Here is a 144,179-nt window from a genome sequence, read left to right as displayed (position 1 = left end):
GTCTCCTGGCTCTACACCTCGTTTAGAACCTAGACTCCTGGTTCTGCACCTCGTTTAGAACCTAGACTCCTGGTTCTGCACCTCGTTTAGAACCTAGACTCCTGGCTCTGCACCTCATTTAGAACCTAGACTCCTGGTTCTGCACCTCGTTTAGAACCTAGACTCCTGGCTCTACACCTCATTTAGAACCTAGTCTCCTGGCTCTACACCTCGTTTAGAACCTAGACTCCTGGTTCTGCACCTCGTTTAGAACCTAGACTCCTGGCTCTACACCTCATTTAGAACCTAGACTCCTGGCTCTACACCTCATTTAGAACCTAGCCTCCTGGCTCTACACCTCATTTAGAACCTAGACTCCTGGCTCTACACCTCGTTTAGAACCTAGACTCCTGCTCTGCACCTCGTTTAGAACCTAGTCTCCTGGCTCTACACCTCGTTTAGAACCTAGACTCCTGGCTCTGAACCTCGTTTAGAACCTAGACTCCTGGCTCTGCAGCTCGTTTAGAACCTAGACTCCAGCCTCTGCACCTCGTTTAGAACCTAGACTCCTGGCTCTGCACCTCATTTAGAACCTTGACTCGCAGCTGCTGTGTTCGTGAATGTGCCGCGCCACTGATTTTGCAGCCCATAGTTTGCACCTTCAGCTTTCCGTGCCATTGATTCTGTGAGGCATCCCAAGGATTCACCCCCAGAACTGTTCAATGAATCGTCACAATTGCAGATCGTTAGGTCGTGATTCAAAAAAACAAATTCCTCATTACAAAATAAATTCCTGTATTCAATAAATGTTTTACTATCTAATTTGCATTGGTTCTCCTTTCATCAATCTCGTCTGGACAGTGTTGTGCGTGGCATTAACCTCAATGTAAAATCAGCGTCTCATTTTCATATAATTTAGCATACCGAAAAAATCTATGCTCTCGCGAACGATTTAATTCACACATCGCGACCGTTGGAACCCATTGGAATCAATGGAACGTTGACACAGCCAACTTCGCTCCTCGGTGCTCTGCAGCCTCTCTGGCAGCAGTTGCCGAGAGTCGTCGGCGGCGGCATGGCCGCCTCACGCGAGCTCACCACAGGGCATGGCGAGAGCCGAGCACCCGGCGCCTTCGACTGGGGGGAACAATAACGCAGGCGGTGGCGCCCCCAGCTGGACAGACTTATGACCACGCCGCCACCACCACCGCCGCCACCATGACCACCAGTCCTCTCTCCGGTCCAGCGGACTCAGGTAAGTGCAGTCGGGCACGTCACAGGATAACACTGGAGCTGAGCTATCCCATTATTTGAGTAATTTATTGCCCGACATGTGGAGCAAAATGTCGGACATTGGTGCCAAATAACACGCGGCACAACCAGAAAACACATCGGAGAAGTGCACAGCAGCGAAAACCTACGCAGCGGTGGTATCACAACTTTCAGATTGCCAGTTTAGTACCCCAATCAGGGTGTCCAACCCAGCCGTGAAAGTTCATTGCCGTTGTCATCATCATTATCATCATCATTATCATCGTCTCTGCCGTGCCAGTTACCTTAAACCTCCAGCGTGTCACGACGACGAATTTAAGTGTGTGGTCCTTGCCCAGGATTTCCTCGTTACACAGGATGTCGAGCTGTGGGGACAGTGGCAAAAGAGGGAGTGGGGGGGGGAGGTGGGGGGAGGGCCAGACACATGCTCTTCTCCTCAAGCCAAAACCGTCGCTCTTCAATTACGACCACATTCAATCGGAACGTGGCTCACGGGCACGCGCAGAGCGGCACGGAGTGGCACAGTGCCAGCGCCATTTCTATCGCCGCTCAGCGCGGTGCCTCCTTCTCCACTCCCACGACGAGCTTGTAAGCCATGTGTTTACCCAGCGATATAAACACCTCTGGCCACATCACCCAGAATGCGCCAGGTCGTCGTTTGGCTGGCAGGGCTACGTGTCGGGCAGTAGAGGGCATTGAAGCAGAACCAGAGATTCTTTATATTGGAGGAATCCGATGAGCTATGAAGCTCTTTTTCAAAGATGTCCAGTTGGGGCGCGTCAGTGAGTTACAACAAATAATACAAAAAACCCTAGCAGTGCAAAAGCAAAATCCATTATTGTCCGTATTTATATGCTTCTGAGTCTGTGCTCCCCACCATTACCAACCTGCACTAACCATGTGCTTTTGGAGTTGGTGAGCCAGTCTGGGCCAGGATTGAGCAAGGACACAGCACTCCGGAAGCCAGAGCATATATATTGACTTTTCACGGGAACAATAATTATATATTTAACAATGCACAATGTAAAATAAATAAATAACAATTACACAATAAGGATAAAAATTAAAATGTAATTTTTTACTGAAAATCAGTTAAATGATTCTCATAATGCCTGGGACACTAGCGTGAAGTATGGTCACAAACAGCCCTCACGGCCCACAATTGGAGTGGGCAGACCATCATCCAGGAGTGCATTGTACGTGCCATTAACACAAAAAAATGTCACGTTAAATCATACAGAACCACGCGAGCAGGTGCTGTTCGAGATATGGAATTTACTGGGGCGGGTGGTGTGGTCACATCCGACCGCCTTCGTCTTCCCAGCGCTGGCGTTTATACAATGCACCACATATTGACTTGTGTCTGAGTTGGCCTACCGGACATCGAAGTTCAGGTGTCATGTGCTACTGATGCTGCCAGTGGTTGTGAATTAAACCCAGGTAACGAGGATTGTAGCAAAGTGTTAGAACCACTGGGGTATAGGTACACACAGCTATACAGATACACGGACAAAGATCCACCTACAGACATACAGACTCAGTGCACCTATTTAAGCCGGCACGGCAGCCACCTTTCTGCCTCCCCAGTGCCGATATTTACTCACTTAAGGCTGAGTCGACCTCGTAGAGGCCCATGAATGGTTCCAAACATTTGCCACTGTTATTGGTCGTGAGCAGGAATCGAACTCGGGTCGCCGGGTTCATAGTGCAGTGCGCTACCCACTGCACTACCGCTCAAGTATGAAAATCCCTAATTGATTCCTGAGTCAGTCTGGATAATTGTAATGGATGATCGCACAGCACGTTCTAGATTTTTCATGCGTGCACGGATAGGTTTGATTGTTGCTCGTTAATTATAATCGACCAATTGGCCGGAATTGATTGGCATTGCTCTCAATCAATAATTGATTTACCTTCAAGTTGGTCAGATATATATACTATATATACAGGCAAAGGTGGATAAAACAAATTCTGTCTGGGCTTATTGATTAATGTCCTAATAAAGCAATCAATACATTATCGTAGCACGTTAAGGATGGCTGTAAGGCAATTTATAAAAGGAATTCGCAACGAGAGAAACAAGTATATCTTGTCGAGTGGCCACACTGCACGGCCTGCGTCTAGGCCTGTTGAACGTGACTTTAAATCTTCGTTAGGGAGTAACAAAAAAAAGCATTTAAAGTTACGGTCAGAAAATTCCAGGATTGTACTCTGGTGACATAGCTGTACCATCGCTACGTTACACTTCACGACGTCAACACGTCGATGCCACTAAAGCGCTACGGCTGAGCACTTGAGAGAGGGACTTTGAAGTCATTTTTCTCAATGACAATGCTCAAGCACATGTCAAGACAGCCACAAAAACCACAATACAATGGTGGATTGATATACGGCGTCTAAATGCGATGGCATCTCAACATGCCTTACAGAATCAGTGCATATGCTTATTTTATAGAGAGGTAGTCATAGGCAGGGAGAAAAGGGAAGCTTTTGAGCCTGGACTTGAAAAGGTGCAGGGAGACAAAAGCACTGCATGGGTGGCAGAAGGGAAATCTAGGCTGAAGACTATCCGGGGTCGGTAAACCCCAATTCTTTCATCTCGCCACAGTCGTGAGATGTTAACTACCTCACCTGGTATAAAGGAGGTTGTGGGTTCAATCCCAACCCTGACACCTGTATATATAGAGTTTGCATGTTCTCCCCGTAGTCACGTGGATTTTTCTCCAGGTCCTCTGGTTTAGATCGTTTCGCTGCTATACATTTCCAGATAATAAGCCACTTCATTGAGCTATCATTTGTGGCCAGGTTGCTTCTGAAAAAAGTTATATAGCTCAATGGGCCTTACTTGGTAAAAATAAAAATTGTGAAAGTTGAAGTTTTTTTTATAGACTACTGAGGCAGCTGAGGAGAATGAGCGACCTCCCACCAAAGGTTAACTTGGAACTTCGAGAAAAAGCTTTGGTTGCTGGAGCCTTGGAGTTTGTGGAGGAGAGCAGAGTGAGATGAAAGGGGAGAGGTAGGGAGAGTTCAGGAACTGGGGGTAGATAGATGACAAGGGATAAGTGAGTCGGGTCAAGTCCACGGATAATCTTGATGACAGCGAGTGCGATCTGGAAATTTCCCTGGAATTGGGTTGAGAGTCCGTGGAGGGATGAGGCTATTGGTGTGATGTGGTTTCATGGCTACAAGAGAAGAGTCGGTTAATTTTATGGACTGCATCTTCCTGAACTCGCGCTGTGTGACATGCTCCATGTGAGAGTGACGTGCAGACAAAATAAGACTCCAACCAAAAAACTCCGACCACAACTTTGTTCCTGTCATGCCGAGAACGCAACACCTCTTAAGCCACGATGGGATTAGTAAGCAAGCCTTTAAGCTCCGTTGTTCTGTAATTCGTCCCCCTCTCCTGCTTAATTGCTCGGATTTCCCCTGCATGCCTCGACCCAATTACCGAAACGACCGCCATTGTGTCCGCAACAGGGCAGGTGGCGGTGCCGTAATGAGACCACGAGGCGTGGAGGGAACCGCGGCGCCACGGCCATGTTGGGTTCAGTGACACTCCAGTCAATAACAATCACCACCGGCGTGCCGTTTGCGGGCAATAACGCATCTGCTGGGGAAATGTTGTTCTACACGTTAGCGCCTAAACGCGCCGTCGTGACGTGTTGCCACTGCGGACACCACGCTGCTGGATTTCACTCGAGCATTCCCTCCCAGTAATGGGGGCGAGCATTGGGCACTTAACAGTTTTCCGTTCCCCACCCCGTCTGGGATCACGAAGTGATGCCGCGCAACCCTTACTCACCTCGTTGAAGGAGGGGAGGTTGAGTTTCTTGGCGAGAAACTTCTTGAGATGCAGAACTGTGGCCTGTGACGAACAGCGAATCCATTTGCGCTTGAGGGTTTTCAGCTTGCCGCTGTGACACTCCAGGCACACGCTCACCTGCCGACGGGAGGCGGAATTCGTGGGTCATGTGACCACACAGACCGTGGGGGCGCTTATTTGTACACGACATTTGTGACGATGTCAACTAAATTGCTTTTCATCTTGGATGACGATGACTGTGCGTGGATGAATCTCATCAGGCATGAGTGACGATGACCACGATTGCCCAACACAGACCAAAGCGCGACTATGAGGAGAGGGAATTAACGAGACTGAATGAAGACGTATGCTGAAATAATTTAGAAGCGTTATTAGAAACCGCAGTGCACCGAGCGAGACCAAAAATTGGAATTGGCTATACGTGTGTATAATTGGCTAAAATATTTACTGAGTTCACCGATTGGTTTACCTGTTTCATATTGTGGGGATAGAATAGCATGCCTCTCACACCGACTCAATGTGTGATTGTTTTGGTCTACTCGACTAAGAGATTGACTCCATGAAACCCACACACTGAGCCTCCACAAATGCTGGACACATTGTCGTTGACTCAACTAACATTGCGACTAAAGTAAAAACACTGACAAAATGAACACTGACCTGGAAGCTTCTCTCCCTCCTCACTCGCTGCTTAACGCCATGACACACTCGGGCAATTTTAAGGCCAATTACCAAAACAAAATGGACGTAAATAAAGCATCTAAATGTGACAGCATCTTATGTACATAATCAGCTACCAATAATAAATGAAAATAAATAGTTCTCCAAATCACTGGGCTGCTCCTCGTTGTGTTTGCCGCCTGCCACCCTGGTCAGATGTGGCGGTGAGGTCTGAGCCCAATCACTTTTGCCACCCTGGTGCATTGCAGGGGAACAAGCTACCAGATACAAATGCAGCCGTCATGCATCCTGATGTTCTGAGGCTTTTGTGAGAGATGGAGAAACTGAGACAGCGCGGAGAGAACGGCGTGTGGTGGAGGTGCCGGGAAAGCGAGCATCACACCTGCTCGTCCGTGCGGTGGTAGTCTCCGTCATCCTCTTCTCCGTTCTCCTCTGCCTTGGGTTTCCTCTCCGGCGTCTCCTCCCCATTCACCTCGCCTGCTCGCAGCCCGCGGTCAGACACACAACGCCACCGCCGCCAGCGAGACACAAGCACGGGTCCAGTGAGCTCAGTTAAGCAGCAGGGGCGGTGACGTGGTTCAGCTGCAGCTCGTTCATCACTTAAACCTTTTTTGTTATTTTACCAGGTAAGGCCCACTGAGCTGTATAGCTCTTTTTCAGAAGCAACCTGGCTATCACAAATAATAGTTCAACGAAGTGGCTTATCATCACGTGCAAATTTATAGTAGCCAAAATACTTTAAGAGCATGTTTATTCTAAATGAAGAAAGGAAAAACCGGAGGACCCGGAGAAAAATCCTCGCGACCTCATGGAGAGAGAGACATGAAAACTTCAAATATACAGGTGCCATCAGGATAGGGATCGAACCCACGACCTCCTGTAGTTCACACCTCGCCTGGTGCAACATCTCAGCGGCGGCCCTGATTACTACAGCGTGTATATAAACCATGACATACTACGTGCCGTGTGCTTCACAGTGCAAGACGCCATCGTATGCCGGCCGCGTGGTGCAGATTTGTAAAATTAGAACATTTAATCTGAAAAATTACTCAACTTGAATTAACAGAGCAGCTATCATCACCACCTTCTGTGACAACCTAGTAGAATCCTATTGAAAAAAATAATAATAATGAGACTCACTGGGGATTTCCTTCATTCAGAAGGCAAAAAGAACAGGAGCATATTAAATGAAGACATTACCAGCAAATAAAAACTGTCAGATCATAGATGCACCCCTTGGCCATGTGTTCCTTGCTGCCCAACACAGGTCTTACGCTAGATTAATTATTTAAACAAAACAAATCTTTAAAATTGCGTACAGATGCAGGATTATAGTCACTCTCTTGTCAGACAGCCTGAGACAGACAAACGTCTACGAAAATGGTGCTGTTTTATTTTTGAGTTGAGCTTTATATGTAGTAATTTGCAGCACTTTCTTTTGGTAGCGGGGATTTTTTTCCTACCATACTGCACCACGGTGGTCAGTGTGGGTTGGCGTGGGGGGGGGGCCCAGGACCAGTTTGGACATCACTCGACGACGACATGAGCCGTGGCTGGGGATCAAACTCGGGTCACCGGGTTCACGATGCATCGCGCCAACCGCTACGATGCACACATCGTGGGCATGTCCTTTAGCCAGCAGTAGATTTTAGCAAACGGGCTGAACATTATTTACATTCAGTTCGCACTGCCACCCGTACAATGTTGCGTTTGTGTCCGCGGCGCAGATGGCCGACGTGCAGTGTAAACGGCAGCACGCGCCCCCACCCCCGCGCAGGGACCATCGGTCTATTGCGAAGCCTCACAAACCTTCAACCTTAATGCAACCCATTTCATCGGTGCCAGGGCCACGCTGCACCACTGCAGCTTCGAGCACGCTTCAAAACTAAATTGGGAAAATGACCCTCCGGGAGCCGGCGCTGTCCGTGTTGTGCAACCTTGAGTGTTTTTTTTTTTAGAAAGTGTTGGTGCCGAAGTGGCCATCTGGATTGGGGAAGGGGGGGAAGAGGAGTGAGGGGGGAGGGGGTAATACCGTGTCCGAGCACCACTGAAAACGCTGGGTTCGGATCCGGGTTTCATGCGCCTGCGATTAAAACTGGATTTCTCAGGTGTGGCAAGTTGATTACCTCAGCCTTAACAGCCACAAAATAAAAGCTCCTCTCATGTTTTTTCCCCAACGATTATGGATATGTGCGCCACTGGTTTTATGTATAATTTATTTCGCAACGTACGTATCCAACTGCACCAATCAGTTCCTGCATGCCCCAGGTGCTGATTCTACCTGGGTGACTCTGCCCATTGGCTGCTGCGCACAGTCCAATTGGACTGTCTCCTTTGACCACAGCAGCAGGTGTAATACCTCCTTTGACAGCCCATGCCTTAAGATCGTCTCTGTAAAATCCCTCTGGCAGGTCATTTCCTTGCAAAAAAACTGGAATTCTCCCGATGCAGGGGCTGTCAAAATGCATGGGTGAGCAGACCCCAGAAGGAAAAATAAACCATGCAAAAACTCTGCTTGGCCAGAAGTGATGCAGGAGCCCCAGGAACCACGTGTGTCGTTGTGTGTTGCAGAGATTTCTGGTGTTGTGTAAGGGATGGACAAGCGCTCAGAAGTCGAGGAGAGTGTCGACAGGCGCCGAGAGATGAGATGCATTCGGCAAGCATTCCCAACAGAAATGTCTTTGTCTCAATGCTGACAGCACAATTGGAATGGGATAAGAAAACTATTCCTCACTGGTTACAAAGAAAAAAACAAATAAGCCAGCTTCCCTTTGCACAGATAGGGTGAGAAAATTATCTTCCTCCGATCAGGCAAAGTTAAACCTGAAAAAGAACAGTTGAATGTGCTTACTTAGTTGATGTCTGCTTAGCCCCAGAGGTGGCTTCATCCTTTAAAAAATCCACTCATTTAGTCTATCAACATAAATCTGCCGTGGGAACCGCTCAGTACGCCGCGCGCAATAACGTCGCTGCCGCTGCTATCACCACCTTCACCGTGACAATGATGAGAGCGAGAGATGGCGCGCCCTCAGAATTTGTTGGTGTGGACAGATATACTAATAATTTAACTACAATGCCTCCCATCCGTGCCAATTAGCAATATAGTTAACCAGCATCAACATAAAATAACACGAGCCCAACCAGCACGCCACGGCGCCGACGTCGCGCCGCAAATCGTCTAAAGCCTCCGCCAGATCGCGCAATGGCACGTCGGTTTGCATGCGCACCGCGCAAGTGCAGCGCGGGCATCTCCCGCGCTGCACCGCCGCTGGGATTTACCCGTCGCACCGACAATATATATGAAAAAAGGTAACTTGTGTGTCCAGAAGCCTCCACAAAACAAGGGCAGTAATTCGTGTCAAACAACAGCTATATATGCAGAGACGTCAGAAATGCCTTGGGCCAAGAGTGTGCGCAAATGCTGCTGGTGCTGTCAACACGGTGGTAGCACTGGGGGAAATTTTTGGGTATGTCAATGGACATCACTGATGGGGCTTTTAGATAGGGCAGACTTCATGCACCATGTGCAACACGTGTACATACACAGGGATTCCACGTGTTTTGAGGCTCCCAAAGATGCATCTCTCACCCTCTGAACATCTGTGTCTGTCTGTGCGCATCTCTACGATGATTTGGTGCAGAAGGAACTGGAGCTACGTCGACTTGCAGACACCTGGCACTAGTGGTTTCTGTCCAAATTGATGGGGGCTCGTGAAGAACACTACTGGGCAGTGGGAAGCACATTTCCTCCAGCACCAAAGTAAGGCAAAGGAGTGACGTCCACATAGCTTAGTGGTGCATGTGCGAGTCAACTCAGTCAATTAACCCATAACACCCTGGTCTGTCCCGTGACCTACGATCGAGTCTTTAGAAACTCCACGTGGCCTCTAAGCACAGCTATCCTGGTAACAACACCTGTGGTGACATCACCACAACTTACTTGCCGTTATCTCTCGTTGCTTGTATGTCTGCATGAACCTCTCTCCATCTGTCTTTCTTTACATCTGTGTCTCGCTCGAGGTCTCTCTGCATAGCTCGTCATTGCCTATCTCTGGCTCCAGCGCCCGTCTGCACATGACCTGATTTAGCGCTGAGAGAGCCCTGTGCTTGAGCACAGAATTTTATACACATATTGCAAAAACAGACAGCACCATCTATGTAATATATACTCTCTGTCATTTGCTGCAGTGTCAGCAACACTTCACAAATTGAAAATCAATACTAATAATGCCCTTTATTTATCTTGAAAGCCTTAACGGGTCTCAAGACATTTTTCAGGACGGTCCAGCTGGGGTGTTTGTCCAATTCCTATTTAATTAATTGACTCTTAGTTAATCCTTGACGGTGAATCATTGAGGGGGCTCTGCTTAGACACGTGGCCATGCACCAATGCAGGATTTGCTGACGGGTCGGTCCGCCACCGTCAACAAAGTGGACCCAGGGTCAATTATAATAACAATTACAGCAGCATTGTTAGCTGAAATTGCAATTACACCACAATTGTAATTCATTATGGGATGACACGCTGACAATCGTTATTGACCAGGGGTCTTGCAGCAGCAAGCTGCCACCGTCAGCGACTGCCGCCGCCACCAGGCACAGTGGCCGCGACGCGCACACCTGTGGCCCAGGGCTTTGCAGGCAACGGTTGGTGGATCATGTAGGGATTTGTGAAACTCCCAAACCTGCTGGGATGCCAGGTGGCCAGGAGAAAGGCAGTCCAGAATTCTGGTTTTTAAATCTATTTATGATATTTATGAAGTGTAAACCTTTGAGTGGAATCCCCATGTATGCGTGTGTTTTCTCCGGATACTCCCAGTTTTCTACCAACATGCAAAACACTGGTTCAATATATAACATATGTTGGACAAACAACTCAAAGGCGTGACCCTCTTTAATAAGTAAAGAGATTCAATTAGGCTATTCCAGTTTTAAAACATGGCATTACTATTATTATTCAATGGGGCACTGCCTTTGCAAGGCAAGGGCGATTCTGTGCCTGCAGACCTGTGTAGCCGCACTGGATGGAGGCACCCATTCCAATTGATACTCTGCAAGAGGCAAGACAAAATGTGCTCCCGTCACCAACTCGCACCGATCAGCGCAGTGAAGTATGGTGAAACTCAAACCCTCAAACGGCAGACAATTGGCATGGGGAGGCCTTCGTCCAGCAGTGGATACACCGTGACTGGATGATGACAATTACGAATAAATTGAGCAGCGACGTGTGGCTTAGTGCGAAGCCACGTGGGGACCCCCGAGGGAATGCTGGGGAGTGTGGGGAGGAAGGTGCTATAAGGGTTTTGGAGAAAGTGGTCTTTGAGCCATTGGCTCAAAAATTTGCCTATTGCTACCAGCCAGGGTGGCATGTGCAAACAATGATCTTATTGAAGTGTTTGATCTGTACATCACAAATATGTATGATAGCAATATCATAGTAGTAGCTTTTTATGGCAACAATGTCATTAAATAGGTACCATAGTATATTCGAGACAATAGTTTTAAATACAAAACGACGCAATGTGAAAAATTATAAGAAATAGGAAGTATGTATGTTGAAATTCTTTTGCACCCTATGTAACCAACCACACTAATCGGAGGTGTGGAGAATTTATAAGGAAGTGCATTTATAAGACAGACGTTATACACACCAAGCTTTCTGCCCATGGTAGATAGTGCCCACATTGGAAACTAACAACATTTGTTATCCCAGGTGGTACCGACCAACCCCACTCGCGGCTCGTAAGCTCAAGGGGGAAACGCGGGTGGGGGAAACGCAATTCTCACCTTTAGCGTCACCTGGCATCTCCAAGCCGCGCGTCCAGTAGAATTCCCGCTGTCGCTTCATCTCCGCTGCACAGAAGGGGATGTGAAGGGAGTTATGGAACAGCAGGCGACAGTGATGGCTGCGTGCTGGGACGCCAGCGTAGGAGGGGCTCAGAGTCAGCGTAGCTGTGCTCAAGGGGTTAAAGGTTAACGAAAAATGTGGCGTGTTTGACGGTCCTGGCACGGTGGAAAGTGATCCGACTCCTTTAGCGACGTCCATTAAAACTAAATTCGTACCCGTCAGGAGTGAGATGTGCAGTGCTTCCAAAGAACACGTGAACAGCATCGTCATCACTACCACTGAACTTCACTGGTTGATTCCTCTACCCATGGTGAGGACTTGGTTGAACAGACTGTCCGATTCATCTCACCGATTCATCTCACCACCACCCTACTACAAGTCAAAAGACATCCTCTTTATGCTTCTAAACTCGCACTGTTCCACTTTGGGATGCCCTTCCATTGTAAATCTCCCATATCTTCAAAGTAACTTTTCTCAATTCAAGAAACGTCTGCCAACTATGTATCTCTTCAAAACTTTTATAAGTGCCGTCTTGTTGAGGGCCGCTTGACGTCTGTGCCTTTGCCAACCGTGTCAATTTGGCATAAGTGGGCATTCCTCATTTCCGTTTGCAGTTCTGAGACAGAGATGTAAAATTCCACATTATCACAGAGAGACCCAGCTAATCTATTGCGCCGCCTCTATTGAGGTGCCATGTATTGAGTTAAATGTGTGTGGGAAAAACATAATGAGGGTCGTGACCTTGCAAGATGGCGCAGGCAGCTAAACTTGTTAGTAGCGATGACAACTTTTTCAATTAAATCGCAGCGTGTAACCATTCAGCTGGGCAAACATTGTGGTTTTTAGGACTGTCATATAATTTAATGCAGCGCTCCGCATCCATTGTACATATCTGATGCATGTTCTGGAACTAACATCATAACCTGGGATACCATCATCGTTAACATTGTTACCAGCGTGGTGGGGCCGCACGCAACGCGTTGTTCACGCGGCGAGTTCGGCGAGAGACTCACCTTCCTGCAGACCCGGCACGAGTTTGTAGACAATGTCCTGCATGGTGCGATCATGCCTGCCAAAACATAAACACGCGTGCACACATAAGGACGCGCGTATGTGTGACTTTTCATCACATTCCATTCAAACGCACACGTACTGCCCCTTTATGTAAATCCACAGCTCAAGGAGGACCTCTCTGTGGCGCGCAGATCGTGAGAGTTATTTGACCGCGATTCATAATTGAGTTTTGGGTTAGGTCACCGAATGATCTCGTCAAATCTGTATCAAGAAGAATCCTCCACCACCCGCCACAGTCAAACAATACAAATTTGTCACTCGTGCAAGCGTTTAAACCACCACCAATTATTATTGTCTCAGCTCACCGGTGAGTTGAGGAATAATTCTCACAACCCAAGTTTCGCAAATAGACACGTGACGGTTGGTTTGAGACTATGTAAAATACCACCGGGAAAAGGTCCACAAAGTCAAGAGTAATGATCTATAATACAGTTTTTTTTGGGTTAGATCGCATAAATATATAAATGTGTCACTAAACCCGCCACCACCCGACACAGCCAATTAGTAAGGGTTGTCACGTAAACAGAACATGCCAATTCGTCACTAGTACAGCACACCGGTGTGTTGGAGAGCCAAGCCACAACATTTACAGAGTACGACGTTTCGCCAGTAATTACAACTAGCTTCATTAGGCGACAGCCAGATTTGTGGAGAAGTCCACCTGTTTCGTTCCTTATATAGAGGCATAGATGTGATCTAGGAAGTAGTAACGATCTGGGAAGTCAGAAATATCCAGGCTCAACCCTGCCTCGACTTCCTGAGATCTGACGGAATTGGGCACATTCGATAAATAAGTGAACAGAAATGCAAATTATTGCTGGTACTTTGCAGGAACCGTGAGAGATGGCAACATCTTAGGAAGGCCTTCATTCAGCAGCGGATTGATCATGGCTGATGATTATGATACTGATTGTTGGTAATGTTTTAAAACTCAAGTTAAAGATGCAATATGCTTAATTCCTCTTGATAGCAAAATTATGACCGCCATGGCTTAGATATGCAGTGGTTGGTTTACAATATTGAAATAAAAAGTGCCTTGGCCACGAAAGATATTTAATTAAATGTTCCAAGAATGAATCTGTGCTCTGAGTGCTACTTTACAATTGTGGCAGCTATGGAATTTAACACCGAAATATGAATTCTCAGCTTTAAAAAACTAAACTATTATTTTAAACAACACGAAGCCATTAGAGAATATTAAATATTAAATCAATATAATTAATTATAGGCCATCCATATACAAATATAGACATACACATGTTATATCACGACAATAAAAAGACAAAAATACCCCATATAGCTGAACAGATTGTTGGGGTAAGTGCTGTTAGCGAGTAGTACCTATGAAGGCTGGCACGGCACACGAGGGGGTGAGTGGCCAGCATCATGCCCGGCCACCTTTGTCTCCCCAGTGGCGATGTTTAAACACCGCACCCGGTACTCATTTGCGGCAGAGTCGACCTAGGGGAGGCCCATGACTAGTTCAGATAATAGTCACTGGTGTTAGCCGTGAGCGGGAATCGAACTTGAGTTGCGGGGTTCATAGGGCAGCGCCCTAACCACTACGTGACCGCTCCCCACTATATACACTATAGGCAATATACACACACACACGTGCGCAGTATTTTTAGGCCCTGTGCAGCATGTTACAGTGAGGTGTAGTATTGTGCAGGACTCAGTATGCCACCACACATCCCCGTGAATTAGGCACAGCGAGGGTTTATGAGCGGCACGAGTGTGCGTTTTATTAACATTTCACCACCACTAATCATATTCCGGGGATAAATGACCCATAGCCTAATTGTTTATGGACACCGGCAATTTTTTTGTGAAACATTATTTTCAGTTGAAAAAAGTTTTTCACACTACCTATGAACATAGTTAATTGCTGGAAACAGCGATTATTAGATAACACATTGATGCAGATTTTCCAGAGTAACATGTTTTCCCTGAGACTTTTATCATCTCTGCTGACGATGACCGAGTGCTCTAATATAAAAATGTTCGCTGGATTGATGCGTCTGCCTTGTGTTTGGGGCGATTTCCCATGATGCACATGTCCTGCATCCATACCGCAGCGCCTTGAGATGCAGCTTGCGGTATCGACGCCAAACAAATCCAAATTTCAATTGTGGTCTGTGCTCATTGTGCAATTGTTAATCGTTAAAAAAATTAACCCGTAAAAACAAAGTTTTTCACTATAAATCCTTTATATGCGTGGCATCGGTTTTATTTTATTATTCATTTCTGTTTTTCTTGAGTAAGAGTTTCATTTTTATCACATTGGTATTTTAAATTAAATATGAATTTTTTTTTTTTCCTAAAAAGTGGAAAATTTAGGAAAAAAATTTTCACGAAAATAAATTGTCACGCACAACGAGTCTGTGTGCAAAATGTCAGCTCGATTGGATCACGGGAAGTGGGTTAAAAAACGACCGAAAGATTTGCACGGTCGTAAGCGTGCAAGCAAGCAAGCAAGTCAACTTAATATAAAGGATTTAAAAACAGCATGGGCTCTGCGCGTCGCGGTCTTTAGGCAGGACGATTCGTTAAGTTCGTGCCACTCTCATCCTAACTGTGAACGTCAGTTTGAAGATCAAGAGGTCACCACAAATAACAAGGTCACAATTAATGCAGTTATTCACCCCCCCCCACACACCCCCAACCCGGTAATTTGATTAATTAGTTGAGATTCAGAATCTATTATTTTCTCAACATTGCGATGAATAGTAGCACCTACGGCAGCTGTAGTGTAGTCATGTTAAACAATTACATACAACACAAACGATTCGCAAGACCGAATGCGTGTATCATGAGCTTATGAATAGATGTTAATTGATTAATTGATGCATCATATCAACTCCAATCGCCAATGACTCCCTCTAAAATTTAACCCACCACCACCACCGCCCGGATTAGGTTTTTCCCCTGGCCTTTTGATTCTAGGTAGCACTCCACTTTTCAACTTCTAAGTTGTTATTGTTTAAACCAGGTGAGAACTCGAAAGACCAAGAATAAAGTCGAATTTGCAACAATAACCTGGGTCACAAAAATTACAAAGGCAAAACAAATTTAATTCAGACCAAAAAACGACTCGGAAAAAAAACAACTTAATGCATTGAAAACATTGCAAATGTAATTCCCTGCAGAGCAAATCGGCTTGGGCAGATTACCTCCAGACTGAACACTACACATAAAAACAAACTATGCACCAGAAACTTGAACATGAAACAGATGTCGGGTGAAATTAGTAAGAATATGTAACCAAACGAGAATATGGGTCAAATGCAAATTAGGTTATCGTAAAGAATCAACAGCTCAGCATCACAGTGTTAATCCGATGGCAGAGGAAGCAAGGGCACTGGTGGAATGGTGGAACTCCACGTGTTTGAGGTATTAACAGATACACATTCCCAGTGTCTTCACTGAGTCAATGGGCTGCTGTGTGAGTCTATGACCTCTGTGTATGCCTATGGGTCTCTGTGTGAGTCTATGGGTCTCTGTGTGAGTCCATGGGTCTTTTTGTGAGTCTATGGGTCTCTGTGTGAGTATATGGGTCTGTGTGAGTCTTTGAGTGTCTGTATGAGTATGGGTCTATGTGTGAGTCTATGGGCCTGTGTGTAAGTCTATGGGTCTCTGTGTGAGTCTATTGGTCTCTGTGTGAGTCTACTTAAAACAGTGAAATTCCACGAATGGGACATTCACAGAGACCGACTGAACTACATGGGTTTTGTGTTCTCCATACAATGCGTTTTAGTGCCACAGAACGTCTAAGGTTGAGGATTTTGCAATGACAAGAGCACCAGGTCAGCCGGGCTATCTACATGAAACGTCTCTAACAAAATACCCACGTTGAGGCGTATTGTGTATGTTCTTTCACACCATACATAGTCAACCGTTATAATTAGAGGGGCGGAAGAAGCACAACAAACTAAACACCAAACGCAGTTCTAAAGAAGTGAGTTTTCAATCTAGATTTAAAAGTGCATAGCTCCAGTGGCTTTCTAATATCAGAAGGAAGAGTGTTTCAGATGGCCGCAGAAGCGCACCTGAAAGCGTGCGATGCAGTGACCGTCTTTGTTCGATGGTTAGCCAAAAGCCACTGCGAGGATGAGTGGAGTTTGCTTGATGGTGTATGGTCCTTGATGAGATTACCAAGGTATTGTGTACGACACAGGGTTCCGCGGGATCAGCTTTCACGATGTGGTGATTACCGCAAAGACCGTTCCCCTAACTTTGTAAATGTAAACTTTGTAATTGTATTTAAGCAAATCATTTAGTGCTGCTGCTGCTGTGTTGGCAGTGGTGCACATCAGAATGAACAAAAACACAGAACTCAAAACATTCGTCAATAACACAGTGGTCTTAAAATAGTTGTTTATATATATGTCACGTTTCAGGAAATGGCCCTTGTGGTGCTATGAAGAAGGGCTATTGCCTGAAACGTCGGTGATTATACGTATTATTTTTTCTTTGAAGAAAGTGTGGTAAAAGCTCACTGAAAATGTGTTCAACTGAAGTTGACTCAACATATTCTTATCCCAAGTCTTCTAATAATGGCGAATTCAAAAATGCGTAATACTTATAATGCACATCCTGTAAGTTACAATAACAATATGAGATGAACTACGAAAATTATGACATCGAGCACCCATACACACCGCGGCTCAAGAGATGCCAGTCAATCAGCGAGCACCAACAAGTCGGGCAGTAGCATCGTGCCCATTGGCACAAACCTCCGGGCAGCGTCAATGAACTGGGGTAATTCGGGAAAGTTAATTAATCTCTGTCGCGGTAGGGACCCTCGCTATATTCATCCCCCCTTTACTACCATCAACATAGCGGCAAACGACTCAATGGTGATAATAACTGGGGAGTGAATCATAATAATGATATATTGTCTATAAAAGCCTCACTGAGTCTTGACACGCTTCTGTAAAGCCCAACATTGAGATACTTGGTCAATTCCATTCAAGAGTGTTAGGTTTAATGTCAGAGGAAACGGGACCGGCAGGAGAAAACCCACTCACTAATTAGGATAATGCTCAAAGGGCCTCACAAATGGATACAAAAAATTACTATCTCCTGTCGTTTCCTGGCCACCTCGCATCTTCAGTGGGTTTGGGAATTTATAATATCTGTAGGCGTTCCACCAAGCATTGGATTAAAAGCGTGCGCTAGCAGGCGTATGGCGAGTTAGCACTTAAAAATATCCACAACAACCATGTGCGCTACTACCACCTAACAGCCAAAACTTATAACACCTGGCAGATTGATTCCCATCCCAAGTACTAGCCAGGCTGAGTCAGAGTTTTCTTTACTTGACCAGGAGATTAAATAAACCCAATGGGTCACGTAAAAAAACGTTTCCTCTCTAGCAAGGTCTCAGCTCTGCATGGTTAGTACATATGTACACAGCACATGCCATTTCGCATGGCCTGCAGCACGTTGCCACCTTCTCCCTGCCGCCTCACTCAATCTCAATGATTGGCCTGCCCCTCTCTATAATTCCTCCAGCCATGATGGAACCAGGAGCAGGACCCTGCCCGGTCCTGCCCCATACCAAATGCACAGGTCTGTGCCATCACACCTGCTTCAAGATGATTCCGCATGGCCCCAGAGGTGCGCAACATTTATCTGTGCAACATCCATCCCCAGTAGCCGGCTAGACACGAGATTCACTAAGAATTACCGTCAGCACCAGCTGCGGCTGCCCAAGTGAGTTGCTGCCTTGCATTCTGTCCGCTCACCGCCAAAACTCGGGTGGCAATGGAGTTTGGGCGATCACTTATTCATAGGAATATATCCTGAGTGTAAAAAAATACGTAAAAAAATAAATGTGAACGTAGTGGTATCTAACGGGATGTGTGACATCAAACCCAGTTGACACCGGCGCCGTGTTGATGCAAACCGCTGTATGATGACGCAGCGACGCTGGCACGCAACTCATTCAAACCACAGCCACTCGTCGGCCGGGTCGACCACTCCACGCGATGTGGGCGATCGACAGCTACGCGTGTAACGGCGCGTCGATTCGTCGATTGAGATGGATACTCACGCTCATGATTCGTGCATCAGTTATGTGCAAGTATAAATTGTTTCTGAATCGTATGACCACGGTAGCAACCCCTAAACATTCTCGGCTGAAATTTTGCAGCTATGCATAATTCAGCAGCAACAAGAAACAATCCCAATCACAATAAGGGTGGTCCTTAGTTAAATGATTCATATACACTGCTATACACGATGGAATAAGTGCAAATAACATGAATGAACCGAGGCCAGCTCTTGGAACAAAAAAAAACATTTAACATATTTATTAATTATTTAAATTCTTAAATGGGGGTGACAAACCCTGGTCACAAAATTATACCTAATAACCATTGTATTATTAAAAATAAAACTAATTATTTAGTGATGCTGCATTTTGCTCACAAATCACGCTCGATGATGTGGACCATGCCTACCCTGCTAGTGTCAATGGATCACGACACCTGGAGGATTAGCGACTTCTACCATTGGCAGTGGTGCCACAGCAGAGCTCAGAGCATGAGTGTCAAGCAGAGCAGGGGAGAACGTGTAACTCACCCGATGTACTGCGTCGGATGGCTCTGGTGGATGACAATCTTGCACGTGGGACAGGTGTTGTGGTCCTCCAGGTATCTCACCAGACAGCTCTTGCAGACTGTGGCACCGTCATGCGGGGCCGGCCACAGCACGCACAACCACACCGCACCACACACAGCCACACAGCGCACAAGCACACCGCACGCAGCCATAGTACGCATGACCACACCGCACCACACACAGCACGCATAACCGCACCACACACAGCCACAGCACACACAACCACACCGCACAGCGCACAACCACACCACACACAGCCACGGCACGCACAACCACAGTGCATCACAGCCAGAGCACGCACAACCACACCGCACCACACAGCCACGGCACACACAGCCACAGTGCAGACAGCCAGAGCACGCACAACCATACCGCACCACACACAGCCACGGCACGCACAACCACAGTGCATCACAGCACATACCGCATAGCACCACACACAGCCAAACCGCACCACACACAGCCAGACCACACCAAGCACATGTATTAATACCTATTCATTACTCACAGCAAAGCCATCATCACTTTAGAGAAAAGCACTCATCGCTTATTGCACGAGTAAACAGCTGGCATATTAGGGACATGAAAAACTAAATTTTAGGCAGAGACCAACGAAGAGTCTTACTTTAGCAGTGAAGCTCGTTTATCCTCTAATGCAGCCACTTGGGCTGATACTGGACAAATGTGTGAGTGTAGTGGGACTGCTAAAGATGATACCAGGAACAGATCACATGGTGGTTAAAGATGCCACATTTCTACAGACGGCAGAAAGTGTGACGAGTCTGTTCTGGTATCTGAAAACCACGTTCTTGCAAGGTGGAACTGTCAAGCATGCAGGCGGTGCAACTGCACTAGGACCCACGTGGCTATAGGAGCCTAGGTATTGGTCCACGAATAGAGGGGAGGGAGGCAGACATGGGACCCCATTGTATTCCTTGTAACAGGTGCCATGCCAGCCACGCGACGGACAACGCTGATGACGCAGCCCAGCATAGCCTGAACCGAGTTCTGGCCCGCGGCCCCATTGCTTGATGGTGCTACTCGCTTAGAGCCGGGATAGTCCCAAAGGAGTCAGTAGCGGAGATACGGGGTCAACGCGGAAGCGAGGTGCATGCTCCGTGATATCGCACGCTTGGTTAAAAACGAAAATATTCTCGGCAGTGTTCGTGTATAAATATACCATTAAAAATTACAGATATTGCAGATTTGTCACCATATAAATTAGATTAACCTGACCACTGACTAAAGTACAAAAAATACTTTAAAGATTGCTTCCAAATCCCCACCCCTGCTGACACAGAGGGGGGGGGGGCAGACTGACGAATCCTTTATTTTAAACTTTATTTAAAACAGGCAAGAGCCTGCTGATGTCGTTCTAACAACCAGTGGAGATAACCTACACGAAGTGACCGAAGGATTTGAGAAAGAACGCTCAAAATAAATATCATGTACAACAAATTTACTAAACAATTGAAGATATTTGTTGGAGGAACACAACTGCAAAGCACATAGGAGCACATGTACCTAAGACGGTTATTAAAGGTAGACCGGGAATTAAATCATCAACTAATGAGATGGACACGAGGCAGCTTGGAGCGCTGGTGGAAAATTTGACTTGACCATGAAAGCAATGTAGTGATGTGCCTGAAGAAGAATGTGATTAATCATGGTAAATTCCCATGCCATGCCACATTGATCAGAGAACACATGCAAGTCAGAGACATCACATCGACTATTAAGAAAAGTAAGTGGGTTTGGGCAGGATGCGTCACTCGGAGGGATGACGGCCAATGAGCGAGACTAACGACAGAGTGGCAGCCACAGGAGGAAACCCGACAGACAGGATGTCCACCGAAGAGATGGAGTGATGGAGGAATTAGATGGATTGTTGCATCCCAGGACCGCGAGTTGGCTACGAATGGTGAGAAACAAGTTCAACATACGTACATACATGAGATATTGATGGCTTGGAGGGGCAGCACCTATCTCTGTCTTGACAGTGGAACGTAGCCAGTGTTGTTATGAAGGGGGTGGGGAATACCGAGTTGGAGAGGGATGAGCCCATGGAGCCTCATGGCTCATGTGGAGCGAGGATGTCAACCGCCTGGGTGCTGTTGTTGATCCGAGGCCAGTGATGAGCTCTCATCAATTGTGGAAATGAGGCGTAAGGATCACAGTATTGCAAATGGCTCATCAGTGTGTGCCAGAACTACCCGGTTACAGTATTGCATTAAGTGATTCCGGTGTGGGAAGAAGCATAATCAGAACCGTTCCCGTGATGACAACAATGGCAATGATGAAGAGCAGCTTCCACGAGTCTCACTAAGGGTTAACCCCGAACCCTAATCTCTCTTCGACCATGCCGTAGCTGTGCAAGTGCTCACTGAGATAGGAACTCAAGAGTGCAGTCGCTAAGAACTTTAACACAAACTTAACAATATAACGACACGCTAGAAAAGTTAAGCAAATTTTTTCTTCTCTTCTTAAATCGTAAAAACTGCCCAAAAAAAGCAGCAACAGATTTTGAGCAACGGCGAGCAGCTCAGTGACTGTGTGACCTTGTCAAGCAGCTGAACGAGCGAGGGAGCGGGCCATTGACCGCGAACTGGCGAGCCGGTGGGCACTCACAGGTGTGTAGACACTCGGTGACCGTGGTGGCATCGATGAGGTAACCCCGACAGAGCGGGCAGGTGATGTGGGCGTTGAGCTCGCGCAGCTTGAGCTTGCGGGTGTACATCCTCCCTCCTCCTCCTCCGCCCCACGCGGCCCTAACCCCATCGGCACCGGCAGAAAAAAAAAAACACACGTACACAATCATTAAGACGGACAATTAGACAAACCGTATATGGGAACGGGCACTGATGCTCATTAAACACAAACAGCAAGTGGCTAGGTTGTGTGGGATGTCACTCAGCACAAGGGGCATATTGGTAAAGTAGGAAAAAGCAGCACTGCATATCTACCCCCAATTGGTCTTTTCCACCATCTCCAGTCCCTAATTTCCCCCTCCGCATCAAAAAATAGATCCCACCTTTTCCCCACAATCGCATTATGCACGTCTTCCTGCCTTTATCATGTCTCGAGACTTAATATGCTTTGTTAAGGGCAGAATGCACTCTATTTGTAAGGCGCGTGTTTCAAGCAGCCTAGGCATCACTGATGAGTAAGGCACTGGGAGAGATTATATTTGTGATATTCATTTATTTCTCTATGAATGTAGTACTTCAAGTTACATGGTGCTGCCATGGTGTCATGGTTAGCATACTGGAATTGCGGTCCAACAGTCACCAGTTTGATTCCATCTCCCGACGCGACAGTCAAAATAATGGTGCAAGTATCTCCAATCCTCCCCCACCTCCTCTGTCCACCGAGTAATGAAAGTGAGTTCGCCACAATTGGTCTACCGGCAGGTCGCGTGTGATGGGGTCAAAAGTGTGGGGACGCCCACCTCTTCCAACACATCTGGCCAACATGGAGTAAACCAAATATCCTCCAGAGTTGGCTCTAATAGAGGCCCTTCTGCCTGAAGTGGCATAAGCAAGCACTTGCAGGGATGTACCTTTACATTTCTTTGTCTCATCTAAAGTGAGACTGGCACTGGAGTATGACAGAAAGGAAAGGTATCCTCTCTACCAGCTGATTAAAAATGACAGAGGTTGATATTAGAGTAGAATAGGACTAAAAGCTATGATTACAAACCTCAGTGGTCTGCTAGGTTGTGGAGATTGTATAAACGCGTGTGCTCACTGGACGACGCGTGGCTAATTGTGTGGCGGTGACCCTCGTTTTAATAGTCGCCATTTATAAAGAAACAATCTTTCAGAGTGCACCTACGGGCAAATTTACAGAAGTGGTGTACATTTTTTAAATGTTAAAGAAAGCAAGCTCTCGCAATAAGTCGTGGGCTGCACGGGAAGAATGCTTTTAAAGAGAGAAGCATTGTGATAAAGTAACGACAGAGGAAATGTTTATATATCTCGCTGTCTGTGCAACACAAGTGTGTCTGTGTGACCATGCTAAAAGCCCCACAAAGTGTCCCGAGTGAAATACCAAATTCATCAGTCAATACTCCCAATATAGTACAGTGGCACACTGCATATTCGTCCGTCGCATATCCGCCCAGACCAATAAACCACCAGCACCCAGTGTACCATTTGCGAGTGGTGTAACTGTCATTCGACTATATATGGCTCACATATCCGACAATCTTCACACATTCGCTTATACCACAGTCCGCGGTGAGACGCATGTGCGGTGAATTGCATGTGCGGTGAATGCGGCAACGTCGTCCAAAACATCAAATCAGCAGAAAGTACAGCGGTTCGTGAACACACCGCGGCTTGTATTAATATTATGAGCGAGAGAAAATTAATTTTCCAAAACGGGCATGAAATTAAATTTGTACTCAACAAGAGGCAGTGATGTGTCCCGATAAAGGCAGGCACACAGCTGTCCATGGACGCATTGAGAATGGTAACAGCAGATTTTTACTGCGGCTGCCTCAAATGAGAAATTCTACCATCAAAAATGGTACTTCACACAAACACACACGTAAAATAATAGAGCAAGAATTAGCTTACAGCATCTGTAGAGGTAGTGTGGTATATAATTCCAGGGCCCGTAGTTATCAGGTATGTAACGACGCATCGATTCATGGATTATAGATTTTTTTTTTACACTCACAACATGTATGGAATCATGCGTGTAAGAATCAGTTATTTACAGGTTATGCTAATTGCGTGCAAATGATATGCAAATGCTACATTTAAGCTAATGGAGTGAAAAAAGCCATACAAATGAGATAAAAGGAAATTCTCCTGCGTAGGGTTTTGCGGTTGTGTCGTGCAGCTCTCCGATGCGCTTGCGTTTTGTCGTTCAGCGTGATGTCTGACGTTTCGCTCCAAGTACCGGGAATTTAATTCCTGGGGAAGGTCCCAGCATGGTGGAGTGAGACATCGGACATCACGTCGAACATGCAGTACAACCCAGAAACAGATCGGTGAAGAAACAATACGAACGAGATGGTACAAACCGAACAAATCCGAATCAAACCTTGAGTCAGATCGGGACTCCCGACACTGTGAAAATTCGTTGAATCGTGGGATTGGTGGCGGTGCATCATTACACGCCTATTCCGTTGCAAATGGTGCATTAGATTGATATTGTTGCTGTTTAATATGAGGGCTTCTATTTTCTCCAATAGACACACGCATACAAAATCAGAAAGACCAAAGCAACGTGCAGGACAAGCAAGGGTGCTGCGGATATACGATTTAAGGTGCAAATAATAACAATGCACCGCACACATCTCCCTCCCTATTGCTGCACGTAGTCACACCCCTGTCTCCTACTGCAGAGGGCAATTGTCTTTTCCGCGAGTACGAACTGCAGACTGCTGATAAAATGTTCCTATTTGGAGCAACGTTGCCGTCGGATCCCACTGCAACACAGCCTTCCGAAGGGCATTTTGCAAACAGTCGATAGCGTACCGTGTGCTTTCATGTGGTTGCGCAGTTCAGCTCTCCATGTGTTTTCGTGTCTATAACCACGTTGTGCTGTTCGGCACGATGTCCGAAGTTTCGCTGCACATGCTGGGAGCTTCCTCCTCTTCAAGAAATCGAATAGAATCGCAGGCTGGGTGCTTCTTCTCAATCAAATTCAGTTCCTGATTGTTGCTCCCGGCGAGTGCAGCGAAACGTTGGGGGGGTAAAGTCAAATGATGTGCAGTACAACACGAATACAGACTGGAGAGCTGGCAGTGTGAAACAAATTCTCGGGAACCTCTCCTTCGGTTCGGGAGAGAAGTGTAATGGGTGATGGCTTGAAGGTGGTCAGGAATGGCAAATTCTCTTATACCTGTTAGCTTCTCTAAGCTGGAAGCAGCCGCCTTCACAGTGTACCCATCTCAGAAGTTCAAGACGTGCAAACTGTTACAGACGTTATACCAGCATATATACATGGATCAAAAATATGAACAATGATAGACAGTGATGCATTGAGAGATACATGCTTGGAAATACATTGAGACAGAAATAGGAACAATGATTTCGAGAACATATGCAAATCAGCAACTTCGTTTTCACAAATAAGAGAAGGTGAGCTTTGGTAGGACAAATATAAGGCAGAAGGCCATTGCTCAAGACTAATGTCAGACTGGCAGCAGAGGAGCAGAACACTCCCAGGAAAGACATCCACCATGCAGACAGAGCAATGAAATCAGCTCGTATGCAGGCACGAGGTCGATTAGTATGTAACAGCACCATAAGCAATGCCAACGGCTTGGGGAGGCCTCCATCCAGCAGTGGATTGATCGTGGCTGAGGGTGATGATAGTTACATAGAGCCTCTGCTTCAACTGATGCTTGTGCTATGATGATCACTGCCCTGATTTTTGGGAATGTTTCGAGTGTGTACTGAAGCGGTCAGACGAAAACGCTTCGTCAAACACGTGCAGTTTGTCCTCCCTCCCCATTCCGAGAAAACTGGAAATGTGTCTCACCACCCCGACTCTGCAAGCCATGCTCTGAATCAAACAACACCACTCAGAGGAATCTGCAAAGCCCACATGGTAACCATCGACCGGCTAAGCTCTAGCTGATTAACTCGCAGCTGAGGCTGCGAATAAAGCAGCCAACTTTAGTTGCCATCTCGGACACAACAAAGTTAACTGCTGCCTTCTTGGCTTCCGAGTACAGATTACCCATGATGCAGTGGATATGCATCTGCTGAAGGTGGCCATGCTCTCCGATACTTTTTGGTTTGTACAGCGTGTTGTTCGGCCCCGATGTCTGACGTTTCGCTCCATGGGCTGGGAGCTTCTCCAGGTACTGACTGGTAGTGAAATGTCAGACATTATGCAGAACACGCGGTGAAAACTGAAAACACATCAGGAACAGCCGTACAGTACAACCGCGAAAACATACGCAGCGGCATAACGCAATATGCACTCCACATCACACGTCCAAGTAAATTACTGCACCTCTGGAATAGATATTTGTTCATGATAGATTACATTGGGACACTTTGCTGCATACCACATTTGGATTGTATTTGAAAATACCCCTTTTTTATGCCGTTCACAGGAACATCGTGATCTTGCCAATGAGTACATATCCAAAGGTTCTACAGTTTTTTTCTCACCAACACCTGGCCACATTAACGGGAAATTATCAAACAGAGTCATTAAGTGGACAGCAAAGACCTTTCTACATCATTTACCACAGCAGGCTGTAGTGTGCCTATATCATTAGCCCAAATCTTAAACATTTACCGAGAAGATATTACCAACCACGGTTACCCAGTTATCATTTGCGAAAACAGATGACGAATCGCCAAGTGTCCCTGACATGGTAAAGAGATGGTGAATTGTGCTCTCCAACAGTTGGATAAATTCTGCTGCTTTCACACAGTCATAATCAATGCAATATGTTGGCTCGTTTGTGAGGTTACCACTCAGAACACGAGTTACAAAATGAACTCTGCCATTTATTTCGCTTTACGAGTCCTGATAAAAATTATTGGACTCTTTTTGTTTCCCTCTACACTTACAAACTGAACACCACCACACCACAACTCCCAAACGTGATGAACACGCAATACCAATCACAGAACTTAATACAATTCGTCGATTAAAGGTATCGGTTTGGAACAGGAAGCATTATAATAACCTAAATCAAAATTATACCCACATGATGAACATCTAAACTGTTCAAAGCCTATCCCAGGCATGCTTCACAGTCAAGGACTGGTAATAGCAGCTCCCCTGCCCCCTTTCCTCACTTATCAGTCACAAGCTCTCACCACCGCAGTCAATTAGCGAACTTTACCTAACTTATGAAAACTTTAACAGTAACCGCCGACAAAAAACCTTACCAATTAATGGGAACCTTTAGCAATTTGCAAGGAACCTTCATCACATTTGTGATGTACTGGTACTTTATAATGAGCCCGCCGTTTTGGCCACGATTTGTCTTCAACTAAGGTGATTTATATGGTTGTGGTGGAGGATATCCAAGCCACCACCAACCCTAACCTCCTCTCTCATGAGCCTGAGAGGCACCGGTCAAGGCCAAGTGTGACATTGTGAGGTTAGATAAGGGAGCGGATTGAAAGATTAACCGTTGCCAAGCCGAGTTATGATTAAATAACGACTAAAAAGGTGGATGCGAAGCCTAACGCGCTACAATATTGTCCCACACGCTTAATGGAATTGTCACCCGTGTGACACAGCTTACCCAGTGACTCGGGTCAGGAGGTCACAAAGTGTCCAGATAACTACTGACAACTCACACACCGTGGAACGTGACGACACATCATCACCACCACCACCAATGTTACCACAGTCAACACCACCACAATTATCGGCACAACTACCACGCTGTTACCACCGTCACCATTGATATCACCACAATCAACAACCATCAATTGCAAATTTTTCAATATCACCACCACATACAGTAATATCACTATCAACACCACTGCCACAAAGGTTACCTCTGCCATCAATGAGACCACTATCAAAACCACCACCAGTAGTACATGCTCGAACAAACGACCCCCATCACCATCACTAGTAGCCACCACGATCATACCCAACACTTCCTCTAACTACCACACAATCTTCTCGATCACAAATCTCATAACCATCATCACTAGCGTGCCCATTAACCATGAACACCACACACACCACACAAAAACGCAACTGTGTTCAGAGACTAGATGTGACTGCATCTCGAGAAGCTTAACAACGAGTGTGTGGCTATGAGGCATGTGCACACATCTCGGTAACAAGGAAATGAGCCAAGGGTGTTCATACATTTCAGGAGTGGGGAAGAAGACGAGGAGGAGGATACACACAACAGTAAGGAGTAAGAAGGCGCTTAACAACCAGTAGGCACTTCATAAGTGTGAATCACGACCAACACGCCACTATCGACCATAATAAACACCACATCACCACCACCAACACCACAACAACACCACAACAGCACCACAACCACCAGGATATCGCCACACAGCCAACGCGTGTGGCTTTGAAGCCAACTTACGGGTGACCAGTCCGAGTGAACATTAAATACCATCGGCAAAGCATGAAGCATAGGCGACTGTGTGGACGGAATAGATTGGAAGGAGACGGGGTAAGGTTTAGTGGTGGTTGTTGTTGTGGTTGTTGTGGTGGTGTGTGGTTAGAAGAAGAGGTGACGAGGCGAGGTGGTGGTTCGTCGCTGGTGTTGGTTGTGGTGGTGGTTAGTAGTGTCGGTGGTGGTGGTTGTTATAATGGTTAATGTTTGACAAGCTTTAAAGCTGAGCAAGGAGCGGTGGTTTAAGGAGAGGAGGATGAGGGCTACTGTTGCTCGTGTCAGTGTTGGTAGTGGTCGCGATGATGATGGTGGTGGTGGAGGTGGTAGCATCAGTGATGGTTGTAATCGTGATGATTCTGAGCGGAGGATGGTAAAGCAACAACAGCAGCAACAGCAACACCATCAGCAGCAACAACATCAGCAGCAGGAGCCGGAGGAGGAGGAGGCAGTGTGACCATGAGCACAGCAACAGCAGAAGAAGATGTAGACGTAGGGGGGGCCCCCCTTCCCCCGCCTCAACTACCGAAACCACCTCGTGCAGCCCCCCAAAACACCGCCAACCATCCCCTCGAAAGAGCCGTACCCGGTCAGCTCGCCACCTCGTCAGCCGTCCCCCCTCTCTCTCTCACCTCCTCCTCCTCACCACCACCAACACCACCAGCCGTCTCTAAAGAAGCAGCCTTCGTCCCAAAATGTGTCGGCGACGACAAAAGGAGGGCCGAGAAAGAGGGCGGCCGTCCCGAGTGGTGAGAAGCGGCGGCGGCGGCGGGCGGGCGGCCGTGTGTGGGGGGGGGGCCCGTGAGCGATGTTTGTTGTTGTTTGTGAGGAGGGGATGACGAGGAGGAGGAGGGGGGTTGCCTCGTCAATTAATGGATGATGAGAGAAGAAATCCCCTCGTACCTGCTCTATCGAAATGTCCACTCTGTGTGCGTGCCCCTTCCTCTCAGCGCGAACAATGGAAACAGCCGACGGACACGGCGCGATTGCGTCATCGCGCACGCGGAGCCGCGTGTGCGGCGGCGGCGGCGGCAGCAGCAGCAGGGCCCGCCCCGTCCCTCACCACCACCACCACCCTCCTCCTGCTCCACGTCTCTCACCATCACTACCACTCTTCTTCTTCCTCCTCCTCCATGTCCCTCAACACCATCACCACCATCCTCCTGCTCCACGTCTCTCACCATCACTACCACTCTTCTTCTTCCTCCTCCTCCATGTCCCTCAACACCATCACCACCATCACCACCATCCTCCTCCTCGTCTCACCATCACCACATCCTTCTTCTTCCTCCTCCTCCACGTGCTTCGCCACCACCATCACCACCATCACCACCATCCTCCTTCCTCCCCGTCTCCTCTCTCACCACCACCACATCCTCCTTCTTCTTCCCAGTCCCTCACCACCACCATCCTCCACATCTCCTCTCTCACCATCACCATCCTCCTTCTTCATCCACGTCCCTCACCATCACCATCCTCCTCGTCTCGTCTCTCACCACCACCACATCCTTCGTCTTCTTCCTCCACGTCCCTCACGATCACCACCATCATCCTCCTCATCCCTCACCGTCACTACCACCACCATCATCCTCCCCGTCTCCTCTCTCACCATCACGACCACCACCACATCCTTCTTCTTCCTCCTCCCCGTCCCTCACCATCACGACCACCACCATCCTCCGTGTCCCTCACCACCACAATTCTCCCTCACCATCACTACCACAATCACCATCTTCATCCCTCACTACCACCACCATCTTCCTCCCCGTCTCTCACCACCACCATCTTCCTCCCCATCTCTCACCACCACCACCGTACCCCTCCCTATATCATATCTCACCATCCTCTCCACCATCCTTTCCATCTCTCACCACCATCATGGTCGTCCTCCCCGTCTTTAAACCATCACCACCATCAACCTATTCAGTCGACTGCCCCTTGTACTCTTCAACTCTTCATTCTCCTAATTTTCAGTCATCCCCATTCTATTAATTATCCTCTTCATCATAATCCACTTCATTCTTCTCTCATCATACTCTTTGGTTATATCACCTGAAGACGGTCGCTTGTTGTTGCGATCAAAACGTCGTGATCTGTTATTTTTTTCTACCTACGTGACTTTACCGAAAGAACCAAAGAGTTTGGATTCCTGCAGTCACGAAAGCTTCAAATCAAGACCCTCTCATCATCCTACACCTCTTCATCTTTCATCCTCCGTTCTCTTCGTCTAAAAACTAATCATTCCCTCTCCCCGTTTACATCATACTCCCATCATCTTGTTAAACTTCTTCATGTGTACATAATTTATATCATTATCAGCAAAAACATCAGAAGCGGCATAAAAATTAGCAGAAGCGTATTCAATAGCATCACCGCTGATCATATTCAACACCACCATCAACATGAGCATTCGGATTACCATCGCTAACTCGTCAACATCACTGTCATCATCAGCAACAACAGCTACAGTAGCAGTATCAGCAACTTCATCATCATCAGCGGGGCATCAGGAGCAGCAGCGTTGTCTTCAGCAGCAAGCATAAACATCATCAGCAGAAGCTGCAACGGCGTCATCTTCATTTGTATCACCGCCATCGTACAATAACACGATTATCAGCAGCAACTCATCATCATCATCCATTATCAATCATCATACTCAGCACTAGCAATCGAAGCATCATCATCAACAGCAGCAAGAGCAGTTACAATTCTATTTAAGTGAGGCCTCTACCAAAAACAATTAGAGCCAAATAAATGCAGACAAACACAAACCGAGCAAATACAATGTGACACTGGCAGACAACATGAGAATATATAAAGTGCAGTCATTAAAATGCAAATGAGATATCGTTCAAATTATTCAAAAAAAAAATTCAAAAGTGTACGCGTTCAAAGGCAAAACAAAATGCAAAGACACACAAGCCTGGGACCAAATCACCAGGAATGGGCCCTGTCACCTCGAATCTACCCCGGTCAACACTATGGTGGGAAAGAGCAGCACCAAAGAGCTTGCCAGATGTTGTAGGCATGGGGTTGCAAGGTGTGGCCAGCAGATGGCAGTACAGCAAAGAGTATATCGCCCTCTCGTATGGTGGGTGTTGCTGATGGTTTTCCGGTTACCTTCCACACAAAGCCAAACATTCATGGGATTGGTCTCGTCCCCCACGTAGCAGGACCCTCCTGCAAACGAGTCCCCGAGACTTTGTGAGGCTTTCCAGAGTAAATAAAGGAAGTTGTAATAACATCCACAATATCCAAATAAGGAATCGTGTAGCTTGTTTAAAACCGTAATTACATTTAAGTGTAGTTCAGATGCCTCTAAACAATCACCCCGACTTTTCTCCATCTCGACAGCTAAGCAGCCTTGAGGCTGGGTAGTGCTTAAATGTGTAACAATCATGCAGCATACTACAGGGGCTAATGAAATGGCGAGCAGAGGGCATTGCAGCAAAATCGTCTTCATCATCCCGCACAAAACCAGAGTGGTGATGATGTAGGACACAATAACCCGCTCACGACCACAGCAGCGTGGTCGAGGCCCTCATCCAGCAGTGGATTGCCAAGAAGGTCTGCTGTGCACGTGTAGTGTGGATGAAATATCGTTCCATGTATGAGAAGCATTGTGCACGAAACTTGTCGTGAGATTCGGAACGCGGCCAAAACCGAGTCTCATGTTCCGCGGGCTGGCCTTCGGAGTTTACATATACAGTGCACTCATGCCTTTTGAAAATTAGTAATTAAGTCACTACTCTCGTATTTGAACCAATGCTGAAGACGTACATGATACATTTCAGCCCTTTGTCAGTCCATTTGCTGGATGAAGGCCCCTTGTCTCTTCATGCCATACCGATCACTGGGTTCTTTGACCATACTTCACACAACGCTGGTTAGTGTGAAGTGGGGGGGGGGGCAAGGGGAAGGTCGTCGTGGGACCGGGTGAGATGCCACTGGCCACTGATCTCAGCAGGGACCCGGGTTGGTTCGGGTTAACAGTGCAGTGGGATAACCCACCGCGCCACCTCTTCCACAAACTTTGAAAACCGGACTGCAATGCACAATTAAATTACTGGCATCGAAAGGTCTTGTTGTAAATGCGTTCTTCTTGTTGTTGGTACTAGTCAATACAGCGAGAGTTGAACGCTTGTTGTTGGTTCTTTCGGTAAAGTCACGTAGAAGGGAAATAATAAAATAATAATAATAAAACATAATAAAAATTATCACCACGTTTCGGCCACAACGCAAGCAGCCGTCCTCAGGTGAAGAACATAACTGTGACTTTACCGAAAGAACCAAGAATATGAATCCTTGCAGTCACGAAAGCTTTAAATCGAAAGTTGAACGCTTGTTGACGTACGGTAGTTGATCATTGATAGCTGATGATCGGCAGCAGTGGCGGTCATCATTAATCAGAAAGAGTATAATCAGCAACCATGATCATATTCATCACCGCCCACATCATCGCAATCATCATCGCGGTCGCCTTTGTTATCACCGCCAGCAGCAATTATCATCATCATCAGAATCAACACGATCATTAAAATATTATATCACGATCGTTAAAATAAACATATAAATCAACACCATTGCCCTCATTAACATAATATGAACAAAGGCGATATATATTAGCATATAACTGTGAATTATAATCAACATTATCACCATCATGTCATCTTCACTTTGAACACCATCGCCAACATCACCATCATCAAAATCATTAGCAGCGCTATCACCGAATTAATCACCACCAGGTACCATCATTATTTTGTTATATGACCATGACAATCGTAATAAAATTATTCATGTTCAGTTGATTATATTCACAGCCTTAAGTAACATTTATTCTTTCTAGATTTGAAGTTTTCGTGACTGCAAGGATCCATACTCTTTGGTTTTTTCGGTAAAGTCACGTAGGTAAAAATAAATTAAAATGAAAACTAAATTCAAACATTTATTCTGTGGTTGTCGAAAGTTAGACTTACCCCCGCCATGGGAATGTGGAATTCCACCACTGACCCAGAAGCGCAGATGAAGATGCATACATACGTCGGATCTCGTCTGATGTCGCAAGGTAAGCAGGGTACAACTATGGGTGGACCGAGCTTGGATAGGCGACCACCACGCACGGCAGGTTGTTACAGGCTGCAGATCTACGTTATGAGCAGCAGAGGGCAGCGCAGCAAAATTGTACGGTACGCACGCTTCCACATCTATGCTCCCCCCCCCCTTCAACAACCATCAGTGACCAACGTGGTAAATACGGCCAAAAAGCCCCCCACTACCCGCACGGCATGATGAGGCCCTCGTCCAGAAGCCGGTTAACACAAGGGCTGTGTGCACGTGCATGAATAAAGCACGTGTCCACTTCTGACTTTGCTGCGTGATATTTGGTTTTATGCAAATGCAGATCTCAAGTGCTTGGCTATGGTGACTGCCAAATAATGTGTAGAGATCAGGCTGCGAGGGGGCAGTACAGGAATGGATTATTGAATCTGTCTGTGCGGAGGTTTGAGTGTTTCCCCCTCGTATGCATGGTTGGGTTTTTTTCCAGGTACTCGACTTCTTCCCACATTCCAAACTCATTAATTGAATTGGTCACGCATTCCTTACTAATATCCATTATTAATCCCAGGCTATCCTTGAATGAGACTGCTGTTCTCAATGGGTTCTTATATAAACGTACTGCGGTGTCTAACGCACAAACCAGCCATCTATATATATGCACGTCCTTTTGTTTACGTTACCGGAGTGGATTGTAGAGTATGAACTTCTTTAGCACCGTACGGTTGCCAACCGTACGAATCGGAGGTGCGGGTTTGTAAAAGCCGCCCGCGTCCAAGGTTACGGAAAAATACAGTACTGTATACATATTCAGAGCGTGGGCTGGTTGGAAACCTTTATGTTCTCGACGCCTGGCCAACCTGCTACAGCTTGACAAGATATCCATCCAGATTAGCAGGTGTTTTTGGAATGTTGGTAAACACGAAGCGACGGCCCGTGGGTCAAAGTCAAGTGCAGAGTCTAAGCTCGACCGAAATCAGACATCACAGGCGTAGGCAAGAGGTTTTGATGTTATATTTGTTGTGAAACGTGTAATGTGTCGGGAACGTCAGCAGTCGATTAAACGTCACCGAAACCGACGAACTTCTAACCGTGCGGGCAACGAGCACTTGAGATTAAAATCGCTTTAAAGAGAGGCGACGTGCTTTTGTCAGGAAGCAAATACGCCACGTGAAGAGCTTCAGCTGGAGAAGTGTTTATTGAAAGTTTAATGGCTATGCATACGTTGGTTTTCGCATTCAAACGTCGTTTTATAACAGTACATACAAAACACATGTCGGGGCCTTTAGCATCGCATGGCACGCTCTCCCGAACATGGCATTGACTTCATCGCCCTTTCAAAGCCCCTTCCAAAGCCATCAGCAGTTCCACACACACAGCAACACGACCATCCCCTACCCCTTGAATGATGCACAGTAAAATATAACTGGTAAGTAATCGTCCAAACCAATAAGTAATAAAAACTAAACTCACTGTCGATTTAAACGAGTGAAACCCATGTGCAAATCTATTTTCAAAACTTGCAATGGTGTGTAAACAAAACGTTTAACTTCTAATGTTTAAGCACACATTTATTTGTACAATAATTAGTCAACATCGGAATATTATAACTCTTTACAAAAAGTAAATGTCTTTTTCTTTAAATGCTCGTTACTAGGTTTTACATTAGTATACATGTAGCCAGTAAAGTATACATCAATGAGGAGAAAGATCAATATACTTCAGAACGCAAGTGTAGGCTGTAAGCACCAGTCAAGAGCCATTTACAATGTACAAGTGGTTAGGGTATATATACCACGCCTTCAATTGTGTACATTCGAGTTTATGCAGTGTGATATGCTTTTGAAGCATCGCAACACAAAGCTTGCAATTTCAAAATGACACAATACACAATTTATTTCTGTACTTTATAGGCATGAAAACAGCATTTAAATCTATTATGTCCAACTGTTTGAAGAGCCCATTAAAACACTTGTTTAAAAAATCGTAATAGCTACGCTGGCGAATTCAAATTAATGCACGATACCAATCGCATGTTTGTGGTAACTGGCCGTTTCGGTGCAAAAAACAGAAACTGACTAAAACGTAATTCCAGTATTTAACTTATAAAAACAGATAATGGTATTTTGTGTTTCGCCACATTGGTGCAGAATGCCATGTTAATATCCCTGTCGGAGAGAAGTGCTTTGCCAATCCAGGATGTCGGTTACATTAAGCAGCACGGATGTCATTCACAAACTATTCGACCAATGGAAGGGATAATTTAATTAAATAAATGTAACCATGTTCACGTAAAGAAACGACAAGACATTACAATGGGAGTTTGGCAGCACCCTTAACAGATGCAATGATAGTTGCACGCCACTCCCTGAACAAATGGGATGTTGCCATGTACTTAACACCCCTGACCTTAGACCGATCACAAAGCCAGACCGTATAACGTCAGCCATACCCAGTGATTTAATTTAAAAAAATGTGACGATATGGTATGATGGTGACGAGAGGCCATGCACATCAAGAATGAAGCTTTCGGGAACAGGCGTAGAAAAACCAAACGCAGTTTCAACTGCTCCAAATGAAGTGAAAACGTGTCTGAATAAAAAAAATTACATTATACAACTCAAATAACAAGCTCGTGTAATGCAATTAGCAACTTTAGAATTAAGTTTATTTCATTATTTTTTAACACACGGAAAGAGGGTGCTCTTATCTACATTCCAAGCATCCTTCACAGCCGGGACACCTGCACCGCCGAGGCACTGAGGCATTGCGCCAGGCAGCAGGATCTCCAGCACTGGACAGGACAAGTCTGAGCAGGTTGTGTGGAGCTGGGCCAGTGGGGGGGGGGGCCCGCAGGAGAGAGCAACTCAAAAGGGGAGGCAGAGGTTTGGAGGGCCGTGCCATGCCGCCACTGACACATGCAGGTTTAACGTTTTGTGCGCTCAGTTTGCGTTCTTGCTCAGCAGCTCAGTAGCCTGCTGTGAACAGAGAAGAGAGCGTTAGCCACCCCAATGACTGAAAATGGCCAAAGGGGGAAAGCGTGCAGCATGCTTCGACACCGCACTTATTTGGTTTTTCTCCTGCAGGAAAAGAGCAAGCACTGGTATTTAAATAGATGCAGGGCAATGCATTAAAATGGCAAACTAAGCATATTACACTTATTCATACTTCATCACTCAAAGGGATGCTGGACTCTTAAAAATGGTATCCCTATGAGGTGTATTTGCTTTTTCATTCTTGATGAATACATTTACTGAACTTACACAAATGTAAAAGAACAGTAAACAGATTATTTTAAGTGCCAGGTCCATCAGTTGCCAGCAGCATTGTTCAAAGGCAACAAAAACAGTATCAAGCTCAAAATTGAGCAGGATTAAACTATGCAGTTGTCATCACGTCAAGTCACTTAAAATAAAGTGTTTTCTATACACAGACCTCTTTGGTACCCTTGGTACTTTGTTCAACTTGGTGTAATTAACATTCATGGATTACATAAATACCAAGCAAAGCGCGGCCATTACTGGCACAGACATCCGCATCATGCTATGGATGGAAGAGCATGGCACAAGCTGAGTAAAGCAGATATCCACGTAGGGAAAGCAAGAGACTGACAGAAAGAGTAGGACCAAGACAGGGACCGTGGACAGAGCTCAGCCGATGGTCTCAGCGAGCAGTAGTTCTAGGTGAAGTGCCTGAGGCCTCATGTCCCACGTGAGTGAAACAGACTCAGCAGCGATTTCAAGCAAGATCTGTCCACATCTGTGCAATCAAGGAGAAACGGAGAGGCCCTTTAGCCTGCAACAAAAGAATTGAGGGATAGGGCACCACTATTATCATTGTATACCCAATTGTGTTAATAGGCAGGTGCAGTGTACTGTGGACACAACTGTTTAAGTTCACCTTGCTTAGTCACCATGGATGACTTACATTTGTGAATCCATGCAACTAAGCAAGTTATAACTGCAGGAAGGTAACAAGAGTTTAGTAAAAATAGGGAGCGCACAATGGTAAAACAGACTGAAAGAGGTCCGAGAAGCAAAGTTTAATGAAAACAATTAGAAACCAAGGAAACATCAAACCCAACAAAATGCGCCGACAGTGCTATAACATTGGACAACTATCAATCGTTAAACTGCAAAGAAAAACAAACTTATAAATATACAAAATAAAGAATATATCACACAGCTAAGAAGATCTCCCGACCCCCTTTCCTCAAGGCGCGCTGTTGGTCACATGGCTAACCTTTGCTTTTTGATTTTTCAGCTGGCTTGCCGGAGGGGGTCGCTGCTGGAGGGACAGGTGGGTTTGAGGCTGCAGCAGCAGCAGCCGCAGCCTTCTGTTTGAGCATTGTCCAGTCAAACGTGTAGTCGTACTGGTGGTTCAGAGTCCTGCGTTCGTTTACGACACACAAGCACGCACGCGCGCACACACAGGGTGGTGGTTTTAGTAGAGCAATGACGTGGATGCCAGCTCGATGAATCATTGGTGATCATCAACTCCTCGAAGTGTCGGAGGCCAGGTAAAATGCAAGTACGCACCCGCGAGCTAAAGCAGCTGCCATGAATTATTAGGCAAGTGACTCACGCTATAATCCCTCAGGGATAAATATCATTCACTGCACATTCACAAAAGGTGTGTCAGAGTGCCACTAAAAAGAGAGACTTGTGAGAAGCAAAGAAAAAGCGCAGGGGAGGGGCGACAACAGCCACTTGTGTGACAGTATTGCACACCTGAAGAGGATGCGAAAAAGCTGCCTCAGATACATGTAGTCTGGAGCCTCCTCAAACCGCAGACCACGGCAGTAGTTGAGGTACATGGCAAATTCTGCTGGAAAACCCTGCACACCACAACGAACCAATTAGCACGGTCCACAATACTGATCGCCAAAGGATCACAGTTATTGGCGCATGACAAATGTAAGTTGTATTTATTTTATCATTTTGCTATAATAAAACGAATCCACATCTGTATGCCACTGACCTTGCACAGGACCTCTACGGGCGTAGACATCTTCTTCTCACTAATTTTCTCGTACTTTTGTTTCTTGGTGGCAGCCTGAAAGCAAAGGGAGGTGTAAAAAAGTTCTTCAAAGTCAAGTAAAACCAGAATTCAGGCAATGAATTAGTAAGTGGCGTCTGCATTCCATAAGTTTATTTTTTTCTTGTACATTTGATCTGCCACCGGTTGAATTTCGTCTGGTAAAATTATCTGAAAAGTTAATTCCAAATGAAATACACAACTGGGAATGTAAAGGCCAATTATAATTGATCAACGTCAATCAGATGGCAGCAGTTAAACACTTAAGCCAACAGGGTAGCACAAATTTTGGAAGGCAGGTTTAGGCATTTAATGCATGACCATTATATACTTATCCTACAATTACATTCTTACTGAATATAATGAATGAAAATAACACGAATTAATAACATTGAAACCTACTTATGTGTTGTTATACATTTACTTATACACTGTTGAGTACAGCAAGCACAGTTGAATCATTAATCCAATGTTATGGTCAATCTGAACAAAAAGATGAATCCCAGTGTGTGCACCTAACTTAATCCAGCCCTTATGCGTTGGACACAAGCAAACTTTTGTTATTTATCCATGAATCAGTGCTGAAATTATGGCTACCACCAGATAAGGCAAAACCCTATCAGTACAAATTGATGTATGCAGCAAATAGAAGCAAATTGCTATTTGATATCCTAAGCTTTCACACCTATTGAAAAACACCAAAATTGTTTCACCTAAGGCAGTAACAATGACAATTGAAACACCTGCACTCTGGGCCAGTGGACTTGATCATTACAGAGTTCGTGTGAAACAAGCATATTTTGGGGGAACTTGGGAAGAGATTCACCTTGAGGCCCTGCCAAGGGAGGCTTGTCCTGTTGAAGTACATTAAAACGTATCCCAGGGACTCCATGTCATCACGGCGACTGGTGGGGGAAGAAAGGCAACAGCAAATATTTTACGAAGGGGAAAAACAATATCAATTTAAATAAATGGTATGTAAACATAGGAAGCGTGAGAACTACATTTTTTAAAATTTTATTTTACTAGGCAAGGCCTGCTGAGCTGTATTGCTCTTTTTCAGAAGCAACCTGGCCATAAATGATAGCTCATCCACCAAGTGGCTTATCATGTGGAAATGTATATCCGCCAAATACTCTAAATGCACGTTTCGAAAATGTGGAGGGAAATAACGGAGGAATTCCACACGACCACGGGGAGAACATGCAAACTCCAAATATACAGGCGTCATGGGTCTGGATCCAACCCATGTCCCTCCTGTATATCAGGCGAAGTAGTTAACATCTCACCACTGTGGCAAGATTTTAACCAAGCAATAAAAAAATATTCAGAAATGTCAAGTTTTCACATACAACACCCTGCACACACAGGATGGCATGGATATCTTGTATATCCCAATTGAGTAAGTAATTGTGATACTATAATTAGGATATGCCCACTACTTACCCCACACAAACCCTGGGGGGCCTGACACTGCACGGGGGGGGCTCACTTAAATGTCTTTATAAAGGCACAACGAGCATCTTGCAAGGCACCAGTGGGCAATGAACTCCAACTTGGCACTCAGCAACCTACATGAGGCATGTACAAATGTAGCTAATCGATTAGCATCGATCATCACGCTCACAATACGTGCAGCAGTGAATTGAAGAACTCGTGACAAACACCTTGATCTTTTTCACATATAACCTTGCAGCCACGACTGATTGTATATGCAAAACATTTGATATAACAGAAAAGCGACCTTAAATGAAAACAATTGAATCACAAGATGAGAAAATTGTTACATGCCTAGTACTATACAATGACAAAGGGAATAAGTGATAATTGTGAAGATTGTAATGCTGTAATTATTGTGTACGATGATACCGAGGGTAAAAGCTAGATGGTGACGTCATCACTGACATTAAGGCATGAAAGCTGATTATTTTTTGGTAATTTTAAAGACATGAATATTAGGTGCACAAAGGCTAAATAAATATTAAACCATGCGCTCCAGGCATTATCCACTATGCAAGCAGACTGGCAAACATGTTGGCTGTGATAGCAGTGTGACAGGAAACAGAAGCAGCTTTGTGTTAAGAACACAGGCAACAAGCAGCAGCTCTTAAGCATCCGCAATACTCAAAATACCCTTCTGCAGCTGGTATAGCATGCATATGACATAACCCGACCATTCCGTGAATTTAAGTAATGCATATCAATATTCTATTTTAGGAACATTATAAATGGGACAAACTGTAATACAGCGTGGCAGCATTTGAGAGCTTTAGGTTGCATTCAAACTGCAGTAAAATCACTTGTCAACAACTTATCCAACTGATAATTAAAATTAAGATGCCAATTCAGTCCAATAAGAGAGCCTCCATTTTGTAAGCCAACTCAGCTGTACAAAGAATCGTGGGCCAGGAAAGACACAAATGTGCAAACAGCCGTTTGTTAGGTGTGCGCATACACCCAAGAGCACTAACAGACACTTAAATCCACACGGATGCATTCTAATGCAGGGATGATAATCGACAGTGCGCAGCGTTACAATCAGTTTATGAATGAAAAATAATTTCATCTAAATATTTGATAGCCAGTCTTGTCCAAAATATTAAACTATAGGCATATGTATTAAACCTACTTGCTAAATTTCACGGCGATTGCTTTAGGGGTTTTGTATTTAGTGGAAAAAATATTTTCATTGCTTGCGTATGGACATACTTTTCTAAATTATTGACTGAAGAAGTGGGTTTTGGGCAGAACACATTTGCTTCTAGCGATAATGGCCAGTGTTCGACAAAGTTAGAGAGGCAGTCAACGGAGGGTGGAAAAGCACCCAAAAGGATATCCGCACTGGAGATGGAGAAATGAAATCCGGTCTTGTGCAGGTGTTAAGATGTTATTGCTAGATATGGCAGTGAGAGATGGCTATTGTTTGGGGAGCTCTTCATCCAGCAGTGGTTCTCATGGCTGATGATCATGATGATGAAATGGGATCATAACAAGCATACGGGGCTCCATTAAAAAGACAGCCCAGCCTCGAGTGGCCCTACCTTTGCTCAATTCCCAGATGGGCATTGATACTGGCGTAACGTGCTGTGCCCGTCAGGTTCTTGTCCTCCCGGTATGGGATGTGCTGACGGGTTCTGTTGTCGCGGTACTTCTTTGCCAACCCAAAGTCAATCAAAAACAGCTGAAGAGGGAATGGCAACACTCGATCAAGATCATAATGTGCACCATTGTTCCCACACCAAACATCTTTTCTCAGTTTATTTTGCTGTAAATCAGGAGTTTCAACCGTCCATAATGCAGGCAGGGAAACGATGCCACACGTGGGGGCAGGTTTACTTAAAATAAAAACCCAATCTAAAAACGTTGCTGCTAAAATTACGTTAATACTTTACATGCTAATATACCCACGCATTCAATATGGGTGCATGAAGGCCACCAACTTCATTCCTGAAAACAAATCGAGTCTTACGTATAAACGCTGCTCGTCCACACTAACTTACTATTTACATTAAAAAAATCAGAAAGCAGACAAAAGCTCCAAACCATAATTAAAAGTGTTTTTTTTGTTAATGCAGATGCTTTGGCAATTTTGTACCTGCATAAACACGGACTCTCCACTCACCAATTTGAAAGATATTTTTAAAAGAAAACTAAGATTAACATCCAAACCTCACAACTAAATGAGGGGGAATGGTCTGCACACACCACCATTGAGTTAAAGATTTTATTTGCCAGAAAGGTACTTTCAATGCTTCTGGTCCTGTGCACCAAAGCTTACTTCACTATGACTCAAAATATTAAGTGAAATTCTGCTGCACATACAAAATGACTGACTACTGCAGTGCATTGGCCTTAGACCGATCTTTCAACTGTCTTTGAACAGCAAAATACATTTGAGTTTATAATACATTTATGCAAAGGCACACTCTAAAAATACTTGTAAAAAGTTCCGTGATCTGTATTATTGTAAAATAATTTCAATGTTTAAGAAAATGCTTAATATGTTACTTAAAAACTACAATGTGTATCCGATGCAAACACAGTTGTACATAAAATGCATAACCTGGTGATACCAACATTAAAACCAGAACCCTTAAAGACGCATATACGAACCTTTGAAACCATCAAGGACAGCCAACACCACAAAATCATTCACATTACTTAAAACGCACGCCCTCGCCACAACAAACAACTGCCATTCCCTCTCAACCATGAAAATGTCAACACATTAACACTGCAGTCTGCAGGTGGGGTTTTCACGTGAAAATGAATCCAATTTTCTTTTCTGAAAATAAATGTTTTAATTTAATTCAAATGCCTGTTCGAGTGATGTATGAAACATTTTACATTTTATAGACTTCACAATTGTGCAAAGTCGTGTCTAATTTCATGTAAATCGCACATCCAATTGAATTCCAACCTCACATTGACATTTTTCTGGCTTAATATTACATGCCCCGTGCTAAAAGTATAAATTCAACATCCCTAAAACTCGCAAACCTCGGGTGCAGCATTTAACAACCCAATTCGCAATCCGGCTTCTGGAATAAACCTCGGTTATCACCAACAACATTTTTTCATTTCCGTGATTACGATTTTTAAAAAAGCGAAACGGGGCAGACCTGTTGCAGTCCCGAGAATGACGTCTGGTCGAGACACTGGCTAACACACTGGGTGCTCCTTTTCCTCTTCCCAGCCGTTGTTTCCGTGCACTGGGCAATCAAAGATCGTGGCAATTTGTCAACATAGCCGAGCACGCGCGCACCTCTAGGGCGGCGCGGGGGGCCTTTGTTACAAAAATGTCGCTCGTCACACACCGGCAAGGGCATGCAGGTGTGAGGAAACACATTGGCATTACAGGTATAATAACATTAAATGGCACTTTCAGTCTCATCATGGGCTGATACAACGTTATAAGCCATCTTACCTTGGTTGAAGTTACTTAGATTTAACACAACATATGAAAAATATTCAGTATAAAAAAATTGTATATTTTAAATCATTTGCCAAGAATGCATCAATTTCAATTTGATATCCCAGCACCAGTTATGACAGCAAAATGACACATTTAATGAGCTGATCAAGTTTGTTTAACAAACAAAATATTAAAATGAAAAAAACTAACAAAAGTAATAAAAATAAAATAAAAACACATGTATAGAAACATCACTGCCATCACTGCTGCTGGTATGATATTGTCAAAATGGACACAGGTTGAAAGGTTGTAAGAAAGGTTACAGTACTCAAGTTACAAAGCACTTCAACCATGGAAGATGTGGCCTATTTTTGGCATCAGCCTCGGGAAGACTTTGGCAGGGAAGAGGAAAATGTAAAGCAATTATTCTTCAAATGCAGATATTTCGCTCAACGCGGGGGGGTAGATTTGACACGTTAAAACATAACATGACTGTATTTCTTGAAAAAAAAACAATCCGTCACTTTCGCCTGACAAGGCTTATCTTGTAAATAACTCTAAGATACCTCAAAGGAAATGTCCTGCAAAAATGTCGTTTGATAAATAGCATCTCATAAAATTGAATGCACTTCTCTAAAATGGCACACGAGACACAGACGTGATGGGACCACGGAATAAAATCACTAAAGGAAACTGTGGTCACAGCGTACACCAAGCACTGGCACTCAAACCTTTCTTACAACCACCTACAACCCAGTCATCATGGCAAGCACTAAGCTTGCTTTCATGCAAAACTGCATCCTAAGTGTAACATGCATATACGCATATTAAAGCTGATCTCTACCAAGATTTTTTTTACCTAAAATATTGGAAAAACATTGTTGTTCATAAGTACATGCTCATGCCACTATATATGCAGGACATCTGAATTAGATACCTAAAACTATCTTTAAAACATAAATATATATATCAATTGCCTGTTGGTACGCAAACACAAGTTATTATTTAGCCAACAAATCTTTTAGCATCACAAACTGGCCACGTGTTAGGCGAGAGCGGGCCACGGAGATGAGCTCATCCGGTTACCTTGTTACAGTGGCGTCCAATCCCCATGAGAAAATTGTCGGGTTTAATGTCCCTGTGAATGAAGTTTTTGTTGTGGACATACTCAATCCTGCTGATCATCTGTAGCGAGAGTAAACACCACAAACGATTATGTTGCCTTTAAGTGATGCATTGCAGTAACGTTGTAACGATTATTTAAAATGTAAAGATTAAAAAAAAATCACAATTATACATTTAGTAGGTTTAAACATTAACTTATGACGTAATGTCAAGAGGCTAACTTAAAGTACGGCAAGCCACCAAATTACACAAAAATTGTGTGCAGTAATTATAGACTTACACCAGTGAGACAGGCACTAAACGATTATAAGTACCTGGTCGGCAAGCATGAGGACAGTTTTCATGGTGAAGCGACGTGAGCAAAAGTTGAAGAGATCCTCAAGACTGGGCCCCAGGAGGTCCATCACGAGGACATTGTAGTCCTTTTCCTGACCGTACCACCTGCCACACATTCACACAAGAGTGGGCCAGATGGTTCAGTACTTACCAAAAGGTCTAAAAAAAACAAATGGCCTAGCATGGGAATGGCAAAGCGTGTGCATTTTGTGCATGCAATTAAAACAACTACATGGAAAGCCTATAATATACCAACACAACAATTATCCACCATTAGGTATTTGGCCAACACAATTATCCATCATTGGGTGGTTAAAGGGTTTATTGGACCTTTGTAATTGTACAGTGCCATACTATATCACATTTTGTCCATGTGCAAAAGTTGAATCTGGTTGTTATTTAAAAAAAAATCACTTGGAAATTAACAGACGAAGCAACGCAGCTGCTCTCAAGTTACTTTAAATAAACATGTAAAGAAATCAGCCACTTGTGGTCTCCGACGCCGGGCCCCTCCCCCTTGCCACACAATATGGAGAGCTCTGCACAACAGCTGAGACGAGGCAGCTACACCCACAAGCGACCCGAACAAGGAAGCCATATATGGAAATCTCAACCCCCTTCCTCCAATCCCCTTGGCTGGTATAGTCAGCATTGCTGACTCACGTCCGTGACTCCCCTCTCGCCTATTTTTTTGTGCAATGCCGAGCAGCAATCGCAAGCATGGCGCTGCATCGAATCACCGTGAGGAAGCCAGATCTAGGCCAAGCTCAACCAACAGCCATTTGGGCTTTGTGCGTGCCACCACGAGTCACGTTCCAAAGCAAGGTCGGTAAATATTCGAGCCTTCCCCTTCGGAGGTAACACTAAACAGAAACCCCCAACGACAAAACATAATTGCATTTAATTCTAAGTTCAAATTACTGGCAAAATTTTAATTTAAAAAACATCCAATGTTAATATAATCCATGGAGCATGACGGTCATTCCATACAAATGAAATCGCTACATAAACAAAATGGGCGAGTCTCAGTTCCGCATTCTGGTAAATGCTTTTGAAATGTATTGTTTGCCGACAAACTATGAGGAAATTGTCTGAAATGCTTCAACATAGTATAAAGGCTATTATATACTGTACGTAGTAAATCTGGTACAGTATATGCATTTCGCATTACAGTACTCCGTTCACATTTTGCCTTTAACAATCATGCCTGGAATCAATTCCAATTCATGGATTCAAAGTGCAATACAAGAAGCCAATAAACCACAGCATAATTATTAACTAGACACCATTAGGAAGAACTTCAATAGGACATCTAGGGCATATTCAAAGGCAGAAAGGAAAATGTACTTGGCAGCTGTAAGCCAATTTTAAGTATTCCATTAACTGCAGAGCTACTCACATTAAATGCATAGCTTTTCCTTTTTCAACCAGCCCCACAAGGAACGATCACAATGCTCAAGCACAAACTGTACTATAATACGTGCAATAATGCATTGCACATTTAAAGGGGGCACAGGCAAATATGACAATGCAATGTAACGTAAAGAGCTTTACCGAATCAGGCTAGCCATCTGTGTTCATAAATGTGCTGTATTTAACAACTTAATGCACAAAATAGGTTGATCTCATGCAGTCAGAATATACTCGAATCAATTTTAGTGAACCACCAAAGTAATGTGGCGACAGCTTTCTTATGCAATTATAAGAAAAGCCACCGTGGACCCTCAAGCCGATGATTGTGTGCGATGGCAACAAGTTGAACCAGTGCTTTCGCCTTCTAAGATTTATAAAAAAAAATCCATCAACACCTATAGCTTCTGTAAACACACCGCAACTCATGGGAGCTCACGTTAACATCCCCCACCACCCCCTGGTTGTGGCGATACGGCTTCTTCATGTTACACTGCAGGTGAGACAGGAAGTGGGGCAATGGTGGTGGATGGGCAAGGCCAGCGTTACAGCTTTAATGTGACCGACGGTCTGGTTACCCTTTCCTCTGGTTACGCTCAACTGAGTATTGTGCCCTTCATTACATATGTACATTGTCGTCCCTGTGTAGCTAGTTAGACATGTCTTGAAAGAGATAATGGCCACCTCAACGGGATCTCATTGCGCATCGAGGACAATCGTATTTTTGTTGGGTGCGCTGGTTTTGTTCTTCAAGTGGGTTGCCACATCATTGTTGTTGTTCTGGTCATGGTTATACCCCTGGCTGCAAATGGTACGAACATTGCAATTTTCACAACAGCTGATCCGCAGCCAACCTATTACATTGATGGTCAAAAACCCAGTCGGACCTTTTCCCTATTTTATTCTCAAACCCAAGGTTATTACCCATTCGCACCTTAGCTCCGACTTGTAGTACACGTATTTATGAAAACGTTGAGTGTTTGCTCAACTGCTCAACTTAAAAAATGTGGCCAACCAAATAATGACTGCTGCCGTATTTGACAGCACTGAAATGTCATTCACGACCACACTGCAGGCAGCAGACACGAGTATTTTTACCTTTGTCAGTGCAGACGAAAACATTAAATAAAAAAAAGTGGGACCCCCCCCCCTCCCATGAGGCTTGGGTTGGCCATTGTCTCGTACCGAATGTGTGGGATGCCCACGCCGCCCTGCAGTATTTTGTAGAGTTTGCTCTCGTAAAGAAGCTGCGGGTGTCTCGCCTTCTGCGACTCCAGTTTCACGGCCACCTCCTGTGGAAACGAACGTAAGAAAGCACACGAGCGATTAAACATAACTGTGCGTGTACACGAGCCAAAAAAAACCGACGGGAGGACAAAAGCCACCATGAAACAAACCGGGAACGCATCACGCAGCTTGCTTGCCGCCTTCGCTGTCGATTGAGAGAGTGGTCGAGCGAGGAGGCTTCTACTGACGAGAATGACGACCCAACCCAGTGGGGCTCGTATTTGCAACGTTACTTAAAACATTCGGTGCCAATACTACTCGATAACACTTAATATCAGGTAATGATTCTCATACGTGGAGTTTTCTCCGAAAGGGCAAAGGATTTAGGCATCGCGATGGAAGTCGGGGGTGGGTTTCTTTGTGTGCGGATTTGACGGGGCGAGGCGCTTTTGATGGCTATCGTCACAGCACCTACCACGAAAATCCATTACCTCTCATCGTTGCTACCATCGCCACCATTTACAACCACCATATTCAACACTTGGGAACAACGCGAAACAACAGCTCCTCCGCCCATTGCGACAGCATTCATACAACACTTCTCAAAATACCTCATCGACAACCAACATCGCTGGCAATCGGGCCCCATTACCAATACACCGCCCTCGTGAACAATGTAACGCCGATAAGATCCCCGACGGCAAATAAAAAATAACCCTGACAACTGCAGTCTCCCGCCCGCCCGCCCGCCAGAGAAAAGCCGTCGTGTTACCTCGCCGTTGGTGATGTTGATGGCGAGGTAAATGTCTCCGAACGACCCGCTGCCGATCTTCCGCACGAGTCTGTACTTGCCGCCCACGATGAACTCGGACTTGGAGGCGCCGGCGCTCGCCATTTTCACAGCGCAAACTTTGCAGCCTCCGCAACAAAAAACGACGACGGTGACAACGACGACAGCGTCACACGGCAGAGGGTGGGGGACGAGCGGGGCGGGCGAACGACGGCGCTGGTGGTGGTTGGGGTTGTGGGGGGGGGGTGCGCGATTATTGTTTAAAAACACAAAAAACTAGCGACGACGTCGACGCCGCCCCGTAAATTGTCAACGGAAGTTTAAAAAAAATAAAAGACGGGTCGCCGTTGCGCGGTGAGCGAATGGGTTGGTGGGGGTGGGGGCGCGGAGGGTCGCGGTGTTCGAGCGCACTGCGCGTCGACGTGGCCGAGTCGGTGGTGGTGGTGGTCAGGCGGCCGCCTGTGCGAAGGGGAGCGTCAGCGCGCGGCCGCCATTGCGCGCCGCCTCTCTCCTCGCCTTTCTTCTCGTGGGGGGGGGCGCGCGCGCAGCACCCTGGGAGTCTGCGACGTCACTTCCGCTCTCCACCCCCCCTCGCTCGAGCCGTGGGGATGAGGAGGCGAGCTCCTCCCCCTTTTCCCCACCTCCTCACGGCCATCTTGCTATGACCGCCCGCCCGCGACCAATCGCGAGCCCGCGCCGCAGTCACGTGCGCGCGCCGCGACCAATGGGGCGCGCGGCGGGAGTAATGACATGGCGGGTTGAGGCCAGTCGGAGGAGGAGGAGGCAGGGCAAGGAGGCATCCCACCCCGGTCGCGGTGAGATAATGCCGGCTCGTCCGCCCACTCGCTGCCCGTGTTGCCACAACACGGCGGCAACAACAATAACCTTCCATTCGCCACGAAGTAGCGGTGGCGTTGTCGCGGCGCTTGTGCCATGTTATGTGCACGTTTAGGCACACACACACAGCTTGCCTCACCAACAATTGGCGTTTAACACGACCACAATATCCATAATACAGCTTTTTTTGGGTTAGATCGCTTAAATGTGTCGTTAAACCCGCCACCACCCGACACAGCCAATTCGTAAGGGTTGTCACGTAAACAAAACATGCCAATTCGTTACTAGTACAGCACACCGATGCGTTGGAGAGCCAAGAGTACGATTGTTGTATTACTGGCGAAACGTACTCGCATTGTAAATGTTGTGGCTTGGCTCTGCAACACCGGTATTGGCGGGTTTACGCAATCGAACAACTGGCCTGTCTGATGTTATTTAAATATAAATGTTTTCTCACACGCCAGAGGTGCTCTCGCAATTTCCCTCCCTTTGGTCACCAGCAATGTTGTGAGCGTGCACAAAGTTAAATCATGTACAGTGCAAACGTACAGAAGTTATCATACACAAGGGCAAAGGGCCTCTATTCCGTGTGGCAGCAATACGTTCAGGAGCTAAATGCCAATTCTAGATGTGAAGCTTCCGTGACTGCAAGGATTCGTACTCTTAGGTTTTTCGGTAAAGTCACGTAGGTAAAAAATTATTCATAATAAATAATAGAAATAATAATTATTTTCTTTCTATTATTATTTCTTATTTTTACCTACGTCACTTTACCTAAATGCCAATGTTGAGCTCTGCTAGCCACGGCGAGAGGGCTTCAGCAGAGAGTTGCTGGTGGTCTGCTGTTCCTCGGTTGAAGGAACGTGGATGATAGTGGTTGACAATGCGGTCCTTACTTCTGCTGTTGTGGAGTGACTCATGCAGCCAGCTATGGCTACAGGGTTTGGTGGTACATGTTGTTTATGTCGTTTATTGTGAAATTTCGGTCACAGTTCATATGATCACTGTTACATTGCTTTTATGGCTTTATTTTGGTGATTTCGAAAAGTGTTTTAGTTTGGCCATGTTTGTGTTGTAGTACGGAGTTAGACTGATGGCTTTAATAGAAGTTGTTTTGTGGTTGTTGTTGTTTGACCTGCATCCCACTGGAATTTTTGCACAGTGTTGGTGTACGGTGCTTTTTCTGAAAGATTTTGCAGTTTTTTCCTGGATTTTTCTGTTTGCGCATAGTCACATTAAGATGTTTTCTTGTTCATGTTTTTTGTTTGTTGCGGTAGCACCCGATTTAAGAGCCGAATGGCTCACAGGGCGATACCAAATAAATGAAAACTGAACTGAACTACTTGGGGAGTTTCATGGCCATAAACATGCCTGCTGTGGTTTGTTGTGCATGAAATGTATCCCGTATGGCTTTACGAAATGGTGCATAGTTTGAGTTGCATGGCCACACAACCGTGGCTTGTCTTTCATTTTACGTTCACGAAGATGTGCGCATCGGCCTATTGATGTTCTCACGGGAAGCAAGAGGACCATGTCAAGAAGCACTGCTTGACCGATTTCCCCTCTTACATTTGATGGAGCTCTACAGAGCGTAAGAATATCTTTTAGCTTTTCAACTCTGATATTGGACACATTTACCTGGTTCGCAGGTAATCAATTCTGATATTGGACACATTTACCTGGTTCGCAGGTAAAGCGGCGGTCGTGTCGAAACGCTATGCAAGTGCATTGCAATTACTGTAATGGCATCGCGAAATGGCTGAATAGTTTACCAGTTATGTGAAGTATCTAAATTGATTCAGACTGACAAAAACAAGCCGCGAGAACCGAAGGATACGGTGATTAATTACTCATCTCCCCTGGCATCATTATTTACTGTACGTCTTTGATGGCGACATGTCACATCACGAAAAAAAACCTCAACGCATTATTCATAGCACACGTGCCATGAAGGACAACGTACCGAAACGTTGCGTGTAATTTTTATTTTACGGGCCACCGTGTTATTAACTAATTTGTTGAGTTTTTTATATTTGTTGTGTTTGTGCACCACTGCCAACGCAGCAGCAGTCACCAGATTTTAGTTGTACTGCATGTTTGAGCACAGGAATTTCTTCGAGTACAGTATTTCATTTTATTCCAGTTCTAGCGTTGGATTGTTTGGAAGACGATAAATAATAGGTCCAAATGAAAACCTAAATAAACGTTAAATGTCTGCAGGCGTTCCCGCGGATATTAATTTCAATAAAAAAAAAGTCCAATCCCCACGTAGCTCAAGCTTTCACAGACACAAGCTCACACATTTTTCAAGACTTTTAAATGAATGTCTGCAAGGTAGTTTTAATTAGCATCTAGAAGCAACGTTATATCACGGGTTTGTACAATTAGTAAAAAGCTAAATAAATCTATAGAAAAACAATTCATAGCAAATGTTTGGTGAATTGAGCAGCAGCCTGATTGATATTCCGAGCATAAAGCCGAGGTGGCCAGATGGCAGTACAGCATGGATTCTTGAATCTATCCGTATGGAGTTATGAGTGTTACTCCCTTGTACAGATATGTATGTAGATTAACTAGGTCCCCATGTATATTTTAAATACAGTACAATAGAAACGTGGTAATGTATTTATAGGCCACACAAAAGTCTGAACAAAATGCGTTTCATATTGCCTTACAATTTCTGCAAGGTGTGTCCATCAAATAAAGGTGAAAGAAAGCATTCATAACAGACGAGTTAGTCAGAATGCTAACATTAATAGCAGCTCGTTGCCAATACAGTCGCGTCTCCAATCCAGCATGTCAGGATTATTAACGTCTGCAATGCATTAGCAGCCGGGGCGAATTCCAGGGTGTTGTACATGGGACAGAAGGGCAGAATGCATTACATAAATGGTATAACGAAGTAAATGAAGTCAACCAGGGCTTCAAATTCCATTTTGGTCAAGTGTTTATTCCAGTTTTATTTCTACACAAAAAACAGCGAACAGAAGTAATGGAGCAAAATCTGTCCTTGGGATACAACTTGGATACAACTTGATGCGTAATGACGAGCCTGTGTTTGAAGCTTCGTATAACAAACAGACCGAGTCAAAACATGTGCGTTGCTCACGTTGCCTTCGGTACGCTAGGCGTATTAATGTTTGTATTATAGCAGGGATACCCTAGCGCTAAGCTGATTATCATAATCTGTAACTCACAGGGGTGAACCCGCATAATGTACACGGCATGGACGAGAGCTTTCACCCTGCCATTGCCACACCAGTGGGCTCAGGAAACCCACCATCACCCAACTGCATTCAGAAAACATGCAAATCACCTTTAACACAGCCGGCACCACAAAGCAAACAGTGCTGACACCACTGTTTAACTTCAGGGTAATCGAGATTAGCTCATTAACTCGTTCACGAGGATACGTTTCAATTGCCGCAAATCCACAACTCGGCACGCTAGCAAAACTCGACCTTGGCAATCTGACCGTTGCCTTAGAGGTCCTGCCGTCACTTGCTTGCCGCTATTGATCACTGTCCTTGCAGATCATGTTCTGTCTCTGCACAAGACAAACCCTGGATTCAATGTCTACTCCACCACTATTGCCCCAGCCTCAAGTTGACATCAGCATTTCTCATACCAGGCGGCCATTTCACAAGGGCTTCCATTCACAATCCACTGCCTTTGCAAGGTGACTGAAAACCGTCATTGGTTTATGGTTTTTGTGCTCCCAACAAACACTCGTGATTCGTAGTGTTCATTGATTACTGTATTTATAATGACCAAACTGGGCATATGTATGGCAACTTAATTAGTCCTCGTCCTGTGGATTCATCGTAGGGCAAGATCCGAAAGAAAGCTAGAAAACAAGGATGAATTGATACCAGGCGGATTAAACACCACCACTATTGTGAAATCAGTTATCACAGTGATCAGACTGCCCAGCCTCTCAACCTTTTGCATTATGAGGGCATTACACATTCTAGGGTAGGCAGGACAAAAAGTAGTGCAACACCTACAGTATTTACATAATACACCGCCATTTACAAAACAACACTGTCACCATATCATTTACACAACAGGAATTTACGTAAAAACACATTCCAAAATGTTTTCCAAAAAATATTTTCTTTCATCAAACTAAACATACTGCATAGAGTCATGGTTGATATATATTTTAAATGAAGCAGATTTTTAATATCATTGGTCTTTACAAATATAAAGTGTCTGGCATCAGCTTAGAGGGCTGTAAACTAACAAAAATGAGGCATCTTTCTGTGTGGCCAATGAAAATAAAGTTCTGCTTGCGCCGTCGAGGGTGATGTGACAAGGCATCGGAAGCAAAGCCCAAAACTTGCAGCGAGAGTACAAAATAGTTGGTTGAAAGAAAGCATGGGTTTGCCTTTCCATGGCCACTGTCAGGGACGATGTTTGTTCTGGGGCTTGGAATGCAACTGATTTAGCAGCCACCAATTCCAGGCATCGTGCCAAGAATCTCCACTCTGCTGGGCAGCCCCACGCATTGTAAACATGTATTTACAAATGAAAATAATTACAGTGAACTCCCATCTCGAAAAGATGAGGCATCACACTACGGCATCCATACGCTAATTATTATCTTGTGGTAGCTTGGCCCAGGAGGGGGTTTGACACAGCTCAGTACAGGAGCAACCAAGCCCAACAGCAGCAAACATCGTGGTATTAAATTTCATGTCCCTCTGCTTACAAAATCTGACATCAATCCACTCACTGAACCATCACATACCCTGCGAATTAAAATACGATAAAACATTGCTGCTTCAGTAACTACGTGCAGCCTAATAATAGAAAAAACATTACCAAGAGAATCGTTTACTAAGAGTACCATTAGTTTTTTCCAGGTGTAAAGTATGAAATATACGATTCGTGTGTAAATTATAAACTTACTATGTGATGTAACAGATTAAAATTACTATGGTAATCCTAAGAAATTTTCTTTAAAAATGTGTATTTGAAGAACTTTTTCCCCCAAATGAGGTAGTGGACTGAGCATCATGCAAAAATCAGCTCATTCTCTGTCTGGGTTAATCGAGGGATCCCTATACAGTAAAACCTTGGATTGCGAGCATAATTCGTTCAGGAAAAGTGTTTGTAATCCAAAGCACTCGTATATCAAAGCGAATTTCCCCATGAGAAATAATGGAAACTCAGATGATTCGTTCCACAACCCAAAAATACTGTATTAATATAAAAATGATTAATACAAAATACCTTTTTATTTTTTTATTATTTAAATTTTATATAAAGTAATCAAATTTATTAATGAAATTTAATCGTGGCTGGTGTGAGGGAGACGAGAGGAGGGTTATTGTGAAGGACGACTTTCACTTGCAGTACAGTTACTAAAGAACAGTCACTACACTTGGACACAATAAAAAAATGCTTTCGCACACACTCGTGGTCACAACACTATAGTAAACAGTCTACGCTCGCACGAATGTTGACTATACGAGTGAGGCACGCCGACTGAGACCGAGCATGGGAGACGATTACCCACAATCCCGCAGCGAGAGAGAGAACCATCGGCTCAGTTGTGATCACGTGACGCTCGGCAGACAAAGCGTATACTGTACAACTACAGTACTCGTATTGCAAGACCTCGCTCGTTTATCAAATAAAAATGTATTTAAAATTTTTGCTGGTCTTGCAAAACACTCGCAGACCAAGTTACTCGCAATCCAAGGTTTTACTGTATGTGGATGATTTATATGAATCTATACGTGCGAGACGCAACGATGAGATCCGTTGACAGGCAGGAGTGGGAAGAACCGTGGCTTTCGTCCATCTTTGAACAGAACGCGGGTGAGGAATTCAACCCTCTTTGGCTCACACAAGGAGCGGCTCACTCTCCGACGACTCCACAGCCTCCGCTTTTCGTCTCCGGTACTCGGTCCGGAATGCCACCACCATGCAGCACGCGCCAAGCATGGCAATCCCGGCAAACAGCAATACGGAGACTGTGAGGAGAAGCCGGCACAACAAGTCAGCGTTGGGCAGTCACACACAAAAACAAAGATCCCCCGTATAGCCTTTAACAGACTGTTGGGGCAAATGCTGTCAGTAAGCACCTATGCAGAAGGCCGGAATGGTACACGAGGGGGTTATTGGCTGCACCAGACCCGGCCGCATTTGTCTCCCTAGTGGCAATGTTTTTATACATAACACTAGATACTCAATTGAGGCTGAGTTGACCTAGTGGAGGCCCAGGGCTGGTTCAGATAATCGTCACTGGTGTTGGCCGTGAGCCAGAATCGAACCCGTGTCGCCAGATTCATAGGCCAGTGCGTTAACCGCTACACTACCGCTCCCCACACACACACACACCATCACGGGTTACCGCACACACGTGCTCTCGTCTCACGCGGTCCAAAACAACAAGTTTGCTATCCAAGTTAGTTTAGTGAGAACACATTCTGTGGCAGTGTGCCAATTATTAGTGCCTCACCACAAGTGTCTTGATATTCGCAGCAAACAGGGCAAACTAACTCAAGAACACCATATATGCGAACGCGTCAACAAATTCCACCACCGCCACCGCTAGCTTATGCACGCTGTGTAAATCTACCCGTGTGTTACTGCAAGGAGATTTGCGAGCATGGTCACCGACGTTACTATCCACCTGATTTTTCACTTGTTTAATATATTTTCCCTTGACTTGTACATCAAATTAAGTGTAAACAGGTGCATGTAAATGAGGACTCACGGAGAACCTAATACGAAGTTAATGGAACATCCTTGACGATTCAAATAGCATTAGCCACCATTAAAATTGTTACACAAGGTGGAATGATGCCTCAATTAATTGATATGGATTTATAATCTCATGACATATGAATGGACGTGTACATTTAGCGTTTTTTAATTAGTATTTGCTGTATGTAATGGGCTCATGTCACCGCTGCTAAAAATATAAACAAACCACTTTCTAATAAAATCGAACAAATTCATTAAGTCACCAGGGTTCATCGCCAGATGCCTTTTGGTCAACAGATGCCAAAATACAAATCACCGCAATGTAGTGTGCCACAGGTGTTTAAATGAAGGTAAAAGCCTCCATTGATCATGCCACTTAAAATGTGTGGACGATGACTGACCTGGAAAACATTCACGTACGCTATTTAGAGGCTCAGACAACACACTCACAGACAAGAAACAATACTATTGTACACGTTGGCAGGAAGCATGTTACTGTCCATTACATAAACCAACTGAAAGATGATCAAATTTAATTAAAAGAAAACGGATAATCTGACGGTTTATTTACACATTACCGCAAACAAAGCGCGCAGCCACAAATTAAAACATCGTCAACAAGAGCCACATGGTTTGGAAAAAACAAGTGACATGATCTTGCTGCAAGGGCACACACGCTGTACAACCCAGACAGCTTTGTTGTTTTGTCTCTGTAGGTTTACAGGGCCTGTCACACTGTTACAAACATGACCTTATTTAGAGAGGGGAGATGTCCCAGTGGTATATTCATGGATAAAGACACTGGGGATGGTGCTTAATACAAGGGGATAATAGAAATGATAGGAGATGCTGGGGAGGCAAAGGGGCATCAATTTTAACCAGGCATATTTGAGAAAGCTTGAAATTCTCCTCTGCAGCTCCTCACCACCACCATCACCCATCCCCGACATCCTTCCCCAGAGTAAACACAGCAGGAAAAAAATCAGACCCAATTACCGGTCCAGTCCTGCGGCGTCACGCCATTGCCATGGCACACGGCGGCGGGGACGGCTGTGGTCGGTAGCGGTCGCGCGACCGCCTGCATCAGCACGATGTACAGCACGCCCTGCAGCTGCCTGCGCGCCACACACCGCACAGAGCACGGGGGTCGAACGCAGGCCTGTCAAGGCAGGTGGATCATTTGCTTGAGTTGATTACGAGGTGGGGGGGGGGCACTAGAAAAGTTATGTACACGCGTAAAGCAGGAGTGGAGAAGGCAACGTGGACAAGTTGTAACATGTTGTCACGTGTCTGTTGGTCTTTCCCAGAAACGACAAGGGTATGCCACCACACTGCAGAAAGATATGCTATGGGGAGGGGGGGGGATGTTGACTCGTGGTTTGTTTCTCCTTCATGAAATTGATCCAGTTCACAAGCTCCGATGTGTCTATGCTGCTTGGAGAGTTGAACCATAAACACTGCACAGCCCAGACCTGGCCCCCAACAAGCAATATCTCTGCCAATTTCCATTCAGAAATCTGAAGAGACACATGCACGGTCATATTTTTTTTAATTCATGCTGTAGAAGCCAAAGTGGCTGTGTCTGGCTGTATTGAAGACCAAGGAGTGGACTTATTTTCTGCTGGAATATCCTCACCACAAAAATGAAGGTGGAGCAAGTGTATAGAGTCAAGGAGGCAACTGTATTGGAAAACAGTGAGAGTTAATACGGGGGGGGGGGGTGGTGTGGGCTGTACAAACATTCAGCCCTTCTCACCCTGAGATGAAGAGGATGCCCGAACTGGTGGCCTCCCCGACCGGGTAGGTGCACTCGACACCCAACTCCATGCACACGGGATAAATGGAGAAGCCGAACATCCCGAAGACGCAGCACGCCACGGCAATCACATACTGCTGGTCGCGCATGCCACACACCTGCAGCAGGAAGGGGGTAACTTTAGAAAATCACAAAATCAGTCAATCAGTTTATTTCGGCTAAGGCCCACAGCTACAAACCTCTTTTTCAATGGCAACCCAGCCAAAGCGGCACATTACAAGGAAAGGATTTACAGGGGCTGCATAAAATAGCTGATACGACAGTAGCCAGCACGTCACATGGGAAGGGAGGGTTTTCAGGGGCTACATGTAAAAGAAAACTGATAATAATATATACAATAATTCACAATCAGAATTATGTCCAGTGGACATCGAGTAAACAATCCAAAATAGCATTACACAAGACGGAGAAACTCAAATAATTTAAAATGGCATTTATATGAGCAAGGATTACAAATATATTGCCTATTTTGAACGAAGTCTTTCCAAAAATGGCATTTTCACGTTCCAGTCAGTTGGCTTTACGAGCACGGTTGGCTATGTGCAACATACATACATTTACAAGTGTTGCAGAAGTTGTGAATCAACGATCAGAAACAATAATGAGAACGCGCGCAAATTCCATTTTAGTTTCTACCCGCTGGGCAACTTTAGGCAGCATATGATCTCAGACATGCCAATTATAAAAAGGCATGCCATTGCTCGTTTATATTTGGCAAACATGCAAGGAGTGAAGGAATGGCAACGGTGAAAAAAAATACTTGAGTCTTGAGCTCAGAGCTGTCATGACGCCACTGTCATCATTGTGCATCCCTCGTCAGATGTCTACAGCCTCACTCGAGATATACATCCGAGATGAATGCTGCTCGTAAAATACTGCACAAGCATTTAATTCATACCACGAATCAGTAGACATTATTATTTAATTGAGAAGGAAATTCGAAAGTATCTTTCCATTAATGTATGTACATATATAACTGAATAATTACGAATGCTCTCTTGTTATTAAAAATGTATGCGTCTTTCTCGCTCTCTTTCTCCCCCAGATAAGTATATGCCACCCTGACAGAGGTGTAAAACGCAGCAGAACACCGACCCAATGCAGGGTTGTGCAAACCAGCGACTCGCTCACCATCGCAAACACGCAGGCCGCCAACGCTGCCAGGCAGAAGTTGATCTTGGTTACTTCCACAAATTTCTTGGAGCGGTCGACGTAGAGGCCTACCAGCCCAGCACCGATGATTCCGAACCCGATCGTCAGCGCTCCACACAGCCCTGAGAAGCTCTGCAGCGGAAACATCAAAGCAGACCACAGGGGCCACAGAAGCCTGCTGATAAAAACATGGATCGCTAATGTATTTTTCGCTTCACATATCCACCAACATTGCGGAGGTTTTTAATAAAAATGTCACAATAAAGCAGGGTTTTTCAAACTCCACTTCTCCCCATTATCTTTTCATTGTTTAACAATCTCCATTCAAATAAAAATGTGGTAATTGCACGTTGCACGTGACCGACGATTGGTAGACAACATCCCACGTGGCGTAGGTGGCAACAGTCGTGCCTAGGTCGCGTGGGAACAGGTGTACTCATACATGATCTTGTATTTTAAATTTAATCAGCTCTCTTCACGTCACATGGGGCGTGTTTATTGAGTGATTCAGACAGTGTATTTTTGGTAAGGCCCACTGAGCCAAGAAGCATTTTTTTCAATGGCAACCCGGCCAAAACGGCAAGTTAAATGGGAAGGGAGGGTTCACAGCTATTGGAGAGAACAAAAGCAGGGAAAGTTTAGAGAAAATGACGAATGAATAATAGTAAAACAATAAACAACTATGCACAACAGAAATCTAGTGTGCAATCCAAAATAACATTCCGTATGAAACTCGTGAAAGGAACTCATATGTAGAGTTAAAATGGCATTTATAAGACAAAGGATTACAATTGCATTTATTATCAAGTTTACAAGTAATGAGCTATTTCGCATTTGAATGGAGGTTGGTAAACGTGCAAAGTGTGGGACATGAATGATGTGGAAACCCTGTATTAAAGACACGGGGTGTTGCGATTCAGCACACTGCAAGCTGCAGGCTATTTGAGGCAAGATCGCTCATTACAAATAATGCTGCCCTAAATTGTCTACACTTACCAGTCTATTCCCTTAGATGCTAGTCATATGAACTTAAACATTTCCTCCGGGAAAGCTGTAGATCTTGGAGAGGAGCCAAATTAAACATGCTTTGCGTAAAAAGAACATCTGGCCATATCCGGCATTAATTATCGTAGCTATTCAGCCCGTTTAAATTTGGCAAGTCTCTAAAAAACAAAAGAATACATCGTTTGAATAAACGGGAGGGTGAGTGACAGATGGGAAGGAGAGGTGGGAGAGCCCCGTACGTCCGAGTATCCCCGCGAGCACAGGATCTGCTCCAGCAACGTTGTGAAGGCGGTGAACAGAGCCACGCCGGCACCAAAACAGAAGAACAGCACGAGGTACGGCTTGTTGGTCATCACCTGCACGGCACAGACAACACACAGGCGCACGGCAAATGTCGGCACTGAAGCCAGGCCACAACAAAAAGGGAAAGCGGTTCTCTTGAGCACGTGGCCAAAGAGGGAAGAAAACAAGAGCCTGGGGTACGATTAAACGTGCCCAAAAAGCAAAGCGTCTGCTCCTACTTCCCCTCTTGGACATGTCCCGTGTGCACAGCCATTTTGTCAATCCACTGCTGTATGATGGTGTCGCCATTCAGTGTTGGTTACTTCACCAATACTTCAACAAGTTGGCCAGTGTGGGCTGATGAAGGTCGTGACGAGTGGGCTGCGCAGTCGGGGAAAAACAAGTGCAGTGCAACAATGGCATTTTCTGCACTGCCGTATGCTACCCAAAAATAGCCCCACAGCAGCCTACAACACCCGTTTATGGATCGAGGTCTCCCATCCAGGAACTACTTGGACTGAACCCGCTTGGCTTCCGACACACGAGATAGGGCACACTCCAGGCGATTTGGTCAAATGCTACTTAGCCTTACACTCTTAGAAATATGCCCGTGTCGTGGTACAGAAGCGCAGGCGCAGCACAGTGTACGTCCTCGACAGGCTTTCACCCACAGGATTTACCGCTTTGACGCTGCGCCAGAATGGCTCGCCGGTGGGGTGGGTGGCTCCGAGGGAGGGGGGTGTGGGAGGCGAGCCGCTGCACACCCCACACGTGGCCAGGGCGCAGGCCAGCACGGCCGGCAGGCAGTACAGGTACAGCTGCGGAGGCAGAAGAGGCCATTAGTGAGGCATGCGGCGTTGTGGCATGGCTAAAGTGTGCAGGCGATGCAGCTGTACCGGGTCCCCCCTTGGGCCGGAGCCGCCCAGGCACCGGGCTAGGAAGAGGTGAAGTACATTGGGCAGGTGACCCAATTTCATGGCGTGCACCAGGGTCCTTGCACCCCCACACAATCACGCTATGCCACGGCACCCGCTTACGAGCAGGTGTGTACACCACACATGTAGACAACCTGCACAGGTTGAACCTCCACTGGGTAACGGCGTGTTACAGCAGATACTCAAATCCACAATAATGAATGTACAGCCTTTTTGTCAATCCAAAGCTGGACGAAGGCCTCCCCATGCCATGCAGGTGGTGGAGGTTATTTGGGTATACTTCGCCATGCTGGTCAGTGCAAATTGAATGTGGACATCATAGACGTTGAGAGCAGAGCAGTAAGATACTGGATCTTGCTGCACTCCACTGCACTCTAATAACCACACTGCAGTTGTGCAGCACCTGTTTAACGTGTGGTGGTCACAAATACAAGCACTATCCACTCAACCCTGCTTAGCCTCCGAAATCGGATGAGATTGGCCACATTCTAGGTGACTTTGTTAAAGGCAATCGTTAATGTATCGCGACAAAACATAAAATGACTGTTATAATGTCGTGCGCATACACTGCAAATACACTTTAATTACCGGCGGTTGTTGCAATGGGATGGTTTGGTCCTAGAAGCCAAAATAAATTGTACACCAGGCCTTGGTAAACCAATTACTTTTGTTGCTGAAATCTATATCAATAAAAGTAGGCGCATAGTGCTGTATTCTATATGGTTCTGTCAAATAATATTTCCATTGAAGATAAAGGAATTTAATTTTAATCAATGGGCATATACTTTGACTGGGCAATATGTCACAATAAGTTAAACATTTAAACTGGTGACCCCTTTTGAATCTGTACTGAACACAGCATTCCTAGTAAACGTTAGTGAAGGCAGATTGTGCGCCGAGTTGGACCCCGGTGGTGGCAAATGCATCGAACGCTGCGTTAGCATTACCATCATAGGTATCTGATCTGCTTCATAGACGATGATAGGGGACAGCACATTGGCCAGCAGAATTCCCAGGGGGTTGGCTGTGGAGAGGCACAAGAAAATCACATTGTTTAACGAAGCAAGCCAGCGTTCCTTAATTACACATTACAGTAATTTTATCTGTGAGCTGCATCAAATTCAGGCTTTGGCGTTCTCCCTTAAGTTCATGCACATTTATAATTACCATAATTTAAAATGTTAATTTTATTCAAATTATTGTTGTTTTCTGTTATAATACCACGACTGTTTTGTGTGTCTGCGAATACCAGCATCCATCACTGCACAGAGAACTGGCAGTACTTTATTGATGAGGGCATTAAAATATTGTCAACACGGCCAAATATGTCAAGGCATACCAATGGTAAATATCAGTTGACATACCACACCAACACTTCTAAGTGTGGTGGGCTAGGGGTAAAAGAGGCGAGTTTTTACTCTTTGGTAATACACTGGAGGAAGTTCTTGTTGGTCAAGGGGGTTATGTGACCATATTTCACCACGCTTGTCAGTTGGTTTGGGAGGGGTGACCCAAACCGATTCGGCTATCACTCACGACTGAAGATATCTGTGGCCGCGAATTGAACTCAGAATTCAGGGTTCATAGCACAGTACGATAAACGCATCACCGTTCCACACAACAATTAGTGAATCGCACATGAAATGCAAGTGGCGCAACATAGAGAAAGGCAAGTGGATTCCCTCACACATAGAGGCCAGGGTGTTGGCCGTTGCTCGTTGGCTGTCGGGAAACCAAACAGCAGCCAACTTGGTGGGGGCGAAGAGCAGGAAGGGCTGCGCCAGCGCTCCCAGGGTCTGTCCCGTCATTAGCAGCGGGAAGCCCTTCAGGGCCGTGGGCATGAGCGGGTGATCGGACAGCGCTCGCAGCACGCTCCCCAGCGCGTTCAGCCACGAGCCCAGCACCAGCTGCAGGAAGAGCAGACAGCCGTCCATTAGCAGGCAACGTTACATGCAGACGTGAACATTTGCCCCAACCGTCGCGAAAATAATTCGTGCAAGTCAACTGCCTCGTCCCGGTTTCACTTTGTGCAGGAGTTCCCTGACCTTGTTTATGGGCAATAAACATCACATGAAGGGGGTAAAATACATGCGGACAGTCACGGTACAGCGAGGTGCCATTCTGGTGGGGGGGGGGGTTGGAGGTTAAAGGACGAGTCTTCATAAAAGGCAATGGAGACAATAACACCAGGGTCCGTGGCTCAGTGCCCATTTTAAAGCAGCTGGCTGCTGTGGTCTGGCCTTATTTCACCCTTTCCCATCTGCAATGGTTCATGGCACATGACCCCTGTTCCATCACCAGGACCACACTGTAAACGACAGACTCCCTGCTTATGTTGTGCCATGACACTGGAAAATAAACATAAACACCAAAGCAGAAATACATGGACAAATGCAATCACATACATACAGAGATCAACACAGACAAAAGCACGAAAACAATTTTGGAAAAAAATTACACTGGAACTCCCGGATTAAAATATCAGCTGCAGACGTGCAATGCCTGTCAATGATGAAATTTAACGTGTTGTGCTCTCGCCAAGAGATGGAGAAACAAAGGCTGCAAAAGGCCGTACCGTTACACGCAAGCCAATGCTGTCCATGGACCATGAGGCCACTATGCCACATGGGATGCAGGCAACCAGAAAGACGACCGCCAGCCAGTTAACTTGCGCCAGTGAGATGCCAAAGAACGTGGCAGCTTTGTCTGCTATGGGCGCAAAGCTCAGCCAAATCTGTATAGGACAAAACAGAGGCATCACAATTAACATTCTTTATTCAGCAGTGAATATACAAATGTCTCTACATGCACATGCAACATCTGTAATCCTCTGGGGCATTCACAACAGCCTTATTACATACTTTTCAGGACCAACATTATTTCGACAGTTTCCATGAATGTAAACAGTTCGTAATTTTCCCGACTCGAGCGCTGGTAAATTTTAGGCTACAAGAACTTGTTCACATTTACATGCTCATTAAAATTGTGATGTGATCATGATCTGACTAAGGTACTGTTGTATACATAACAGTACGTTTGCTTTCAGACTAAAAAAACACTTAACCTCTGCGCACATTGGTCCTGTTGAGCAATACTCTTTCCTCCACCTGAACTTCTGGAAATGAGGTCACATGGGCTTCAACCTAACCACACACATTTCTGGTACCTTCTCTTCGAAAAAAAACCCCCAAACTGTACCACTTTGAAAAAGGCCTTTCCCTGCCAATAAATACGTGTAACAAAAGACAATCAGGAAAACTGTGAGGGTGATGGACGCACCAGGGCATTGGATAGGTTGAGCAGGCACAAGACCGCCAGCACGAACCAGCGGCGTGCATACACATGGTAAACATGGGCCCCGGAATCCACGGACCCCAAGGAGTCATCAGGGTGCTCGGTCATGCCAAGCAGCCTTTCCCCATCCTCCCCCGGCTCAGTCAGATCCCAGGACCTAATTGCCTGGTTCCCAAGATCGCGAGGCCTGGTCAGGCCCCTGGGCTCCCCTTGTTCAATGGGTTGATCCATGGGTTCATCTTGATCCAAGGCCACGTCAATGAGGTCCCCTGGCTCTCCCTGAACCTTGGGGGGTTCCTTTGGCCGGGCTCCAAGCATGGGCTCCCGACGCCAATTTCCATGTTCCCCCCTACTCCCAGTCTGGACACTTTCTGGCTTGGCCATATCCCCGAACTCTATCGGTTCCACTAATTCATCCCCGGCCTCCTCCGGCTTTCCAGCTAAATCTTCTGCCTCCCGTGGCCAAACCAAGTCGCCACGCTCCTTGAGTTTTACCAAGCTGCTCGGTACGGTCAGGGCCCCATAGTGTCCCTGCCGGGCCAGTGCCTCTGGCTCTGCTATCCGATTCCCATAATCTATGGTAGGCTCGCGGAGTTGCTCAGGAGAGACTTCCTCAGGCTCCAATATCCTATCCTCTGGCTCTTCTTGCTTTGCTTGGTCTCCCGACACTGTGTTCTGATTTTCTGGTTCCTCAGCCCCAGTCAAGTTCTCAGGCTCCACGGTTCGATCATCCTCCTTCTCAGACTCAACATGGGTTTCAGGATCTACGGTCCGATCTTCTGAATCCCCTGTCACAGTCTGATCTTCAAGGTCTCCCGACTGCATGTTTTGATCAATTGATCTTCCAAACCCATGGTCCTCAGTGTTAATGTCCTGATCCCTTGGCTCCTCAGAACACCCAGACTGGTCTTCAAGTTTCACCGGCTCTACGGTGCAGTTTTCTACATCTTCTGGCCTAATTTGGTCCTCAGAGTCCATCATCCGTTCCTCTGGCTCCTCTGGTTCTGCCTGGTCTTCAATTTCTCCTTTATGTTCTGTGACTTCATTGTCTGTTTGTTCTGGCCCAGCCTGGTCTTCAGGGTCCTGTTCAGGCATCATGGCCCGATCCTCTGTCGCTCCCAGCCCAGCCTGGTCCTCAGGGTCCTGTTCAGGCGTCATGGCCCGATCCTCTGTCGCTCCCAGCCCAGCCTGGTCCTCAGGGTCCTGTTCAGGCGTCATGGCACGATATTCTGGTGCTCCCAGCCCAGCCTGGTCCTCAGGGTCCTGTTCAGGAGTCATGGCACGATCTTCTGGTGCTCCCAGCCCAGCCTGGTCCTCAGGGTCCTGTTCAGGCGTCATGGCACGATCCTCTGTCGCTCCCAGCCCAGCCTGGTCCTCAGGGTCCTGTTCAGGCGTCATGGCCCGATCCTCTAGCGCTCCCAGCCCAGCCTGGTCCTCAGGGTCCTGTTCAGGCGTCATGGCCTGATCCTCTGTCGCTCCCAGCCCAACTTGATCCTTGGGGTCCTGTTCAGGCGTCATGACCTGATCCTCTGTCGCTCCCAGCCCAGCCTGGTCCTCAGGGTTCTGTTCAGGCGTCATGGCCCGATCCTCTGTCGCTCCCAGCCCAGCCTGGTCCTCAGGGTCCTGTTCAGGCGTCATGGCCCGATCCTCTGGCGCTCCCAGCCCAACTTGATCCTTGGGATCCACGTCCCAATGCGCGGGCTCCTCGGATCCAGGCTGCTCCTCAGGGGCCTCCGACTCCATCGTCTGATCCCGGGGCTCTTGAGCCTCAGTAAAGTTCTCAGGTTCTAATGTCCGATCCTCTGGCGCCGGAGACCCAGCACGGTCCTCAGTGGGTCCATCTACGAGCTGTTTCAGCTCGTCCTGGTCCTCAGGGTACGTTTCACAATCCACGGCCTGGTCCCCCATCTGATCTCGAGGCTCTCCGTCCTGATCCCCCGTGTCCTCACACCCGCGTTGGTCCTCAAGTCGCTCTGTCTCCATGCTCCCACGTCCTGCCTCTCCTGGCCCAGCAGGCTCCTCAGAGTTCGCGGACCGCATCTCGGGCCCACGCGGCCCGGCCTCGCCTTCATGTTCCCCTTGAGGCTCTCCGACACGGGCTCCTGCCCGATCCCCTGGTCCCTCGGGCCCGGCCTGGTCCCCAGGCTCCACGTTCAGATCCTTGGTCTGGCCGCCGTCTCCAGCCGCGTCCGGGACCGACGCAGCCCCGCCGATCCCCGCGCCTGCGACCGCTCCAGCCTCGCCCTCCGCCGACATCCCCCAGTCGAGTTCTCCGCCTTTCGTCCCCGTGTTACTTGCACTCGTGCGATGATGTCACGGCGCGTTGCCGCTGTTGTTGTGCTTCTGTAAGAGTCTCCGGGCGGTCATGTGCTGCTGCTGCTGTTACGCAATCTCTTCCGCACAGAGTTCGTGACTGGGGGCCCCTCCCCCGCTCATGAGCCACCACCACCACCGTCTGAAGGTGTCCGGAAGGGGCGCTGCGACGCAGGACATCACCAAGGCCCGGCATGTCGGGGCGATTGCTGGTGTCGTTTGGTACTGAGGACAATGGGGTGGGTGGCCATTTCACGAGTGTGGTGGGTGGTGGTGAGTGGTGGTGGGTGGTGGTGGTGATGGGTGGTGGGTGGTTGTGAGTGGTCGGTGGTGGGTGGTAGGTGGAGGTGGGTGGTAGGTGGTGGTGGGTGGTAGGTGATGGTGGTGTGTGGTGGTGGGTGGTGTGTGGTGGTGGGGGGTGGTGGTGATGGTCGTGGGTGGTGGGTGCTGGTGGGTGCTGGTGGTGGGTGGTGGTGGTGGGTGGTAGGTGGTGGGTGGTGGGTGGTAGGTGGTGGGTGGTGGTGGTGGTGGTGGGTGGTGTGTGGTGGTGGGTGGTGGTGGTGTGTGGTGGTGGTGTGTGGTGAGTGGTGGTGGTGGGTGGTGTGTGGTGGTGGTGGGTGGTGGTGTGTGGTGGTGGTGGGTGGGTGGTGGTGGGTGCAGGCTCTGACGACAAGCGGGAGGAAGGGGGTGACAACTTATTGTGGACCCACGTTCAGAGCCCACCCCAATTTTTTTGTTGAAATAAAAGTTTCTTTACATTATGGAGGGGGGTGGGGGGGGGCAGCCAATAGGTCATATATGTCAACCTCTTATCAGTGCCTTACCTTGTTACAAACCAATTCAGACCTTATTGGTCACCACGTGCCCTTATAAATATTAACGTTCATCCCACAAAGTGCCATCACAATGGAGAAACACACAAATAGGGGCAAAAAACACGTTTTTTTGTTGTTGCTCTTATTGAAACGGCTATACGCCGTATGGACCTGGCAATGTCCCTGTACAAGAATAAGGGGTCAGCCGTATGGGTTGACAGCGATGATATGTTCATGGCACCCCACATTTATTCTCGACGCGTCTCGGTGGTGGTGACGGTGGCCCATTTCAATAACCCAATGCACACACGATCCTGCTCGGCTATCTACATCCACTGTGTCTTTGTAATATATGGTATATGCACGCGCGGAAGCATCTGTTGATTTATTAAAGTCGACTTGTTGCGTTCTCAGTAGCCGAGTGTGTTGAGAATTCATTTGGATTGGATTCGTGAAATTGGTTCACTCGGCGACTCGCTGAAGCCACCGGAGGCGCCAATTTCACTACAGATTATATCGAGATGATGGGTTCATTGCGGCTTTCATAAAATGTTTATCAATAGTGTAGAGCTGATTCTTGAACGTAATGTTGATAAACAAGCTAGGGTGCAGTGGGGTTTGTTGAATCATTATTACATGGTTCTTTGGAGGTTCAGCATGTCTGGCTATTCGCAATGTCTACCATGTCCAGTCAGTGGTTTAGGGCCCATTTAGGCTCTTAGAGATTTTTAAACAACGTATAGAGTACTGGATTGTCATTTGGCAAACTTTATTTGCCCATTTTATTATAAATAATAAATATATGATCATTATTGATTATTACGTCATCAGCGAGCGTGATGAGTTTAGTCACAAGCATTGACAAGGGAAGTTTTCTCTATTGCGAGATTGGTCATGGGTTTTGATATTGGCCAAGTCTTGAGATATTGCAAAACAATTAAGCACGAGTGGATATAACCAGGACACCGAGGTACAGCAAATATCGGCAAATCCTTTCCTGTTGTTACCTCTGAAGACTTCCATTCATAACTGTGCCAATGCACGCGACTAAACCACAAGCAGTGTGTACAGTGTGTTGAACTTCTTGCGCACCGTACATAGGCAACCGTGCTAATCTTTATTTCATCATTTTGATTCCAGTCCGCCTTTAACAATTGCCTTAGTTTCACATACTTTACCCAGTTGTGTTTTCCAGTTGTCTATAATCTTCATTACATACCTGCCGTGTAGATTTGTTTACGTGTCTGGCTATTTCAATGTCTAGAACCTTAGTTCAGTGGCTTAGGCTGCAATTGGCCACTCAGTAAATTTAATGAACGCAATCACATTGGTTTTTATGCATCTTCATAATGCTTGCTGTGAAAACAAGAGCTGGGATGGAGTGCTTTTGGTGAATTAACTTTGATTGCGAAAAGCAGCAATGTTCATGGAGAACGTTTTAAATCATTGCAAATTACCTGCCATGGCGCATAATTTAGAAACATGGACTGTGACAGTGAACATGGAGCAGGGCTGAAAAGTCAACAAAGAAGCGTGGAGAGATCGATTCTGGGAATTACACCGACACACGAACAGGAACACACGGATCACGGAACTCATGCAAATCGCAGACAATTTTGACGGAAGACAAGTCGTGGGCTTGGACAGAACACATCAATCAAGAGGGATGATGGCCAATGAATGAGACTGGTAACAATATCGGTTCAAACCAGGAACATGCCCAAGATGACGACCGCAGAGATGACAAGATGAGAGCAGATCTTGTTCAGGAGTGCGATGGATGGCGATGTTGTGTGGAGAAGGTATCCTTCAGTGGACAGCACGTGGCTGATTGTGGTGCTGAATGGCACTGTGATACAAATTCAAATGTTACATAAGTCCGGCAGTGAATTGGCTTGTCAGCTGGTGACACGGATGCCTGCTTGTAAGACTGTAACGATGCATCGATTGCTGAAAACAGATTTTTACGCTTACAATGGATGCAATGAACCGAGTGTGAAAATCAACGATTTAAGCAAATTATATTAAAATACTGAAATGTTACATTTAGATTAATGGAGCAAACATCTGTAAATAGATTATGCAAATAGAAAAACTGTACAAATGAGATGGTACGAATGAGACAACAAGTTAATACGGACCCGGAATTATGACAATTCAGCAAATGGATGTGGGTGGTGCGGGCGAGGTAGTGGTGAATCTTTACATGCATGCTGGCATGCATTTCCTCTTCTAGAATATTAACCATGGATGCCCGTGCGATGCAGAATAAATCGCAAGGTTCCCTCTTAATCTGTTACTATTTGGCTTTGACCTTATCTTTCAGAACTGGATGTTCCCTATGTACCTTTCGGAACCCACATTCGAGACCACAAAGGACTCTTTTTTGGATCCAAACTATAGAACACACTTCATTTGATCAGGGAGTGAATCCAAAAATGTTTAACAATCACCTTCAAATGCTTAATTTCTAAAATATGTTTTATTGACTGGTACAGGTTGAAGTTTTCTTTGATTTATAATCAGCTTCTAGTTTTAGACGTTTGCTTTATGAACCTTTACATTATGCGTATTTGTAATTTGACATTTGTTTGGGATTAAAAAAATTGAGTACAGAGCCAAAAAATGTAAAATGTACACTGGCTGGGCTTAATGGTACAGGAAAGTAACAATGACAGAATGTGATAATTCATTTTACAATTTTATTCATATTGGCAAGGCAGGCAAAATAATTAAACCTCAAAAATAATCTCACAACCTTACAAAATTTCCTTTAATAATTTGTGCAACTTAAACGCAAAATTCACCATCCCTGAATCCACGGCCATACCTTAAGACAGAATGGTTCGACATTCATGAAAGATAATTCACCTGTGAAATATGTGTTGTACATAAAACTCACAAATATATATTAATCAACATCACCATTTATATAAAAAAAACCACCAAAGTCAGGTGAATTTGTAAAAAAACACGCCACTGAAAACAATAAAATCATTTACAGTTTTTAATTGAAGTAAAATGTTACTTTGTAATATAACCGATTGGCCAGGTAAGCGTTAGTGCTACCTTAGCTTGCTTATTATGCAGCCCAAGTACAATTTGGATGAAATGCCAGTTTGATGAAGTAGAGGAGCATAATGCAATTGATTTGTCCTTAAGCCTCGCAAGTCTTCCATAATCTGCATGTGTTGGTCGGTCTATCTCTGCCAGTGGCTTGAAAGCCATACATGCTGTTGTCCATTTGCGCTGCGAACCCTATTTTACGTAGAACATGGTACGACACAAATTCCATGCATCAATACAATGCATGTACACATCCGCTTCATGAGAGGAAATGTAGCATAACATTTAATTCCTGTCGATCGCCCGTATCCTGAGCAATTTACAAAAATTTGGTTATTTGCGAGTTACTTAAAAATTATCCCCCATGTCATACTTGTCAACATAACAGGATTCTCTGGTTAGACAACCATTTTATGATCTAAGACCAGCCCAGCATCACTTCCGCCCTGGGAAAACGCCGTTTCAGTTGCCCTGCACATAAAAGTTGTCAAACTGTGCATTCTGGAATGTGTGCGTTCCAATTGCAACCCAGCCTCTTGTTGGCATAATAATCTTCTCCTGTGTCATCACCAGCTGATTTTCAACCACGGCCACCACGCTGTCACCCTGGCAAAAAACATTATCACCATCATCATCATCGAATCATTTTACCACGCTTCACATGCCGTTACATCTTGGAGCGCATGCAAAACGGTGTTAACGTGTGACACTAATTACTATCGATCTACAAATACTACATAAAAAGAACCTACAAATACAATAACACAAAATAAACTATGGTTATCTCTCCATATCATCGAAAAATTTGTCATTGTTCATAGTTAATTTCAGAAAAGTCTCAACTCATCAATGAAGTGATACAGTGATGTGCACACACCACTCCTGACTGAAACCTAACATCGAAGAATGTCAAAGAGAGAGAGGAAAAGGGGAAGTCCGCTGTACAGTTGTGAGAAATGCTTAAACCCGATTTCAAAATAACACATGGGAAACACATTGCATCCCCACTCCTAGTCGTACACAATACCTCTGTTTTAAAAACACCACACGCAACCACTTTATGGTCAGTGCATACATCCCCGGAGGCGCGTACACTTTTTGGACATGTCCCCAGCGACGGACTCGCCTCCAGGCCTCACCTGCAGTGAGAGGGTCATCGTGTACCACGTCCAGGGCTTGGTCGGGGCAGTCCCTGACATCAACACGAACCTCCCAGCTGTGGGCAGGGAGAACATGAGGCAGTCGCAAACACAATTAGAGGCATCGGTGACACCACGGACCATGCACGAGTATCCCAGTGTATTCCGGTCATAATCAGAATCTTTAATTATCCGATAAGCTATGAATCTCTTTTTCACAGATGTCCAATAAGGGCGGGTCAGCGAGTTACATCAATAATGCAAAAAAAAACGATATAAAAGCAAGATAGAGAAACAAGAAGCAAGTCGCTAAAAATAAACATAAATTAAGTATACAAGTATAGTGCCATCGCGGGATGTCACTGTCCAGTGCCGGCTCTAGAGAGGCACGGCGTGCGGTGTAATGACATCGCGGACACCACAAGGGTGTGGGTGTAGTACCGGCCCTAGAGGGGCCCGGTGAGCGCTGATTGATAGCGTTGGATGACACCACGCTTGGCGTGCAAGTGCCAACCCTACAGGACAGGGTGTGGGAGTGCCGGCCGTAGGAATGAGGTTACTAAAGGCCGTGGCACTCTGGTTGACCCGGGAGGACACGTGACCAGTTAAGTCTACAAAGGGGCCCCAAGTGGCGACTAGGGGTGGTCATGTGGCTGGCATCCAGATCCTTCCCGAGGATTCTGGAAGGTGGTCGTGGCCAAGAGTGGAGCCAGCCACGCCGCAGAGAATATAAGCCGGGTCCCGAGAGGAACCAGGGTTGTTGTTCACCCTGGAAGAAACCTTCGTCTACGTTCTACCGAGTCTCCAACACGTGGACCTGGACCCGAGCTGTTGGTCCCGGTCCATAGCAGCTAGTCACGTTGTAATTAGTGTAGTTAGCCTGGTGGTCACCACCACAGGTTGTTATTCTGTTAAGGGGGCAGTTACCCCGTGTGTTGGAGTTAAATAAATATGTTGCCTCCAAGTCGACGTCTGCGACTCAGTTGAACTCACTACACAAGTACAAATTGCACAAGTACAGTCACCATCGGCCATGATACATTCACCATGGGATAAAGGCACAAGCTGTCGCCCGCCTCTGCTATTCAGTGGCCTGAAATCAAATGTATCGCTCCAGATGACCGCTGCAAAGTATGATCTTGAGTTTTGATTATAGTGTGCTGATCTGTAAAGGTGCATTGAAAAATGTTGATACTCTTACTGATACTCCTGCTGTTATAGAGTGACTCATGCTGCCAGCTATGGCTGCAAAGTTTGGTCGTACATGTTATGTATATCGTTTATTATTAAATTTGAATCACAGTTCCTATGATCACTGTTACATTGTTTTTATAGCTTTATTTTGGTGATTTCGAAAAGTTTTGGTTTAGCTATGTTTGTTGTAGTACAGAGTTAGATTGATAACTTTAATCTAAATTGTCTTATGGTTGTTATTGTTTGACTTGCACCCCACTGGGATTTTTGCACACAGCATTGATATACGGTGCTTTTTCTGGAAGACTTTGCTGTTTTTTCCTGGATTTTTCTGTTGCGTGTAGTCACTTTAAGATGTTCCTTGTTCATGCTTTGTTAGTTGCGGTTGCACCCAATTCAAGAGCCGCATGGCTCACAGGGCTATACCAACTAAATTAACTGAACTTTCGCCGTCCTACGATGCAACATTCTACCTAGCATTGGCAACACAGGCGGATTTTAATCGTTTCATCTCCACGGCTAATATCCTTTAGAGCGCATTACTCTCCGTCATTAGTCTCAACCATTTACCATCAACTGAAACATGTTCCAGTGTCAGAACCCAAATCTGAATATTCACAACTACCAATACTACGTAGAAAGGTAACAATCTCTAACCCAGGTTTTGCACGTAGAATTAGTTATGTACAGAAATTACGTTTTTTGTTGTTGTTGTTGCCCGCAAGCATTGTGTGGGCTGTTATCCTGTTCCTTCCCATTGCCGTTGGATCAGTGCACTCACCATTACGGTGTAATTCTTCACATTGAGCGTGACCTTGCTTCTTCGAAAATGATTGGAAAAGACCATTACAAAGTATCCACTAAAAAGAAAATTGGCGCCATATCCACTTTGACCTGCGACCTTGACAGCCTCACCATTTGCTACAGATCAATGTGCACACTAGATTACAAGTAAATCTAACCCTAACGGTCTTTTTTTCCCCTCACAAATATATCTTGCGGGCAAAATAACACACAACTGTGGAGGGGGTGGGGGTGTTTATATGGTAGATTTTGCCCGTGCTCTAGGTAATGAAAGCCAACTCATTTGGAGATACAAAACAAAAGAAAAACTGAAAGCTTTGCTCCAAAAAACCCAGCACTGGGCTTGACGTGTCACCTAGGTCATTGGTGAGGGCGAATGTTCCATTTGCGAAAATCCAGAAGAAGACCCCCCGGGCGAATGAGATATCATTGCCGGCCTTGTTCACCCGCCCGGCGATAAAAACTCCTCCCTGCTCGGCATCCTCCATAAACACGTCACATGACACCAGCACATCGCTCCTGCACACAGTCACACGCAGCGGCAACGTACACGATTAACGGCCGTTCATCCAAAGTGCAAGCGGAAATAGTTTTTGTCGAAACGCCGTTCCAAACTGAACATGGACAAACGAATAAATGAATAACCGTGGCGATCGGCGGCGGGTGGGTTCTCACGCTCATACCAGTTGTGATTTCCGATGACCGTGATTGGCTGTTTGGCATCCTCGGCCCAGGTGATTGGTCGGGTGGTGATCACCTGACGCATCGTGAACACGTGCGGCCCCGGATCGGACAAGTTCCGGAACAGTTCAAAGACGCCCGTCTGGTCGGCGAAATTTGGTGCCTCGCTGAACAGAGGAGTAGCTTGTAGGGTGGGGATTGTGGGAAAGCAGTAAAAATTAGGGGAAAAAAAACATTTTTTTTGCATTATGTATTCTTTATTTCCCAAAGAAGCTCCCAGAACAAAGAGTGAAATGTCAGGCATCGTGCCGAACAGCATGCAGTGGCAAAACCGTAAAACATCGGAGAGCCGTGAAAACCTCTGCAGGAGCGTCTTGCTTTTTTAGTATTTGTGCAAAAAGACTTAAGTCAATGCAATCTTCGAAAAATATATTTTAAAAATTGAGTTGGCAGAGTAATCCAATGAAACACTGCAGTTTGTGAAGTAACACTGTGTTCCACAATGTTTGCTGTGAATCTAATTCCGCAGGAAAACTGGATTCCCCATACAACCCTCAAGTACTTTCCGATGCAGGGGGTTGTTTTAAAAAAAGATATACGTATTTTTTACCTCACCCGCTTAAATGAAATCGTGCTTGGGCTCACGCTTGATAAACGGTAAAGATGCTTCCCTGCCTTGCTCCACTGGAGGAAAATCTCTAGAGGAAGTCGAGTGAATGAAGGTGAAGATGCAGCCCTGTTCCATCACTGCTGGCGGAAGGGCCTCCACGAGTAGCAATGACACGAACTCTCTCCTGGCGCTCTCTCGCCGTGGCCAGCGGACCTCGACGTAGGCCTTCAAGCTGCTGAACGTGTCGCCATACGCGAGAGGGTAGAATAGTTCTAGAGAGCCTCTCCTCTGCAGGGTATTCTGCCCTACTCTTTCACACCAGCCGGACAACTTGCAAGAGGGGCAAGTACCCACACTTTACCCCTCCACATGCGACTTGTCGATCGACTAACACTTGTTCACAAACATTTATTTTTAACCATAAGAATTTTTTTTTGGGTTAGATCATGTAAATATAATTACGTCGTTAAACCAGCCACCACCTGACACAGACAATTAGTAATGTTTGTCACGTAAACAAAACTTGCCAACTCATTACTAGACAACAGCCATATCAGACATGATTACAATCTAATCGGCATAATAATTGATTAACTGCAGCTCAAAGACTCACTCCTACAATGCGTGTGGTGAAGTTAGGAGAAGTCCATGTGCTTGGCATTTGAAGACCAGAATTGGTGATCTTGCCAACAATGTGTTCAGGGAGGCAGCTCCATATCCGAGCAGCAAAGTGTAGGGAAGCTTATACACAGGGAGCAATGTTCTGGCAACTGGGGGGGCAAGGGCGTGGTTTGGCAGAGTTGTGCAGAATCGGGCGGCACGGCGTCTCTCATATGGAGGTGGGAGCATGGCCTGAAGGTCTGTGCTGCAGTGGCTGGTGTGCATTTGGTACAGGACTGTGACAGCAGTCCCGTACACAACATTTACATTTCGAGTACGACGTTTCGTCCTTTATATTTCGACATATTTATATTTATGCAATCTAACCCAAAAAAAACCTCTATTATGGGTAATATTGGTCGCGAAAGCCTACGGTGTTAAATGAGTGTTTTACTCTGCATTGGCAGCGGTGCACGTGATAAAGGGCCATTGCCCTAAACGATGCCGAATACACGTCTCGTCCTTTTCTGGGCAGCGTTTCAGCCGGAATGTGTCGAGGTTTTTGCCATTTCGTTTGTGAACTCACCGACGTCAAAGGAGTCGTTGTAGATAGACGGGAACGGCTGGGAGGCCGGGGGCCTGGGGTAGGAGCCGCGGTTGCCGGTGAGGAGCGTAGTGAACGTGTACACCTCGTCCACGTCCAGGCTCAGGGTGAAGCTGCCCTTGTCCACCTTGCGTCGCACGGGGGACGACACCAGAAAAAGTGCGGCTCTCACTTCGGTCGAGCTTCTCTATGGTAGCGGCGCAGGGGGGCCACTCCGCCATCACGACAACTCGGTTCCCAAAGCGGGATCGACCACAGGGCTCTCGCCTGATGGGGCCAGGACGACGGGCGGTTCGGCAATGGAATATTGAATCCATGTGTGGAGCTTAGATTGTGTTACCGCCTCCTCGTATGCCTGAGTTTTCACCGAGTAGGATACGGTTTCCTCCCAGATGCCACACTCTCAATAACGGGATTGGCCAACCATCTCAACATAGCAAGACCTCTCCTGAATGAGTCTTGAGTGAGGATAACTTGGATAAATGAATGGCATGACTGCCATGTTACTACTCAACACCGCACAGACATGGCAGAATGTGTGCTTGACGATGGAGGCTCGTGAATGAAACGCGTCCTGGCCTGGGACAGTCAACTTTCTTGGGTCGATAATTGCAACAACTCCCCAATCTAGGCACGCGTGGGCGAGTTACCTTGATGGGCGGGAGGGGCTGGAAGAGCACGCTGGGCATCCCCGTGAAGTCGAGGCGCGAGTGCCACACCTGCAGGCTCGCCACGTGGGCCTGCAAGAACCAGGTAAAGGCATCCACATCGAACAACGTGAATTGGAATCCACGCACGGTGGTGTGGGGTTAGGGTGCGCACTGCATGCGTTTGATTTTCTCTGCACCGCTTGTGCAATGGCCAGCCACCCAGGCAAATGAAACAGAAGTCGGTGCTTGTCAGGGCGGACGTCTGGACTCAGTGGAACGTAAACAAAGGTCTCTGCTGCTGTCCTGCTCTCGAAATCGAGACCCATTGTAGTCAAATAAATACGCATAAAATACGCTTCCTTCCCATATTTGTCCCTTCACGTAAACAATTTAAAGAATATTTTACGCAGCTTACAGACGAGGCACACTGCTGAGTCAGGCACGGGGGCGCACACCCGTGACCCAGCACTCCGGAATGCGGCAAGGGTTGGTGGATCGCCAATATATTTGTTAAACTCCCACTGTGCCGTGAGGTGGTGGCCAGAAGATGGTTGTACGGCAAGGAGGTTTGTGAACCCCCACTTGTGCCGACTTCTTCAAGCGCCATCTCCTTGTGCGAGTGGTGAGTTTCCTCCCGCACACAAAACGCTCCTCTGAATATAAAACAGGCCAAACAAACGCGAGACCCCCTTGACAAATAACTACTGAGGCCGGGCGGTCCTTTAGCTGATAAGACGACGGATGTGCAGCGACTCACGAAGGAGCCGGTGAGCCTGAAGGTGACGTTCTGCGGCGAGACGGTGAAGGGCGGCAGCGGCGGGCGGATGCACACCGAGTGGTTGTGTGTCTGTGAAGACAAAGCGGCATTGACGCTCGCGCGAGCTCAAGCCGCAGTACCGCAGATCCGACGCAGCAATGATCTGGCTTCTCGTGATCTCGGAGACACTGGACCTGGCGACCTAACCGCGCGAGAGCTACACAAGGCAGGTGCGGTTACCCCCTCCACACCTGGGGAATTATGCAGCCTAATTGCGACTGCGGTGAGAAGTGCAATGCATCACTCGCATTGTATCGCATGGTATGTGTCTCTACACGAGTCTAGAGGTCTCTATGTGAGTCTATGTGACAATAGTTCTATAGGAGTCTATGCACCTCTGAGTTTATGGGTCTCTGCATGAATCTATGTCTCTCTATGCGACTCTCATCCATAAGTGGACCAGTAAGGAGATTATGCAATCCCCATCACTCACATCGCCCATCAATGCCAATCACACACAATTTTGCAAGAAAGAGATACAGACTCGCATCTGGCAGTCGCAGATGCGATCTAATTACTCCTCCAAATTCATCATGCAGTTATAGACTCATTCACGGCCTTTTGATTGCCATATTAAAGTATAGGACAGTTCTGTATCAGTAAATTCGACTGGGCTGCGAGACGTGGCTGCATGGCTCAGGCAGCTAATGCCCTGTCAAACCACTGAGCTGGCATTGATGAAATCCTGGGCTGGAATCCAAGCAACCACCAGTGATTAAACCGGGTGATCCTATCAACTGCCGCTCAGCATAGGGGCTCATCCAACCGATGGCAGGAAGCTTGGGACTCAGATAAGACTGCATCACACCTTCACTACCCATCAGTCGCACGCGACAATTGCTTTTTAAAACCGGCAGACATTAACATTTTGGTTGCTTAAAATGAAATATAAAAAAACAACGCCTACAGATGTATGTTGAACTTCTTTCACATCGTACGTGGCCATCCATGATAATCGGAGGTGCAGAGGAAGGACAACAAACTAATCACAAAGCAGTTCTAAAGAAATTCGTTTTCAACTAGATGATTTAAAAGTGCACAGCTCCAGTGGATTCCTAATATTGGAAGAGCGTTCCAGATAGCCGCAGAAGCGTATCTGAACTTGTAAATAAGGGTCAGCAGGAACAGGAATACCATGGTTTCTATGACGATGGTGAGGTTCCCGTTGCCGTCGGTGAGGGCCACGTAGGAGCCACCCGCCTTGAGGTGTCCGTCCGCTTGGAGGTAGTGCCAGCCTGGCCTCGTGAACTGGGTCGTGTGCGCTGGCACGGAGACACAGAGACGAGAGTCAGGCTCAGACTGTAGTGCAGCTTGATAGGGCCCACCGAGCTAAGCAGCTCTTTTACGAGGACGACCACAGCCCAAGTTCGCCGGCAGTAGCGGCAGTTACAGGACATTGCACGCAGGGAATGTGCACACAACAGCAAAAAAACCCAATGATTTACACGAAATAGTCGCCCTATATCTGTTGTATGTTTCGTAACTGAATTGTAATTTTTCTACGATCAATCTAAACATAATCAGCCCGAGCCGGGTTAGCTATAGGGGACTTTATTATCTTAACAGCGATATATGTTTGTGTAACATTTTCAATTTACCATGTGCCACAATTGTTTTAGTTCTGATTTCCATTCTCTTCATTGCTGTACTTTATTGAATCTCTTTAGATTTTTGAAATTTTGGTGACCCAGGTCACGCTTGAAAATGAGGCTCCTCTATCATGGTGGTGTCTTGAGTTCTCATCGCTTGGTTCAACAGAATCGACTTGGACAGGGAGACGGCACGGCTCACAAAATGAGAACATCACCACTCAGCAGGCAACGATTTGACTGTCCCGACACCAGCGATTTGATGAACTCGCGTGATTCAGGATCATGATTCGGGTAAACTATTTATATTGTCTTATTTTACCATATAATTGTATCATTTCTTGTTTTTTGTGCCTCGTGTGTACAGTATTTGTTCACTCCATATATTATTCATAAATACAAGCCACTGCTGGAACAGGGTCTCAACCCACGTCATTTGGGTCATTTGACCGTATTACACCACACTGGTCAGTATGGGGTTGGTGACGTCAGGGGGCACAATAATTACATTGTTGCACCTCCCTCTGTTGCCCGGAGTCCGTACATAGTTCATGTAAATAATGGACCCTCAACACGCGCGTGATTCGATGCACGTATCGCAGAATCCATCGTTGCGTGCACGCTTACAGCGCCGCTCCACCTTTGTTGCTGCTGCGCCACCATTGCCGGAGGGAACGATGCACGCGTTTTGTGCCCGAGTGGCTGATGTCTTGTGTTTGAGTTGAACGTGGAAATGTTTGCCCTCCCTCCCCGTGCCCCTCTCACACGCTCCAGTTACCCGAGATCCATATGGGGCCATCGACGCTGTAGAAGCCACTCCAGGGCTCCTCGGCCGTCATGAGTCCGTCCCTCCCGAACGGAAGCGACCCGTAGTAACTCGCTACCAGGTTCCACGAGATGGTGCTGCATGCGTTCACAAAGACAAAAATGCCCCCGCGTAGCCTTTAACAGACTGCTGGAGCAAGTGCTATTAACGAGCACCTATTGAGGTCAGCACAGCATACGATGGGGTGGGCGGCCTTTACCATGCCTGGCCACCTTTGTCTCCCCAGTGCTGATATTTATACACCACCGCACCAGGTACAATTGGGATGCCCAGAACCGGTTGAGATATTCGTCACCGATGTTGTACCACGAGTGGGAACCGACCTCAGGTCCGCCGGGTTCCAGCAGTGCATTTACCGCTGTGCCACTGCTCATACCTCAGCAAAGCCCAAGATGAGAGTCACGGGCAAGCGCTTGCTGGCGTCACACAACATCGTACTTTTTTGTTTAAATTGTACCGCCCACCCCCCCCAATGATGCCCACGCCCCCTTCCCCCGTGCCCTCACGAGGTCATGTTGCCATTGACGTAGTTCTGGTTGAGGATGCGAGCCCAGCAGCCGGCGCCCGTCTCGTCGTTGAACGTGCTGAAGTCCTCCGAGGACCAGAGCACCTTGCCCGTGCGCACCGCATCCACCGTGCTGTTGGTGCCGGGGTAGTGGGCGCTGTGCGATGGGAGAGGTGAGGGGTGAGGGGCAGGGGCGAGGGACACCACACCGGGAATGTGATCAGCCGCATGTGCGTGTCATCGCCATCATTGTCGTCATCATCATCGTCGTCATCATCACGCCTAGTGTGGCTGTATAGGCTAACCGGAGGGACTTTACGAGTACTTCAATGAGTAGTAGTAGTCTACCTGGCACCTGTGCATGGGCTGATCTAATCGCTCCATCTCCTCAGTGGATTCTATCCCTCAGCTGCCACTTCGTCATTACTACTGACCACGGGTAATCATCCCCGATAACCGATCATTAATAATAACGAAGTAATTGGAAGTTCCCAAACCCACTTTCTTTTGTTACCAGTTACAACGATTTCATTAACGTTCGTGTATTCTTTAACCCATGTGCTCCTCTTTCTGTTTTTCAATGTAATTCCAAGTCTCTCTCGATGCGTCTTTGCGCCGCCCATCAGTTTTTGTTTAATTTTCTCCGTCACTGCCTAGCGTTCCCGATGCACGAGAGGCACGCCTGCCAGCGCTCCGGATGGAACGAATCGTCGTGAAGACCAGCAGCTGCCACCGCTGCCACCGCTGCCATGGCACGTGGATGATGATTTACCCGATGACGCTGATGGCATCTGCCAGCTCCGAGTCATGCAGGATGTCACTCGCGATTTCCCATTTGTTGTCGGCTGCGATGATCTTGATCCAGCCCAGGCCGACCTTGTCCAGGGTCTGCCTCAGCACCTGGCCATGCAAGCACGCACGCACACACGCACAACAAAGATCCCTGTGCAACCTCTACAAATCTTTGGGGAATGTGCTGTTAGCAAGCACCTACTAAGGCCGGCACGGCGCACGTACGAGGTGGTTGTGTGGCCAACACTGCACCCAGCTGCCTCTGTCTCCAAAGTGCTGATGTCTACACACTGCACCAGGCGCCCATTTAAGGCAAATGAAGGAGACCCAGAGGAGGCCAAATGAATGGGACAGATAATCTCCACCGATGCTAGCTGTGAGCGGGAATTGAACTCAGGTCACCAGGATGGACTTTCCACAGCTAGGGATATCATATAAATAATAGCTATAAACTTTGAATTTTACCAGGCAAGACCCACCGAGCTATATAGGTCTGTTACAGAAGTGACCTTGTACCCAACGTGACAGCCACTCATTTTACTAAAAATATTTTTGGTAAATCTGGTGGAAGCATCTCCATGAGTGGCAACTGGTGGCAATGGATATTTTTATTATCATCATCATCATCATCACTATCATTGCTATCGTCTTCATTGTTACAGTTTTCATTTGATTTTTTAAATCTCTGGCGTTAAACACACATTAAAGTACATTTTAAACAAATGCATACCTTTATGTAATTGATGTCGTATTTCCTCTCATTCCAGATCTGTAAAACATGGCAGCAGTCACGGCACGATTCACCAACTCGTAGACCAAAATCGGTCCCAATCTTCTTGGCACGTGAACGGGAACATGCGTGTATCATTATAGTTCTTCCCGTATACGCTAATTATACAAACATAAAATGCTACCTGGAAGAGCCTCCCCCAGCCGTCAGTGCTGTCAACTCCCTGCCACTGTTCAAAATGAAGCTCCAGAACCTTCTCTCCTGTCTAGAACGGTTTATTTTAGTCACACAAATATACATACAGTAAAACCTTGGATTGCGAGTAACTTGGTCTGCAAGTGTCTTGCAAGACGAGCAAATTTTTTTAAATAAATATTAATTTGATAAACGAGCGAGGTCTTGCAATACGAGTACTGTAGTACGTACAGTATACGCTTTGTCTGCCGAGCGTCACGTGATCACAACTGAGCCTATGGTTCTCTCTCGCTGCGGGATTGTGGGTAATCGTCTCCCATGCTCGGTCTCAGTCGGCGTGCCTCACTCGTATAGTCAACATTCGTGCGAGCGTAGACTGTTTACTATAGTGTTGTGACCACGTGTGTGTGCGAAAGCATTTTTTTATTTTGTGTCCAAGTGTAGCGATTGTTCTTTAGTAACTGTCCTGCAAGTGAAAGTCGTCCTACACAATAACCCTCCTCTCCTCTCTCTCGTCTCCCTCACACCAGCCATTATTAAATTAAATAATAAAAATATAAAAAGATATTTTCTATTAATCATTTTTATATGAATACAGTATTTTTGGGTTGTGAAACGAATCATCTGAGTTTCAATGATTTCTTATGGGGAAATTCGCTTTGATATACGAGTGCTTTGGATTACGAACCCGTTTCCGCAACGAATTATGCTCGCAAACCAAGGTTTTACTGTATGTAATATATATATACATAAACCCTCGCTATGCGCGAGTTTTGAATTTGCGAGTTTTACATTTACGCGAATAACCGAGTGTATACCAATTCGCTATTTGTGATCTGCTGGACTCCAGTATTCGCGAGTGTGCGTAGCGCCAGACCACCGACACCAGGGAGGTGCACGCAGAATGCTCTAACATGCGAAGCTGTCTGCGAAGATTTGACATGACCCCACGGCTGCCCGCTTAGGACTCAAGTCTCGCAGCAATCCCGCTCCCAAAACGTCTAGCAGGCAGCATCAATCAGCACTTTCTAAGTTATAAATCGTATGTGTAATATACATGCAAGCTTCATTCTTCTGCGATGCACATATCCCACTTCATCAGTACGACATATTCATGCTCTACAAATGCAAATAGTTTTGAATGCTAAGCTAATGAAACAAGCACATCCCTTTTGTCAATCCACTGCTGGATGAAGGCCTCCCCACGGTTGTGAGGATCATTTGACCGTACTTCACCACAATGGCCAGTGCAGGCCGGTAAAACCGGGGCCCCATAGATGAGGAGGCATATGAGTACAGTACAACGAGCTTTTTGCCGCATTGCCCTGCATTGTGAATGGTGGTCGCACATCGAAGCGCTATCCAGGTTTCATCCTGCTTAGACGTGACAGCACAGAAGTACATGACAACCAAACAAATGGATTTCGTGGCACCACTGCCCTCTGCTGCCCGTGCTGCCGCAGTACTCACCCCGACGTAATCGATGTCCAGGCCATGGTACTGCTTGGCACCCAGCACCCAGGAAACCACGTACCCAGCCGTCACCTCCGGGTATTTGTACGGGAATTTGAAGCCGCCGCCGACCCACGCCGGAAATGCCCATGGCAAGCCTGTGACACACCGCGGGAATCTAACTCAGGTCGGCAAGTTCGTAGCGCCAACAGCTCAACCTTAAATTTAAGTCAAACCGATTTCCGATGCAAATGAGCATCGAGGTGTCACTCATCTCTTCATTACAGCCCAGAGTCAGTGGCGGTGATTCGGTGCCACGGACAACCACGGTTAACTTCTCCACGAAGTGGTTCCCATTTTATCAACTCCGGAGAGATGATAGGCTGGGGTCAACCACCAGCCAGGATTTGACCTCGCAAGCTTTCCGATGGCGAGCCGCTCACTCTAGTGCTGAGCCACAGTGACCGCCTTGAACGACGAGGGTTTAAATGCGGGTGTTATCGGCGGGGCAATCTCCCCAGGGTCCAACACAATCGGGGTTTGTTTTTCTTGTTTTATATTATTGACAGTGCCTCACCCACGAGCGTGATGTTGGGGTTGCGCTTCTTGGCCTCCTTCATGAGCCACCACTCATAGCCGCGGAAGTAGTTCTCGTCTCCCGGGTCCCGCATGTGTGACGGCTCCGTGCCATCTGGAGCATGAAAGGAGCACAGCACAGGACGTCGCACGGGATGCGCCGTGCGAGCCACCAGCGCCGGGCAGCACGAGCGTCGCGTGGCGCTCGCGAGTTACAGGTGGCGGGAGAATCTGAACCTCGGCTATATTGATAAAAGTGATGATGGTGATGATGATGGTGCGTTATGAATGCACAGTCATACCTGTGGTCTGTGCGTCGCCTCCAATTTCAACTTTTAGGATGTGTAGAGAGGCGCCAAAGTTAGGCTTTGGGGAAAAAAAGGAGTTGAGCCATGGTTATAAAACAATCAAATACGTGAGCTGGTGTCACGAACACCAGCGTACTGCACGTTGGCATGTCCCCCCCAAGGGTGGAATAGGCACGTGTTTGGCAGAATTCTAAGCAGATATGCCACTGATTAACATAAAATCTGTCAAACATCGATTTTTTTACGATTTTTATTTTACCAGGTAAGGCCCTATGAGCTATATAGCATTTTTTCCTGAAGCGACCTGGCCACAAATGATAGCTCAACGAAGTGGATAATCACGTGGACATTTATAGCAGCAAAATACTCTTAAACACACATTTCTAAATGTGGTGGGAAAAACCGGTGGATCCGGAGAAAAATCGATGCGACCACTGAGAGAGACACGCAAACTCAAAATATAGAGGGATCAGGGGGTCGGCATCGAACCCACGACTTCCTGTATACCAGGCGAGGGAGTTAACGTCTCACCACCGTAGAACACGATCGAAATAGAGTTGACGTCGCCCAAAAACCATCCCGTATTCCTGACATTCGAGCATTCGCAGATTCCCAGTGTCACTGTGGTCTGCTTGGTTTATTTTCGTCATAGTCTAGGCGATGAAAACATGTGCAGTGTTACTCGAATCTGCGGAGTAATTATTTAAGTCTAGTCGACTAAAGCAGTCAGACATTTGATCCACGGCGCTCCAGTCTCAACGTAGGATCCTCCTGAACAAAAGGTCTTGAGACTCGACGAGGCTTTCCTGGATAAATGAAGGGCATGATGTGCAGCTACCTTGAAGAGGTAGTCCAGAATGGCACTGCGATGTGGCTCGGGGTAGTTCACGAGAAGCCGGGACGTAGCCTACGCAAGCACACGTCACACACACGCGAGCACACGTTACACACACGAGCACACGTCACAGGCACACGTCAAATACATACACACAAGCACACGTCACACACACGAGCACACGTCACAGGCACACGTCAAATACATACACACAAGCACACGTTACACACACGAGCACACGTCACAGGCACACGTCAAATACATACACACAAGCACACGTCACACACACAACTGTTTGTAGTCATGCAGATCGGGGGTGGCCAAACCGTGGCCGACTCTGCTGAGTGTCAAAACCGGGCCAGGGTTTGCTTGTATGGGATGTAGAAAAAAAACAAAAACATTTATAGGTATTTTATTTAGAGACAGATACGGGAAGTATGCGTATTGTCTTTATTATGTATTGTTTATATAAAATAATCAGTTTCACTGTAGGTGCAACTAAAACTAACGTTGGTTAACGAGACCTCCAACATTATACAACCTGAACTTGGGTTGGTGTTAAATAAATGTGTTGCCTCCAAGAGTACGTCTGCGACTCAGTTGAACTCGCTACACCTTACATTCATAATTGACCTAGATCTGAAATGTTCCGCACAGAGCAGAATAAGAACTGCAACTAATCCATTGCTGTGGAACTAAAGGAACACTGCTCGAATGTTCCTCCAAACTGCCAAAGAGGCCCGAGTTCGTATATGATCGGACGAAACAGGAGTATGAACTTTTAGAATCTTTCATCTTGCATCCCATGCAATGCTCTACACGTACGGCCCTTTTATCATTCGACTGCTGGATGATGGCCTCCCCAATCCACGTGGGACGGAGGGGTTATTTTGACCATACTTCATCAAGCTGGTCAGTGTGGGTTGGCGAAGGTGGGGAACATAGACACAGAAGCACAGAAGTACAGCACGACAATGGTTTTGATGCTGCGCCACCCTTGGCTGCCCATACACCGCAACCCTGCAGCAGCCTAGAGCGCCTGTGCTATGCGGAGAGGTCACACATTCACACACTATGCAGGCTGAAAACATGCTTAGCTTGCGAGATCTAACAAATTTAGTTAAGCAATCTGGACAATCTGGTCAGGATGCTACCTACATTCACATTTCCATACTCGGCCACGGGACACAAACCATTCCGAAATCCCTCACATTATTCCCTTTTGGGTTTACGACTGAGAATTCACAGTTACGTAACCGAGAAAAACGCCAGGGCTTCATTTCATTCGGGTCGGAAAATTGTTCTGCGCCAGGCACACCACATCCTGGATATCTCTCGCTACGGCTGTGGCTCTTGGTCACAGCAACACCAAGACAGCAACACGAAGCTCGTGCTGAATGTCCTAAAGCGGCCGGTGTCCACTTGACCTACACTGCGTGATGATTACTCAGAGTCGGCGCATTTTTTTTACTTTCGAATTTCGGGGGTGGTGCCGCCGTGGGTGTAATAATGGTTAGCACACTGGACTTGCAATCCAGAGGATGCCAGTTCGACTACATCTCCTTGGTCCGGTTATTGAAGCGATGGTGCAAGTTTCCTGGGTCACCACGGTGGCGAGATGTTAACTACCTCGCTTGGTATACAGGAGGTTGTGGGTTCGATCCCCACCCTGATGCCTGTATATTTGGAGTTTGCATGCCTCTCCCCGTGGTCGTGTGGATTTTTCTCCGGGTTCCGCGGCTTTTCCCTCCACATTCAGAAACACGCGTTTTCAGTATTTGACTACCACATGAGAATCACTTCGTTGAGCTATCAGTATTGGCCAGGTTGCTTTTGAAAAAGATATGTATAGCTTAGTGGGCCTTATCTGGTAACATTAAACGTAGTTTAGTTTATAGTTTAGTTTATTAAATCCACCCACCCTGCCTCTGTCCAGTATGAAAGGATACTGCACAGTTCGGTAATCAGCCCGTCGTGTGTGGTGGTGGTGGGGCTAAACTGTGGGTACTGTGGCGAGTGTGGAAGAGTAGGCCAAATTACCCTCTGGAGGAGAGGCTCTCGAGAACTAATTCTAGCGGAGGCCCTTCCGCCAGACCAGTGGCGAAATGAATTTCAGTGCTGTACCTTTACCTTTACACCCCTCTGCGGACCTGCCTCTTGGCCTACTCCAGTCTACCGGAGACCCGGAACATGCCGAGTGAGAAATGAATCCCCGAGCAGCACGCTGCGTCTTATTGAGCTGCGGTGTTATGAATCCGCATCAATCATGGGGAGCAGTTCCTTCACAATCGATGCTAGAAATGCAGTAAGCTGTAAACATCGCTGTTGGCCCATGATTACTTTAATTTGACAGGGGGTCCACTAATCCAAGCAGCACGTCCACAGGTACATTTATCACTTTCTGGACAAGGCAAAGGTACTGCCCTGCAACTGCGCATTCATGCAACTGCTGGCAGAAGGGGCTGCACTTTAGGGAACGCCATGGAGCCCATCCAGAGGGTATTTGGCCTACACTTCCACACTGGGAGCATCCGCACTTTACCCCACCGAATGTAATCTGCCGATCGACTGTGGTGTACCCATTTATGCTGCTGGGTGGACAGAGGTGGGGTGGGATGTAAGAAAGTCACTCCGCTGTTTCAACCGCCGCGCCGGGAGATCGATCGGGCGGCAATCCCAGTGTGCCGACGGTCATCCGGATCCCTCACCGTGAACAAAGCTGCGTCTTAAAACAACCTCTTAAAAAAACAAATCGGCTCTTCAACTTGGAGCTAGCTACACACACCTAGGCTGTGTGTGTGGTTGCATAAGAGTTACTTTTTGGTTCTTTCGGTAAAGTCACGTAGAAAGAAAAATAAATGTAATTTGACTTTACTGAAAGAACCAAAAAGTAATACCTGCAGCCACGAAAGCTCCAAATCAAGTTTGCATAAGAGTTACCGCGCGCTCGTGACATCAACTCTGTGTGCCAGCATTGTCAAGATGTCACCGTGGCCAAAGCCTTTGATTGCTACCCAACGCCGTCTACCCGATGCCAGATCTCGCAGCTGCAGCGAAAGTGGTGCATGACCACGAGCAAGGCTTGTCCTGCCGCCACAGAGAGCCCGAGGACTTGGGCAACAAAACGTGTTTTGTACAGACGGCGTGTTTGAGCCAAGCACGGAAAACCCGACTGTCATTTCTATGGTGCAGTGGTTGGTGGCCGGAGTGAGAGACAGGGCTGTGGCCATTCCTTTCCCAGAGATTAAATTGGTTTATTCTTGGCACTCGCGATCACGGTAATTTTTCCAATTCATCAAATTAAATTTGCTTTCCTGCTCAAATGAGCATAGAGGTGGTATGCATCTCCCGTTTACAGCTCCGAGCGAGTGGTGGAGATTCTTAATTCCTATGGCGGGGGCGAGTCTATCCAAACGACAACCACTGTGACTTGCCTATTAAGTGGTGTTCGATGTATCGACCCCAGAGGAATTATCAGCTAAGTCAACCCAGAAAGAGCATTCAAACTTGCAACCTTCTGCTCTAGATTTGAAGCTTTCGTGACTGCAAGGATTCATACTCTTTGGTTTTTTCGGTAAAGTCATGTAGGTAAAACAATCAATAAAATAAAATGAATGAAAACTAAATTAAATCACGACGTTTCGGAGGCAACACAAGCTTCCTTCCAGCTACAGTTATTTTGCTGTGCCTTTTTAAACCTTCCGCTCACAAGTAGCCCGCTCCACCACCGAGCCACCTCAACATCGAATTTTAAGAGTTGTGTTGGGAAACGTGGAACAGCTTTGGTAGTAAGGTCATATCTGCAAGAGCAGTTTTTTTAAAGGTTTGGTTCACAATTATTTATTTGACAAGGGAAGACCCATTGAGCGATGTAGCTCTTTTTCAGAAGCAACCTGGCCACAAAAACTATCTCAACGAAGTGGCGATCACGTGGGAATTTATCACAGCCAAATACTCGAAAAGCATGTTTCTAAATGTGGAGGGAAAAACCGGAGGACCTGGAGAAAAATTCACGTGACCACGGGGAGAACATGCAAACTAAATATACAGCTGTCAAGAGTCGAGATTGAACCCATGACCTCCTGCATACCAGGCAAGGTAGTTAAAAGACACGGAGTACGCCAGATTGAACTCAAGACATACCGATGCACGACATTCAAATTTTATGTGTAGCAATACGCATGGCAATTTTACTGCACAGCTTGAGTTCGCGTGATGGAATAAACTGCTGCTGTCGTCATGTGCTCCTTGGGGTCTGTGAGGTGGCATTCGGTAAAGTGTAGCCGGGTATCATCATTTTGGAATAAGTCGTTTCATAAACACTCAATCGCAAACTTTCTTGTTTTGAAAATTCCATAGTTTTAGCTGTTGTGTTTTTTTTACTGTGAGATTGGAGGCATTATTTACTTACAAATGTTTAAAGTCACATGGCAGTCCATGTACACTTCGTTGAGCTATCATTTGTGGCCAGGCCGCTTCTGAAACAGAGCTATATAGCTCAGTGGACCTTACCTGGTAAAATAAAAATTGTTTATAGTTTGTGTACCCCAAAAGTTATCATTATAAAAGACTGCAGTGTTTACCTGCATTTTCGTTACATCAATGTAATCAGACCGCAAAGCATTTTAACCCAAAGAAAATATATTTCACTTACCAAGTCACAACTGGATAGTAAATCAGTCAATAACCCATCAATACATTTTCTGGAGCACATCTTCTATCGTATGGCTTATGTACAACATTTATTAGATTTGCTTGTAAGTGATTTAGCCATTCAATTTCCTTGTATTAGAGTTCAACTGCAGATGCACCCATCCACCCAACCATCCACCCACTCACCAACCCACCCACCCACTCACGAACACATCCACCTACTCACTCACCAACCCATCCACCCACCCACCCACTCACCAACCCACCCACTCACCAACCCACCCACCCACCCACTCACCAACCCACCCACCCACTCACCAACCCACCCACCCACTCACCAACCCACCCACCCACTCACCAACCCACCCACCCACTCACCAACCCACCCACCCACTCACCAACCCACCCACCCACACACCAACCCACCCACCCACTCACCAACCCACCCACCCACTCACCAACCCACCCACTCACCAACCCACCCACCCACTCACCAACCCACCCACCCACCCACTCACCAACCCACCCACCCACTCACCAACCCACCCACCCACTCACCAACCCACTCACCAACCCACCCACCCACCCACTCACCAACCCACCCACTCACCAACCCACCCACCCACCCACTCACCAACCCACCCACTCACTAACCCACCCACCGCCTTCACATGTCCTGTATATTTGGGGCATTGGCACATTGTGCTCCATATTTTGGAGTTTGTATGCACAGTCACACAGGAAAACACCGTTTGGTATCTGCAGCACTGGTACAACAGGTGATGTAATTCCAGCGTGACTTTGGTAAAACTATTTTCAACGACTATACAACGAAACAAAAAAAGACGAATACAACAGCAGGGCTGGCAAGTTCCGTTTTTGGCGAGTCCAGCTTTGCCAGCAAAGGTGCGATGGCCTACATTCAGACCTGCACACGCACGCACACAACGGGTCTGATCCCTGTGCATTCGTCTGGCTAAATAAGCATTCAGTTGTAACTGCCATATACTGGCTAACCCCTCAGGTCACACTGAAGAAACATATTGGTCACTTTGCTGATGAGACCCAGAAGGTCGAATCTGGTCCAGGGATTGCTTGCTGAAACAAACGCTGCGATGTAATATTGGTCTGAAAAGCCAATTAGCTTCACGAATTAACATGGTTTTATTGTATTCATTTGTGTGTGGAGACAGAACGGAGTTTTGCCTATATATGATTACCTATAATATCCCACAGCAACACGTAACGAGTTTCTAGTATTCATAGGTCACAATCCCCAAGTCCAACACTGCGAGGAGAGGCTTTTGGATGGCATGTCTTAATGGAAATTTAACTCACTAAAGAACAAAGCACTGAATCGAACACTTGTAGTCAGATAACGGGGAAACTTGAACACCGACAAGAACAGACTCGGCTAATCACAGGTAAGGTGTGTAAACAGCTGAGGTGTGTAAACACATATGAGTGAGGCTATGCCCAGGTGAGGTGTGTGAACACTGTTAAGGCTAAGCCCAGGTGAGGTGAGTGTGCAAACACAGGCGAGGTGTGTCCCTCCCAATATATTGCTATAAAATAATTGCAATGCTATGTAATGAAAACAATTTGCTAAACCTTGGCCACAATATCTGGACTTCTCTTCATATAACAACGCATAGATTTCTATTTATAAGATTGTGGTTATGTATTCTTGGTTCTTTCGATAAAGTCACGTAGAAGGGAAATAATAAAAGAATAACAAGTTTGTTTTATTTTTATTATTTCCCTTCTACGTGACTTTACTGAAAGAACCAAGAATATTAATCCCTGCAGTCACGAAAGCTTTAAATCGAAATTGTGCTTATGGTTGTACTTTATGCATCCCTAATCTCTGCCATGACATACAATGAAACAAGAAAAGTAAAAAACAATTAACCCGTAAAAACAAAGTTTTTCACTATAAATCCTTTATATGCGTGGCATCGGTTTTATTTTATTATTCATTTGTTTTTCTTGAGTAAGAGTTTCATTTTTATCACATTGGTATTTTAAATTAAATATGAAAATTGTTTTCCCTAAAAAGTGGAAAATTTTGGAATGTTTTTTTCTTCACGAAAATAAATTGTCACGCACAACGAGTCTGTGTGCAAAATATTAGCTCGATTGGATCACGGGAAGTGGGTTAAAAAACGACCGAATGATTTGCACGGTCGTAAACGCGCAAGCAAGCAAGTGAACTTAATATAAAGGATTTAAAAAGTAAAAACAGCGCAATGTAATACAATACACTATTAGACATTATTGCAAAAAATAAAATAAAAAGTCCATCCCATGTGATGGTGAATTGTTTTCATATTTTAGGCAGAAAATTAGTTTTCAAATTTAGATTTTCGCGGGGGGACCCCCAGACCCCCTGGAAGATTTGCACCCCCCCCCCCCAAATGTAGACTCCATGGCTACGGCCTTGGTGCACGCGGGCTGAGGCGTGTGCACACACGGGCTAAGCCCAGGTGAGGCGTGTGCACACACGGGCTAAGCCCAGGTGAGGCGTGTGCACACAGCGGTGGGAGCCAAGCCACGTGAGAGCGAGGCAGCTGACTCGGCCAGCCCACGCGCAGCACGTGACGTCCACGCGCGCCACGTGACGCGCTCACCTGACCGGGTGTGAGCGATACAAACAACAACCACCACCACAATTTTGACTTAAAACTTTCGTGACTGCAGACATTCATATTCTTGTTTTTTTCGGTAAAGTCACGTAGATAGAAAAAATAAATACAATAAAAAATAAACTACATTTTAAAATAAAACCACGACGTTTCGATCGCAACACAATCGGTCTTCATCCGGAAGAGCACTTTGCCGGAAGAACCAATAATAAAAACAACCCCCTTCCCGGATTCTCAAACACCATCATCCCCAACTTCATCCCCTCGCCAACAGAAACCCTCGCCACTACCGCCGAAGTGCTGCTCCCCTCCCCCACCCACGAGGAGGAGGAGGGGATCTGTGTGGTGAACTCCACAGGTAAAACAGGTGGGGGAGAGAGGGGCCAAGGAGACCCCTCTCACACACAAAGGTCTCACCCCGCCGCCACTCAGACCTCCGATGCCGTCGAATCGGCGGCCGAGTCCCTCGGAGTCCCCGAGCCTCACGGAGCCGCCGCGGCACGGGCCCGGCTCCAACAACAACAGCAGCAGCAGCAGCGCAGGCACGCAAGCCGCCGCAGTAGTCGAGCCCGCCATGCCCACCACACTTGCCCGGCTTGCCCCTCGTGCCACTGCCTGGGAGGAGTTCCGAGTGGCGGTGGGCGGGCAGCGCTTTGGGGAGGTCGAGATCTGTTATCCTTTACGTGCAGCGGTGCGATTGCATGTCTTTGCCACGAAGGAGGGCCACCGTCTGAAACGTCGCCTGTTTATGTTTCCCTTGCGAGGCCACAACACGCACGGACAAACACCCAGCGAGTGCTCTTTGAGTTTCCTGATGATGCTCATTGATGGCGAACGAGGCAAGCATGGGGGGGGGACAAAGTTGGCTGAAGCCACGCCCCTTCACTGCTCAGGCTCCGCCCACTGGGCACGAGGCTCCGGCCACTGGGCACGAGGCTCCGCCCACTGGTTCTCATCAAAGGAAAAGTCTCATGAGGAGTGGGCGGAGTCTATATGTGAGAGGGCGGGGTTATGCAGGAGGAGGCGGAGTCTATTTAAGGGGGCGGAGTCTCCACTGTGGGGGGGAAGGCGGAGCCTCGGGAGCCGGGGGGGGTTCCCCTTGCCTCGTCGCAGATCCAATCAAATGGCCTCAACCCAGAAGCAGCGGGGGTGGGAGCAACGCTGCATTATTAAAACTGCTGGCGAATGGAACGAATGTGAACACGTCACCACGCGTTGTTTCTGAATTAACAATTTCCTCAGAGTAATAATTTATGAAATAAATATTTGCCAAACACAATGCTCACAATTCTACAACGTCTACTACATAAGACACGTTGGCGAATGCAGGCATCAGCTGGTTCCATAGTGTAGTGGTTATCACGTCTGCTTTACACGCAGAAGGTCCTGGGTTCGAGCCCCAGTGGAACCAACCGTTTTTTTTTATTCCACTTGCCTTGATTATTAGTGACAATTTTTCCTAAGTGAGGCACGAGGAATGTCAAAACAAAAGTAAATTTCAGGCGTATTTACTTCCCAAGAATCAGACACCGAATGTCAACTTCTCCGATGCATGGCATTCCTTTGAAATGAACGCATCTTACGCCCCCTGCACGAGTAAACTTGTATTACATCTCGTCACCCATTATTACCCCTTCATGGGGGTCTTGTGGGCTCCTTGCATCTCGCTCTTTGGCCATGTGCTATGAAGGTGGCGAGATGTTAACTCCCTCGCCTGGTATACAGAAGGTCGTGGGGTTTGATCCCGACCCTGACGCCTCGATATTTGGAGTTTGCGTGTCTCTCTTTGGTTGCGTGGGTTTTTTCTTCAAAGTCCTCCGGTTTTTCCCCTCCATATTTCGAATCAACACGCGTTCAGAGTATTTAGCTAATGCAATACATTTCCACGCAATCCACTGCGCTGAACTGTCATTTATGGGCAGATCGCTTCTGAAAAGCTACACAGCACAGGACCGTTGGCTGAAAGAGTTGCCTGTTAATTTGTCCCTTTAAGGCCATCGTGTTTTTGACGAATGTTGAGTTTGTGTTGTGGTTGTGCACCACTGCCAACATAGCAGCAGCACCATCATCACCAAATAATTTGTTTAATTGGGCAGACAAAATGAGGTGGGTTCATGAAACGTGGGCTTTTACCAAAGCCAAATTATAAGGAATTAACCAGGCTGATGAGATCAGGTCCGTATGCAGGAGGGTGGGAGATTATAGCACACAGCAGGGCTGTGAAGGAACGGTGGTTGCTGTAGGCCCACTCAGAGGCCTTCAACAAGCAGAAGATAGACCATGGCAGACGATAACAATAACGAGTTGAGCTCGCTCCAACAAACACACCTCTGTTGTTACGAAGTGCAGTAAGATTTGGGCTGTGAATTGTGCATCATACCCATAATAATCTTGTTAAGAGGAAAGGCTTTCACAGAAACGTTTGTGTTTCAAGTCAATTTTATTAGCAACGAGAAAACGTACACAGGCACTAATTTGTTGCAAAATATGAAAGTGGGTTGATTTACAAAAAATACAAAAACGTGTTTGCGCAACAGTATCGAACACACTGCGAGGATTAAACATATATACAGACACTTGAGGGCACAACGATGAACCAACTTAATCAAAAGCAGTCCCATTCGTTAAGAAAACTGATAAGTCAACACTTATGGCAACGTAGGAGGGCATCGCCAACAATTAACACACGTAAGTGTGCGTTCATGCATTTCAAATATTCCGCACTCTTTAACTTAAAAAAGGCACCTCAAATACCACAAATCCAATTAAGGCACGACGCTCCCATATGTGCCACAACCGTCGTACCGCGCATCCTCTGGACACCGTCGCATTTTGCGCGATGAAAGCACAAAGCCGCTTCATTATAAACAGCCCGGGGGCCTTGGGCAACCACGCACACGCGATGCTCGTGTAAGATTTGCACTTCTTCTGCGACCGCAGACTTTTTCTCTCGCGGCCGTTACATTTGATTTCTTATTCCTCTTCCTCCACCTCTCCGTCTCCACGGACGACACACGCCGAGCTGCCGCGCGGTCACGGAACGAGGCGGCGAGGGGGGCGGGCGTGAAAATGCCGCTCCGTGCGTCAGACGCCCAGCGGCGCGCTCAGCTGACGCACGCGCGCGACGAGGTGCTCGACGCGCGCGCGGTTCCTCTCCACGAGCGCCGTCTGCCTCTCCACCTCGTGGGTCACCTGCAACCGCCGCCCGCAAGACGCGGCGTGGGGCAAAACATGCAAATTATCCACGAGAAGGTGGGGGTGGTGGAGGGTTTGGTGGGAAGGGGGGGCCGAAGACCGCTCGGCAAAAAATGTTCCGCATGACTCGCGCCCGTGGTAATGAATACGGCTTTTATAAGAGAGAAAATGTGCAGACGGTGAGGTTTCCCCCCCCCCCCCCGATTGCGCACCTCCGCGAGCTCCTGCTGAATTTGATGAGAACTCCCAACAGACTCCTCCTCGCCTGCCGCTGACGCGGCCACCTCCACCTCCTCCTCTCTCCTCCCCCCGCCTCGCTCCCTCTCGACAGCCTCCACGGAACTCAGCCAGCCTCTCAGCACCGTCGCCTGCCGTTGCAGGGAGCTGGAGGCAAGCGCGCAGAGTGAAAGATGCCGCGCGGTTTACATCAGGCTGCAAAATGAACGCAAATGATATCCGATTTTCTAATATGCATGAGATGTGTGCATGAAAAAGTCGAATCCATTTCGTGCTTAAATAAACATTGAGGCGGAACTCATCTCCTGTTTACAGTCATGAGCCAGTGGTGGAAATTCCACATTCCCCTGGCGGGGTCGAGTCCCTGAATAGGACAACCACATCCCCAGAATGCGGTACTCATTTAATGGAAATGAGCACAAGGGGGGGTGGGGGGGATGGTGATGATGGGCTGAGTAACCCCCCCAACCAGCAGGATATGAACTCCTAACCTTCCGATCACTTTACCACGGAGTGCAATGGCCGGTGCAAGACTGAGGGCTGTGGACTGAGCATGTGTGAGAGCCGTGGACTGAGCGTGTGTGAGAGCACGTGTCCCAATGAGGGCTGTGGACTGAGCGTGTGTGAGAGCCGTGGACTGAGTGTGTGTGAGAGCACGTGTCCCAATGAGGGCTGTGGACTGAGCGTGTGTGAGAGCCGTGGACTGGGCGTGTGTGAGAGCCGTGGACTGAGCGTGTGTGAGAGCATGTATCCCAATGAGGGCTGTGGACTGAGCGTGTTTGAGGGCTGTGGACTGAGCGTGTTTGAGAGCCGTGGACTGAGCGTGTGTGAGAGCACGTGTCCCAATGAGGGCTGTGGACTGAGCGTGTGTGAGAGCCGTGGACTGGGCGTGTGTGAGAGCCGTGGACTGAGCGTGTGTGAGAGCATGTATCCCAATGAGGGCTGTGGACTGAGCGTGTTTGAGGGCTGTGGACTGGGCGTGTGTGAGAGCCGTGGACTGAGCGTGTGTGAGAGCACGTGTCCCAATGAGGGCTGTGGACTGAGCGTGTGTGAGAGGCGTGGACTGAGCGTGTGTGAGAGCACGTGTCCCAATGAGGGCTGTGGACTGAGCGTGTGTGAGAGCCGTGGACTGGGCGTGTGTGAGAGCCGTGGACTGAGCGTGTGTGAGAGCACGTGTCCCAATGAGGGCTGTGGACTGAGCGTGTTTGAGGGCTGTGGACTGAGCGTGTTTGAGAGCCGTGGACTGAGCGTGTGTGAGAGCACGTGTCCCAATGAGGGCTGTGGACTGAGCGTGTGTGAGAGCCGTGGACTGGGCGTGTGTGAGAGCCGTGGACTGAGCGTGTGTGAGAGCATGTATCCCAATGAGGGCTGTGGACTGAGCGTGTTTGAGGGCTGTGGACTGGGCGTGTGTGAGAGCCGTGGACTGAGCGTGTGTGAGAGCACGTGTCCCAATGAGGGCTGTGGACTGAGCGTGTGTGAGAGGCGTGGACTGAGCGTGTGTGAGAGCACGTGTCCCAATGAGGGCTGTGGACTGAGCGTGTGTGAGAGCCGTGGACTGGGCGTGTGTGAGAGCCGTGGACTGAGCGTGTGTGAGAGCATGTATCCCAATGAGGGCTGTGGACTGAGCGTGTTTGAGGGCTGTGGACTGGGCGTGTGTGAGAGCCGTGGACTGAGCGTGTGTGAGAGCACGTGTCCCAATGAGGGCTGTGGACTGAGCGTGTGTGAGAGGCGTGGACTGAGCGTGTGTGAGAGCACGCTTCCAATGAGGGCTGTGGACTGATCGTTGTGTGAGCACGAGGTAGCGGACGGACCGCAGTCGCGTCCGGTCTTCGTTGTACTCTTCGAGCTCGTTGTGGATTCTCAGCAGCTCGGCCATGTCTAAACTCGTATCCGCAGATCCGGCTCCCACCTCATCGTCCTCCCCCCATGAGGCCACCCCAGCTGAGCGTGGAGCATGCGACGAGAACACAGACACAACGAGGCAAGAAGTGTTGAACGCAGCCTGGTGAGCAACCGTGGCAAGATAAACGTGAACGTTTCGTTCAGTAAGTTCGTCTTTTACGCGTAACAGATTGGTATGCATATTTTTTGTGGCAGTTCAATACGCGCACCGGAATGTCTCACCGCGTAATACAATTCAAAACGTGGCATTTACATACGATTTGCCCCAATTGGTTTTATACTTTGCCCCGATCTGTTTAGATTTATACCAAAACGAGTTTGCGTGGGTCTACGTGTGTGTTTTTGTTGTTTACGTTTATGAGCCCCAATCGTGAGATGTTCATCTCCATCATCGTCGTCGTCGTCCGTCATCTCACTGGCCTTCTCCGTCACGTGACAATACTTTCCACGACGGTCGCTTTTCGGTACAAACTGCAAACAAAAGAACAAAGGCGCAGTCCAAATCAAGCGCATCGCTCGCGCCACTCCCGGAGAAAACGTAATTAGAGGCGCAACGGTGGCGAGATGTTAACTACCTCGCCTGGTATAGAGAAGTTGGTGGGTTCCATCCCGACCCTGACGCCTGCTGTATATTTGGAGTTTGCATGTTCTCCCCGTGGTCGCGTGGATTTTTCTCCGGGTCCTCTGGTTTTTTACCTCCACATTTCGAACCAACGTGCGTTTAGAGTATTTGGCTACGATACATTTCCACGTGATAAGCCACTTCGTTGGGATGTCATTTGTGGCCAGGTTGCTTCACAAAAAAGAGCTCCACAGCTCAGTGGGCTTTACCTGGTAAATAAAAATAGTAAATATTAGACCGATTTTATGTTAATCAGTGGCATAGCTGTCTGAAATTTTGTTAAATTTTAGTAATTAATACGAGCAGGCGGCAGGGGGGGGGTTCTCATCCGAGCTCCGTGATGTCAGACCTTCGTTGCTGCCGGTAACGTGAAGGAGGACGGTGGGAGGAGCGGCTCTTTCCAATTTGCCGGAGCTGCGAGAGGGCAGCCGTCCCCAGAGGCGCCCCGGGCTCCCTCCTCCTCCCCTCCTGCTGCATCGGCAATAACCGGCGCCGCTCCCCACGGCTGCGTGCGACAGAAACGCACGCTCACAAATACGCTCTCCAAGTGAGAGCACCTCCAGCTCATTTACATTATATAATTGTTGACAATTTAAATGCTTTTATATGAAAATAACATTTCATATATATACATGTTCTTTTTGTTTTTGCAATGATTTACTTTGGTTTAAATATAGCAGTTTTGTTGGCAGGTGGCATGTGGTTGCCTAATATAAGTACACATACTCTACTTATTAATCGTGCGTCACGTTGTTTAACGACACGCGTTTGCTTGGTGTGTTTACTGGATCAATGACTCCTTTGAAAAGAGATCTCTGGTCTCAATTGACTCTCATAATCAGCCATGGTCGATCCACTGCTGGATGAACGCCTCCCAGTGCCATTGCCAATCGTTCACAGTCTCACGATGCAACTATCTACACAGCGCCTATTTCCTTGCTCCATCTCCGCTGCGGCCGTAAATGGGCTCTCGAACCGCTTTCTAAATCAAGCTCTCAATCCGTCTGCATCTTGAATGTTACAACGGATCCTTCACGCGCGCGACGGCATACCCACGACCGCAGCGGCCCCGAGCCGGCCGGGCCGAAGCCGCTCAGCGCGTGCTGCGAAGAGAGGAGCGACGAAGGCCGAGCGCCGAGGTCCTGCGCCAAACCGGGCCGGCCCAGAGATGCGTCTCCCCGACGAACGGCCGGCAACGAGCCCCAGTCGACCGGAGTCTTCTCTCCTGGTCCTGCGAACGTGGCCACGGGGACGTGACCGGTGCCGTGACTGGTGCCAGAAGAACCCGCACCGGGAGCCGAGCTGGAATCCGCACCAGCGGGGGCCTGCGCCAGGGGCCCGGATCGCTCGCCGCACGACACGAGCTGCCCCGCGGGAAGGTGCCGGTCGATGGCCTCGCTGCGGCGACGGCAAGAAACCGCCGTGTTAAGACGGATTCATGGAAACGCAGCCGTAAAAGTCACGATCCATAATACGTCAGCTTCACAATTTTCTCCTTATTCTTTACATTAGCAGCTGTTAAGAGCGAACATTAAAATTAAGCAGCCCTAAGTGGTCCGAGTTAGGGACAGCCAGACGCTGGGGTGGGAGCGTAGCCAATCCCATCATCATTGATAAAATGTCACTCCTTTTCATAAAAGCTTAAACAAGCCATTACTTGGCAAGTTTCAAGTCGGGCGAACGGGGAACTGGAAGGCGCTCGAAATGTCAAAGCGGTGAAGCCGATCCCCCCACGCGTGAAGTCCGTCCCGTTGGCGATGGAAACTAATTTGCTTCGTCAAAATGTTTTTCAGCAGCAGCAGCAAGGTGGGCGAGCGGCGCAGGGGTCTAAACACTTTTTTACCGAGCGCCGAGGCAGCAACGCGAGGATCCTGCGTTCAGGCCACCCGCAATTAAACTGGGTGCTCAAGTGTAGCGAGCCGATGGCCTCAGCCCGGTCACCAATGAGCGCATCGTAAAAGCTACACGCATTATTAACGCTGGCTTTTAACTTAATTCATCACATTCCTGCTGAAGGTACTAAACGCAAATCCGTTCGATTGACAAAGCAAGCAAGCACACTCTGCATGGTTCGTAAACAGTGCACCGCCCCCCCACCCCCTCCGTGTAGCTAAAGAAGCCGAACAAAAGGACACAAGGTGACGCACCGCTTGCTGCAGATTGAAAAGGAGCAATGCTTTCACGTCATGACGACTGAAGTAATATAGTCGGTCGAAATACGAGGACCTAAAAGTATAACGCAGTGATAACAACAATAGCGGCGGCAGCGGCACAAATGCAACAAAGTGAATTTGGCGGCCCCAAGCCAGCGCGGTGGCCTCTGGGCGAGGTGGCATGCGGGGCCGGGGCCGGGTGCGGTACCTGCGCAGGCGGCCCACAAGTCCGTCTCTCTGCAGGGACTCGAGCAGGAAGCTGGGCCGCCGGGGCTGCGTGCGGCCACGTAGCCACGGCGGCGACCCGGTGCGGTGGGGCGGCGGCGGCGCTCCCTCGCCGTAACGAGTCTCGCTGCGCGCAATTACGCCGCCCTTCTGTAGCTCGAGAGCCGGGCCGTCACCTCTGACACAGGAATTACGCCGCGGCGCAACGCGATGTTTAATATTTATACAATTATAATCTCATTTGAATTGCCCTATTAATGTTTAATGCGCTCATTTCGTATTCCTTTGCCGGACACCACCGCGGAGAGGTTTTTAAGAGGCTTGTGTGTGTGCGCACGCACGTGTGTTCTTGTGTGTGTGTGTGTACGTGTGTGTATGTACTGAAGGCGATCCAGAGCCTGACACCAGGAAAGACACCAGGCAGAGATGATCTCCCAAGTGAAATGCTGAGGGTGGCGTTTGTGCACAGACTGCCCTACATGGCATCATAACAACAGTCTGGACCACTGGACGGGTTCTACAGGATTGAAAGGATGCCCTGGTGGTCCCCCTCTTTAAGAAGGACCGCACAGACAGTAACAACTACAGGGGAATCTCACTCCTCAGTGTGCCGGGAATGGTCCTGACAAGGATTATTCAACATCGCCTTGCTAGGCATGCTGAGTAGAGGCTTGCGGAGCCCCGGTTTCAGGAAAGGGCAGTCCAGCACAGATGCCATATTTTCTGTCCGTCTGCTACAGCAGAGGTGTAGGGAATTCCAACAAGACCTACATCTCTGCTTTATTTACCTGGTCAAGGCCTATGATCATTAAGGATCTTCATGATGGTGAGTGGGCCCGGGTAAAACTACGTGGCCGGGAGTCGGAGCCATTCCCTGTACACCTTGGGGTGCGACAGGGATGTCCTCTGGCTCCCGCATTATTTAACATCTATTTCGACCAAGTAGTTCGTGAAGCCTTCAATAGCTGTACCGGAGGAATTTCCATCTGGTACAGATACAATGGGAGGCTGATCGATGCCCGGGTGCGGTCAAGGGATGGCTCCCTATTGCTCAATCATGTTATGTATGTTGATGACCTGGTAATTGCTGCTCACTCAGAGGAGTTGGAGGCGCTACTGCTGAACCTGGAGCTTGCCACGAAGAGGTGGGGACTTACCATCAGCCCCACAAAAACTAAACACCTGCCTGGGTATTTTGTACCATCGGACACTCCACCCCCACAAATCCCAATTGGTGATAGGGCAGTTGTGGAGAGAGTGGAGAGTTTCCCATACCTGGGCAGTGTGCTCATGACTGGCTCCGGTTTAACAGCAAAGGTCTCACTCCGAATCAGTCGAACGGCATTATATTTTCATCCGTTGCGTAACGCTGTGTGGAAGCTACCTGGTCTGTCGCTCCGCACGAAGCTTCAGGTCTTCTCCGCCACAGTCATTCCTTCCCTTCTCTACGCTTGTGAAACGTGGACCCCCCTAATGGAACATCGCCGCCGGTTATAAACATTTAGGCTGGCCTGCCTACGATCCATCTTGGGTTTAACCAGGCTGGAATGTGTGTGAAGTTCTCAAATCCTTGAAAGATTTGGACAAAGTCCCATCGGTGAGCTCCTCCGGCGGGCAAGGCTGCGTTGGCTGGGTCATGTAGCCCGCATGCCCCGCCACCGCATGCCTAAACAGCTTTTGTTCGGCCGGATCGAGGGGGCTAAACGGGCGCGACACGGGCTAGAGAAGAGATGGAGTGATGTGGCACAGGAGGATGTGGAGCTGAGTGGACTTGTCGATGACTGGTACCAGTGGTGTCAAGATCGGCCTCTGTGGAGGAGGCTCGTGAAGGACAATACTGGGCAGTTGGAGGCAGTCGCCCTCTAACAACAACGGAAGGTGGAGGAGCGACGCTCACAACAACGAGCGGATCGCCGGGTAGCTAAAGCACAGCAAGTTGGTATAGTAGGGGGCACAGGTGGTGCATCAGCCAGTCGTCTCAGTCTGCCCCGTGACCTCCTGCTAGCGGGCGTTGGACACTTCACGTGGCCTCAAGGTGCACATAGCCTGGCACAAGCGTCGTGGTGACGTCACCGCCACTTAGTGGCGAATGGCAGTTTTTGTTGTGCATGTGTGTACGTGTATGTATAAACGTATGTGTGTATGTTTGGCAATGGGTGCGTATGTGCGTTTGTGTATATGTATGTGCGCGTGCATCTCTTCTCACAGAGCCTCGACGCTAAAGTGGACCGACGAAGACGCCAGGGGACGACAGTTGCTCCTCACAGGGCCCTGTCTCCTCGTGCCGCCACCCATCGCTCCGGCCAGCTGCTCGGCTGGACTCATCAGGTCAAAGGTGACGGTCTTCTTCTTCTTTGTCGTGGTCGCGGCAACGGATGGGTCCTCCGCTAGGCGGGCACGGAGCTCCCTGTGCTCCAGAGTCTTCCTTCTCCAGCGCAGCGCACAGCGGTGTATGAGCTGGTGCACGCTGTACACGCTCTGACACACGTGGGCGAGACGGCGGGCGGGTGGCTACGACAATGGCCAGAGAACTGAGCCAGCACCGCTGACATCCTGGGTTCACAATTTACTATCACTCTGCTTGTTTGCCAAGGAAAGTGTCACCGAGTCTCAACTCTTTTCCAGGAGGGTCCTGGCAAGTTGCTCTGTGTAATGCCAAAGTAATTTGCAGGTAATATTTCAGCATTGGGATGTTTTGGCAAATACCAGTTACATTTCTTGTTTTTATAACAAAAAATTGGCTTTGGGAGGAAACCAGAAAACCCAGAGAAATCCCATGCAGAAATGAGCGCGAGTTGGGAATCGAACCCAGACGCTTATTGCTGTGAGGCACAACCTTGGTTTACCACTGCACCACCCTGGCGTCTACATGGGTATGAACTGCGATTAAAGAGGATTCTCAAGTCTCTCTCTCTCTTTTTCTTAGGGCATCCGAAGAGCAACCGATATAATATTACGACTGAAACATAATTACTTGCTTCGTTGTGGATAAAATAACAAAATAAATAAGCAGGCAAAACGCCCCCTTTCGCTGAATGCCGAATCCGGTCCAGCTTTTGCTCGTGCTAAATCAAGGCTGCTGAAATTGCGCACCCCCAGGAGGCTATGGGGGAGGGGGGATGAGAACATAGTCTGGCGATTTATTTTGTTAAACATTGTAACGGTGTGCCGAGTCTGATATAATCCACCCGATGCCATCAGGCGTTACTCACGCGGAGTGTCCGTGCGTCCTGTGTAAGCGGTTAATGGGGCAGTGGTCGGTCATGTGATGATATGATCGCACTTCAACACATTCACAATAAGGCGACTATGTTTTTAAGTGTCGCGAGTCATGGTCGCAGGCCTGGTCACCAATGACCACACAAATTAATAAAATAAATAAATAATCACAATGAGGTTTTTCACTCATCTGAGAATTAAAAATATTGGTTCGAATGCCACGTGTCAAACATCTGAAGCATGGCAATCGAACCACACATGTATACAAAGACAAAGATCCCCCGTATAGCCTTAACAGACTGTTGGAGAAAGTGCTGTTAGCGAGCACCTATGAAGGCCGGGATGGTACACTAGGGGGTGGGTGGCCAACACCACATCAGGCCGCCTTTGTCTCCCTTGTAGTAATGTTTTTACGCATTGCACTAGGTACTCATTTGAGGCTGAGCCGACCTAGGGGATGCCCAGAACCGGTTCAAATAATCGTCATTGGTGTTAGCTGTGAGCGGAAATCTAAATCGGGTCGTCGGGTTCATAGCGCGGCGCGCCAACCGCTACACGACCACTCCCCACGTCTCCAACATTTGACACATGGCAGTTGAACAATGCATGCACACACAAACATACACACACACGTGTGTGGGAAAGCACATCCTGAAGCGCGTGGAAAACAAAGATCACTCTCAGCAGTGGCTCCATGGAGCCTGCTTCCGTGGGCCATTCTCTCCGACAGAAATCCGAACAGACCCTCGGTCACACGACGACGACAGCTGACAGCACAAATGAAATAAAAACCGAAATATAAATAAGAAGACAAACAGTGGATAGAGTTACACACAAGCCACCAGGGCAGCAATCGGAGACTGAGTGCTCGTATTTACACACCGAACGGCATCTAGCATCCAGCTTGCGCTGTGTACATAATCACATGTATATATAACTGCGCAAATAAAGCTTTTACGCTACAGCTTTACACACACACAGACACCGGGTAACAGGGACACCCGCTGCCAAATCACGGTACGGCCGAACATCCTGCGCGCTACACCGTATCCACGCATCCCCCAGCACTCGCTTCCCTTTGATTTAGCGCTGCACTGAAACGGCACAAAATAATTGATCAATTCTTTATTTCAACATTGATTTTCATATCAAGCACAATAAAAGTGGCGCTAAATTGTATGAATGGCTTATTACGGCGCTCGCTGGGGCAGTATAAATAGACACGGGGCTAAATACGCAGACGGGAACCCAATCGCTCCCGCGATCTTCGCATCCCTGGCAACGGGAGGAGGAGGAGGAGGAAATCACACGCAACGTGGCCTAACAGATGCGCCGGCGGCGTCTTCACCGTAAATATACACCAGGGATGAGTCTCGGATTAAATAATTTCGGATTTCGGATTTTTATTGACAATTTTATACCCTTACCAAAAAACGTTGAACTTTTCGGATGATGTCCCTTTGTGTGCCAATTGTGAAAGGTGATCGAATTGACGACAGTCACGTCACCCAATGACACCTGACACCAGGCTCAGGTGGGAGAAGCACGGACGTCATTGATTGGTGTCACGTCACGTCTGCGCCGTTCCCACTTCCGGCCGTCGGATCACTCCGAAACACAGAAATAACAACATTCGGATCGTCCCAAATATTCTTATCGAGGCCCGATTTTGCAATTCTTTAGATTAATTTGAAAATTGCGAGCACTTCCTTAACATACGCTAAATTCAGGGTGATGGCTTTTAGTTTTCTCAACAGCTGATTGGATTTTAAATTTCGATTTAAAGCTTTCGTAACTGCAGGGATTCATATTCTTGGTTCTTTCGGTAAAGTCACGTAAAAGGGAAATAATAAAATAATAAAACAATACAATTCTCACGACGTTTCGATTGCAACACAAGCAATCATCATCAGGTGTGAAAAACACAACAAGAACATTTTAGAAAAAACCGCCACTTTTTTCAAAACATTTCTTGCTGTGGTTTTCACACCTGATGATAATTGCTTGTGTTGCAATCGAAACGTCGTGAGAATTTAATTGGTTATTTGTATTATTTTATTATTTCCCTTCTACGTGACTTTACCGAAAGAACCAAGAATATAAGCTGATTGGATGTTGTGAAAGCGACGGCTTACAGAGGAAAGCGACCGAAGATCGACAAAGTGCAGCACTCAGAATGGTGGCAGGGGTGCAGAGGCTTTCAGACAAAATGTTGTTTCTCTGTATAATTTATTCCGATTATTTTGGCGGAAGAGAGGATATCTGGCGGAGGCTGGAAAGCATTGGGCGAGGTGTGGCGGCATCAACAGTTTTGGCCGCAATGACACCAGGATGTGTATTTTATACGTGGTATCTATACATTGATCACCCGGTGTATTCTGGCCAAGGCACAGGTGAGGGAGGCAGATTTGTTGCTCGCGAACGACTGGGCCGCCCCCTGCTACAGAAGGACGCACGCCCGCTGCTTCAGCACCACATCTTGAGATGCGCTCGCATTCTCACACTGCAAACGCGTCGTCGTGATGGACAGGTCTCCTCACCTGTGAAGGTGCGCCGCCAGATCGAGCGCCTTCCACGTGCGAGGGATTACAAGTCAGGCTCTCACACGTGCGAGGGATTACAAGTCAGCCTCTCACACGTGTGAGGGATTACAAGTCAGGCTCTCACACGTGCGAGGGATTACAAGTCAGCCTCTCACACGTGCGAGGGATTACAAGTCAGGCTCTCACACGTGCGAGGGATTACAAGTCAGCCTCTCACACGTGTGAGGGATTACAAGTCAGGCTCTCACACGTGCGAGGGATTACAAGTCAGCCTCTCACACGTGCGAGGGATTACAAGTCAGGCTCTCACACGTGCGAGGGATTACAAGTCAGCCTCTCACACGTGTGAGGGATTACAAGTCAGCCTCTCACACGTGTGAGGGATTACAAGTCAGGCTCTCACACGTGCGAGGGATTACAAGTCAGGCTCTCGCCCGTGCGAGGGATTACAAGTCAGGCTCTCACACGTGCGGCGGATTACAAGTCAGGCTCTGGCCCGTGCGAGGGATTACAAGTCAGGCTCTCACACGTGCGAGGGATTACAAGTCAGGCTCTCACACGTGCGAGGGATTACAAGTCAGCCTCTCACACGTGCGAGGGATTACAAGTCAGCCTCTCACACGTGCGAGGGATTACAAGTCAGGCTCTCACACGTGCGAGAGATTACAAGTCAGCCTCTCACACGTGCGAGGGATTACAAGTCAGCCTCTCACATGTGCGGGGGGGGGGGCGGCGGGGGTCAGGACTAGGGGGCCGGCTCCTCACCTGCGCGTGCCTCGCTGCCACGCGGCGCGAGCGCTCGTGCGCCGACTGGGCGGCGTGGCGGAGCAGCTGGGCCGCGCCGTCCCGGAGGAGGTGGCGCCGGTACGTCTCCATCGCCAGGGAGAGACGCGCGCGCCGGCGAGCCCGCTCGCGCGTGAATGCCACCCACGCGACCAGCACCTGGCGGAGACCGTTGCCACAGGGGGTCACAGGCGCGCGATGACCCGCTGCCCCCCCCCCCACCAGCCCAGGCCGGTGACGCGAGCCGAACGGCAGTGCGTTCTCCGCCGCTCGTTGCAGAGGTTCGTGGTTCAAGACCCCCGTGGCCGCCCTGGTTAAGATCAATTTGCGCAATTCGGTTGCATCCAAGCGAATCGCTCGTCTGTGGACATCTTCTCTGCAACCAGTTGCGACAAGGTGCACAACCGGTTTGCTGGCAGTAGAAATGGACCCGGCTTTCATGCATCCATCATCTCGGCGATTTGGAGCGAGGCATTTCATCGTCGCGTGACACACACATTAGCGAGCTCTAATTGGTCGTCACGACCCTGAACACGCCGTTTAGTTTTCCTCTTGCGCAACCGCTCGCTCAGATGCGGACAAAGCGGCTGCGACGATTATGTTGGGCGATTTCAAGAGCGGTTTGTTTTCACAACCGATTGCTCAGGCAGGGTGGCAAGATGTTCACTCCCTTGCCTGGTATGCAGGAGATCGTGGGTTCAATCCTGGAGTTTGCATATTCTCCCCCGTGGTCGCGTGGACTTTTCTCTGGGTCCTCCGGTTTTTCCCCTCCACGTTTTAAAAACGTGCATGAAGAGTATTTGGCTGCTATAAATGTCCACGTGATAAGCCACTTCTTGAACTCTCGCTTCTGAAAAAGAGCTATACAGCTCAGTGGGCTTTTACCTGGTAAAATAAAGATCGTTTATAGTTTTATAGGCGCGGGCACGGCCGCGTGGTGCGGTGCACGCTCCGTTCTCCTGGCAAAATCCCGATAAAAAAAAAACTCTGCACCACCTCCTCACCTTTCCCTGCAGCACGAGCGACCAATGCCAGAGCGCCACACAGGTCAGCGTCGCCTCCGCCCTGCGCTCGGACAGCTGCGGCAACAACAACAACAAACAAGACGAGACTCCCCGTTAATCTCGCGGAGAGCCGCTCCATGCCCCCCCCCCCCACTCAGGGTGCACGAGGGCTGACGGGGCACGCCGAGGGCCGACGGAGCGGTGCCACAGGCCGCGCGCGGTGCTGCGAGGCACGAACCCTCACCCTGTGGCTCCAGATCGCGAAGTACGTGCGGGAGAGACGCGCGGAGAGCAGCCACTCGCTCCGTCGGTGCAGCAGCTGCATTCCAAACGGCAACGTGCAGGCGGTACACACACAAAGGACCTCCGATTAGCACGGTTGATTACGTACGGTGCAAAAGAAGTTCAACATGCATACATACAGCACACACCACCACCATCGTCATCGTCGTTACCAGCCACAGTCTCCCCACTGCAAGGTGAAGGGCTCCCCATGCCGTCGCAATCTCTCAGTTTTTGCGATGATTTCAGCGCTCCATCTCCACAGTGGATGTACTCTCAGGCGAGATTCCTCCTTTGGCTTACACAGTGGTTAGTTCCTGTGGCTTACACAGTGGTTAGTCGCTACAGCCTTCCATGTGACTTCCTCCCTTCAACAGTGGAGGCTCTCGTGCCTTCATCAAAGCTTTAACAGCCTCTTGGGCCAAGTGCTGTTGGCGAGCGCCTACCATCATGGCACACGGAAAGGTGGTGTGGCTAGCAGTGGTGACGTTTACACACCGTACCAGGTACTCATTTAAGGCTGAGTCGACCTAGGGAGGAGGCCCAGGATTGGTTCAAATATTCACCGGTGTTATTGGCCGTGACCGGGCATCGAATTCGGCTGCGCTAACCACGACACTACTGCTCCAAAACAAAATCACTCCACCCACGAGCTACTAACCGTCTTGCGGATGCACAGCGCGTGGTGACTCAGCCACGCCGCCAGGCCTTGGCCCAGCAGCGCCCGCCGGCGGTGGCGGTCCGCCTGCTCGGCCGCCCTGCGTTCCCGCACCGCGGCCGCGAGCCGCAGCCTCCATGACCCAAACCGCCGGCGCAGCATCACTGGCGGAGGCGAAGGAGGTTAAAAGCAGCGTTAATTTTGTTCATGAAATTAGCGACGACAATATTCGTCAACTAGGTGTTGAGTCGACGTTGACCGGGAGTGGATGAAACTCATCGGGCGTCCGAAGACGGCTCCCACCGCTGCCCACTGCGCACGAGAGCCCGACTGTGCCGAGACAAAACAATCGAGACACAGACTGTGGTAAGCCAGCGTCAACAGAGACCTCAGTGCACTGAGCGAGACCAACAATGATAACCGGCTGTACGTGTATGCATACAAAAAATAATTAGCAAGTTCAATGAATGACTGACATGACAATAATAGGGGAGGAGGGGGATTGGTGACATTTACACACCACACCACGCACTTATTTTAACGTGGAGTTGACCTAGAGGAGGCCACGGGCCAGTTTAGATATCACCAACACAATAACTAAGGGGAATCAAATATTGGACTACTTCAGTTATTTAGACTAAGATAATGACTTCACAGATTAATATTTGAGTAAAACTGCAGAGCTTGTCATGTCCTAGCTTATGACAGTGATGAAAGTAAAACAAGCAGATCATAGTGACACTGGGAAACCCACGAATGCTCAAAAACGAGAAATGTTTTTTGGGCAACGTCAACTCCACTTAGCGTCAACGATCGTGTGCCACGGTGGCGAGATGTTAACTCCCTTGCAATGTATGCAGGAGGTTGTGGGTTCCATCCCGACCCTGACGGTTGTATATTTGGAGTTTGCATGTTCTCCCCGTGGTCGCGTGGATTTTTCTCCGGGTCCTCCGGTTATTCTCTCCACATTTAGAAACGTGCGTTTTGAGTATTTGGCCGCTGCTATACATTTCCACGTGATAAGCCACTTCGTTGGGCTATCATTTGTGGCGAGGTCTGAAAAGAAGCTACATAGCTCAGTGGGCCTTACCTGGTAAAATAAAAATTGTTTCAGTTTAGACTCCAAGTCTCGCGTCAAGTGTGTGACGAACCCACGCGACATGCGACTCCCGAGTCTCGCAGTGACAGAAGTAACCGAACGCAGTGCCCAGAGTAGATCTCCGCGGCATTGTTGCCAGGTTCAAAAATATTCCCCTCGAGTACCCGATTAGTGCTGCCGAGATGCTAGCAGTCACGGATAAAAATCATTCGCGGGCTGCTTAAAAGTGGCGGGTATGGCGTGGCTGCCGCCCGTATGATGCCGCATCTGGCCGCGAGCCATCGGATCTTGACCCCTGCCCTACAGAGTACGGAATGAAATGACGGAAAGGCAAGGCGGCGTTACTAAATAAATGACCTCGAATATAACAAGTGTCCAAACACAACATCTTATTTTCACGAAAATATTAGTCTACCAACATTTTATTCTCGCCTCCGGGAGGGGCTTTTGAAGTTTCAAAATAATTGGTTTAAGTGAAAGAAAGAAAGCAGGAATGAAAATAAAAAAATCCACTGACGCTAATGGAAAACCGCAGCAGAAAAATGATAAATTCCCTGGGTCCGACCGAGCGCCGAATAAAGACAGGAATTGTCTGCTTCTACATCAACATGGAGTGGATTTACTGCGCACGTTAAATCATGGGTAATGATTTTTCACACGGCCTTTGACAAAAAAAACACCCGGCGTTCGCCCCATCTCATCACATCTTGGAAGCTAAGTCGGGCAGAGCCTGACCACGTATACCAGGTGTTACAGATCGACTGGACTACACGCTACGGAGCAGGGGGCAGTGCGGCAAAAATATATTTCTTGTGCTATACGTACACGCTCTCCCGTACATGCTTGCCACCTTCAAAAACCGACACTGACCAGCGTGGGGAAGTATGGTCAAATATCCCACACGACCGGCACGGCGGTGGGAAGGACCTCATCCAGCAGTGGACAGGCGGGAAGGTTACGTGCGCAAGCGATATTTCACGCCGCTCGTCCGATCGTTCCCTGCCGGCGCTTCAGTTTGCCGTCGTGTGTGACGGGGGGGGGAGGAGGGGGGGCAAGAGACGTACGCAGGTCCAGCCGACTCTGCGCCCACTCCGAGCGGGCACGGGTCTCCTGCTGGTGTCGCACGCGCACCACCGTTGCCTCGCGCCACTCCCACAGCGCCTGCCAGCGGCGCACACACACACAAGACAAAATGTCACCCATATAGCCTTCGCAGACGAGACGGGCAAGTGCTGTCAACTATGAAGGCTAGCACGGCGCATAGAGGGGGTAAGCGGCGAGCATGCCCCACGCCCAGCCACATTCCCCCCACTGGCGACGCTTACACACCACACCAGGTACTCATTTAAGGCCGTGTAGACCTAGTTGAGGCCTAGGACTGATTCAGACATCACTCGGAGCATTAACGTTAGCCGTGAGCGGGAATCGAACTCGGGTTTCCGGGCTTGTAGGGCAGTTCTACTACATGACTAGACTATGCTCCCAATACAAAACAAAAAATCTCACCTATTGCCATAAGACTGTTGGGGAGATAATGTTATTGACCAGCTATTCAAGTCAGCCCAGTGCTGGCTGAGGTGGTATACACAGCATCACACACGACCACCTTTGTCTCCCCAGTGCTGACGTAGAGTGCCAGTACTGGTTCTGCTAACCATTCCTAATTTTGGCAAAGGCCAGAAATCGAACTTGGGTCTCTGGGTTCGTAGCACAGCGCGCTAACCGCTGCACCACCACTACCCCCCCCCCCCACGCACATAAACGACAGCGATAATTCCGTAGCTCAGTGCGCTAATCACTGCGCCACCGCGCCCCAACGTGTGCACACACGCACGCACACACACACACAGTGCATTCTCATCCCTCCTCCCCCTCCAACAAAGACCGCTAGCAGCAGCTGTCTTCACTGGGCACCGCAGCTTTTATGTTCCCGGTTCCCCCCGTGGTGTGAGCACTGATTAAACGCAAGCGACTCTTGCGCAGATTGATTGTTGCACGGAGCTGCCTGTTCCATTCGCTCACTGATGGATGGAGCGGCGCTGCCTAACCCGGAGGTCACGACCAAAGAGAGGGGGGTTCACGGGGGTCGTGAGGGTCGCCAGCTGGATCGCGGCCACCGCTGGAATAACGAGGCCCGGGGGGATCGATATCGACGTTTCGAGGACGTCGATAAAGAAAAAAAATAAAGTGCACACAAATTCTCAGAGCAAAATTCTTATTTTTTTCAAGCCGATTTTTGTTGTTGTTAGTTTCTTTAGTATTGACACACTTGCTGAGCGCCGGCCCACAAGGCCCCATATATCAAGCGGTCAGGAACAAACAACACGATTAGCAAAGTTTAAATAATTTCTATAAATGCAGATGTTTTACGAATCGAGCAAGGCTATTATACAAGTGTGGGAAAAAGAGACAAGGATGGGAGGGATTGCAAAGTGAAAAGATAATTGTTGCGACCTGCGTGGTGGCAGATGATCACTGCACGGGTGATGTATTTGGACCTTTACGCACGCTTTCTTGTAGAATCTCGCGTCACAGAATCAGCTGCTGGTCGGAGTCACGGCGCGATTCACTCTGCGAGCAGCATGCAGCACGGTGCGTGCCACAACCTCGCAGCGGCTACTACGCCGCACTCCCAACCTGGAGACCCAAGTGCGATTCCCAGCCACGGACGGCTTAAATCAGCCGCGAGTGTGGCCAGCACCACGCTCAGCCCCCTTTGTCTCTGCACGAGGTACTCATTTTAAAGCCGAGTAGATCTAGGGGGTCGGTTTGGATAGCCATCACACCGATGTCGGCTGTGAGTGGAAATCGAACTCGGGTCGGCCGGTTCATCGCGTAGCGAGCACGCACACACTCACGCGCACGCACACACGCACGCACACACATGCGCACTCATGCACACACGCGCGCGCACACACACGACCGTAGACACACTGACGCACACGCGCACTCACGCACCCGCTTCGCGAGCGCCCGCTCGTAATGCCGCTGCGCCTCCGCGGTGAGCAGCCTCTCTTGCTTGCCGGCGAGCGCGTTGGTGCGCCAGGCGAGGACGGCTCGCCTGCGAGTGACAGAATCAAAAACAACGCGAGCTCAACGGAAAATCATAAAAACCCGGCGACGACCGACGACGAGAAGCGAAACCGCGACGTTGGCCGCGTTTCCGCGTCCGTCGCTTTTTGAGCACAGAACAGAAAGAACGAATAACAAAAAAAATCCCGAAATTAATGGACAGGACGCGCGCGCGAAAAAACCCACGAGCGGACGGGGCTTGATGCGGGACGCCTCATTCGCGGCACGGCCCCGCGGAGTTAAGGGGGTCACGGGCGATGGCTCCCACCGGCCCAGGCGAATCGGCAGCGCAGGTGTAATGCGTTGTGACAAACCCCGAGGGCCCCGTTGTGTTTTTTAAATGGTGCCTCGCTCAAGTTCTCTTCCGTCGTTTTGTTGCTTAATAAATAACAATCCCAACCGCGGCTCCCTCGACGGCTACAGGCACCCTCAGAAGGAAAGGAAAAAAAAAAGATAAATAGGTAAATAAATAAAAACGCTGTTCCTGCGCTGGGCTCGCATGCTGCTTAAACGACGCACACGCGGTAAGGTTGGCGGCTACCGGTTAACCCAACAACACCCGGGTCTGTGCCGTGATCTCCTGCCGGTAGCGAGCCTTCCAACCACGCCTCGGGAGTGAGCCTTGCCTCGCACGAGCTCCGTGGTAATATGACCCAGGACGACTTTTGGTGGATTGGCCACCAACCCTTGGCCTTAACACAGCCCAGTTATGGCTGCATACCCCTGGTTCTCTTTTATCTCCTCCACTTTCCACGCACGTCATTATTGACGCGTCTACTTATTTATGTGCTTGACCGGCGGTGATAATCCACATATAAATGCATACTGTGCAAGTCGCAGATGTTACATGTTAAAGGCGTGTGTGTACGAGTAGCCATGTCATGATGTTCATGTGCCACATGTGTCCCAAGTGACACCCAGAACGCATTTGGAAGTAAAGACGTTCCATCTCTGGGGGCATTTCCAGGTGAAGCATTGAAGATACAAGAAAAAAGCAAAATAAATATTTGCGAAACTCCCCAACGCGATGGGCTGCCACTTGATCAAGAGCTGACAGTACAGCAAGTAGGTTTGTGAACCCATCTGTGCGGACTCCATGGCGTTATTCCCTATGCGTAGACAATATACATTTATTTTTTAACGGGCACTCTGGTTTCATCCCACAAGCAAAACACTCCTGACGCAAGGAACTGGCCCAACGTCTCAACTGCCAAGACTTAGCGAGGCTTTTCCTGGACAAATTCAATTTCCATATCGATTTTTTTTTTTAAACAAAAACGCAAGATTTGCAAACGCCACGGGTTTTAAGCTTCCCCTACCAAGAGTTAAAAATAAACGCCCGCTACTTCACGCAGAAGACCTTCCCGTCACCGCAACACGACACCGACTAATTTTATACCTTGTGTGCGGGTGCGTGTGTGCGCGCGTGTTCCAGTTCGCGGTAGTGTAGCGGTTAGCGGGCTGCGCTACGAACCCGGCGACCCGAGTTCGCTTCCCGCTCATGGTCAACACCAGTGACGATTATCTGAATTTGGTTCAGGGCCTCCCCGAGGTCGAATCAACCTCAAGTGAGGACCTGGCGCGGTGTGTAAACAATGAAACGGGGGAGACAAAGGTGGCCGGGTGTGGTGCTGGCCACCCACCCCCTCGTGTGCCGTGCCAGCCTTCATAGGTGCTCGCTGGTGAGGTCTTTGTGTGTGCTATAATTGACATTTGAGCATGTCTGACACATGTGCTGAATTTCTCGACAAGACAGGAGAGAAGTCACAGAGTCGTGAGGAAGAGAACACAGCAGGCGAGCGTCGTAGATAAGAGTCGGCAAACAACGGTTGCGCTTGGATGGGGGGGGGGGGGTCATGTGTGCAGGATGCGGAGAAGAGGGCCGACTGCCGGAAGAGGCAGTGGAGCGATCCCCATGAGCTCGACGGCCAATGGGAAGCCCTAGGAGCAGATGGCGGGAGACTGTGAGGGCAGACCTCGACGGTCGCGGGTCACTGTGGGACCTGGCGGAGGGGATAAAGCGTTGGCGTGGTATGGTGGTGGTGGTGGCGGCGGCGGCACCGTGAGTGGCGCAGCACCGCGCCAGGCCGTGTTTACACGACGGCGCTGGCTCGCTGGCTCACTGGAGAAGGGGGGGGGGGAGGCGACGATGCCCAACGTACCGGAGCTCGCACCGCTGATGCCGCTGCTCTCTGACGCGCACCTCCTCCAGCACGGCCAGACGATCGGCGTGCTGGCGCTGTTTCACCGCCACATATCCAGCACACACAAGGATCATCCCATGCACACACGCAAAAGCACATTTACACGCATGCACATACAGGGACCTACACACACAAAATTTACAAAAAACAAGACAAGGAGCTCCATATAGCTTTAACAGACTGTTGGAGCAAGTGCTGGTTCTTCATAGCTGCTAACAGCACTTGCTCCAACACAAATGTACACACGAAGACAAAAATCCCCCGTATATCCTTAACACGCTGTTAAGGTGCTCATACATATGAAGGCCAGCACTACGCCCGGCCACCTTTGTCTCCCCAGTGGCAATATTTTTACACATCGCACCAGGTACTAATTTGAGGCCAAGTCGATCTAGGGGAGGCCCAGGACTGGTTCAGATATTCGTCACTGGTGTTGGCCGTGAGTGGGAATCGAACTCGGGTCGCCGGGTTCGTAGCACGGCGAGCTAACCGCTACACTGCCATTCCCCACACACACAGAGAAAAAGATCATCCCATGCACACACGCAGAAGTGCACACAGATGCACAAAGACAAGACATCCCCCGTGTAGCCTTCAAACAGACTGCTTGAGGAAGCGCTGGTGCTGGCCACACACCCCCTCGTGTGCCGTGTCGGCCTTCATAGGCGCTACTCGCTAACCCCACCTGCTCGAACACAAATGTACACACAAAGGCAAAAATCCCCCGTATAGCCTGTAACAGACTGTTGGCGCAAGAGCTGTTAGCGAGCACCTATTAAGGACATCATGGCACAGCGCTCAAGAGGGTGGGGTATGGCCGGCGCCACGCCGGGATGCCTGTCTCTCGAGTGCTGTCACACTGCAGCAGGTACTCATTTAAGGCTGAGTAAACCTAGGGATGGTAAGCCCCACTGAGCTACATAGCTCTTTTGCAGAAGCGACTTGGCTATCACAAATTATAGCTCAACGAAGTGGCTTATATCACGTGGACATTTATAGCAGTCAAATGCCCTAAACGCACGTTGATTCTAAATGCGGAGGGAAAAACCGGAGGACACCGAGAAAAATCCACGCGACTATGCGGAGAACGTGCAAACTCCAAATATACAGGCATCAGGGTCGGAAGTGAACACACGACCTCCTGCATACCAAGTGCGGTAGTTAACATCTCGCCACCGCGGCCACCATAGCATTCAAGTGGCGTCCCGATCCATAACCATTGACGGCTGATACCACCAACATCAGCTGGCACGCAAGGCAGCAGTCAGTCAGTCGTTGTAACTTGCCACTTCAGAGAACATGAGTTCAATTCCACTCTCGGGTCCACTCAACCCCATCATCCCGCACGGGACACAGAAGCCACTACTCCAACGGAGTGGGAGGTCACCAGGGGTCACGCGAGGCAACAACCTGTGCTCGTCAATGGCAGCGTGGAATGTTCAGACACTGGATTCAGAATCGCCAAATGCAGACGGGACGCTGCCCGATCCCCCGCGAGCGCGACTTATTCTGTACCTGCTCGACATACACGGGCAGTGCGGTGTTGAGCGGCGACAATCCACGTACGTACACACACGCACACACGGACACGTCTGAATACGAGGTTTATGGGCATCACAAAAGGGGCTTGGCGATATCCCGCTCTGCCCATGCGGCGAAGCAACAATTAGAGGAGCGCTAAATGTATTATTCCAGTGCCGCGCCATTGAAAATTGGCAGCGGTTGACCAGTCATCTGCGCGCTAACGAGCACTAATGAATTAAAAGGCATTTCGATGCAAATTCAACTCGGGCCGCCCAGAGACTTCGTTTTTTTATTCGCGCAGCGCCGCCGCGCTTCTGGCCGCGCCAAATCCCGAGCGCGAATCACCAGCCCTCGGGCAGAGCGAGCCACGGGAATTCGTGAAGATGGGGTGGGGGGGTAGTAGAAGGGGGGGAGGGAGTAGGGAGGGGGGTCACATGACAGCCAACCGAGTCACATGACAGCCAACCGAGTTCCATCAGCTGGCACGCACGGCAGACAGGTTGGCGGTAGCCAGTCAGTAGTCGGAACTCCCAGTTCAGAGAACATGAGCTCAAATCGCCGCTATGGTCAACTCAACCCCATGCTGATGGGAGGTGCTCGGGATTTCACACCTCCAATTGGCACGGTTGGCTACGTACGGTGCGAAAGAAGTTCAACATACGCACAACGTACGTACATACATGACAGCCAACCGAGTCATGTGACAGCCAAAAAGACCATCATGTGACCCCCTGCCGCCATACGAAAGCGTAAATACCATGAGCTCCGTCCGTCTGTCCGTCGAGTTGGTGGGGGGGGGGGCATGATAACGCTCATTAGAGACGAACCACTGTTAAATTACACTTTAGTGTAACGCCACGTTTCTATTCAGAGCTCTCCCCACAGAAAACCGGGCGAATTGATCAAAGTGTTGCCCAAAATCTGGGAGACACAAAACCAGTGCTAAAAGTCCGCTTTGCTCACCTTCCACGCCGCCACGTGCAGCTGCAGCAGCTTGAGTCTGCAGTGCGAGTCGGCCCGAGCGAGCGAGTCTCTCTTCTCCTTCTCACGCCGCACAAACTGAAACGACGGGGGGGTTAGCGGAGCGGAGCGGCGGGGAGACAGGAGGGGAGAAGGGGAGCACAAATTTACTCTCGTAATTAACTCCAAGGAGCCTGCAACGTTTCTGCGTGGGCGTTTTATTGCGTTTCGTTTTGTTTTATTTTACGCCCGTGCCACGCGACGCGACTGAATAATAAATGAAGGCTCACCGCCCTCCACGCTTGCCACGAGATGCTCAGACGCTGCCTGCGTCTGTGCTGGACCACCAAGCCCTCGCGCGTTCGGCTGCGGGGAAAACAGGAGATGAAGATCCGATGCCAGCGAGTGTGAAGATGGTGATGATGATGGCAGTGTGGGGAGCGGTAGTGCAACGGTTAGCGCTACGCTGCGCTACGAACCCAGTGACCAGAGTTCTATTCCTACTCACGGCCAACACGAGTGACGATTATCTGAAACGGTCCTGGGCCTCCCCTAGGTCGGCTCAGCCTCAAATGAGTACCTCGTGTGACGTGTAAGCATCACTTGGGAGACAAAGGCGGCTGGGTGTGGTGCTGGCACCCACCCCATCGTGTGCCATGCCAGCCGTCATAGGTGTTTCGCTAACAGCACTAGCCCCATCAGTCTGTTAAGGCTATACGGGGGATCTTTGTCTGGTAGTGATGATGGTGCTGCACCAGTGCTGGGCTCCACCGGGCCGGTTTCTCGCACCGTACAAAGCCAACCACGCCAATCGGAGGTGCAGGGGAATGACAGCTCCTGAAAGCTGCGTGCACTGTGAGCGACCAGCTGCTGTTGAAAGCGCTGGTGGATGAAGCCACCACCGGCACATTCCAGTTCAGAATCAGCGTCTTTATTTCAGAATGAGCATCTTGATTTCGACTGGAGGACTCCGATGAGCTATGAAGCTCTTTGTCACGCGTGCACAGTTCCTCAGTGGCTCACTGGGGTCTCCACGCGAGTCTGTGGGTGCAGGAGTTCTCGATCAGAGAAAGCGCCGACGATGACGCCACTTCCAGCGCATTGCAGCTCGTTAATGAATCCGCCTGCACGCATTCTCAGCTGAGACTGGAAAACTCGGCGCGGAGTTTGCACCCTCCTCAACCAGGAGCCACGATCTGCCACTCGCCCGCCGTGCGATGTCTGAGGAGGTTCCTCCGAGACACCCGAGGTCAGAGTGCAGTCACAACCTTGCCCGGCACAGGACACACCGTGCCACGCTGGGGGTCGCAGAGTTGAATTGTAACCGGCGGGGAGATTTACACGGCTAACGAAGCATACAGGCACAGACGCCGCACCTCTCCTTGGCTCTCGCGACGAAGCTTCGCCAAGCGAGCAGGCAACGGCGCGACGACCGAGCGCAGTGATACGCCACGGCCTGGGCTTCTTGTCGCCTGTCGTCCTCCACATCCGCCGTGCGCTTCCGCCACAGGAAAAAGATCCCGGCCCGCAGCTGGTGCTCGTGGTGCAGGATGGCCTGAGACGGCCAAGAGCGGTCGGGGAAAGAACAAGCGGCCGTCGGTTGGGAAGGTCCCGAAGACCCACAAGATGCGCTTTCGCGCGTCGCTCGTTCACGATTAGCATCGCTAATGAGAACAACATCTCCGGTAAAGGTGAACAGCTGAGACGCATCGGCAAGAGACGCAAGGGGCCCAGATGTCAATTTTAATTTGAATTAAAAAGCAAAGTGATGCTAATATGGGAAAATAGCACAACACGATGCAGCGGTAAAGAAGAAGTCAAATCAAAGTCAAAGTGATTTTTCCGCTGCACAAACGTTCACTGAGGTATTGGTGCCCACATTCCTCTGATGTTGACATCGAATGATGTCAAGTCAAAACCTAAGCAGGAACTGAACTCTGCAGCCGAGCTGCATGACCGCGATGTGAATTTGTATTCACGACCAAAGTAAACCACGGAGCAGAGCACAAGATGATGTGGAGTCGTGGAGACACGGTTGGTTTTGTGTGCGCTGCACCCTGAACCCAGAGGCCCGAGTTTGACCTCTGGCCACGGTTAACATCAGTGGCGGGCGATATCAGGACCGGTCCTGGGCACCCCCATCACCGACCCGCACCGACCAGCGTGGTGAGGTGTGGTCAAACAATCCCCGCGAGTTTACACGGCGTGGGGAGGCGCTCATCTAGCAGTGGATTGAGAAAAGTGCTGTACACCATAATAATAATAATTCTTGTAATTATAAAATCAGAATAACATCGACTGTGAAATTAACCCATTTCACTCAAATGCCATCGATTCAGTATCACGCCATATAGCGGAGACACCAATTAGCAACACTCTGCATTAGTAATTACAACTGAACATTAAGTTACTTCGCTGCAAAGCACTGGGAATTTCCTTCTAATGACATCGACCCTTTTACAATTATGCGCCGTAAATTTCATTAACCCCATAAAACGAGCTACCGGCAATCTTACTAATTGTTCCCCCATTAAAATACTTTACGCTGTTGCATTAATGAGGGTGGAGGTGGGGGGAGCAGGACGAGGGGGGGGGGGGCCCGCACCATCCTCTCGGCGAGCCGCTCCTCGCGCTTGCTCCCCGCCTGCTCCCACCAGCGGTGGAAGGCCCACGCCCCGACGGTCGCCCTGTGAGGGGGAGACGCGACCAATAATAATAATAGTACCGGAGTAACGTTCACGATTACATATACTATCATCGCGCCATTCGTGACCACGCGGGGCTATCATCGCAAAGGCGCCATGTTTCACAGACGGGTATAGTCTGCGCCCTTTTTGTTTTTTTTACCAAATCACGGAATTTAGAACTCTTTCTCAAGTTGGACTGCGACGCCGGTTCCGCGTGGCTCCCTACTCGTTGTCGAATGACGGCACGGCATCATTAGAGTGCGCCGCGAAGCGGCCGGCGCGTGGTGGTATCCTCGCCGAGTGCTCCTGCAGCATTGACCAGGGCGGCCGCCAGGGCTCCGACCAGCGGAACTCGACAGTCAGCAACAACCACGCCCGCCTCTCGGCCGCGTCGCGCTCGCGCGTCTCCGGGCTCGCATTGTCCGAATTTCACGGTGACCCTCCCACAGCAATCGGCCATGACGTTACAGGGTAAGTTCATAATAGCAACACAACTGTATCGTGAAGTTTCATTCATAATGGATCATCTTTACGAGAGTTATCGTGTCCCCCCGCCCTGTTACAGACAGACGGACGGACACGGCTAATGCATTAATGCCTTCAACCTTAGTTGGAAAGCATAAAAAAAAAAGAAACCCGCGCACGGCATCACTCTCGCTCGCCGCGCAACGGCACAGTGCACTTCAATCTCCGGCTCGCGGTGTAAACTACAGGGCCACGGGCAGATTTATTAAAGTTCCGCGCAGCCAAGGTACGGCACAGAGGTACGCTGCAGCAATACATTAAAACCGGGGGGGAAGAAGGCGAAAAACTCCCCCCCCCCCCCCCGAGGGAGAGAGGCTTGCAGGGGAACGCGATCGTTAATTTGGTCGCCTCGTCACTCAGCGCGTTAGCGGAGAGGGGGGCCGCGTGTTTAATCTGCCCTTCACAGGCGACGGCTTCCGACTCGGCACCGACTGCCGCTCCGGCCAGGCGGGGGGTTCTCGCCCGGTGCTCTCCTCCGTGGTGTCCTCCAAGGTGGGGAGGGTGGGGGAGCATTCGCCGGACACTCGGCTATCCATCCACCCACGAAAATTTAAAATCGGCCAATCATCATCCCAAACAGGGAGCTCCTGATAAACAGAGTTTTGAGATTCGGCGAGTGCGGGAGATAAAGGTCAGGACAACTGCCCACCGCCGCCCTCAACTCCGAAATGTTGACAGAGGGAGGCTTAATAATATCCTTCACATGTCACGTGGCAACTCGACATTGCCCCTCCCTCCCCCCCTTGGCTACCCGCCTCCCCCGATAAATTTAAATTCAAAACCACATGACTCCTACAGTGAGCCGGCTTTCTCAGCAGGGTTGAGCCCGGATAGCGGCTGGATGAGCGGCCTCCATGTTACTTTAGGCTGCTGCCAGGGGCACGTGACGGACAAGCAGATGGCGGTGCAGTAACATCTATCGTTGTGCTGTACTTCTATGCTCCAACATTTCTGCTTCCCTCCTCCCCCGCCGCCCCCGCACTGCCCAGCGCGACGAACCATGGTCGAGAATAACCCCCAGAATCCTCCAGAGCATACGAGGAGGGCCCTTATCCAGCAGTGGACTGAGAATGGGGCGGCTGCGTGCGCACGTTTTGCGACGAGCCACGGGGGCGGCGGAGACGAGCACGCGGCCCCCCTCAGTGGTCCCCGGCCTCTTGAGTCACCTTCGCACGGCGGGCTCCCGTTCCTCACTCCGCAGTTCGTAACTCATGGCACGTCGGGAGGCACGGGTTATTTAGCGCCCGGATTAAACAGCCAGGGCGGGAGGCGGGGGGCGGGTCAGGGAGGGGTCAGGGGGGGGGTCAAGGGGGATCGCGGCGCCGCGCCGGCACCGGCGACCTCGTGGACGCGCGCCGGGCTCGGTGCATTGCGGCGAAGGCAAAAACCTTGACAACATTCGTCAATTTAACACCGCGGCCTTGGACGGAACGAGTGTATGGGCCTTCTTCACAGAGGCCAGAAAGGCAGAGGGACTCTCTCTCTCTCTCTGTGCTGTGGAGGGCCATTGCCCAAAATGTCACTCTCTCACACATTGTTTCTTTTTAAGGGCACAGTGTCGTTGATGATGAGTGTGTTGAGGTCTTTTTTTGTTGAGTTGATGGTCATTTCCTGGTTACCGATGACTGCACAAAAAAAAAACCGGAATAATGAGTTCGCCGTTGTAGAAGCCGTGAAGCGCTCTGTTGGAATATTCAATTCAATCCAATGTTTAGTTGTTTCGCATAAAATCCCGCGCAGCCAGTTACCCCGCTAGGTTTGCGAGGCAGATCCGTGGTGCTGTCACCGCAGGACAAGAGCAACATCAGAGCGATCGGTACGGAGGAACAGGCAACATCGGAATATAATTAATGCGTCAGAGATACAGGCAAAAATAATGCACGAAGAACAAAAATGAACAACATTATGAAAATAAACGACAGGCATATTGCCCCAGAAGGATGAGGTAATTCATGGTTGGTAGAGGCTGTGTGGCTATGTGGTGGGCAGCATGGGGCAGTGTATTTGCAATTTTTTTTACAATATTTTAAGCTAGGCATGTGGCGATTCACCCCCAAATTGATTTGATGAATTGTCATGAATCAGAGAATTGATTCGATTTCTTTATTTAAAAAAACGTTGTTGTGAATGTAGCGTCTCTAGTCGCTGCGGTGGTGATGCAAACCGGTTAAATTGAATATAAACAAATCATAAATAACGGCCGTGTACCCTTGCCAGTTTACCTATTAGTGCAAAAATCAGCCCGAATCCGTGTCAACATGCCTGTGATAAAATTGTTTACGAATTTCCCCGAGCCAACTTTCAAAACAGGGACATTTATTTAATTTAATATCGATTTATGTTCCTGCGGAATTTTCAATTTCTCCTCGAGCGCGATTGCCTTTGCCACGATTTCTGTTTGCTTCTTTGCCGTATATTATCGTTATTGCTCTTGTGACGTTGGTGACCCAGGGTCATTTTTGCGCAGGAGACTCGCCCGGGGCCTCCCGAGTTCTCGCCCGGATTAAACAAAAATCGACTCGGATTCGGCGCACGCGTCGCAACCGTGAGCATCGGTTCGAACGATTCTAAGCGACGATTCAACGCGCCGTCACCTGCGGAAGAGGGCAGCTTCCCCCTCCATCTCCCGCTGCCTCCTGCGCCGCACAGCGTACGCTCTCCACTGTCCCAGCGCGCGGGGCAGCACGCGGCTCGCGTGGCGAGCAGCGGCGACGCGCAGTCGTGACTGCACACGCACGCACAAAGACAAAGTTCCCCCCGCCCCCCGCTATAGCCTTAACAGACTGTTGGGGCAAGTGCTGTTTCCGAGTGGCACCTTATGAAGGCCGGCACGGCACACGATGGGGTGGATGTGGGTGGGTGACACCACAGTGGCGATGTTTACACACCGCACCAGGTACTCAATCGAGGCTGAGTCGACCTAGGGGATGGCCCAGGACCAGTTCACATAGCCGTCAGTGGTGTTGGCCATAAGTGGGAATTGAACTCGGGTCACCGGCGTCACAGCGCAGGGCGCTAACCGCGACACTACAGCTCCCCACGCGCATGTCAGCATGCGAGTACGCACGTGCGCACACACAATGTACGCACAATGCACACGCACGAACACGAAATGCACACACTCGGGGGCAGCACGGACATCACAGGTTCTGCAGTCACAAACCTTGCCAATCTGGCTCAATAATCGATAAGCAACTCTGATGTGCTGTTGGAACAGTGCTGTTTGTTGCCGGCCGCTTGGCACTTTGAATCTTTCGAGTTGTGCTCAACACAACCGTGGTAAAAACAAACAAAACCACAACACAGAGTCGCCGCCACCCCCGCAGCAGCACGCGCTGGCGACACGGCGCACGCCAATTGTGATGATGTCACCGTCCGATTACATAACGTACGTCTCCATTTACCCGACTTCCCCCTCCCGTTGTGTTTCTCCTTGAAAGAGACATCACGATCATCCGTCCAGTTGCCATATCCCCGTTTTGACAAAAAAAAAATTCCTCCCCGGTTGTGATTGCCGAAGTTGTAAATATCCCCCCCCTCCTCCCTCAACCTTCGCTTGTAAATCTCCGCGCATAATCACCCGCGCCCTCCACTCGCGTGGCGTGGAACTGTCTCGCAAAACCACTCCCGGGGCACCTCCCCCTCCTCCCCCCCGTGTCTCCCCCAACAATTCGCCGCCCCCTTCACAGTTACGCCTCGAGACGCGCACGAGCCGCTTTACGAATCCAAATCGTTTCGTGCCGTCGACGCGTTGCCCCCCCGCAACTGCCCCCCCCACCCACCTCCCCCCCCAGCCTTGCGGGAGCCCTTCAGCTCGTTTAGCATGCGAGCTCTCGACAACGGCCGACTCCGTCCTTGACTGCTGCCGATGAAGCTGGAAACGAGGCGGCTTGTGGGTGCCGACTGGGCAGAGAAGCAGCCCCCCCCCGCTGCCCCCCCCCCCCGCATTTGATAACACGATGCAGCAAGGGCGGGGATAGCGGGTGGGCACTCACAGGACCGCAAGACGAGAGCACAAAGAGAGAGCGGCTTGCCGGTCCGATGGCTCGCCACGCCACGCGGACAACCAGGGTGGTGGCGGGCGATGGAGGGGGGGGGGGGGGCGCCACCACCGGCCGTCCACCCTTCGCTTTGAGCAGCGTGATCGATAAAAAGCAGCGGCCGGGGGAATCAATGCGACCGTTTCACTAGGGGAGCGTTTATCAATGCAATTAAGTTCCATACACACGGCCCGGTTTCTTGGTTTAGGCAAAACAGTAATTGCAATAGTAATTGTAAAGATTAGACGGGTGGTGGGGGGGAAATCACTTTTAATGAGGTTATATAATATTTCTGCTCTCGTGATTGTGCTCGGCATAATAAATCCATGCGGCAGACCAAAGCGCGCGCGCTGCCTACAATAATGCACCGAGGATCAAGAGGGCGTTTCACTCGCGACAGAGAGCGTGGAGTGAGGGTGGGGCGAGCGCATACCTCGTGCACCTTCGCGGTGCGGGCACGGTGACGCCAGAACCGCACGGCCCTTCTGAGCAAACACCTCCTGGCAGTGCACGCACACACACACACCGGCACCCGGTCGCACCAACGCATCAACGCACCGTGACACGGCCACACCATCGCATAGACTCACTTGGAATGTGTCATTTCCATCTCTGGCTCAGATCTAAGTCGCCTCCCATGCTCATTTGATCGGGAACCTAATTTAACATTTGATTGCTTGACTGCTGAACTAGACTTCCTATGGTCGTCTCTCGGGGGGCGGGGGGAGTTGACCGGTTCACGTGGAGGCTTTTGAGGCAGCTGGCGACTTCAGGCGTGGCCTGGTGAACATCTGAAACGCGTCCCAATGAAAGTGTGCCAATCACTGAAAGTGGATTTATTATTTATTATTTTTTTTTATCTACAGCTGTCAAACATCACGAGTGTCCGGGTGGGAATTAAGCGGCACTGAGGACTTAACCCCCCGGGGCAGGAGATAGCGGTGGAGGTTACGGCGATTGCAGGGTGAGTGTACCGTTCGCACGGGGCCGCTATCGACCCCGGTGGTGGGAACTAGACGCACCTGCGATGCTCACGAGCGACAGCGGCGAGCGAGGAGAGACGCTGCTCCTCCCTCTCCTCGCTCGATCCCTGCCAGCGGCGCCAGCAACTCCGCATGAGCTGTTGGCGGTAAACGTCGTCATCGTCATCGGCCACGATTTATCCACTGCTGGATGAAGGGCTTCCCAAGCCCACGCCAACTCTCACATTCCCGCGATCCAATAATCCATCTATACAACTATTTATATTTTACCAGGTAAGGCCCACTGAGCTATGTAGAAATCTTTTTGAAGCAACCTGGCCACAAATGATAGCTCAACGGAGTGGCTTATCATGTGGAAATTTATAGGAGCCAAATATTCTAAACATGTTTACAAATGTAGAGAGAAAAACCGGACAACCCGGATAAAAATCCACGCAACCAAATATACAGGCGTCAGGGTCGGTATCAAACCTACGGCCTCCTGTATACCAAGGAAGGTAGTTAACATCTCGCCACAGTGGCGCCCCGGCTTCTGCACAGGAGCCGATTTCATCTTAACTCCGTCTCCACGGTGAACGTCCTCTCGGGCGCGTTTCTCTCCTCTGGCTGCCGCTCCGTCGTTAGTCTCGATCGCCGGATATCGTCCCTTCTGGCCGTGACGACGCATGCTGCCTCAATCCCAGTAACTTCTCTTAATGGTCCGTGTGATGCGTTCCTCTTCCTGTGACTCTCAATGTAACACCAAGCGTGCATTTCCCTTCGCACACTTTTCAGCTTCTGTTCCATTGACTTGATCAACTGGATGCCGTCACGCACATGCAGCAGCTTCGTGGTCTTCCCCATCGAGCGCCCGAGCATTCAGCACTTCTGCCACGTGCTACTGCGGCAGGCATATTCAGGAGTCAGTTTGTGATGTTATTTTTCTCGCCTGCTATGCAGGAGGTCGGGGGTTCAATCCAGACCCCGACGCCTGCTGTATATTTGGACATCAAGATTGTATATTTGGAGTTTGATCGCGTGGATTCTTTCTCCAGGTCCTCTGGTTTTTCCCTCTTTAGAAACATGCGTTTAGATAATTTAAATAATTTGGTTGCTACAAATTTCCACATGATAAGCCACTTCGTTGAAATACTATTTGTGGCCAGGTCGCTTCTAAAAAATAATCTAATAGCTCAGTGGATTTGACCTGGTAAAATAAAACAAAATTGTCATTTGTTTACATTTCCTATACTTTTCGCTCCTATCGTGTTTCTGTGTTGTTGTTGTAACGTTCTGACCCGCCCCTACTGGACATCTGCGAAAAAGAGCTTTATAGCTCATCAGATTCCTACAGTATAAATAAAGATTCTGAGTGTCGGGGGGGGGGGCGTTTGGTCCCCAACCCCCACCCGCCGCCCCTCCCCCTGGGGGTTACATACCCACTGGCGCCTCTGCTGCTCGGCCAGGACGGCGTGAATCTTGGCGCCGCGCGCCGCGGTCGCGTGCCCCCGCAGCGCGACGAGGCTCCGCCGCTGGGGCCACACGGAGGAAGAGGACGAAGGCAGTGGAGAGAACGATGAGGCCGTGTCACACCGGGCGAGGTTTTAGTCTTTTTTTTTAATCCAATTTTACTCCGGGTGATGCGGGATGATACGAATAATCCACTTGGAACTCTCTGTTAGGTAACGGCCCATGGAAGCGGATGCTACAGAACTACTTCTGAAATGCCTTCAAGTGAAATCTGGCCCCTATGAGGGAAATGTTTAAGGCAAACACTCGCTTGCGATTCGATTAATGTCACAATTCGTTGTTGCGATTGGATTCAATAATTGTTATTTTATAACAACACTGCGGAGAATGGTAGCGCCTCCATTGACTGCAAGGGATCACACGAGGTCATAACACGCAACATAAATGCGATTGCGAGTAATCGATTCTTACACACGCGTGCATCGCAAGCGTAGCAATTCCATCTGAATCCCCGAATCGTTACATGTCTACACCGAGGGCACACGCACGAGACACACACGTACACACACACACGCCACGTGCACACGCTAGCGCCCGTGCAATTCTGCACGCTGCTTGCCACTTGCGCAATTATTAACGCCGACGAGAGCAACGCGCCCGCATCAAGCAGCTCGAGTCACCGGCTGTTATGGCAGTTGGCATTGTAATTGACTGGCTGATGATATGTAATGAAAATAAACCAATTACGCGGCGTTTATCGCCATCTCTTGCTCCTCCAGTTGTTACATTCAGACACGAAAAGCCGACGCCAAGACGCACAGAGGAGACACAAGCAGATGGCGACTCTGCGTGAGCCCGCCGCGGAAAATGCTTCACCTGGAAAGATATTTTTACCGCGGCATATGTTAGTTACCGTACCGATGCCATAAAAATATTACACGCCAGCACATCCGGAAGATTCAACGCAAGTCGTAGCTGGGGCTTTAATTAAACGCAACACCCCCCCTCCCCGTGTTACCACCGAGGGCCAATTGCGACCAGTAGTAAGCTGTTGCATCTCGTTTCGGTGAAAGCGTAATTTAAAAGCAACCGAGTCGGCAAAAGTGTGCGGAGTAATTAAGCCTGACCTTAACGTAACCTTCCTTGTTGGGAGCAAAGAATGCGGTGCCTCTGAAAGCAACGCTCCGGTATTAACCCCGTCACGCGCCGTCCGTCTGTCACACGGCTCGCGTTAACAGCCGCGCTTCGTAAATCAACGGCTGTAAACGTGAGTTAAAAACGACGACAATTTCTACACTCGGGAGGTTATTCATTTGGTGCCCCCCCCACCCCATCGATGCCTTTGCGCGCCTGGGCGGTCACCGTGTTCGCCCACCCCGAGGGCCGAGCCGCGGCGAGCGTAACATCGTCACCGAGCGGGCTCACCAACAGCAGCCGGTCCTGGAACGCACCAGCCTCTCGCCATCGATTCTGCTCGTCTTCCGCCAAAACCACGTCTGATCGTCAACGTTAGGGGGCCATCAGCAGGGTTATCGTACACAGGTTAATTATTAAAGCATCCCTCTTTACGTACAGGTCAGGCCTCGTCGGTCAATGGTACTGGTTAACAGTTTCTTCTCTCTCTCTGAGTTGCAAAAAAAAATTATAATTTGTCACAGCAGCGCGGCGCGCGAGTGATATCGCCGCTACGACCTCGCAAAACCTGACACGTTATTGCGATTTACGCTCCCCCGATGTAACCCGGTCCTGGAAAGGATCTACAGCGTAACATGCCTCGCCGTCCAACGTGCAACTGTGGCCAACTTGTTTAACTCAAAAAGGTCGTCGGTGTATGTTGTTTGTCAGAAATGACAACGATATGAAGTTAAGTTTTACCGCCAGCATTTTTTTATATCGTTGACGCCCGTTGCCATTCATCCAGGAAGAAAAAGCCTGGACCAGTTTCAACTTTCTAAAGTCTCATCAGCATTGGGCCATTCAGTGAAAAAATTGTAGAAAGCCATTTGTGCCATCTTGGGGAATTGTGGGTAATTACATAATACATGAGCACACAAGGGTCTGTTGTTGATGTTCTTCTTCTGCATAAGAATATTGTCTGAGTAGTGACCGTAATTCGATATCCAAATTTGAAATCCAGTTGATGGCTTTTGGGGAAAATGAGTGAGTGCCTTTGGGACCGTGTGGAAATGATCGTAATGGCTCGAGGGTCCGCACATATAACCAGCACCAGTCACAAGGCAACCAATCACAGGCATGTACTCAAAATCATGAAGACAGATCATGCCCTCTTCGCTCCGACGATTCAAGCATTCAGCGGCCCATCACATGCGATTAGCTGCACTCGCCTCCTCCGTGAATTCGCCCAACAGAAATAATTACGTCCTACTTAGAAAAAAACGCACGGTCGCTGCGGCGGGGATACAATGGCGCCAGTGAAGGAGGGCCCGGCGCAAGCGGGCGCCAGTGGCCAGCGCCAACGCGGCTTCCAGCTTGTCCCGCTCTCGCTGGCGATCCTCCCAAGCCGAGCGCCAGCGTGCCACACAGCTCGCCAGCGCACGGCGCTGGCACAGCCCCCTGGCTCGCTCTGACAATGGTGACGGAGGAGCAGGAGAGGCGCGAGTTTCAGGAGACAGAAACGGTCACAACTTTGGCTCGTGGAGGGTAACAAAAGCCGTGCTCAGGTAGCGTGCAGGCCAGTTGCCGAGCCAGTAGATAAGTAAACGTGGCCAACATCGGCAGCTGCGGCCAGGTAATAGAAACGGTCATTGTGCCGAGAATGGAGCAGGATAAGCCGGTATCCCCCGCCCACGCCATTTCACGCTGGTGGGTATGCTGTCCTTAATTGAAGTCGACTTTCCGTCGGGCTACGGTGTTGCCCATTAGGTCAATCAACTTCCTCTTCATTAGTAAACGCTTGTGCAGTTACTACTACAAACGGATTATTGACGGAGGTGGGAGGGAGTTCGTTTTTTTTTCATTGTCGGGGGCTTCCAGGTACACTGCGCCGTCATGGCACGGCGGGGGGGAGGGGGCACGCACCGTAGAGCTCCCGCTTTTGCCGGCGCGCCCCCACGTAGGAGCGCCAGGCCGCCAGCGCCCTGCGCAGGCCGGCACGGTGGCGGTGCGCGTCGGCAAGCTGCTCCCGACAACGCTCGGCTTCCCGCGCACGGAGCCCCTCGCTCCACTGCACCCAGGCCTGCGGCGGGGGGGGGCGGCGTGCAATGTGGCCGTTAACGAACGCACGACGAGGAAACCAAAAAACAATAACACGCGCAAATGCCTCCCGCGTGACAGACATGCGGAAGCCCTCATTGTCTGCAACTCCCTTCCCACCCGGCTGTTCAGCGCTGTCGGCCCTCTGCACCCCTGTTCAAAGTCCAGGCTGGCTTAAGGACTTGCTCTTCTCCTCTGACTGTGACCGACGGCTTCGCTCTGTAACGAATAAAAAAACCCACACTTGCCGCCTCTGCAGCGTTTCCAGATGAGTCGCGTTCAGACGTTACCGAAGGCCTTAATTGCGACTATAACCTGAGCTGTGTGGCCCAGGTTATAGTCGCAATGAGGGGGAGGGGGGGGCGATGTTTTCTCCAAACGTTACGTTATTATACAACGACAGTTACGCAACCCCAATGCATTTTCATGCATCCGACAGCATGCTGCCACGAACGCCTGCCCATAAATCCAAAGCGCTCTTCCTCTCGTTAATGAAGCGTCAAACTCGCGTCAGACAGCCGAGGAAACAGAGCCAGGGTTCGTACGACCATTCGTCTTTTGAGCTCGTCCCTGCATTTAAAAATGCAGCTTAGTTTAACGTGCGTTATTTTTTTAAGCGGCATTATCATTTTCTCTTTCACGTTGCGTCCCGGGCAGGGCTCATTTCGCCGTTTGCTCCGACGATGGAGACAGCAGGAGGTGGAGCAGAGGCACCATAAAGGCCCTGGGCCTACGTGCACGGCCAAGCTCCCTGCTCCTCGACCCGACTCCGCAGGGTTCCGTCTCCGCGCTCTACGCGGAAACGCATCGTCCGCAAACACTTTTGTTACTGCAACCACTTATTCTGTCAGTTTCCAGGCCCGAGCCTTGCGGAATTGGATTTTTTTGGTTTTTATCAGGCTCCAGGGAGAAGTTGCCTGTGGTTGGGATTTGAACTCGCGCTTTTAAGGTCACGAGCCCCCCCCCAACGTGCCGAGGCGGTATTTATATTTTCGCTCGTCGTTTGCTGTTCATCATCTGAATCGCCGTTATTGACCGTCGGCAGCTGCACCAAGGGAGGGCCCCTTAAACCTCATGAATGTTTTAAGCAACGTTTCTCATCGGCTGCCCTCTACTTTGGTCGAATTTTACCCAGTGTCACAGTTTAAGATTTCATTCATTATCGATGCTATGATAAGCATGCATAATATCAATGTGTGTGAGCGTGCGCGCGCATACGTGCGTGCGTGCATGCGCGCGCCCTGGCGTCTTGTATGCACAGTAAATATATTTACACTGCGATTTACATCTTCGGCCTGGCAGTCTAATCAAAACGGCAGCGGATCTCTGCCCGCATTCGCCGCGTGCTCTCGGCACGTCAACCGTGAAACGGACCGTTTAGTTCGGAATTTCAATGCAGCCGCCGTGTGTTCCGCGATGCAGTGGGAAACAATAAAATATGGATCGCACATCTCCCGGGCTCCGGCTGCCGACCACAGAACCCTCGCCTGCGCACGTCTCAGAACAAAATGAGGCATTATGCGTGTCGTGCCATTTCTCTTGCCCGCATCCTTGCATGCGAGGCAAGCCCTCCCCCACCCCCCAGCACCCCCCAACACCCCCCCCCACCACTCCCAGGCAGCTGCTTTCAATGCACAAGATGCTGCCAATGTGGGCTAACGGTCAGCGTACGGGACTTGCGATCCAGAGGTCACCGGTTTGGTTCGACCTGCCCTACCCCCACCTCGATTTGTCCACCAACAAGTGTTAACGGGTGCATTGCAGCGAGGTTGATCGGCAGGTCGTGTGGAGAGGAATGTAAGTATGTACGTGTAAGCTGAACTTCTTTCGCACCGTACGTGAGCAACCGTGCTAAAATCGGAGGTGCGGTGGAAGGACAACAAATGAACACAAAAAGCAGTTCGAAATAATTGAGTTACCTATCAAGATTTAAACGACAAAAAAAGTGCGCGAACTCCAACCTCTTCTGGCCAGCGTGGAATCGTATCCTCCCGACGGGGCTGTCTGTGGTTCCCTCTCGCAGAACCACTTCAGCCAGCAGCGGCACGATCAAGTAATTGCAGGGCTGCCCCTTTACCATGCACGCGATGCAATTGCACAACCGCCACCCCCCAAAGACCCCCCCCCCCCGCCATGTAGCCTTAACAGGCTTATTGGGGCAAGTGCTGTTAGCGAGTAGCACCTATGAAGGACGGCAGGGCACACGAGGGGGTGGGTGGCCAGCACCACGCCCGGCCGCATTCGTCTTCCACTTCACACCAGTTACTCATTTGAGTCGACCTCGGGGACGCCCAGGACCGGTTCAGATAATCGTCAATGGTATCGGCCGTGAGCGGGAATCTAACTCGGATCTCCAGATTTGCAGCGAAGCTTGCTAACCCCCAACACTACTGCTCCCTGCACCCCCCTCCCCCCCCCCTACCGCTGCTGCTGCTGTGCGCGCTTCACCTTGTGCTGCAGGTGCAGCGCCCAATGGCGAAGCGCGGCGCCCTGCTTCTCCTGCTGCCTCCGCTGCCACCGCAGCCTCCGCAGCCACGCGGACCAGGAGCGCCTGATTCACACGGACACGGTCACACAGGGCGGCCGGCGCGACCCCCTTCGCCACGACCCCTCTTGCCCCCTTCGCCACGCCCGGGGCTTTCCCAACGCGTGGACGGAGGGATGGGCGGGCAGGCGGTTGGGGGCCCGCTCGTTGTTGTTTATCGGCGGCGCCGGCGGCCATTAAAACGGGGGCCCCCCCCCCGTGAATTACGGGCTCGCAAACAAAACGCGCGGCGGTTTAACGCATCGGACGCGAGGCTTTCATCTGCTCCGGCAATTTGTCAGAAATTAATCAAACGTAATGGCTGGAGAGGAGCATTAAATGGAATAAACAAGATGCCAAAAGATGCATCGCATCGCGCCGTAGCAACACAGGCCGTCGAGGGCGGAAGGTTTGGCTAACAAATGGTGCACAAAAGGAAACAAAACGCAATCAATGAGAACACGGTTGCAGAACAAACACTATTACTCAAGCATCGAACATTGGAAATAGCACCGGGCTATTTTTACCCCGGATAAACACTTCTGCGGAGACTGCTGGCAGTCAAGCCACGAGACACTTAAACGCGCAGGCAAATTTGAAAACGCATTAATAATCACCGTGCGAAATGTGTCAAGAGCGCGGTGGTGGGGGGGGGGTGCCGTACCTCAGCAGGAGCTCCAGCGAGAAACGCTCCGCCTCGGAGAGCATCGCCCGCTCCCTTTTCTGATCTCCCAAAAAGCGTCTCCAGCCAGCCCACGCCCCACGCATTAACGAGCTCCGAGCTGCCAACGGAGAGGATTTACATGGGGAGCGCTGAGCGAGCCGCGTGGCGATATCGCGGCGTGGTAACCGCGACGCTCACAATAGCTGCCGAGGCCTGCGCGGGCCTCGATAGCGGCTCAGGGTTTCGGTGACAAAAAGCCCACGCCGGGCCCAGCGGGGTTCAGCCCACGCGCCGGGGGGAGGGGGATCAGTGCCACCGTCGGGGCCGTGCCAGCGGGCACCTCGCTGGCTCGCGATTGTTTACGTGCCCGCGTGTGCCGTGTTGTGTCACGAACGCGCGCGGGTGACTCCGTGGTTGCCATGTTGGGAGCACCACGGTTTCTGTTGGGACCACGTCGCTGCGGTGCTCCCCCCCCCCGCACCTCCCTGACAAACCTCACTACCTCCCTGCCCTCATTGTGTCCCTCTCCGTTTTACCTCGTCTCTGTCCCCACTCTGTCTTACCGTGTCCCTGTCCCAACGTGTCTCTACCCATCTCCACCGTTTCTCTATTTGTCTCACCATGTCTATACCCATCCCACCATGTCTCTACCCATTTCACCGTGTCTCTACCCATCCCAACATGTCCCCACCTACCTCACCGTGTCCCCACCCATCTCACCGTGTCTCTACCCATTTCACCGTGTCTCTAACCATCCCACGGTGCCTCTACCCATCCCACCGTGTCTCTACCCATCTCAGCATCTCCACCTACCTCACCGTGTCCCCACCCATCCCACCGTGTCCCCACCCATCTCACCGTGTCTCTACCCATCTCACCGTGCCTCTACCCATCCCACCGTGTCACTAACCATCCCACCGTGTCTCTAATCATCCCACCGTGTCCCTAATCATCCCACCGTGTCTCTACCCATTTCACCATGTCTCTATCCATCCCACCGTGTCTCTACCTATCTCACTGTCCCCACCCATCTCACCGTGTCTCTACCCATCCCACCGTGTCCCCACCCATCTCACCGTGTCTCTACCAATCTCACCGTGTCTCTATCCATCCCACCATGTTTGTACTCATCCCACCGTGTCCCCACCCGCCTCACCGTGCCTCTGGGCCACTGCGTGCACCGCCGCCTTGTCCCTGCGTAACTGGATGTAGCGCTGCCATGCCCTCCACGTGCGCGCATACAGCTGGAACCTGCAGCGGACACGGAGCGGCACAGAGCGTGCATTTCTAACACTCGCCATAACAGCATCGCGCACATCTCCACCAACCATAAAATCTTCTCGGTGGTGATTTATCAAATATGTAGTGATCTACGACCGCTGGATTGTAAATGTATATATTTTGTAACATTGGCCATTACAATATCTAACCCCGAACGCAAGTATCAGCGAAGAGAATACCAGCTGACCTAGGACTCACGGACAAATATCAATTAATATCGATTCTTACGTTCATGCTACACTGACCCAATTTATGAAAGTATTATTTGTGCAAATGTTACAAATGTAAGGTGATGGACTGAACACCGTGCAAACGAGATGGGAAAAAACTGAGAACCCATACAAACGAGACGGTAAAAATGCGACGAAATATAATTCATTCTGGAACTGACTTGTGACCTAAGAATCATGACAGTTCACTGCATTGCTCTGGGGGTGAATCGCTACACGGCTACAAAATAAACATAAAATGGCAACGTGAAAACACAGCAAGCAGAGGGAGCATTGTTGGTGCAATCTGGCCAGGTGGCACCATCGTTAATAATAATACTTTCAATCTTGATTTGAAGCTTTCGTGACTGCAGGAATCCATACTCTTTGATTCTTTCGGTAAAGTCACGTAGGTAGAAAAATAATAGATCACGACATTTCGATCGCAACACAAGCAATCTTCATCAGGTGAGAAAACCACAGCAAGAAAAAAACTGCTTAAATACTTTCATTTTATATCGCGTCATTCATGGCAACAGCATCTCACAACGCTGTACATGTATATACAAGGATCAAATCCCATGTACGTGGTTGGCTACGTACGGTGCGAAAGAAGCCCAACACTCACACACGTACATGCCAAGCAAATGAAAACCCTACTACTAAGCAAAATCTAAAATAAATAAACAAATTATAAAATGGCACAAAAAAGGCACAAACAACTAAAAAGTTATCAAAACAAAGACATTTGTACATATGATGCAAGTTAAATTCCCATTGGGGGATCGACTTAGACCACGATACCTCTGGGGTCATTAAAAGGGCTACCATTTTTTTGTAATGTCAACAGTGTAACGACTCCCCCTCGCCATAAGAATTTGGAAGTTCAGGGCTGTAAGCAGGAGATGAGCTCTGCTCTAAGTTCATCGGAGCGAGAAACCACTTTGAGTTGTCATTTTAATCTGTGGCATCGCAAGAACGTGAGTGGCAGCGAAGGGCTTGGGGAAGCCTTCATCCAACAATGGACAGCCCCCCTGAGCTATGTAGCTCTTTTTCAGAAGCGACCTGGCCACAAATGATAGTTCAACGAAGTGGCTTATCACGTGGAAATGTATAGCAGCCAAATGCTTTTAAATGCATGTTTCTAAATGTGGAGGGAAAAAACGGAGGATGCGGAGAAAAATCCACACTCGCATGGGGAGAACATGCACTCTCCAAATATACAGGCGTCAGGGTCGGGATCGAACCCACGACCTCTTGCATGCCAGGCGAGACAGTTAACATCTCGCCACCGTGGCACTGATGACAATGGGCGTGACGACGATGATGATTTTAGCGGTGAACCTGAGGTGGTAGTCGGCACGGATGAGCAGCTTCCATTCCCTCCGGCTGATCCACCACGCTTCCTGCCACGTGCCAAATGCCCTTCGAAGCACCGCCCGCCTGTGATGGGCCCTGTTCACAATGTGCAAGGCCACATTCGACACTCAGCTCAACGTGACTCTCCGATCCAACCTCCGACTCCAGCCGGGATGTCTGTAGGCGAGGTGAAAAGAAAACCTGGCAGCCGAGGGCAGCACTCTTCCAAACACCTTCCGGGACCACACGTGCAAAAACTTCCTCGCCAGATGCCTGGGGGCCAGCACGCGTACACACACGCACACACGGTGTTTGTTTATGCTCGTAAGATTACTTAGGAACTTTTATCAGACTAAGTCCCGTTGGCGGTAAGGCGGATCAGCGCGGGAGCCAAGAGCTTGGAACGAATAGTGACAAACGGCAGTGGCGGTGCGCGAGTTACCCCCACATGCCAAGCTCGAGTTAAGCCACGAAATGGCGACGAGCGGAGCGTGCCACTTTAGCCCCGCGCGTTTTTTAAGGACCCCCGCGAAGAGAGCGGATTGTTTAAACGTTAAAATGGGGATGCGTTTCCACGGGGGGGGGGGGGGGAGAATGGAAATGTTATCCCCCGACGGGACTCCGTGAAGCCAGCCTTCTCAACATAACAATGAAGTTGTGTTCTGCGTACCAGCCAAATGGCATTGCATCGTGGTTTAATCTCTTACCGAGCGTTATTCCAAGTCGCTGCTGAGACTGGAATATGTACGTGACATGTAGCCACGTGTATACTAGATGTGGCGTGCCGGGTGCGTGAATATTTCCCCGTCGCAGACCCAGACACACCCGTTTGACGTCAAAACACGGATTTACATTAGAGATGAGATTGGATTGTGTTCATTTTCAATTTTAAGGAGCAATTTTGCGTTCGGCTGAGGATTACGTTTTTTACAACATGATTTTTTCCATTGGGAATGGAATGCTACCAGTGAGCAGTGTACCACGTGGTGGCAGTGACAGACTGACTGGTCACTGTGAGCGGTTCTCCGCAAAAGAAGACATTATAGAAGTACTTTCTGAAGTCGATTCTAGTACCTCTCGACCACACTAGATGGCGTACCTTGCCACATGCCCTGCAACAAATCGTTAATCCGCATCGTTGCGAGTTGAACCGAAATCTTTCAACTCTCAAAAGGACGGAATTCTGCTAAATTAAGTGACAAACCGCACAGGTGATCGAGCAGAGAACATCAATCCACTGCATCTTGACAATTTAATTTAATCACGGACAGCTGGAATCCACAATGAATTCAAACCCCCAAGGTCTCTCAGCGGTTGATGTCTCAATTGTCTCGGACACGACCATTATGCGCCAACCCCCGGCACCAAGCCGACCATCTCCCGCATAGAGCGAGAAGTGGCAACATTGAGTAGTGCTACTCGTTTGCATTACACAAGTTCGATCCCTGCACGCAGATTCCATGAAACTGTCTTGAGCGCAAGAGTCATCTCGCAGGACCTCGGCAGTGTAAATATGAAATCTAAACCCGCACGGATATTATTGTATGACTGTCCTCGAAGATATGAAGACACGAACCAGATGGGAGTCAAATCACAGACTCGCCTTGGCTTCCAGCTGATCATATATTTAAGGCTGCCGCTTTTTACTATTTGTGTCAGGCTAAGGAGTTATCAGAAGAGTTTAGAGTTTAGGAGTTATTATTAAGCTTGAGGGTTATTGGCCAGGGATTATTGTACGGGTTTAGGGCGAGTGATGACGGTTCGTAGGGTTATGGACCGTGGGTGATTTAGGTTAGGGCTGAGGTTAGGAACCAATTCGTTCAGGGTTTAGGTTTTAGGTTTTAAGGTTATGGGGTCGAGTTCAGGTGCCGGGTTTATGGTTGTGGTCGGGTTAGAGTTTATAGTAGTAGCTAAGTGCGGCACTGGTTTGCTTGTCACGAATCTGGGAACGGTTTAAATGCCCTAATCGTACCGCATCAGACTAAGACTATTGATGTATACTGCACGAATCCGATTATCTATAAAGCTCTTCAGCACAGATGTCCAGTAGGGGCTGGTCAGAACGTTATGACAACAAACAGTACGAAGACACAATAGGAGTGCAAAGTATAGAAAAGGCAAACAAAGAACTTAAACATAAAAACAAATAAAACTAAACTATTTTTTTTTATGTTACCGGGTAAGACTCACTGAGCTATTAGTTTATTTTTCAGAAGCGACCTGGCCACAAATGATAGCTCATCTAAGTGGCTTTCCACGTGTACATTTATAGCAGCGAAATAAAGTACATAATTTAGACGCATGGAGGGGAAAAAACCGGAGGACCTGAAGAAAAAAAATCCACGCAAACTCCAAATATACAGCAGCAGGCGTCAGGGTCTGGATCGAACCCCCGACCTCCTGCACACCAGGCGAGGTAGTCAACATCACACCACCGCGTCACTCGCTCCACCTGATCCTCAACTCCTTGAGGCGCCCCCCACGGTTCCAGGTGTAGGAGACGGGTCTCGGTGGCGGAAGAGCACCACCACCATCCCTCCTCCTCGTCGTCCTCCTCGCCGTCGTCACAGCCACGGGGGGCAGCCCAGCCAGGTGGCCACGTGGTCCGGTGACCCCCACACGGACCCCTTTCACAGTGAGGGGTCCCACGTGCGGGGAGGTGAATCTCGGGATCTTACCGGGGGTCCCCTCCATGTCGTTGGGGTGGGGGGGTCAAGGTGAAGGAGGCGAAGGTGAGGAAGTGAAGCGATGGTGAAGTAACGCTGGGCCAGTGGAGGCTGACAGAACCAACACGGAGCAAGAGGGGCCCAGGTAGAGAGGGAAACTCAGATGAAGGGACAGGCCGAGGGCGTCGAGAGGCAAGGCGACTGAAGAGAAGCGAGACGGGAGGGGGGGGGTTCAGACGGGGGGCAGCGTGAGCAGGGCAATTACAGGGGGCCAAGACGAGGGGTGGGGGGGGGAAATTAATGACAGAAGAGGGCAATGCGTGCGGGCAAGGAGACTAAGGGCAAGGCAGGGTCACGGGAGAGCCAGTAGAGTACAACAGGGGGCATTGCAGAGCGAGAGGGCAGGGCAGGGCTGTTGTGAGAAGAGTGCGGGGCAGGGGGCAGGCGGCCGCGTCTCGCCGGAGCCCCACGCCGCCTCCACCCCCGGGTCACCCACGGTCCGGGCGGGGTCCGTGCGGCGAGCAGAGACGCCGTGGGTTCACGCGGCAGGGAGGTCAGAGAGAACAGGGGGGGAGGGGGGGGGCACGGAGACCAGGGATTGGGGCACGGAGACCAGGGGGGGAGCACGGGGACCAGGGTGGGGGGCACAGAGACCAGGGTGGGGGGCACGGGGAGCAGGGTGGGGGGGAGCACGGGGTCCAGGGGAGGCTACACGGGGACCGGGGGGGGGCTCCACGTGGTGGAGGCTTCACGGTCCCCGCTCTCCACGCGACTCTCGTATTCCCCGCGTCTCGTCCCGCCTTCCGCGTCACGTGGCGCGGGGGCGGTGCTCGGTGTCAGCTCAGAGGTTTCCCCTCCGCGCGGTGTTTACTTTGGTTTCAGTGATTTCACGCTGTTCAAGCGCAACTCCACATGTCAACAATACGTGTGTTATTCCATCAGCCTATGGGGCCGTCCATAAATGACGTCACGCGATTTTGGACGATTTTTGACCCTCCCCCCCTCGTCACACCTCGTCACAAAAAGTCAGACCCCCCCCTCAAATATGACGTCACAAAGCTCTGCCCCCCCCCCCCCAAAAACCATATTTCCATTTTCAAAATAAAACATGCTTCAAATCGCTTTAAACTATTGTCATTGTAGCGCGTATTTAATGTGGCGCTGCACTCTGATGTTGTAGGAGTGTTGTCATAACAATTAGTGTTGTTATAACAATTCTACATTTATTTAAAGTTGCGCATTTTGATGTGATGTCACATCTCTCACTCCCCCCCCCTTGTCACACATCGTCACAAATGTCACACCCCCCCCCCCCCCAGGTGCGTGACGTCATTTATGGACGGCACCTATTGGCTCTCCACACCAATGTTATCACGCGGCATTTCTTTAAAAAAAACATGCTGTTATACGGCAAATGCTGGTATGATTCATGGAATGTACACGGGACATGTTTAAAAGTGCTGGCACTGGGTGAACTTACGTGCTCGGGTTAGGAGTTCTGTTTAATTTCAGCTATCGCAGCAGCGAGCGGTGCACCACCTTGTGTTTATATTTACTCAGTTGCTAAGCACAGATCCAAAGGCGCCCAAAAACGCCAAGGGGCGAGCTACAAACAGCGCAATTCAAAACTAAAAAACGACACACGTTTTATGCTACCACGTAGGGCCCACTAAGCTGTGTAGATCTTTTTCAAAAGCGACTTGGCCACAAATGATAACTCAACAAAGTGGCGTATTGTGTGTACATTTATAGGAGCCAAATACTCTTAAACGCATGTTTTTTTTTTTATAAGGAGGGAAAAACCGGAGGACCCGGAGAAAAATTCACGCTACCACGGGGAGAGAGACACGTAAACTCCAAATATACAGCAGGCGTCTGGGTCGGGATCGAACCCATGACCTCCTGTAAACCAGGCCAGGTAGTTAACATCTCGCTACCGCGGCTATTAAAGTTGCCCTAGTTTAGCGTGTAACGCGTTTCTTGGATTTAGCGAGGTTATATTAAAATGTTTAATAAAAGCTTGCGGCGAAAAAAATTGTCGATGCTGGTGACGGTGATGATAGGAGGGAATTGAAAAGTGGAGCAGTGTGATGGAAGGATCAGCCAAGGGAAGTGTTGTGACCTGCGATGGGGTGAGTGGGTGGGTGAGTTGAGTGGCTGAGTTGAGTGGGTGAGTTCGTGAGTGGATTGCGATCCACTGTGTGAATGCAGCAGTGGTGAGATGAATCTGTCAGTCGTCCAGTAGGTCGACCTTGCACCAGAGAGCAGCCTCCAGACCAGGAGGTCGGCAATCTGCCACTCCGGAGCCGCATGCGGCTCTTTAAGGGTTTCATCGTGGTGACGTTATTCATGAAGGACCCACCGCCTCGTGTCCACATGCATGGAGAGTCTTGAAATATTGAATATGGCTCTTCTTGTTATTTTGGTTGCTGACTCCTTCTCTAGACAGTGACGTGATAGCAACACCGCGCCCCTGCTTTGCCTCTTAATCTACACTGAGCGGTGCCACCTTCTCTCTTGCCCTGCTATGGAGGGAATGATTGCCCAGTAAACATGGGCCAACGTTGAGCCAACGTTGGCCCAACATTGAGCCAACGTTGACATGTGGTTGGAACCATTGGACCAACGTTTACCCAACATTCCATGTTAACTATGTTGTTGCATGGGAGTAAAATTACATTTGTTTATTAATTCTCAGGGCTGAACATTTGCCCAACTTTCCCACCTGCTCTGCCACTGAGAGTGATAATGCTCATCACATGACAGCCGTGACAGTCGTATAACAGCCAGAGCTGGAATTGTTTTGCCAGATTAACAGCGTAACCAACCTTCGTAGAAATGTATGGGTTTTTGCTGTTATTCATTCATAGCCAATCCAGTTGAGACCATCAGCTCACATCACTTGAGAACCCATTTCAACTCGGAATCAGACCTCGAATCTCAACAATGCCAGCCCATGAGCTCTGGCTCAGCTATTATGCACTCCTTGATGTATCCAGATACCTATTTGATTTTTAAAAAAATTTATACCCAGATGCAATGAATGATGGTCACAACGTTTTATTTCCTGGGGATGACTGATTAACGAGGCTTGATTTCTTTTTTTTTAAAGCAGGAGTTAGGAGTTCACTTTATCAAGTAGTGCAGTGGTTCACGCGATGTTCTATGGACCCGGTGAACCGAATTCGAATCCTGGCCACGACTAACATTAGTGATGTCCGAACCGGCCCTGGGTGGACCCCTTCATTAACCCTCACTGATTGGCATGAAGTTAATGCATGCTCAAACAAAGTCACAACTCACAGCGTGAGGAGACCTTCACACAGCAGTGTGTTGCATTATTAGGCTTCCGTTTCAGTTGGTTTTGACCATTACAATGAAAACCCAGCTTGGACCGCGGCCATAATCAAGATTTGTGCCTCTGAGCCAGGCCCAAATTCCCATCGTTACCGTCGCAATTATAATCATCATCACCATGGCCTGAGCGGTCGTCTCTGGCCTTAATGTTTCACTGAACATTTTCTGGGTCGCATGGTAGACTGGATCGAGGTCGGGAGGTGGCACGTGACAGCGGTAGCCAGAGCCGCATCAAGATGTCTACTGGATGTGATGTGCCGGGTGTGGAGAGATGAAGACGGGCGATTGCACAAAACGTCTCACCCCGCCACCCACGCTTTGTAAGGCAGTGTTATTAGCGAATGTGTGTGAGATCTTTGTTATTTGTGCTTCACTGCCAAAGCAGGTTGTCTGGCTTGGCCACGTGAATGTGAAATTGTTGTTGTTGTTCAGCATCTCCATCAGCAGCCGTACGGAATAAGAAGGGCGCAGTGTCAAAACATGTTCTCACCTTGCCTCGTGTATGTCCTTTTCATGAAATCTTGACGTCACATTGCCGCGTGGTCGCTCCCTGGTGTGGCCCGACTACTGCCCGGTCCACCTGTCGCGAGGCGTCATTCATTGTTCAAACTCGCAGCGGCCTCTGCGCTTCTCAACTCCTGCCGCCCGACAAGCCTTGACAGCGGCACGGTTCACGCCTGCCCGCACATGACGTGGATTCCCAATTATCACTTTAATGGCTTGCCAATTAGCCAATCTGTGCTCTCGTACAGTGCGCGCGGAAAGGGCCGGAGAACCTCCCGGGAGGGTTCGGTGCAGCCGTGTTTCAGGGTGAAAGGA

General features: G+C 48.8%; 5 protein-coding genes and 1 non-coding gene across 13 annotated transcripts in view; 1 reads left to right on the top strand and 5 right to left on the bottom strand.

Moving 5' to 3' along the window:
* Positions 1–29,398, bottom strand: part of PCGF3 (polycomb group ring finger 3) — a 38,882-nt gene extending 9,484 nt beyond the window's left edge. Inside the window, exons 1-8 of the mRNA XM_078599148.1 lie at positions 29,287–29,398; positions 21,936–22,075; positions 19,269–19,365; positions 12,620–12,675; positions 11,546–11,611; positions 6,141–6,235; positions 5,057–5,194; positions 1,536–1,616 (exon numbers count right to left, since the gene is read on the bottom strand). Coding sequence (XP_078455274.1) covers positions 1,536–1,616; positions 5,057–5,194; positions 6,141–6,235; positions 11,546–11,611; positions 12,620–12,675; positions 19,269–19,365; positions 21,936–22,044 — 642 coding nt within the window. The 5' untranslated portion in view covers positions 22,045–22,075; positions 29,287–29,398. The remainder of the gene's footprint in view (positions 1–1,535; positions 1,617–5,056; positions 5,195–6,140; positions 6,236–11,545; positions 11,612–12,619; positions 12,676–19,268; positions 19,366–21,935; positions 22,076–29,286) is intronic.
* A 5,222-nt stretch (positions 29,399–34,620) lies between these two features.
* On the bottom strand, positions 34,621–48,857 carry LOC144721496 (casein kinase I). 2 transcript variants are annotated; one of them, XM_078599146.1, is made up of 11 exons: positions 48,264–48,813; positions 47,450–47,556; positions 44,833–44,959; positions 44,480–44,578; positions 43,101–43,190; positions 41,520–41,659; positions 39,305–39,383; positions 38,422–38,496; positions 38,172–38,278; positions 37,684–37,829; positions 34,621–36,419 (listed from the first exon to the last, which is right to left on the bottom strand). In XM_078599146.1, the coding sequence occupies exons 1-11, from the start codon at positions 48,384–48,386 to the stop codon at positions 36,409–36,411; spliced, it is 1,104 nt and encodes a 367-aa protein (XP_078455272.1). In that variant the 5' UTR covers positions 48,387–48,813; the 3' UTR covers positions 34,621–36,408. The 2 variants fall into 2 exon arrangements, with proteins under 2 accessions (XP_078455272.1, XP_078455273.1); XM_078599147.1 differs by lacking the exon at positions 43,101–43,190 and having other exon boundaries at positions 48,264–48,857.
* Positions 48,858–54,353: 5,496 nt separating this feature from the next.
* Positions 54,354–66,708, bottom strand: LOC144721495 (uncharacterized). The gene is made up of 10 exons (XM_078599145.1): positions 64,308–66,708; positions 63,604–63,762; positions 62,716–62,935; positions 61,976–62,052; positions 60,774–60,911; positions 60,051–60,167; positions 58,786–58,938; positions 57,595–57,752; positions 56,835–56,953; positions 54,354–55,102 (listed from the first exon to the last, which is right to left on the bottom strand). Exons 1-10 carry the CDS (start codon positions 66,576–66,578, stop codon positions 54,972–54,974), a joined length of 3,543 nt encoding a protein of 1,180 aa, XP_078455271.1. The 5' UTR covers positions 66,579–66,708; the 3' UTR covers positions 54,354–54,971.
* A 3,424-nt stretch (positions 66,709–70,132) lies between these two features.
* On the bottom strand, positions 70,133–93,566 carry LOC144721494 (galactocerebrosidase-like). Its single transcript, XM_078599144.1, has 17 exons — positions 93,139–93,566; positions 85,427–85,495; positions 84,583–84,646; positions 84,282–84,395; positions 83,723–83,862; positions 82,058–82,096; positions 81,308–81,435; positions 80,537–80,692; positions 79,983–80,107; positions 78,750–78,877; positions 77,556–77,645; positions 76,799–76,888; positions 76,131–76,275; positions 74,337–74,517; positions 74,009–74,172; positions 71,656–71,732; positions 70,133–71,122 (listed from the first exon to the last, which is right to left on the bottom strand). Exons 1-17 carry the CDS (start codon positions 93,295–93,297, stop codon positions 70,979–70,981), a joined length of 2,013 nt encoding a protein of 670 aa, XP_078455270.1. The 5' UTR covers positions 93,298–93,566; the 3' UTR covers positions 70,133–70,978.
* A 493-nt stretch (positions 93,567–94,059) lies between these two features.
* Positions 94,060–94,132, top strand: TRNAV-UAC (transfer RNA valine (anticodon UAC)). Its single transcript has one exon. It is a non-coding gene; the product is annotated as a tRNA-Val (tRNA).
* Positions 94,133–95,142: 1,010 nt separating this feature from the next.
* On the bottom strand, positions 95,143–140,241 carry LOC144721493 (uncharacterized). 7 transcript variants are annotated; one of them, XM_078599137.1, is made up of 32 exons: positions 139,790–140,241; positions 137,539–137,610; positions 137,323–137,433; positions 135,645–135,739; positions 134,489–134,606; positions 133,749–133,851; positions 131,127–131,283; positions 130,510–130,671; positions 129,513–129,583; positions 128,057–128,149; positions 126,678–126,775; positions 126,089–126,155; positions 124,210–124,340; positions 121,009–121,090; positions 119,780–119,958; positions 118,694–118,769; positions 118,407–118,502; positions 115,878–115,954; positions 113,602–113,704; positions 111,708–111,804; positions 109,548–109,708; positions 108,849–108,923; positions 108,605–108,679; positions 107,583–107,759; positions 103,262–103,533; positions 101,039–101,233; positions 99,730–100,075; positions 99,027–99,182; positions 98,409–98,526; positions 97,965–98,094; positions 96,129–96,300; positions 95,143–95,913 (listed from the first exon to the last, which is right to left on the bottom strand). In XM_078599137.1, exons 1-32 carry the CDS (start codon positions 140,029–140,031, stop codon positions 95,806–95,808), a joined length of 4,215 nt encoding a protein of 1,404 aa, XP_078455263.1. In that variant the 5' UTR covers positions 140,032–140,241; the 3' UTR covers positions 95,143–95,805. The 7 variants fall into 7 exon arrangements, with proteins under 7 accessions (XP_078455263.1, XP_078455264.1, XP_078455266.1 ...); XM_078599138.1 differs by lacking the exon at positions 137,539–137,610; XM_078599140.1 differs by lacking the exons at positions 119,780–119,958; positions 134,489–134,606.
* Positions 140,242–144,179: the final 3,938 nt, after the last annotated feature.

This window comes from Lampetra planeri, chromosome 12 (genome assembly GCF_965212315.1).
Source record: "Lampetra planeri chromosome 12, kcLamPlan1.2.h2, whole genome shotgun sequence".
In the NCBI taxonomy this organism is placed as follows: Eukaryota; Metazoa; Chordata; class Hyperoartia; order Petromyzontiformes; family Petromyzontidae; genus Lampetra; species Lampetra planeri.
The sequence above is the reverse complement of the archived record's forward strand: the minus strand, read 5'-3'. Positions and strand labels throughout refer to the sequence as shown.

Coding starts and splice junctions, on each gene's coding strand:
- LOC144721495 (XM_078599145.1), bottom strand. CDS start 66,578: ATGTCGGCGGAGGGCGAGGCTGGAGCGGTCGCAGGCGCGGGGATCGGC. Junction 60,912..61,975: donor CAGATCAGATACCTATGATG/GTAATGCTAACG, acceptor CTGCCTCCGCAG/CTGTACCTGTACTGCCTGCC. Junction 58,939..60,050: donor GCTCGCGGGGATACTCGGAC/GTACGGGGCTCT, acceptor TTTCCGCTGCAG/AGCTTCTCAGGGCTGTGTGG.
- LOC144721493 (XM_078599137.1), bottom strand. CDS start 140,031: ATGGAGGGGACCCCCGGTAAGATCCCGAGATTCACCTCCCCGCACGTG. Junction 109,709..111,707: donor GCAGAGTCGGCTGGACCTGC/GTACGTCTCTTG, acceptor CGCCTCCGCCAG/TGATGCTGCGCCGGCGGTTT. Junction 98,095..98,408: donor CACGATTGGGGCTCATAAAC/GTAAACAACAAA, acceptor CTCCACGCTCAG/CTGGGGTGGCCTCATGGGGG.
- LOC144721494 (XM_078599144.1), bottom strand. CDS start 93,297: ATGGCGGGCTCGACTACTGCGGCGGCTTGCGTGCCTGCGCTGCTGCTG. Junction 76,276..76,798: donor AGCCCCTCCCGCCCATCAAG/GTAACTCGCCCA, acceptor GTGCGACGCAAG/GTGGACAAGGGCAGCTTCAC. Junction 74,518..76,130: donor CAACGACTCCTTTGACGTCG/GTGAGTTCACAA, acceptor CCACCCTACAAG/CTACTCCTCTGTTCAGCGAG.
- LOC144721496 (XM_078599146.1), bottom strand. CDS start 48,386: ATGGCGAGCGCCGGCGCCTCCAAGTCCGAGTTCATCGTGGGCGGCAAG. Junction 44,579..44,832: donor TCCTCATGCTTGCCGACCAG/GTACTTATAATC, acceptor CTCTCGCTACAG/ATGATCAGCAGGATTGAGTA. Junction 38,497..39,304: donor TCCCTTGGCAGGGCCTCAAG/GTGAATCTCTTC, acceptor CTTTGCTTTCAG/GCTGCCACCAAGAAACAAAA.